Source organism: Zingiber officinale, chromosome 3A (genome assembly GCF_018446385.1).
Source record: "Zingiber officinale cultivar Zhangliang chromosome 3A, Zo_v1.1, whole genome shotgun sequence".
NCBI classification, from domain to species: domain Eukaryota; kingdom Viridiplantae; phylum Streptophyta; class Magnoliopsida; order Zingiberales; family Zingiberaceae; genus Zingiber; species Zingiber officinale.
In genome coordinates, this window is record NC_055990.1 from 149,599,145 (window position 1) to 149,709,429 (window position 110,285).

Sequence of the window (110,285 nt, forward strand, 5' to 3'; positions counted from 1 at the left end):
CGAGGGACGAGAGCCAAAGGAAGTAGGCTTGAAGGTAAGAGGTCAAGGCTGCAAAGAAGAGTCAAATGAGTCGTGAGGGTACGAGTGCATGAGAGATTGTACTCGGAATAAAATCCTAGTTTTAGGGTTGTACCAGTCGACTGGTGGTGAGCACTGAAGCATTCTGTGCCCGAAATGGCTAGGATCAGTCGACTGGTCATGGGACCAGTCGACCGATAGATAGCCGTTGGAGTGCCGTTGGGCTGGCACCAGTCGACTGGTAACGGGCAAAACAGCATGGCTGTTTCCCCGAGCTCTATAAGAGGGAGCTTGGTTTGGCCGGCCAAAGTTGACGAAATTAGTGGTGGGTAACCTCTAATTAGTAGTCAACTAGTGCCCTAGCAATCCAAGTGCTCTTGATCGAGTTGTGGTGAGGTTTCTCCACCGACAAGGAGGATTGTGCTAGCCGGAGTTTCCGGGGATTAATCCACCGACGGATTGAGGGATCGTCCACCTTACGGACAGCCGTGGAGTAGGAGCAAGTTATCTCCGAACCACGTAAACGAACGTGTTAGCTTGGTTTGCCATTTCTTTTCCTTGTCTTTAGCTTTCGTATTCGTAATTAGTATTTGTATTTCCGCTTGCGCACTAACGAATACGTAGGAAGCTAACGATTTGGGGGTGCCGTCTATCCAACCCCCCTTCAAGCCGGCCACCGATCCTCCAACATGATATTCTTCCTTTCGTTTCTAGTTTATTTTTCCGTTGCGCTAACGAATTGTAGGAAGAAACGACCGATTTGGGGCGGCTATTCACACCCCCCCTCTCTAGCCGAGTACGTAGGATCCTAACAAAATCATCATCAGTTTTTGAAGAAGTGGTGAGCATACAAGATTTATGTTTATCTTAGTATTGTAGTATAAATTATGTACTATTAGTTTTTTCCATTCCATTCTTATAGGTAACCCATTTTTAAAAAAATTTCTTTTACTCGTTTAAATCAAAGTCGTGCAGCGAAAAAGTAGAGAACAGGTTCAATTACTTGGTTCGGAGCCTAGATTGACTCCTACTCCAAGGCGCGCGATCCTTGATCGCACCAGAGGATCGGTCGACTGATCAGGCCGAACCTACGAAATAGTGTTAGACAATAATCCTGCAAAATAGATATTAGTACAGTAATAATATATCTAATGTGTGAGTAATAGACAGTTCAACTGTCTTGATCTCAACTTGAAAATCTTCCCGATTTTTTCAGTTGAATCAACGACCTTAGATTGTTCCCTTCCGGAACACGACCTCACTGTCGCTCCTCCAGTTGTTTACCTCAACCTATCTACCAAACTTTTATCTCTAGATCTGTTTGGACTTTTCACTTAAACTTGATCGGCTCACTAGGACTTTCTCTCAATCTTCGGTCTTCTAGACCTCTCGATCTCACTGCCAAGTGTCGGATCCTCTCGACCCACTTGGTCTTTCCATCTGGGTTCCACGATCTGCTAAGACTTCTCTTGCCTAGCCTCCAACTAGATCTTTCCCGGTTGAGTAAACAACCTGAACACTTAGTTAACTTGTTAGATCACAACAAGACTTAACTTGAACCTTTGACAACATCAAAACTTAGGTTTGATTATGGTGTAACTTGCACCAATAAAAACTACCTTGGGTACTAACAATCTCCCCCCTTTTTGATGTGATCAAACTCAAGTTAAGTTAGGGCAAAAAAACATAAAAATGAAATAACAAGGTAATAAATTTGTAACTCATTAATGTGCAAAAAATTAGATTACCCTCCCCCTACACTTAATCTTTCCTTGTTCCCCTTTGATCACATTAAATAGGGTACTTGGAAATGACTTTGGAAAATCTAAATTTAAAGTCTAAGGGAAAACGGAAAAAGTATGAAAGGTTAAGTTTTTTTTTTAAAAAAACTCTGGTTTTATAAAAAAAGTTCTTTTAATTGTTGAAAAATTTAACAAGGGTTGAACAGGAAAACAAAATTTGCACAAAAAGTTGGATTTTAAGAAAAAAATTTATTTAGATAAAGTTTCACAGAAAAATTGCTAAAATAACTCTAACAAGTATAATTTTTGTTAAATAAATTTTAACGATCAGAATTTTTCTATCAGAAATTTGACAAACAAATTAAAACATTAGTCAAATGCTTCACAGTAAGTCAATTAAACATTTATTTCAATAATTGACTTCCAGGCTGTAGCGAGACACTAGACCTTTTTAATTATTAGAACAATAACAACTTTCTAGACAAAGCCTTTTAAAGAAATTAAATATTTAATTTTTTCTCTGAAAAGTCCTAAGTCTAAAAATGATTTTGGAACCCAATATAAATTGATTCCTATAGGATTAATCAAGAATTTCTTAGGAATATATTTTTATGATATTTTTCTAATTTGACCCTTATGATTTTTGAGATACCAGTTAAGTTCTAAAAAATTTCTAAAATTAGAAGGAATAAACTTTGAGCATGCATGACTTTTCAAAATTTCTATTTCCTTTTTCAATTTTCCATTTTCTAATTTTACTTTGTCAAACTCTTCTAATCGATAAGAACCAGCTAAGGTTGATTTTAAATCCTTATTTTCTTTCTCTAATTTACAGTAATTTTTTATAATAGTTTTATAAATTCAAACATTTTATCCAGAGGTAGAGATCGTACCTGACTTACCTTGTCAATTCCGTAATCTGAAGCTTCCCCTGAAGTACTGCTTTCTTCCAATGTCGATTCCCCTTCATCAATGCTCTCGATGCTATTTCGGACGAGCTTGCTTCGTCTTCGTCTTCTTGGTGACTTGCTACTAGCGCAAGTCCGGCGAGGGCTTTTATCTCCGATTCGGATGGCATGTCGTCCCACGTCACCTTTAGATTATACTCGGGTTGGACTGACTTCTTATTCTTTTCCTTATCCTTGTCCTTGCTCTTCAACTTTGGACAGTTATCTTTGACATGTCCTTCTTCATTACAGTGGTAACATCTTACTTTCCTTTTTCTTTTTGTACTTTCCTTTTTCTTTTTGTACCCTGCACTTGATTAAATTTATTAGCTTTAAATAATTTTTTAAATTTTCTTACCATGAGTGTTGTTTCATCGTCATCGAGAGGCGATTCAGAATCTCGTTCATCCATCTTTGCCTTCAAGGCAATGTTGTGCTTTGGCTCCTTCTTCAGATCTGCACATCTTGTTTCATAGACTTCAAATGTTGAAAATAATTCTTCTAAAGTAGCTAATTCTAGGTCCTTAGATATATAGTAAGCATATCTAATGATGCTCATTCAATATTCTAGGGAATGTGTTAAGCGTGTACCTTAGCGAATCTCGATTGCTTATCTTTTCTCCGAGATTTGTGAGTCCGGTGATAAGCTCCTTGATCCTTGAGTGAAGATGTGTAACGATTTCACCTTCTTCTAGTTTGATGTTGCTGATATGGTTTCTGAGCAGATCCCATCTTACAAGTTTCGCCTTCGAGGTTCTTTCGTGTAGTTCCAGAAATTTCTCCCAGAGCTCCTTAGCAGATCATAGGTTCAGATCCGATTGACTTCTTGTGGCGGTAAGACGCTTAGCAGATGGAACTCTGCTTTGTCATTTGCACGAAGTCGGCTTGCTCCTTCTTAGCCCATTGGTTTTTTTTCTTTTCCTTCGGGTGCTACAAAACCAAATTTCATTATTAAGAGTAAATCAAAATTTATCTTAAAGAATACCTCCATCCTTTTCTTCCAGCTCATGAATTCTCCCTCGAACTTTGGTGGGAAGATGCTCAGTCCGGCCATCTCGAGTGGTTCGTTCGGTGGTTAGTCCTCCTAAAGCTGTTGGGCTCTTATACCACTTGTTGGTCTCTTAACGACCGACTTGAGGGAGGGTTAATAGCCTGCACAATAAAACGAAAAGACCTTCCTCGACTTATAGCTTTATCAAAATAAACACTTGCATAAAAAGTATTAAAAGATAAAAAAAAAAAAAAGAAGAGGCTCAGAAAGAGTTACTTGGTTACAACCGGGGAGGTTGTTAATCTAAGGAAGATGAAAAGCTCAGTAAAAATATCCTCTGGGCGGAGAAGCCTCTTACAGCAATTAAATCTCATAACTAGAAAGCTAAACTCAAAAGGAATCTATTACTAGTATTGTATTTAGCTTCTAGGACTAGGGATGTATTTATAGTCTTGGTCGGGGCGCCTGGAGGGGTTCCAAGCGCCTAGAGGAGTTCCAAGCGCCTAGAGGGGGATAAAACTTTATCCCCATCACAACGGATCCTGTTTGATGCATTCCGGATAAAAATCATGGTCCGGGCGCCCGGACCAAGAAAGTCAACATCCTATTGACTTTCGATCCGGGTCTGCCGCTTCAATTCCGCTCGCATTAGTCTAGGTCTTCCACTCCGGCTCTGCTCGCTTGGGTGATCTCGGCCATCCGGAATAAGGCTCACCCGAACCCAACTTCTGGCCTTCGAGCAATCTTCCGCTCCGACTTCTCATCCCTTAGAAACACCGCACGCCTTCTTCTCGTCCGCCCACGTACTCTTCCGCAGCACCTCATCCCTCAGACACACTGAACCCGTCGACTCTCTTCCATATCGTCATTCTCGATAGCTGCGCCTTTTACTCAACTTCATGTGCTCCTAAGTTCCTGCACACTTAGACACAGAGGTTAAAAACCAACAGGATCTAACCTGACTTGGTTGATCACATCAAGACTACCTTGGGGTACTAACAACATCTAAAGTTTGAGAATGCCAAAAGGCGTTCATAAGTTTCATTCTTCCTAAAAGACACACTTGATTTCAATTTTACCCCTATGACAATTATTAATTTTTTTCTCTTCTCTTTGAAGTCATTAACAACAATGATTAAAAGGTCTTCAAAGTTTTATATTTTAAGCCAATTGACACATACATATAACTTATTATATGGATGTCAAAACCCGGATTCGACATATATATACCTTCTACACACTTACCTCTCTCATCTCATTGTAAGTTTTCATAAATATAAGTCACCTAGGTCTAATCACAGACTATGATGTTGGTTTTCGAAGGCCGGCACCACAGTGGTGCTGGTCTTTAGAAACTAGCACCATAGTATTTTGAAGGTTTCAAATTGTTTTAAGCACTGCAAGAGGGCTTTAAAAAGTAAACGACGGTTGGACTCTTAGCCACTGTAGAAACCTACATGAGTTAGAATAAGCTCGATCGGAGCTCTCTAAGTCTATCAATGGATTTGACTGAAATCCATTGATAGGCCTAAGAGACTTGAATTTATGAGAACTTGCAATGCGATGAGAGAGGTTAGTGTGCATAAAGTATATACGGTGTCCAATTCTATCCTAATACACGTAGGTAAAATTATGATCGCGTGCCAACTAGTACAGACTATGGTGTTGGTTTTCAAAGATCAGCACCGCAGTGGTGTTGATTTCTGAAGACTAACACCATAGTGTTGGTCCTGATCACGTGTGGTGCCAATTTTCGAAGACCAATATCATAGCGGTGTTAGTCTTTAGAAAATGGCACCACAGTGTTCTAAAGGTTTTAAATAATTTTGAGCACAGTTGGGAGAGCTTTGAAAGAGTAAACGAAGGTTTATTTAGACTCAAGTTCACCTAATAAATTCATAGAAGTTGGAATGAGTCTGATTGGAACTCTTTAAGTCCATTAATAAGTTTTGACCGAAACCTATTGATGGACCATGAGTTGAAATGAATATGATCAGAGCTCTTTAAGTCCATCAATGGATTTTGGCCGAAACTCATTGATTGACCTAAGGGACTTGAATTTATGAACACTTGCAATGCGATGGGAGGGATAAGTGTGTAGAAAGTATATGGTGTCCAATCTTGATTTTCACATCTCTAGGATAAGTTATGTGTATGTGTCAATTACCTTAAAATATAAAACTTTGAAAATCTTTTAATCACGATTGTTTATGACTTCTAAAAGAAGAAAAAAAATTAAAAGTTGTTAGAGGGGTAAAATTAGAATTAAGTGTAACTTTTAAGAAGAATAAAACTTATGTATGTCTTTTGGATATTCTCAAACTTTAGATGCACCTTTTGGAAAATTGCTGAAATCCAAGTTAAACCAGGACAATATAATAAATATTTAACAAATTTTTACGTTTATTAGAAAGTAAACTAAACATACCAGAAATCCAATCCCACAGAAGATCGATGGGTGGTATAAACCATTATCGTGCTTCCCCTCATCAGCTAATACGACAAAATAAACATTGAGGCATTCCCCGTCGGTCAACAAATTATAGTCAAATATTATTAAGAATGACTGCATGTATAATATGACTAAATATGATGACCACATATGCTTTGTGTTGAATTTTGTTTTAAATTCAAAAGCATTTTTAGTCCCACATTGCTAAGTGGAGAAGCTTGGAAGGGCTTATATAGGAAGCCCTTCCATCCTTGCTTAGCAATGATAAGAGGACCTACACGCATGCGCGGGCCAAGCCCAAATCGAGTGGATTTGGGGGGTTCGAGCCGGAAATCCATAAACCGAACGTCACGTGCGCGATTAACGCGCGCAGGGGGGGTGCAAATCCCCAGCCCGTGGGTCTTGCGCTCACGGGCGGCCCGGTCTGTTTTTGCTAGTTTGGTTCAGTCTGAACCAAACCAGTTTGGTTTCCGGTTCTGGTTCGATCTGAACCAAAACCAAACCAAAGTTTGGTTCCGCGTGTGAGGAAGGGACGCGGACTTCGGTTTTTGGTCCACGTGGAAGCGAAGCAGCGCTTCGGTTCTGTCCGCATCGCGTGAGGATGCGAAACAACGCATCCACGTGTGAGTGTGCGTCCCTTCCTCTGCACTGCTTCAATTGTATAAATACACTTCCTCACTTCCTTCTCAATTCACTCCAGAAAGCAAAGCATTCCTTCTCCCTTGCTTTCTACTTCTTCTTCCTTCTTTCTGAGTTCTGAGGCTTGGTTTGCGATCTGAGGTTTAGTCCGAGTGCGGCGCTCGTTTTGGAGTGCACCTACGAGCGACGCGAGCGGTTGTCAGATCTTGGGAGGATTTTGCCGGAGAGCCTCTGCACCGTGGGCGGCAATCAATTCTCTAAAGACAGTCGGCACGTCCGACGTTTCGACCGGAGATACACAATTTCTTAACCCTTACTGTTATTAACGTTTATTGCATGATCGTCATTTATTGGTGCAATTATAGATTACTGCATTAGTGTAATTAGTTCTATTACAATTACTACACTTTGTTGTGCAGCTGGACCAGAAAAAAAATCGATGAACTAATCATAATTACATCAAAGGAGAACAATGCATAAAATTAGGACTACTGAAACAAAAAAAAATGATTGTAAGAACAATTATCTCACTTCAACTTCTTCATCTTTTTCAGTGTATCATCAACTACTAGATCCATATTTTTGCCAAAATGTTTATAAGCTTGCTACATATTAAATGCAAAAATCCTTGTTAAATTAAATTAAAACATTTCTATGTAAAATAAATTAGGCTACCTCCATAACTGTGTTCATAATCCCATCAAGGATTTCAACTAGATTCGGTTTAGCGGACGACTCTTTAATGTCCATACCTTTTTCCACAACTTCTTCAGTTACTTCTACATTGGCTTCTTTAGTTACCTATTGGTCACCCGAAAATCCTAAACATCTTCCTTTGCAATTCCACCCCACTGAATAAACTCTACAATAACTAATTGGTTATCAAGATTCATTCTTTTGGGTGCCCTTTAGTAGGAAAAACTTTTTCTAGCGCAAACCTTTCTCCTAGTGCTAGGAAGGTTTTTTACTATTTTTAAAATGTTTTCTTGTTGTGTTGATGGGGTGCTTAGATGCTCTGTCCTAGATTGATCAACATCACTTTGTAGTTCAACTATTGAAGCCTCATTTGTAGCAATTTGTTGATCTCTTTTTGATATCAGACTCTCCAGTCCATGAATTTGTAAACCTTTTGAAGTTATCAAACTGTCTTTTTAAGCAATTAGTAATTTTTGCTCATGTATAATTTTGTCTCTTTCAGATATCACCCTCTCCATATCTCTTTTAACCTCCACCATATAGTGAAGAAGATCTTGATTTTCTTTTTCCTTCTCAGAGATGATCAGGTAATTATCTCTTTTGACCTCCTCACATGACAAAGTAGATCTTGAAGTTCTTTATCCTTCTAAAAGATGATCATGCCTTTAGATTCCAAGTTGGTATTTGATTCTTTATTTGCTACAATCAATTCTGAGGTTAAAGTGTCAATGATTATCACCATATCCTTACAATGTCTACAGTATACCTCAGTCAATGGGCACTGCTGTGATGTATCAGGCGACTGGTTTGAAGTTCAACAACAAATTCAGGTTGTTGAGTTGGTGGAGGAATTTCAGATAGTAGATAGCATCTGACGGTGCCAAAATCATGTCAATGATTATTTTCTCTGGACTTAGACAGTCTATCATTCTTTCAACTGTGCCTACATGAGAGATAGTCCATCTCCATCTCCATCTCCATCTCCATCTCAACAATTTAGGAACAACATGTGGCTGGTGTGGATTGATGATACGAACGTGCTCACACATCCATACCTAAAATGTGATCATATTATGCAAACAAAATTAATCTAAAAATAATTGTATGAAGAAATAATCTAACTTACAGCCAAATAGTTGTGAAACCCTTTAGCATGGTCTTAGTTGTTGAACCAACTCCCTCTGATTTTGGCCGCAATATGACTGTCAAATCAATTGACTCTATTTGAGGAGTCGTGTATCTATAAATCTCATTATATCAATTATACCTTGCTAAATTATCAAAATCATCTACACAATCGATTAAGGATAGCATATGTATTTTAGCAATACTACTAGTAGCAGAAAAAGGAACACAAGTAAAAAAAAATACAAAATAAATAGCTGACAATACAACTTGATAGATCTTGGATTTTCAGCAGGTCTTGAACATCTTATCAGTTCTTCCAATTCCTTGTATGTACAATTAATATCTTTGAATGCTACAAATACATTGAGTTGGAGGCTTCATTAGATTAAAGTGGAATTGACTCTCCATTAGTTGGTAGGCCAAGAAGGAGCATCATATCAATCTTTGTGAAGTTTAATTTTTTTCCATGTAAGATGAAGCATTTTTGCTTAGGATCCCAGTTATCAAGCATATTTTGTACAAGGATCCTAGTTGTCAGGGATGTCCATCACTCACGCAAAGGGGTGCTTCTAATAAGCTCTTCTTGTTCATTATTAGGTGGCACAAATGTAATAAATTTCTTGAATTGGAAAAGACTGCTTTTCCAATTCATTCTCTTCAGCCGACCTCTGCCACTAGTTCTAGTAGCCTCATCACTTCATGATGATGTATCTGAAGCCATCCTCAACTGTAAAACAAGATATATGTTGTGAATACAATGATGGTGCTGAAAACCACAAATAGGATGATGATGGTGCTGAAAACTTGAAACCTTAATATTTGTTAATTTTATAAACAGAAACCCTAATTTGTAAAACCCTAACATACTATATAGGTGAATTGAAAACCCTAAAACCCTATACTCTTGCTCCAGCTGAAATCCTAATCCGAAAATACTAAAGCCTACACTAGATAATTAAAATTTAGCAATACTAAATATACTATCAAAAAATCATGGATAATTTATTAATGTGACATACTAAAGCAACGTACACATGATGGTTGGATGAAGGGATGCTCGAGACTCTTAGATCGCCAAATAGCTTGCTCCAACAGGAAGATGAACAGTAACTTCGAGAGTGATGGACCCGAGCAGGAGAGGGGAACCTTGATTTAAACTTTATGAGTTAGGCTTTTTTGAGTTTTGGGTTTCAAGTTTCGAAACTAAATGGTACTAGTTTCTAAATACCAGCACCAACGTGGTGTTGATATTAGAAAACCAGCACAACAGTGTTCCAGAATAATCATCACCATGGTGTTGGTTTAGAAAGACCACAACCACTCAGGACCAGGATTAGACGTCATATATACCTTCTCCACACTATTATCTTCCATCCCATTTTTAATTTTTTCAAAATTTGAGTCTCTTAAGATCATCAATGGATTTCAGTCAAAATACATTGATGGCTTTAGAGAGCTCTAATCAGGCTCATTCCAACTCCTATGGATATTTTCAGTTCCCTGGAGTCCGAATGTGCCCTCATTTATCATCTTAAAGAAATCTCAGCATTTCTAAAAGGGTTTAAAAAGTTTCATAGTTTGTGTCAGTTGTCACACTCTGATAACTTTAATTATGAAGCTTAGAACTAGGGCTGGACACTATGCATACATTCTTCACACTATTATTTTCCATCTCATTGTAGTTTTTCATAATCTGAGCCCCTACGTCTTTCAATGAGTTTCAATCAAAATCTATTAATGACCTTAAAAACCTCTAATTGGAGCTAAGGTTCATCATGTAGGCTAATCAAATGTACAAGAATGTGAATATGCCCTCTTTTATTGTTTTAAGGTCCTCCAAGTAGTGCTTGAAACTATTTGAAAACCTTCTGACCACTATGGTATTGATTTTCAAAAATCAACACTACTGTTGTGCTGAAATCCTCAAATCAGCAACACAGTGGTACTGGTCTTCAAAAACCAGCACCACTATCTATAAAAAGATTTGCAAGTAAATAGATTTGCAACAAAATATAGAGAAACTCTAGAAGATAAACCCTATACACTCTCAATAATGTAAACACTTACATTATTTTTTACAATTTCGCTTATAACAACAAGATTACAACAGAGTTAATGTTTGTTGTTCTTACACTTTGCATTTCAAGTGGTAAAAAAAGGTGAAGCCCTGACACAGTGGTTCTTTGCATGTAAGAGGTTAGGAATCCAACGAGGCATTTCGTATCCACTTGGAATTGATCTCAATACCTCATGTGGTAAGCATCCATGCGAGTATCAACTGCACCAACCCTTGGGGGCTGCACTTTGCATTTCAAGAACCAGTAGATGGTGGAGCTGGTGGAATTGGTGGCATTCTACAAGACCTTTTATTATGACTAAGTTGCTTGCAATTGTTGCATTTTTTTTCATCTTCCCATTGTCTTTGGTTTCAATGGGTGTCTTCTTTCACCTACCGGGTTGCACAAGGCTACAAGGAGGTAGAAATATAATATTGTTTAAACTAGTAGGCCAAAATTTCTTACTTCGGCATGAGTAAATACGATTCGTGTAAATGTCCTTCAAATTTTGTGACTCAAAATAATGCTTTGACTAAGGTTCTAGATCTGTGTTCCAATGTATGATCATGACAATAGCATGTGAGTAAGGAATTTCTATAATTTGAAATCCACCGCAATTGCAACAATATCTTTCCAAATCAACAATGTATGAAAAACTCAATGTTTGTACTTTCATTTTAGTTTGGGAGTAAGGGTGGACTATATATTGAAAACTTCTTTGTCTCCTTGAATCAATTTCTTTTGTAGCATAAGTTGTTAAAAACCCATAACATTTTGAAGCTATCTCCTTACGGTTAAAGAATCATTAAGTTACCTTTCTTCTAGTATTATCAATTAAACTGTTAATGCTGAGTTCATGTGTATCCTTAAACAAAACATTAAACTCCTTGAACAATTGGTAGTTTGCATTATGTACTTTCTCCCACTAAAGTGTGTGTTAGCCCATCTTTTAGAATCAATCTTATGTAGCCACTGATACACAACTAGATCTCTTACAAGAATGGACTGCATTACACGGTCAAACTGAAATGTTATATTTGCTCTTGTTGCTACCCAAAATAAGCCTACAACAAACATATCCCGAGTATCTGTCAACATGTTACAATCCAAGTGGTAGCAACAGAAAGCATGATAGACAGTTGGGTAGACCATTCTAACTACTGATATAATACCTTAATATCTATCTAATATAATACTCATTGGACTAGGATCGACGATAATAAATTTCTTTACATGATCTAAAAATTGTTGGTACAATCACCATTGATAGTCAAACTTAGATTTTGATGAATGATAAATGGTTTAAAGTTAGATCTTGTATGTTATAATCGAATTACCAAGTGTGCAGAAATGAAAGATTTGATAGAATCTGACACCAGACTGAAGTTTAATTAGGTTTGGAGGACCTAATAACTAACAGAAAGCCCAGATAGGTTGATAACTGGAAGGAAATCCAGTTGGGTCTATGAGACTTGACTGTTCGACCCGTGTCGGCTGGCTAAAGGGGGTGAATAGCCTACAATATAAATTAAAATTTTCTCTTGCTTCTAAACTTAGCAAAGATAAACACACATTAGTTAATTAAGATAAACATAAAATATAAGAGGCAAAGAGTTTTACTTTATCTGTAATTGGGGAGGTTGCTAATCTAAGGAAGTTAAAGCTTCTCTAAAGAAAGTCCCCTTCGGTGTAGGTGGAGTAACCTCTTACAACTTTGAAAACTCGAAAAACTAAAATACGACTTGACAATATAGTAAATGAAACACTGAGTGTGTTGTTGTATCTAACATCAAAGACTAGGGCTCTATTTATAGCCCACTGGTCAAACTAGCTGTTTGCTAACGTGGTAGCTCGCGGGTGCCTGGAGCCTGTCCTGACACCTGGATATGGTAACCTTAATCCACTCCGCAATGACTCTTTGTCAACGACTTATCAGTTCCATGCACCACGACCCAGTCCATGTGCCTAAAGTATGTTGATGTGTGCAAATACCCCGTGATAGTTTTGATGTGATCAACCAAGTCAAGTTAGGTCGTATTATGTTTTAATATCCTTGTGTCTAAGTGTGTAGGAACTTAGGAGCATAGGAGGTTGAGCGAAAGATGCAACTAACGAGAAGAGCAACACGGGAGAGAGTCAAAGGGCTGGGTGCGTCTGAGGGACGAGGTGCTGCAGAAAAGTACGCTGGCGGACGAGAAGGAAGCGTGCGACATTTTCGAGGGACAAGAAGCTGGAGTGGAAGGTTGCTCAAGAAGGCCGAGAAATGAGTTTGGATGAGCCCTATTATGGATGGCCGAAATCACATAAAACGAACGGAGTATGTCGACAGACGAGAAGGAAGCACGCGAAGATTTTGAGGGACAAGAAACCGGAGCAAAAGATTGCTCGAGAAGGTCGGGAAATGAGTTCAGATGAGCCCTATTCCGGATGGCCAAAATCGCCCAACCTAGTGGAGCAGGAGTGAGAGCCCGGATAAAAAAGTCAACATAAAGGTTGACTTTGGTCTGGGCACCTGGACCAAGTTCAGGTGCCCAGACCAAAAACCTTATCAAAACTTGACATGGCACGATCTGTTGCGGATAAAATTCTATCCACGTCCAGGTACCTAGGACCCTTCCAGACACCTTGATCAGGGCTATAAATGCAGCCTTGATCCTAGAAGCTAAATAGAATACTCGTAAACAATCTACTTTGAGTTTAGGTTTGTAATTTGGTGCTTTAACCTCTGTAAGAGGCTTCTCCGCCTAAAGGAGACTTTAGTGAACTTTCAACGTCTTGGATTAGCAATCCCCTGATTGTAAACTAAGTAAAATATCTGTTCCTCTTTCTCTTTTTAATCAGTTTCTTAATTCCTTTTATGCAAGTGTTTATGTTAATTAAGTTGTAAAGTCAGAGAAAGATATTTGTTTTTTATTTCAGGCTATTCACCCCCTCTAGTCGGCCGTCAGGGGACCAACAAGTGGTATTATAGCTAGGTCACTTTAGAAGGACTAACCGTCGACCAAAGTATAAGAAATAGTCACTTTAGAAGGACCCACTAGTATTAGAGGGGGAATTTACATTTTGGAGACGTCGAATGGAGGTATATTTTAAAATTGATTTTAATATTTTACTAACGATTAAATATGATTTTGATATGCCTAAATGCGAAGAAGGAAAAGAACTTGAGGAGCATCGATGAACTGAGAAGCAGGGCAACGATTTTATGGCAAATGGTAAGGCTGAGTTCCACCTTCTGAGCATTCTACCTGCCCAGGATCTCGACAGATTCTTGAAGCTCTACGAAGAACCAAAAGAAGTCGAATCAGACTCCTTGATAGACACCGAGTAGTCGTTAGAAGAATCTGAGACCAAGGAAATTATCGGAATAGCTCTTATAGCTGAATACCTACCTGAAGCCAATGAAAATTCATCATAAATGAGCATCAAAGGTATCGATGAAGGGGGAGCAACATCAAAGGAAAGCAGCTCTTAAGAGGGAGCGTCTGAGATCGAAAAGGTAAGTCGGTTACGATTTCTACCTCTAGATAAATTGTTTGAATTTATAAAAATATTGTCGAAAAGTTCTTGTAAATTAGAAATAGAAAATAAAAAATTATTAAAAGAAAATAATGAGTTAAAAGGAACTTTAGCAACGTCTTGTCGATTAGAGGATTTCGACAAAATAAAAATTAAAAATTAAAAATAGAAAAAAAATATCTTGCATGCTCACATGTTCAACAAACTCAAATTTATGATAGATTAAATTGATATTTTAAATATCATTAGAGCCAAATTAGAAAATTGTCACTAAAGTATATTTCTAAAAAAAATTTATTTAACTCAATTCGAAGGAACCTATTTTGAGTTCCAAAATCATGCATAAATTATTTTTTTTTGTTGCATAATGTACTTTTTATTTGCTTAGAATTATCAAATAAATTACTTTAAATGATTTCTATAAAAAGTTAATTAGAATTTAATTATTTTCAAAAAATAAAATTTTATTACTCATCTATGGAAAAATTTTGAATTTTTTTTACCGTTGTATTATTTTTCTATGAATTTTTTAAAAAAATTCATATTTTTCAATTTAAAAAATCTTACCGTGCTATTTTTTGTAAAATTAATTTTTCTGCAAAACTTATCATTTTCTCTATCTAAAAAAAAATTGTTGAAATTTTTTACCAGTGGTGAATTTTCTATAAGTTATTTTTCCAAATATAAATTTTTAATATTAAAAATTCTTGAAAATTAATTTTTGAAAGTTTATTTTTCTATAAAAATACTTCCTCTATTATATTATTAGAAAATTTCTCACGATTTAAAGCTTAGAAATCATTTTAAAGAAAATTTTAGCGAAAATGAATCTTTATATAGAAAAGAATTTATTACTGCATAAATTCAATTCAATTTTTTATAAAAATTCTATTTCAAGTTTGGATATTTAAGTTTAACAGTTAGAAAAATTCTCAGAATTTTTGAATAAAAAATAATTTTAACATTTTTTTAAATTTTAAAAATCTAGATTTTTTTATAATTTAAAAGTTCATGATTTTTCTGGATAATAATCACTTTATTTTTATCCCTTATACTCCGATTTAAATTTATTTTTATGGAATACCCCATTTTTAATATAATCAAAGGGAGAGAATTAAAGATTAAGTCTAGGGGGAGGGTACATTTTTTTTAAATCATGTAGTTGCAATTTTTTTTATTGTTACTTGATTGTGGTTTATCCTAACTTAACTTGGGATTGCTCACATCAAAAAGGGGAGATTGTAAGTACCTCGTGATAGTTTTGATGTGATCAACAAGTCAAATTAGGTCTTGTTATGTTTTGATCCTTGTGTCTACGTGTACAGGAACTTATGAGTAAAGGAGGTCGAGCGAAAGATGCAGCTAGCGAGAATGACGACACGGGAGAGAGTCAACGGGTTCGGTGCGTCCGAGGGATGAGGTACTGTGGAAGAGTACGTTGGCGGATGAGAAAGAAGCGTGCGGTGTTTCCAAGGGACAAGAAGCCGGAGCGGAAGATTGCTCGAGAAGGCCGAGAAATGAGTTCGGGTGAGTCCTATTCTGGATGGGCGAAATCACTCAAAATGAGTGGAGTACGTCAACAGACGAGAAGGAAGCGCACGGCTATTCCAAGGGATAAGAAGCCGGGGCGGAAGGTTGCTTGAGAATGCTGGGAAATGGATTTGGGTGAGCCTTATTCTAGATGCCCGAAATCACCCAACCGAGCAGAGTCCGAGCAAGAGCCTGGATCAAAAAGTCAACACAGAGGTTGAATTTGGTCTGGGTGCCCAAACCAGAAACCTTATCGAAACTTGACATGGCACAATCCGTTGCAGATAAAATTCTATCCACGTCCAGACACCTAGAACCCTTCCAGACGCCCCGATCAGGGCTATAAATATAACCCTGATCCTAGAAGCTAAATAAAATACTCTTAAACAATCTACTTTTGAGTTTAGTTTTGTAATTTAGTGCTTTAACTTCTGTAAGAGGCTTCTCCACCTAAAGGAGACTTTAGTGAGCTTACAACCTCGTGGATTAGCAATCCCCTGATTGAAAGCAAAGTAAAAAATCAGTGTCTCTTTCTCTTTTTAATCAGTTTCTTAATTCCTTTTATGTAAGTGTTTATGTTAATAAAGTTGTAAAGTTTGAGAATAGTATTTGTTTTTGATTTCAGGTTATTCACCCCCTCTAGTCGGCCGCTAGGGGACCAACAATGTGAACTCCAACTCTGATCCTCTTCGCAATGGGTCGCTGACATGGCCGGGACATCCCAAGCTCCTGGACCTGGTCCAAGCTCCTGGACAGAGTCAACTTAAGTTGACTTGTCCGATTGCTTGGGTGACCTTCTAGCTGTCCAGAGTTGAGCTCACCCGAACTCAACTTTGACATTCTCCTCGAGCAATCTTCCTTAGATTTTTATCCCTCAGAAGCATTGCGCAAGTCCTTCTTGTCTGTCGATGTACTCTTCTGCAGCATCTCGTCCCTTTGATGCACCGAGTCTATTGACTGACTTTCCGTGTCATCCTTCTCGCTAGTTGTGTCTTCTGCTCAACTTCTTGTATTCCTAAGCCTCTACACAATTAAGCACAAGGTATCAAAAATGTAAAACCTAACTTAACTTGGTTGATTATAACAAAACTAACCCGGGATACTTACAATCTCTCCCTTTTTAATGTGCATCAACCCAAGTTAAGTTATGATTAAACCAACATAAAATAATTTAAACAAGTAAATTTGTATTTATAAGAGATAATAAATTTGTAAAAATTCAAGAAAAATACCAAGTAATAGATAATAAATCCTCCCCTTAACTTAATCTTTCTAACTTTCTCCTCCTTTCATCATACCAAAAATGATATTAGTAAAAAATTTGAAGTAAAATTAGAAAAATATTGAAACTATTTCTAAGGGTGTGAAACATAATTTTCAGTAATCTACCTTTTTATCGAAATTAATTTTCAAAGAAATATTTTTTAATTGATTAACCTAATGATCTTGGATAAATAATTTTAAAATTATTTTAATGTTTTGAAAAATCTTGATTTTCTTCAATAATAATCATAATTAAACAAAGTATGAAAAAAAAATTCATACAATATTTTTATTTTAACTGTAATAAATATTTTGAGCAAAATAAGTTATTTTTAAAAATAAAATATTTAAAAATAGTTTTTAAGCTCTAAAAATATGATTAATTTTTACACTCATTCAAAATACTATGGGGATTATTCAAAAAAAATAGGTTTTTCAAAATTAAACTTTGAACCATTTTAAATTTTTAAAAAAAAAATTTATCAAAAATTCATTAAAAAATTAATTAAAAATAAAAAAAAATCTGAAATCTTTTATACTAATTGTAAATTCATTTGTGCATTATAAAAAAATCAATAGAAAATATGAAACACATGTATATGAGATATTAATTTTGTAAACAATGTTAACAATTAAAGTATGTATGAAAATTAATTTTAATCAAAGTAAGCATGATTTAGAACCCAAAATAAATTCTTGCCTACTGGATTTATTAGAAATTTTTATGGGATATAATTCATAGAAATTTTTATAATTTGACCCATATGAAATCTAAAATATCAATTAAGCCATTGAAAATTTCTAAATTTTTAAATATTTGAACATGCATATTTTTTTTCTAATATTTTTAGTTGATCTTTTAATTTGTCATTTTTAATTTTTAGTTTATCATAATCTTCTAATAAACATGCTTTTGCTAAGGTAACATTTAATTTAGTATTTTCTCTTTTTAATAGTGCATACTTTGTTTTTAATTTGTATGAACTTCTAGAAAGTATTTTTATGAACTCATAAAATTTTTTGGGAGGTAAAGAACATACCTTACTTATCATGTTGTTCTCGTAGTCTAGCCTCCCCCTTCATCGATGTTCATTTTGGATGACTTTTATTGTCTTCTTGGTGATCTGCCATCAATGCTAAGACAGCGTATTCTTCTAGCTCAGACTTGGATGAGAACTTATTCCATTTTGCTTTTGGATTCTTGTACTTGGATCTGCTTTTCCCTTCATCCTTTCCTTTGCTTTTTAGCTTCAGACAGTAATCTTTGAATATGTCCTTCTTCTTGGCAGTTGTAGCACTGAACCTTCCTTTTACTTTGAAACTGTTTTGTTGCCTGTCTCTCATCAAAATTGTTAGATTTAAAAAATTTTGAAAACTTTCTTACCAGAAAAACTTCTCCATCTTCGTTAAGAGAAGCTCCGGAGTTTGGTTCATTCCTTTTTGCTTTGAGGGTGATGTTCTGACTCGGCTATTTTTTTTAGCCCTACGCTTCTAGATTCATGAAGTTCTAATGTAGAAAAGAAGCTTTTTAACATACTTACCTCTAGATCCTTAGAGAAGTAGTAGGAGTCGATTATCGATGTCCAATCCGGGGTCCTCGAGAAAGTATTGAGAGCATACCTTAGGGAGTCTCTATTATTTACCATTTCTCCAAGATTTATGAGTTTGATGATTAGCTCCTTCAATTTGGCATGCAATTGAGCGACCGACTCTTCTTCTTTCAGCAAGAGGTTCGTTAGTAAATTCCGGAATAGGTCCCATCTTGTGAGCTTGGCTTCGGAGGTTTCTTCATGAAGCTCTAAGAATTTTTCCTAGAGCTCTTTTGCAGAGTCCTAGGCACCTACCTGGTTGACATCCTGAGGTGGCAATACACTCAGGAAATGGAACTCGACCTTCTCATTTTTCGTGAATTCATTCTCTTGCTTCTTGCTCCATCAGAATTCTTCTAGTTCTATTTCGTTCTCATCTTTTGGTTCTTTAAAACTGTATTTGATAGTTAGCCAAATTTAAAAATTTGTTTTAAAAATACCTCCATTTTGTGTTTTCAAACGAGGAACTCCCCCTCGAACTTTGGCGGGTGGATGTGTGTTATGATCATCATTTTCTTTGCTTCAGGCGGCAATTAATCATTCTAAAGTATCCTTGCTCTGATACCAATTATTGAATCCATGTAGGCCAGCTAGAGGGGGTGAATAGCCTGCAATATAAATTAAAATTTTCTCTTACTTCTAAACTTAGCAAGGACAAATACATATAAGTTAATTAAGATAAACATAAAATATAAGAGGAAAAGAGTTTTACTTGGTTTACAACTGGGGAGGTTTCTGTTAGGACCAAAAGGTAGCTAGAGGGGGGGTGAATAGCTCGTCGCTCGCTAGGTGCTCGTCGTTGCTTGTTTTTTCGAAGATGTGTAGCGGAAAATACAGAAACAAATCAGACAATGCTAACACGGTTGGTTTACTTGGTATCCACCTCACAAGAGGTGACTAGTCCAAGGATCCACACCTACACACACACCCTCCACTAATAAAACTCTCCTTTATGGTAACTACCAAGGGCGAAGAAGCCCTACAAGACTCAATACAAGAAGAAAGGGAAAGGTAATGAAATACAAGCTCACAAGCTTACAATGAGTGCAAAAGCCCTAACCCTAGTTTCTTCTCCTTGCTTTGATCCGCCTCTTGACTTGGAAGAACCTCCAAGAACCTTCAAGAACTAGCGATCTCGAGCTTGAGAAGAGCTGTGGAGGAGCTGGTGAAGATCTGAAATGAATCGGTGAAGAAGTGTCGAAGGAGACGCTCGCTGCGGCTCAAATACGACGCATCGGTCGGATCCCGATCGATTCGAAAACTCCCAATCGATCGGGAGGCTTTGGATCGATTCACGGATCGATCCAGAGCGCCTCTGTGCTATGGAAAAACGGATCGATCCAACGCTTATCGTGCGAAGCAGCAGCGTCCCAATCGATCGGCTGATCGATTGGGACCTCTGGATCGATCCACTGATCGATTCAGAGGCTCTCTGTTCGCTAGGAAAGGCCTGGATCGATCCACTGATCGATCCATCTCTTGATTTTTTTTTTGCCCAAAACCAAGTCCCAAGCCTCTCAAACCAACATCCGGTCAACCTTGACCTGTTGGTCCATCATGCCTAGCATCTGGTCACTCCCTTGACCTGCCAGAACTTCCCAACACCAGATATCCGATCATCCTTGATCCATCTGGATTTTCCCTTGCCTGGCTTCACTCACCAGGGCTTTCACCTAGCTTCACTCACTAGGACTTTCACCTAGCTTCACTCACCAGGATTTCCATCTGCCTAGCTTCACTCACTAGGACTTTCACCTGGCTTCACTCACCAGGATTTCCATCTGCCTAGCTTCACTCACTAGGACTTTCACCTGGCTTCACTCACCAGGATTTCCATCTGCCTAGCTTCACTCACCAGGATTTCCATCTGCCTAGCTTCACTCACTAGGACTTTCACCTGGCTTCACTCACCAGGATTTCCATCTGCCTAGCTTCACTCACTAGGACTTTCACCTGGCTTCACTCACCAGGGTTTCCTTCCAGTCAGGTATACCTACTTGACTCTTCTTCATTCACACTGATCAGTCCCTGATCAGAATCTCCCCATATGAACAACTGCACCTGCATTGTCCATGTGTCTACATGTATTGTCAAACATCGAAACTATGACCAAGACTCAAGCTTGGTCAAACCAGTCAACCTTGACCTAAGGGATATTGCACCAACAATCTCCCCCTTTTTGATGTTTGACAATACCTTTAAGTTTGGACCATTCTGAGTTAAGCTAATCCCATAGCCTTAACTTCATTCATGCCAAAGTATGAATGTTGGTTCCCTTCATTCTCCCCCTATGACCTCCCCCATAGGTAATGAAGGCCTAACTTAAACCACACATTCTCCCCCTATTGGCACACATAAACCCATCTTTGAGCACACATCAACCCGTGCCTCAATTTTGGGCACACTTCAACAAATGCCTCATTGTTGAAAACTCTCCCCCTGAAGAGTTGCTCATCGTTGTTCACAACTTCACTCATTGTGACCAACACGATAATGAAGGACTCATTCCCTTCATTTATCCTTAACCCTACATTCTTCCTCAATGTAGGCAAATGCCCATCCTTGAGCATTATCCACTTAACGGAAGGTTAACCACCTTCCAAGGTTCATGAAAAATAATTTTCATGCCTTTAAAGAGTCCCTCCCCCTAAAGACATGGTGGTAACTTCTGTCATTGCACCAACAATGACTTGGAATCCCTAATCCTTTAGGAAACCCAAATTTAGAAGTTTTGAGGTTTAAATATTCAAAATTTGAAACAAACCTCACCCTAGACTTCAATATAGTCTTCCTTAACCAATACATCCTTGTTTTCAACACGAAAACACCCTTTTTATGTATACAAATGTATTTTGAGGGGTTTGGAATGGTTACGTAGACTAAAACAGGTTCAAAATGTTGAAGTCAGGCCTTCCTAGCCAAAATCAGCACCTTGGATCTATTGGAGTTGAGTTCCAATCGATTGAACCTTGCTGAATCGATCCACTGATCGATTCAGGCCTTGTGGATCGATCGGCTGATCGATCCAGCAAGCTTCTATTCGCGAGAAGCTTGCTCCCAATCGATCCACTGATCGAATGAGACCCTCAATAGATCGGTGGATCGATTGAGGTCTGATAGTTGCTGAAAAATGATTTCAGTCACCTTCAGAGGCCCCTAGAAAATTCTACAAAAATTTAAAAATCATGAAATTTTGTGTAGACATTGTTTAAGGTATACTTTATCATGGAAAAATAGTTTTCTATGAAAATACATCATATTTTCAAAGATTGACACAAGCTTGAAAACTTGCTAAAACTTTAGCGTATTCTTCAAGTTTGTGTCTAACCATTCAATGATGATTACTATCAAAAGATAGCCTTCACCAAGGTTTTCCAAAAGCATTTTTAAAACTTCTTTCAAAACCAATATCCCACCATTTTCCTTGAGCTAAATGCACATGTCTTGTACATTAGCTTTCCCAATGATGGGAAAACACATAACTATGTATTTTGATGACTCTAAAACTCAAAAGAATGCACTAAATCAGCATCTTGAGTTTTATTCATCTTCCTAACATCTCACTTGTATCTAATGTGCACTAAAACACATACAAGTCACCTTATAGTCCTTGTGAGATGTGAGATTTTGGTTTTGCCCTATTCTAGGGATCATGCATATCTATCTAGCCATTTTAGAGATATTAGACATCCACCTAGGATGTCACTTGTTAATAAGTGTTGTTAAATGACATTTGTCCTTAATTACAAGGAATTAAACTTAATGCATGATTATGTTATGGCATACATCAAAAGGAAATAATTTTTCAAAAGAAAATGTCCTATAACTACATGATGTATGAATGTCATGACATGGTATTTTTGGATTTTTCATAATAAGACATGAATGCAAAAATAGACATGATGTCATGGCATATGATGGGCAAACAATCATGGCAAGGTTTAACATAAATAAAATATACCTAGATTTCTTATCTAAGTATCCTTAACCACTTAGCTATTTCCACTTGTTTTAACTTAAAATGTTAAACCTAGATTGCCCTCTAAATGCTCCACGAAAATGTCAAAGCCTAAATTTGCATTTCTAGTTCTCTTGATTAACTTATGCCAATTGAAATTAAGCTTATTCCTCAAATGTTGGCATATTTCGTTCTTCCACAAGAGTAGCATTTTAAATTAAGGCTTAGATTGACCTTAAATTTCCTAAGAACATATCAAAATCCCAACTTGGTAGTTCTTATGATTTTCTCAATTTGTGTCACTTAAGATATCATCCAATTTATCAAATTGTGACACATTTTACTCTTCCCAAGAGTAAACATAAATCCACTTCATTTTCAAAGGTTAATAATAACCTTGAAAATGCTCCTTGAGTGTCAATTTCTTCAAAGTTGGGTTAACTACCCTTCTTCTTAGAGTTGACACTCTCTAACCCATCTATGGGGTAGAGAAGATGCTCCTAGGAACCCAAAACCTATTGGTGCTCCTTGGATGCTCTAGGTATTCACTAGGGATAACTTCCCTAGATATCTTCCTAGTGACCTTGTTTGGCTTCTTAGAAGCCTTGGTCACTTTTTCTAGGTCAACTCTAGGGATAGCCTCCCTTATGACCTTGTTAGTGACTTTCTTAGACTTCTTAGAAGTCTTAGTCACATTTGTTGTTGCAAAGATACTTCTAGGGATGACTTCCCTTGTATCCTTGACTTGACTTCTAGACTTAGGGTTGGTTCCATAGCTATATGGAACCCTATGGTAAGTAGGTACATCCTTTTTTATTTTAGGTTTGTATCCCAAACCTCTATGACCCTTAGATGACCCTTGTTGTCCTAAACCTAGATTTTGCTCATTTTGCCCTTTAAGGATATTTTCCATCCTTTTTAGGGTCTTTTCTAGTTTGTCAAGTCTTGACCTCAATACTTGATTTTCCATCACTAAATCCTTAGTTTTTGATTTTCCATTAAATCCATGAGCATTTTTGTTTCTAGGCTTGTAGCTAAAATCCTTAGAGTTCTTGCCTAGACTTTTACCTACATTCCTAGCCCTAGGTGTAGTGGTTTTAGCATGAAAAGCTATATGTTTTTCCTTAACGCTATCATGCTTCCTATTTTCATGGTAAATAGCATTAAAATGATATAAGTTAGAACTATCATGCTTTTTACCATAATTTAAAGGGGTAGACTGAATGAAAGTTACCTTTCTTTTTACCTTGGAGGCTCCCCCTTGACTTGAGCTTCTTCCATGAGCCTTGACCACCTTCTTCCCTTTAGGGCATTGACTTCTGTAATGCCCCTTTTGATTGCACAAGAAGCACACAATGTGCTCCTTGCTCTTCTTTGTGCCGGGAATGGTCTCCTTGGGCTTCTCCTTGCTCTTTTGTGTCACTTGGCCCTTTTTCTTGGCCAATTTAGGGCATTTACTTTTGTAATGGTCATGTTCCCTACATTCAAAGCATATAATATGATTTTTATTATTAATTAAAATGTTTATACCTTTTTGTGTATGGATGACACTTTCTCCTTTGGATCCGGAGGTAGAAACTTCCTCTTGATCCGAAGGTGATATTCCTCCATTTGATTTTGCTTGACTTGTGGAGGTGGAAGCTCCTTCATCCTCTTCTTCTCTTGACCCGGATGTGGAGGATTCTTCTTACTCTTGTTCCGGTGTCAATGAAGATTGCTCCCCCTCAATCCTAGAGGTGGAGGCTTCACCTTCTTCTTCATCTTCATCCTCTTGTACATGAAACAAGGAATATACTCCTTCCTTGCTCTTTTGATTGCTCTCCTTTGAGGATGAAGCTTCTTGGACCTCCTCTTCGGAGGTTGAGCATCTCTCAACCTCGGAGTCCTCCTCTTCTTGGTTTTGATCCATTGAGTCGCCCTCTTTGGATTCTCCTTGATTTGGTATAGTGGAGGGGATCTCATCATGAAGTTTGGCCAACTTACTCCATAATTCCTTTGCATCTTCAAATTCTCCAATTTTGCAAAGGATGGTGCTTGGCAATAAATTGGCCAAAAGCTTGGTCACTTTGTCATTGGCCTCGCACCTTTGGACTTGCTCTTGGCTCCACTTGCTCCTCTTGAGAACTTTGCCCTTTGAGTTTGTTGGAGTCTTGAAGCCTTCCATAAGAGCAAACCAATGTTCTATCTCCATCATAAGAAAATTTTTTATTCTTGATTTTCAAGAATCGAAGCTCGTGGAAGTGTATGGTGGAGCCACCCTCGTGTCGAATCCGAGCCCATCTCGGAATTCCATTGTAGAAGTTGAGCTTTTGAATTTCTTTGACTTTGACAATTTTGCTTCAACTTCTTCACCCTCTACCTCTTCTTGTTATACTTGACCCTTCCGGCGATGATTCCGGTGAAGAGCGGCCTCGCTCTGATACCACTTGTTAGGACCAAAAGGTAGCTAGAGGGGGGGTGGGTGAATAGCTCGTCGCTCGCTAGGTGCTCGTCGTTGCTTGTTTCTTCGAAGATGTGCAGCGAAAAATACAGAAACAAATCACACAACACTAACACGGTTGGTTTACTTGGTATCCACCTCACAAGAGGTGACTAGTCCAAGGATCCACACCTACACACACACCCTCCACTAATAAAACTCTCCTTTATGGTAACTACCAAGGGCGGAGAAGCCCTACAAGACTCAATACAAGAAGAAAGGGAAAGGTAATGAAATACAAGCTCACAAGCTTACAATGAGTGCAAAAGCCCTAACCCTAGTTTCTTCTCCTTGCTTTGATCCGCCTCTTGACTTGGAAGAACCTCCAAGAACTTTCAAGAACTGGCGATCTCGAGCTTGAGAAGAGCTGTGGAGGAGCTGGTGAAGATCTGAAATGAATCGGTGAAGAAGTGCTGAAGGAGACGCCCGCCTGCAGCTCAAATACGACGCAACGGTCGGATCCCGATCGATTCAAAAACTCCCAATGGATCGGGGAGGCTTTGGATCGATTCACGGATCGATCCAGAGCGCCTCTGTGCTCTGGAAAAATGCCTGGATCGATCCACGGATCGATCCAGCGCTTATCGTGCGAAGGAGCAGCGTCCCAATCGATCGGCTTATCGATTGGGACCTCTGGATCGATCCACTGATCGATTCAGAGGCTCTCTGTTCGCTAGGAAAGGCCTGGATCGATCCACTGATCGATCCATCTCTTGATTTTTTTTTTTTGCCCAAAACCAAGTCCCAAGCCTCTCAAACCAACATCCGGTCAACCTTGACCTGTTGGTCCATCATGCATAGCATCTGGTCACTCCCTTGACCTTCCGGAACTTCCCAACACCAGATATCCGATCATCCTTGATCCATCTGGATTTTCCCTTGCCTGGCTTCACTCACCAGGGCTTTCACCTAGCTTTACTCACTAGGGTTTTCCATCTGCCTAGCTTCACTCACTAGGACTTTCACCTGGCTTCACTCACCAGGATTTCCATATGCCTAGCTTCACTCACCAAGATTTCCATCTGCCTAGCTTCACTCACTAGGACTTTCACCTAGCTTCACTCACCAGGATTTCCATCTGCCTAGCTTCACTCACCAGGATTTCCATCTGCCTAGCTTCACTCACTAGGACTTTCACCTAGCTTCACTCACCAGGATTTCCATCTGCCTAGCTTCACTCACTAGGACTTTCACCTGGCTTCACTCACCAGGATTTCCATCTGCCTAGCTTCACTCACTAGGACTTTCACCTGGCTTCACTCACCAGGGTTTCCTTCCAGTCAGGTATACCTACTTGACTCTTCTTCATTCATACTGATCAGACCCTGATCAGAATCTTCTCATATGAACAACTGTACCTGCATTGTCCATGTGTCTACATGTATTGTCAAACATCGAAACTATGACCAAGACTCAAGCTTGGTCAAACCAGCCAACCTTGACCTAAGGGATATTGCACCAACAGTTTCTAATCCAAGATAGTTAAAACTCTACTAAAGAAAGTCTCCTTCGGTGTAGGCAGAGTAGCCTCTTACAACTTTAAGACCTCGAAAAACTAAAATATGACTTGAAAGTACAATAAACAAAATACCAAGTGTGTTGTATATAACTTTGAAGAACAGGGCTCTATTTATGACCCATCGGTCAAACTAGCTATTCCCTGGAGCCGGTCCAAGCGCCTGGATGTGGTCGCCTCAATCCACTCCCAATGGCTCTTCATCAATGACTTATCGGCTTCCATGCACCTGGACCTTGTACAGGTGTCTAGAGTCTACTAACGTGGACTCCAACTCTGATCCTCTTCGCAACTAGTCACTGACGTGGTCAGAACATCCCAAGAGCCTGGACCTAGTCCGAGAGCCTGGACCTGGTCCAAGAACCTGGACCTGGTCCGGAAGCCTGTACCTGGTCTGGGAGCTTGGACCTGGTCCGGGAGCCTGGACAGAGTCAACTCAAGTTGGCTTATCCGATCGCTTGGCTAATCTTCAATCTGTCCAGAGTTAAGCTTATCTGAACCCAACTCCGGCCTTCTCCTCGAGCAATCTTTCTCTCCTGACTTCTTGTCTCTCGGAAGCACCGCACACGTCCTTCTCGTCGGCTGGTGTACTCTTCCGCAGCACCTCTTCCCTCGGATGTACAAAGTCTGTCAACTCGCTTTCCGTGTTATCATTCTCGCTAACTATGTCTTCCACATGACTTCTTGTATTCTTAAGTCCCTGCACACTTGAACACAAAGCATCAAAAATACAGAGTCTAACTTAACTTGCTTGATCACATCAAAATCAACCTTGGGTACTTACACTGATAATTGGCTAAAGTCCAGTTGGGGCATCTGACAAGGAGACCTGGTGGGTCAAGAGATCAAAGTTAAGTAAGTCTACATATGATAAGTTAAGGTAAACAACTAGAAGAGAGATTAGTGAGGATGAGTCCCAATGGGACTATAGACGCTAGTCCAACTTAGATCCATTTTGAAAGTCTAAGTTGAGACCAAGACTAGATTCTGGTCTTGGTAAGATAGGATCTAACTCATAAATATTATTATATTTCATACTATTATCTATTAAGTTAACTCTGTGATATAGAAAATCAAATTTAAAGTTAGGGCATTCCAGCACCCGGAAGAGATCTAGGCGCCCGGTGGTTTGGGCGTCTTGAGTGGGGCTATCCACCTGGAATTATCCAAATCCAACTTCGTGAGCAAATTAGTTGGCAAACACTAGTTGGCTGGCCTACGTCATCATCCAGGCACTCAGGAGTGGTCCAGGCACCTGGGAAAGGATAGAGACGACTTGAATAGAGCTTCTCCGAGGTGCAGCCAAGTTAGCAATCCAGGGGGGCGGTCCAGGCACCAAGAGTTGGATAATTCTATATCGAAGTGGGATTGGATGGGCTTCAGTGGAAGCACCCGGGGTGATCCAAGTGCTTAGATGAGCTTATAAAAGTAGCCTCGACCAGTGAGTTCAAGATATCAATTGCTACAACTTTTCTATGCAATTCCTCGATCGTCCAGCTGCTCCGACTTCTTATTACTATTGTGCTATGACATTGCTACACCCGACTACTGAAAATGGACTAACTCCAACATCCAAGCTAATCATTTCTCCATCTTCAGTTGAGTAACGTTTAATTTATAACTAATTAATTTTGCATAAGGAAGTGTAGGTCTGTTTCACTTTTCTTTCTTTTCGTTGTATTCAATTACGATTGATTTTAGTGGATTATCCATTAAAGAGGTCCAAAAAGCCTGGGTCTTGAAGTAAGAGTTGTTGAAGGTTCCGAACCAAATAAAATACCCGTGTGTTATTGATTTTTTATTTTCTTTATCATATTTAGTTTTATTCCATTGTGCACTCTATTTTAAAGAAAATAAAAGTTTTAATACACGTAATTCACCCCTCCTGACCCCTCCCTCTCACATGCAACGATCCTACAAAAGTCGCTCTCAAGCAAACCCACATTCAACTTCAGTAATTCCAAAACAAACTGAGAGGATGTTGCTATTACCATCGACTGATGCTGTCATCAACAACACACTAGGATACTTGCCCTTAAGATATGCATCATCAATTCCAATTAATTTGCGTAGATAGGACTTGAATACTCTCCCATAAGCACCGAAAGCCCAAAAATAATGATGGAAATTATTATCACTATTTATGTGTACTGCCACATAAGTATCAAGGTCCCTAAATCTTAACTCACATAAATACATTGGAAGATCTCTATTAGCTTGCTTATAATCACCAACAACTTCCTTTGATTATTTCTCTCGGGCTATATATGCTTTCTTATATGATATGGAAACGCCAAACCTAGCTTTTATATCTCTTTGAATCAATTTTGGTTTGAACTATTTAAAAGTAACAAACAGCTCTTCAACTTGAGATGCTACAAATATGGATGTGCAAGCTTTGTGATCAGATATTTCCCTAAGGTTGAGACATTGATGTTCTTTTACATATTTTGTAACAGTGAACTCCGCATCTCTCCTAGCTACTACTCTCAATGTACATGGTTGATTGAAGCAAATAGCTTTAATTCTATTTAGCCGAATGTCAACTAGATTGTATTTGATATATTTAAACATCGCATGCCTTACAAGTTCATCCCTGAACTCTTGTCGGGAGGGAAAAACATGTCCAACAAAAAAATTAAGTTTTTCTATTGCCTCTATAATTGGACTTGGTATTAATTGTGAATTCATAATATATGGATCATCAACAATTGAAAACTACTCCTCTAAGTCACTATACTAATCTATGTTAAAATCATCTTGGTAAAATTGGATATCATCGGCTAAGAATACTTTTGAATCTAAATTGGATTCTAATTTCTCTGCAATCTGAATATCAGATTCTTCCTGTTGACGTCATGTTGCCTCAAAATATTCTCCAAACAACATACTATTACTAGCTAACTCATCTTGTAATGGATTTGCTTCTTCATTTAGACCAAACACCAAATTACTTGTATTTGTATTTATGTTCACCACATTATTATTTTCACAAGAAGATGGAATATTACTTTGGCATACATTTATGGACTCTTGAGTAGCTCGTTATCTCTCCACTAAATATGAATCAATGGAAGTCATACAGAATTCAAGTTCATCAAAATTATAGTCATCTCTAAAAAAATATTCAAATATTGAAATCATAACAATTACATAGACTAAGGTATATATAGATGGTTTCAAATCAAAGCTCTCTAAGGCCATCAATGAATTTTGACTAAAATTCATTGATAGACCTAAGGAACTCAAATATCTAAAAACTTGAATGGGATGGGAGATAATAGTATGTAGAATATATACATGGTGTCCAATCTTGGCCCTGAGACACACACGAAAGAGAAGTTATAGTCACATATCAACTAGCACATACTTTGGTGCTGGTTTCTGAAGACCAACGCCATTATGGTGTTGATCTTCGAAAAGCAATACCAAAACATGTTGAAAGTTTAAAATCATTTTGAAGATCACCGGTAGGGACTTGAAATAGTCAACGAGGGCATATTCTGACTTATGTTCACCTGATAAACCCACAGGTGTTGAAATGAGTACTATTAGAACTTTCTAAGGCCATTAATGGATTTTAATGGAAACCTATTGATAGATCTAGGGGACTCAAATTTTGGAAAACTTGAAATTAGATGAGTGATAATAGTATGTAGAATGTATACATAGTGTCCAATCTTGGCCCTGACACACATACAAGAGGTTTTGGTCGCATGCCAACAAGCACATACTTTGGTGCTGGTCTTCATAAACTACCATCATATTGGTGTTGGTATTTGGAAAACAACACTAAAGTATGCTGAAAGTTTAAAATCATTTTGAGGATCGCTGGCAGGGACTTGAAATAGTCAACGAGGGTATCTTCTGACTCATGTTCAACTAATAAACCCACATGTGTTGGAATGAGCACAATTGAAGGATCGAAAAAGCGATAGGGGGGTGAATATCGCTTGTTAAGAATCTTTTTTGTTTCGTAAAACTAAATCAAAGTATAGTAACAGAAAATAAGATAGCAAAAAAAAATACTCAAAAGACACAAATGCTTATTTGATTCCGAGCCTGTGTCGACTTCTACTCTAAGACTCGCGATCCTTGATCACACCGTTGGATAACCGCTAACATTCCTTTTTTCGAAATCTTCAGAAAAGAGATAATTTACACACTGAGATTTACAAAGAATTATGCAAGCTAAGTAAATATACTGACAATGAAGATATAAAATGAAGATTTATTGGAGCTCTTCGGTGTTGTAGCTTGCACATAGAGTTGAAGTGTAGAGAAGTAACAGCACGACTAAAGAGGAAGAAGATCAGAGGATTGCACAAGAATTGAATTGTAGTTGGCTCAAATCTCGAGGTCTTTTTATAAGTTATGTTCAATCTACCAAAAAAGTCTTTGGTCGACTGATCCTTTCGATCAACTAATCACACAGAAGTACTTCTTTGCCAAGATCCGATCATCGCTTCATTAATAGAATTTATTGTTCGATCGACTGATCACCTTGATTAGTAGACCGATCCGACTGATTTCCTTCTTCGTTGAGATTTGATCTTCTTCATCATTAATGTCTTTAAATGTTCGGTCGACTGATCACTGGGTTCCGTCGATCGATTCGCCTGACTTCCAAGTTTAATCTAAACCCTGCATATCAGCTAGGTTCAGTTGATTAAACCTCCTGTTCGGTCGGCCAATCCATTCGTCTTCTGTAAAATAGAGTTATTTCTACAGTATAAAAAATCTTCCTATAGCACAAAGTTAGCACAATAGTATAATTCTGCATGAGTAAGAAAAGACAGTAAAACCTGTCTTGATCTTAACTTGAAAACCTCTTGGTTTCTTCAGTTAGACCAGTGACCTAAGGTTTGTCCCTTCTTGGGACATGACCTTCTTGTCGCTCCACTCCAATTTTTTACCTCAATCTACCTACTAAACATTAGGTCCTCCAAACCTATTTGGACTTTAGCTCAGTATTAGATCGGCTCCCCAGGACTTCCCCTCGATATCGGTCCTTCAGACCTATCAAGTTCAACTGTCAGGTGTCAGGTCCACAGCTCACTTGGATTTCCTGCATGACTTCCACGATCTACTAAGACTTTCCTGTCTAAGTGTGACTAAGGCTTTTCCCGGTTGAGTAAATAGTTTGCACACTTAGTCAATTTATCAGATCACAACAAGACTTAACTTGAACCTTTGACAATATCAAAACTCAAGTTTGATTTTGGTGCACCTTGCACTAACAACGATTACGACTCTCTAAGGTCATTAATGGATTTTGACCAAAATTTATTGATGGATCTAAGAAACTCAGATAAACTTGAAATGGGATGGGAGATAATAGTATATAGAATGTATACATTGTGTCCAATCTTGACCCTGAGACATATAGGAGAAGTTAGGATCACGTGTCAACTAGCACATACTTTGGTGCTTATTTCTAAAACTAGCACCATAATAGTTTCCGAATACACTGTGTTCTATTATCATATAGTGTGGTGCTGATTTCCAAATACCAACAACACTATTACAAGAATATGATCACTGAGTTGTAAAAGTTTTAAAGTCTTTTGATCAGTATTGAGAAGACCTTAAACCAATAAAAGATGACACATTTGGTCTCCGATACATCTAATAAATACATAGGAGTTGAAATGAGTCTAATTTAAAAGATGACACATTTTGATCAAAATTTATTGATGGAGCTAGAAATTTGAATTTATGAAAATTTAATATATAATGAAAGAGATAAGTATAGAGAAAGTATATAGTGTGTCCAAGCCTTTTGGTTCCGTACAAATTGACAAAGAACTAATAGGGTGTTGAATTTAAATCATCAGCATGAGATTTCAACAGTGTAAAAATACAATGGGAAGAGTAAACCCTAAAAGGAGATCTAAAATTGTTGAATTTAAATCATCAACATTACAATATAAATTTTTTTACCAGAGTGATGTTGGAATTTATAAAGTTAAGCACCATAGTAGTACAATAATATAATATTTAGCACCACTGTGTTATGATTTTGAACTGCTGTATATCTTCCAAGTTTTAAAATATAACACTAAGTTGTAAAAAAAAAAAACCACTACTAATCAGTTGGATAAACTTGAACCTCTAAACATATATATTTTTTATTCCATTTGCTCATCATATAATATCTTATATAAGAAAACTAATCTGATCAGATGATTATATTTACAAATAGAAATGGATTACAAAAAAAATCCTAACCAATCTTTTCTATTGTAATTGATATAAATAAACAAATAAACCAAAAACATACATGAGAAAATGTTACAAAGTATGAGAAAATGTTGTATGAGCTACTATGCTGAAACCTGGATCATTCTTCTTCGAAGAACACCATGTCTTCAAAGTTTGAGTGTAACCCTAATGTTTAGATCACCTTGTAGAATTTACTCTTTCCATCGGTATTTTTTACTCTATTGAAATCCTGCCGGAATGTCTACATCACGAATTCACGATGGTATGTCAAACAGAAAGATGGTAAGATAAGCACGGGGCTCAATGTTAATTCATACATTCATATCAACAAATAAATTTTAAATTAAAAAATAGTTCAGATGCATTGGAAAACCATAAATGAAGTAAACCCGATCGATTTAGTTTTTACATACAGAAATTATCCACAGAAGGTTCCAACGGAAAGATTAGCAACATTTTATTATTATTATTATGATCGTCAGTCTTCCATTTTGACTCTCATTGCCACCTTGACTACGAAAAGACAAGTTTGCAGACTCCAAGGTATCTCACAGCCCCAGACAGGGAACCAATTAACCAAACACCACCATCAACACTCGACACTTGCGTTTACTTCTCCATGTCTCAGGCTCTGAAGTTTTCCCTCAGGATGGTTTAGGAGAATGGGCTGGAGGAGGAGGAACATGATCGTGATCAGCTGCTCCCCACTGCTACTGATGCTTCTTCTCCAGTTGGTGGCATGCAGCTCTTGTGCTGACCATTTTAGAAGGTATCAGAGTCTGAGAGGTGCTGGCTTTGGTTCTATTCACCGCGACGCAAGCTTTAAGTTTGTGGAAGGGCAGAAGGTAGAAGATAAGACACTGGACGAGGAGAAAAGGATGGTGTTCACAGGGCCTAATCCTCTGCACAATAAGTAGGGTATGCGGCTAGACCCTGTGTTCGTTTTCCCTTCCTTTTTAGATTTTCTATTCGTGTTTTCTTATGCTGGACCATTAATGGAAGCAGCTGATAGACGATTCTTGGCGAATTGTCAAAACAAATGCCTTTCAATGTTGTAGTATTTTGATTCTTCGATACATGAAAGTGTGTTCTTCTGTCTTCAGCTCTAAAAAAATTTGTACTTTGCTATGAGATATGCTTTTCTTTCTTCTTCGCTTTTTTTTTTCTATCAATTGGCTTCCAACTGTTGTGTAGGGTGCTTAAGATTGATTAACTCTACAACTACCTTCTCTGCTTGTTTTTAAAAAAGATTGATTTTGAAATACGAATTGTTAGTCCTGCCGTGCTGTTTTCGGTGATGGCTCGGACCTCGAAGTGGATTGGACAGAGCTAGTTCGATTTGGTGACGTTGAAAAAATACGACGAAGGGCAGTGAATGAGCTAAGAGAAAGAAAGGTGAAGAAAATAGAGAGAACAAAGCCCAAGAGAAGGCAGGCTGCTGTCCTAAATACAATCGAACAAGTAAAGCCTTATTTGCAGGCATGGTCACCAGCTGGACATTAATTGCTATGTTGCGATCATACCTTTGAATTAAGGTTTTAAATAAAGGTGTCAAAAAGTTTTAAATTGCTATGTTGATAGACAGTCCAAGCTAAACTTTTCAATCGATGTGACACTGTAGTTAGAAGTGTCACACATTGTTCTATGCACCAGTTGCTAGGCCAGGGCAACAATCTAGGCCTCATAAGTACTGAGCGCCTAAGAGGAAAAAAGTTGGAAGATCAAATTTTATTATTCTTTCTTTAACATTTGCAGCATACTTCACATTCTTATTTCCTTTCCTTGACAGTTAATTGCTGGATGACTCTGCCTCCACAAGATTTCTATATAGATTTTTTTCCTTCGAACAAGTCTTGTCATCTCCATTAACAGGCACACCCACAAAAAAAGAACACTTTTGCTGCTGCCATTCCATCAACAGGCACATCCCATTCGACAGCACTCGATGGATGGAATGCTCTTCGGACAGACATCCCCCACTGTGAAGCCATTCATTCACCTGCCAATTTTCTGAGATGAGGACACTCATATCTACTTTTTCTTTTCATTGAAAACAAGTTCAAGTGTTGTAATCCCTCTCCAATTGGTACTAAACGGTTTCATGCATCAGTCATGCCTGACATCAACACCATAGACACTATTAGGTTGAATTAGGTTTCAGGTAGAGTGGGACAAGAGCTAAACTAAAACCCAGTCGTCAAATGGTGGCATCACCACTGTCATCAATAGATGCAGGTGCATTAAGATATATATATATAGATGATTAAAGCTAAAGCAATAAAATTGACAGAAGAGAAACAACAAAAGGCTGAGTTTGCATCAGCATAGGAATTGGAGCAGGTGGAGAAGCAATAAAAGAGAACAAAGTTGCTCCTTTTTTTTTGTGTTTCTGCAAAATTCACCTCTTTTAAAAGAAATATGCACAGTTGTTCTCATGAGGATGTGTTCATTGGACAGGAGTGGCTCACCACTAAACAACTTCTTCGAGTTGTCTGATCTCGACTTATAAATTTAATGAACTGATAATCTTTAATCAACCCAGGAAAAATACTTGTGAGCCATAGAATTATCCTTGATATTGTGTAACGGAGGCACACAACAACATATATTAGAATGGCTATAATCGAGCCAAGTCGAGTTAAGTTTTGTGGTGTTTAAATTTGTTTGTGCTTAAAATAAATCAAATAGTTGAAATAATTGTTTAAATTTGGTTTGATTTATTTTTTTATGAATTTGAGCGTGAGCTTGAGCTTGGTTCAAGTTTAACTTTAACCTTGATTCGTTTAAATATTATTGAGTTTTCAATTTAATTTTGTTATGAAATAATTTTTATATTTTAATCTTGTTTTATTTTTTTATTTATTTTAAAAATTTATTTATTTATTTATTATGTTAATAAAAATTTTATTGATGAATATTATTCTCGAACGTTATTCATTAATATTACTCATGAACATTAATTAATTAAATACATATGTTTAAATTTATTTATTTTATTTAATGAGTTATTTAAGATTATTCAATTAATTGATCTTGTGTGTATTTATTGAACATAATTAAATTTTTACTAACTTGCCATCAAACTTATTCCTAAACATATAAAAGACATTTATTAGGTAGTTATATGGATAAAAAAAACTATAAACAAATTTTATTTATTGCCAATTTAAATTCATTATCGTAAGTTGTTCTAGGTCAAAGATTTAATAATAATAATAATAATAGAATACGACCGTGTGGCCGTGTGGGTGCCCAACACAATTATACAATGGCACATGGGTGGTGAGCACTTAGCCATCGATCTCTCAAAAATCAAAAATCAAAAATCAAAAATCAAAATAAAATAAAATGAAGAAAACAAAATCTTGTGTTTCTAAGCTGTTCCTGGGATTACTTCATTTAGAAGTGATCTCAAAATGCACATTGTTTTTCACGTTCCCATGAACTCTTACACTGTGTTGTCATTATTTGCATACATAAACTTTGATTCCCAACAGGAGGTTGCTCATAAGAAGATAAGTAGTACCCCGGGTTACGGTGGAGCAGTAGTTCTGATTGAATTTCAACTTCGATAAATTAATAGATAAATTTTTTTTAATAGATAATTGACTTAAGAATATTAGATTGATGGATCGCTCGTTGTGAATGTTTCTCAATTTATCCTGATGATCGATAAAAAATTTATATTAACTCAAATAGATTATTTTAAGATTAATCGATATAAATTAGATATACGATGTCAATTAAAAAAATTAAAAAAATAAGAAGAGAATGAATATAACTGGTAGAAAACTTTTATAGTTGAATTGATATCTTAGAGTTAATTGGCGATAGCTGGATATATGATATCTACTTTAAAAAAAAAACATGAGGAGAGAAATAGTCATGAGTTTACGTGCACTTCAAATTTGTTCATGTTGAACTTTTCAAAAAATTTGTTCATTTTCTCAGAAGCAAGATCTGGACTCCTAATTCTAACCTTTTATATTCCACGTGCATGTATTTTTCCAGGATGTGATCTCACGGAGTGAAATGTATATTTTTATAATATTTGGATTTATTTCTTAGATAAATAAAATTTTATTAATTGAGTATATATATATATATATATAATTTGATGATAAACTTATTTATTGAATGTCAATAATATAATTAATAATATAAGAGAGTTTATAATTGGATCATAATTTGTGAACAGCTCTACATATATAATTATAAATATATTGAAATAATTTCTAGTCAATGAATTGATGAGTTCATACATCGTCAATGAATTGATGAGTTTATACATCGTCAATTCTATGAGACTAGCACGAATTATACTCCTTGGTCTAACCAAGAAGTTATTCATCATTAGCTAGAGACATTGGGATGCTGAGAGTTAAACGTGGATGTTAGTTATAATAACTAGTTCATTGGAGTGACATGCTATGAGACTTCATATAGTTATTTACATATATATATATATAGATATGTCAATGAAGATTTCATTGCAGCTCGAGTGCAAGTTTTATTTGACTTAAGATATTCAAGTCATCTTGGTTATAAAGACTTATACTTTGACATCTTGAGCAAACATCTTCGTAGAGGTGTGGACCCCGGATGATTGAGTAAAAGTCAAAGTGTCCGTAGATATTTGGATAGTCCACAAAGGATTCACCATTGCTTGTAAGGAGATGTATACCATATGACCACTTGTTATGATTATTACTCAAAATTTTTGGTCAAAGCATCATATGTTAAGAGTATTATACTGTTGGACACATATATGAATAATTTGAATCCTCGGGACGATGAAGTATTTCTTAGGCTAGGTGTGGTATAGTCAGCTTAGTGGGGGATAATACAGAGACCATACCCTGAACCAAGTTAGTATAAAATTAGTGAAAGGAATGAGACACGACTCACTGTAGCTGTTGAAAGTTTTAGGAGTGGTTTTAGAATCAACTGTTGGATTTTTTGGTCAATTAGGGATCATGATGTACTACTATGTGACGCTCATGATCGATCCATAATTAATAGTTAATCATGGACGACCAACATAACCGAGAACCTATTGGGTCACACGCACTACGAGTTTATATGAAGGATTTAAAACGAGTTTGAGAATTGGATTCTCAAATTGAGAGAGATAGTGTTTGGTTGGACCAAACGGAAAAGACAAATATGGAAAGATATTTGTCGAAACAGAAACGCAGATGGGCCATGATTATTATAGGAGATATGGATTTATCATGATTTGATAATAAACTAAAAGGGTGTAGGTCCCCGAGCGGCCAACAAGAGGAGGTGAATTGTCTGAAATTAAAATAATACTCTTTTTTTTATTTTCGGACTAAGTTAGACAAGCACTTGTTTTTTAACAGAAAGCTAAACGTATAAAAGTAAAGAAAGAGGCAAGAATATTTACTTGGTTTGCAATCATAAAATGCTAATTCAAGAAAAATGTAACTCATTAAAATCTTTTTCTCCCAAAGGCGGAGTAGCATCTTATAATGTTGAAAGCTTAGAAAAGTAAAAAAATAGAACTAGAAGTTGAAGTACAGAATTCATTTACAAGTGTTGTTGTTAACTACTGAGACCAAGGGTCCAAGACTCTATTTATAGCCTATTGATCGAATCTGACCGTTTGCTGACGTGACAACTTCGGGTGCCTGGAATGGCTCCGGGCGCCTGGGCATGGATAAAATTTTATCCATGTCGTAACAGTTCACAATGGTTCGTAAAGGATAAACCTTATCTGGTCCAGGCGCCCGGATCGTGCTTATGCGACTTCGAACAACTGCGCGTCGAGGAGGCTCCCCTGGGTTGCCCCAGGGGGTCCAAGCACTCGGACTGTTCAGGCGCCTGGCATTGATCTTAGCATCCAGACAATCAACAGCAAGCTTTCACTCTGACTTCTCATCCCTCGGAAACATCGTGCACTTCCTTCTCGTCCGCCAGCGTACTCAGCACCTCGTCCTTTGGACATACTGAGCTGTCGACTCTCTCTCGTACCGTCCTTTTCACTAGCTACGTCTTTCGCTCGATTTTTTGTACTCCTAAATTCCTACAAGCTTAGACACAAGGTATTAAACATACATAGGACCTAACTTGACTTGATTGATCATATCAAAACCACCACAGGATACTTACAAAGGGGTTTAATTTAGTTATGAAATAACTTGGTTTAATAATAAATCAAAAGAATTTAATTTAATTATGAACCAAGATTATTTGATTTTTTAATCTTAATGGTAATGTATCATGTTGACTTTACTTATTGGATTGGGATATGACTTGCTCCCTAAGTCATATAGAGGTGTATAAATAACTCTCTATGAGAAGAAATGAGTGATTTTGTTCTTTGAGAGAAAACTCTAATTTGATTATGACTTTTTCTCATCCTCTTCTCCCTCTCTCTAGTCGAGTTCTTGCTGCCCAAGAGTTACGGCTAGCCATCTTTAGCCACCGAATTTGGTGCTAACGAATTTGGTGCTTACGAATTCAATGTAGATGAATTTTGCGTCGATGAATTCGGTGCCAACGATTTCTGTGCCGATGAATTCAGTGTCAACATTTTCAGTCCCGCACCGCCCACCAAATCATGTCATGGGAGTTTTCTCGGATTGCTTCGTCTTCACGCTTAATTATTATCGATCAGAGACAAACGACTCGTGGCTTCGTGAAGCCGTTTTGACGAAAGCTCGACGTGGATATGAATAGAGGCGAGGTTCGAGAGCGTCATTTTGGTTAATGCCCTTTCCACTACGCATTATCCGTCAAGTATATTTAGTGAAAATTTACTTTCGATAAAATTTTATATTATAATCATGTCTACATAAGATGTATCTTTGTATGCATGTAGACGTGTACGGTGATAATTAGAAATTATTATTTTATCTTTTACTATGTATATTTTAAAAAAAAAAGTATTTTAGTATGCAACCATATCTGAAATTACTAACCATTTTCAGAAAAAAAAAACATTTATAAGAAGATTCTGAAAGCACTGAGAAGAAAAGAAAAGCAGATAGTTATGAAGCTTTTTGGAAGAACTTTAAAGAAGGAATTCCCTCACCCTGATTTTAGTTCACCCAAACAATGAAACAGTTTCAGTAAAACTGATCATTTAAAACATTTGCACCTCAATTGGACAACGTTAATGATAATTTATTTTTGCAATTTTGAACGATCTATATGAAGACAAACAGAAAGGAACTGGAAACGTTGGATATGGCGTTATTTAACTGCCTAGTGACCGAGTAATTACCAAGAACATGTTCCACCCGTCAAAGAGCTGCAAAAAGCAAAAATGACAAACGCGCATTCCTTCCTCTACTCCGTGTCTCATCCCTTTTCAGCATCTTCCCACTCGATGAAACGATCGGTCTCCGCGCATTTGCATTCCACTTCCTTCTCTGCATCTGCTACTTCAGTGACTGGGCCGCCTCCCATTTGAAACTCTCCTCCTCTGTTTTCTCTCTTTTATTATCCTAAAAATTCAAGCTTTGCTCTTTCTTCTGCTACTTTTCTTTTCACTCTTCTCAAACTTGTTTGGCAATCCTTTTTGGCTCTAGTCTTCCGATCTTTTTTTAACATTGGCCATCCTAAACATTCGATCGTTGCAGATTCGTCTTTTTTTTTCATATAATTGCTTCTTAGATCGTAGAATTTGCCACGCCGTTTCCAAAATTTGATCTTTTTTTCGTAGTTTGGATCTTTTCCCTCTCACTGCTCGGTTTTCCAGGTCTCCATGGGAGCCTGCCATGGAAAGCAAATACAAAACCCTGAGTTTCAGGAAGAAGAGAGCCTCCAGATCCCTAACGCTAGGCAAGCTACACCGGTTCCAGGAACCCCGCAACAGGGCAAGTTCCCCTTCTGCAGCCCAAGCCCTCTTCCAGGATCTTACAAGAACTCGCCGGCTAACTCCAGCGTGACCTCGTCGCCTCTGCGGTTCCTCAAGCGGCCGTTCCCTCCGCCGTCGCCTGCGAAGCACATCAGGGCTCTTCTCGCTCGTCGGTACGGCTCGGTGAAGCCGAACGAGGCGTCGATTCCGGAGGGCAGCGAGGTCGAAGTGGGATTGGATAAGAACTTTGGATTCTTGAAGCAGTTCTTCTCAAAATTTGAACTTGGGGAGGAGGTCGGGCGTGGGCATTTTGGTTACACATGCTCCGGGAAGGTGAAGAAGGGAGATATGAAGGGGCAGGAGGTTGCCATCAAGGTTATTCCTAAAGCCAAGGTTGGTATTCTGTGATGTTCGATCAGTGCTTGTGATTAATGCATCTTTCCATTTTCCATGAACGTGTCTTTCTTCAATTGGTTTCCATGGTGAAATCTTTGGAGCATAAATTCTTTACGAAACTGAGTTGATTCATTGTTTATTTTGTGATTTCTATGGTCAACACATATGAAAATGCTTTCTTTTGTGTGTCTGTGTGTCTGTGTGTGCCTGTGTGATGCACTTTAGTTTCTCACTAACAGGAAGGTGAAAATTCCTTTGAGCTTCTTTGCCATTTCTCATGCTTCCTGCCAATTGTTCTCCCTTACTTCTCTCTGTTACTGCTATTTAATTTATCTTTGGGCAAGTTCGACTTTATCATGTCTGAATTTTGATGCTTCTAAAATCTAAACGACATTGAGCTGTGATTAAAACAGGTGAATCTACCTTTGCAATATGATTGGCAGTTAAACCTTTTATACTTTTAGAAAGATCTCTGTAATACTAAGTTGATTTACTTTCTAGTTGATTGTATTAGTAGAAAGTGCAAGTCTCCTCAAATTAGTCTTATATGGAAATAATATGCAGATGACAACTGCTATTTCTGTTGAAGATGCACGAAGAGAAGTGAGAATATTAAGTTCTTTGGCAGGACACAAAAATCTAGTACGCTTCTATGATGCATATGAGGATGAAGATAATGTCTACATCGTTATGGAGTAAGTGTATATCAGTTTTACACACTTCAAAATCCTATATATAGAAATGTATTCATCTGGATATGGCACTTATGGGAAAGACTGTTAAGTGAAAATGCAACTATTGCCGCAAGGTTAGATTTTTTATAAGTTCCTAGATTGCTATGCTACAGTGAGCACCCCAGCTAGTTAATGTTATCTCACTAGTTGCTATTGATTCACTATTGCCACAAGTTTTAATTTTTTATAAGTTCCTAGATTTCTATGCTACAGTGAACAACCCAGCTAGTTAATGTTATCTCACTAGTTTCATCAATATCTTGCATTTGATACCGATAAGAAAAGTGGCTTATTATGTGGATAAACTCTTTCGTCTTCAAAGTAGACCTTTTATTTTACCATCTTGAAAGAACATCATGATTTGCACTCATCCGCTGCATACTATTGTTGAGCAAATTTATGTTGATGACTTCGACATTGTAAGTTTTGGAGAAAGCTCTCAAATGCAGCCCCCCAATGAATCTTGTTGAAGAGATACAGTTCTATTGCTACCAGTTTCAAATACTTGAATTAGCTAGAGATTCTGAAATGGATTTAGAACTTGGTAACCATTTTACATTGCAAGGACATCAATTGACAAACATACGCATGCATTTCAAAGTTGATTTCATACAGACCCATTATGAGCTCAGCTCACGAAGATGGTAACACATAATTGAATTTATTCAGCCGACATGGATATTGTATTCCCTTTTATCTTGTTACCTATTGTGCATATAACAAGCAACTAATTTACTATGCATCATTTAATCAATTAATTGGAAAAACAAAACTTGAAATTTATGAAAATTTCTCATAACATAATTACAAATATGTATATTGTATGACTTATAAATATCATACCTAGCACTAGAAGCATGCATTAATTTAGCACATATGCATCTCATTATCTAACTAGCTGATTTTTAATAGCCTGATAAAGTTGGCTTTCTTCCTTATAGGTTATGCAATGGTGGTGAGTTATTGGAAAGGATTCTATTAAGGTAATGATGTATCCAAAATTGCTCATTCCAATTCCCTTCCTAAGGTTTCTGCCTTTTGAACAACCTCTTCTTAAAACTTGAACCAAACATCTGAATAGAAATGATTTGTTTTTCCTTGTATTTAGCGGTGGAAAGTATTCAGAGGAAGATGCAAAAGCTGTAATAGTACAGATATTGAGTGTTGTGTCTTTTTGTCACCTTCAAGGTGTTGTTCATCGAGATCTCAAGCCAGAGGTAGTTGTCTCTTCTAACTGCAGCATGCAAATCCTTCATATACGTATTTCAGATTTTTCATTTGGTCTATTTGCTATCGTTTAAATTTCAAATTTAAGATTTGAGCTCTACGCAGGCTTAAGTTTCAATTTTTTTTTTTAATGGCTCATGCTTGTGCTTTTTTGGTTCAGAATTTTCTTTTCACATCAGGAGATGAAAAATCCACCTTAAAAGCCATAGACTTTGGTTTGTCCGACTTTGTAAAGCCAGGTTGGTTGCATAACAATTTTCAACCTTAAAAAGTTATCAGATGTTTCTTTTGGGTTTAATTTGTAAAATAAGATGACATCTTCACTGAGTCTACAGACGAGAGATTGAATGATATTGTCGGAAGTGCATATTATGTTGCACCTGAAGTTCTTCACAGATGTTATGGAACTGAGGCAGACATGTGGAGTGTTGGCGTAATTGCCTATATTTTACTCTGTGGTAGCCGCCCTTTCTGGGCACGCACAGAATCAGGCATATTTCGAGCTGTTCTGAAAGCAGAGCCAAGCTTTGATGATCCTCCATGGCCATCTCTATCTTCTCAAGCTAAAGACTTTGTCAAGAAATTGTTGAACAAGGATTACCGTAAGAGAATGACTGCTGCACAAGCTCTCTGTATGTTCCTGATTATCTTGATTATTTTAGAAGTTGAGCATGAGCTGGTCAATTACAATAATCAACCAATCTCAGGTCATCCTTGGTTGTGGAATCCTGAAGAAGCAAAGATTCCCCTAGACATTATGATCTATAAGCTTATAAGAGCTTACATATGTTCTTCTTCTCTAAGGAAATCAGCATTGAGGGTACGCACGCTATTTCTAGCTGAGCCTGTGAAAACTATTGTTCTGTGCTTGTTCTTCCTATTACAATATATCCTGCAATTCTCTCTATGTTTCGATAATATGAAAGAGTTTTTTCTCTTTTTTGGATGTTTAAACACCTTAATGCTGGTAATATGACAGGAAATTGGTGTTTGGATTTAATAACTGTAGTTTGATAACCATAGCGGATCGCAAGTGCAAGTTACATGATGATAGAAATTGCCAAGTTTATCGAGTTATATGACTAAATCATGCTTCACTCAGGTCCAACTTATAACCTCTTTTGACATCCATATGAAATAGCATCTATGTATCAAAATGCATTGGTATGTTTACTTAAGCATATACCTTAAAGTTTAGATTAGCATCATCAAAACTGTAAATTAAACAATAATATTATTGTTTATCTGAAGTTATACTTATTTGCATTCTTTGAGATGCATGAAAATTCTTTCCAATTCCCCTATCTGTTAGTTAATCTTCTGTATTGCACAAGGCTGGTAATCAAAAGAAAATGTGCATAGAGAAACACTAATGTCTCTCTTGATTATTCATATTAACAGGCTCTTGCTAAGACCTTGAAGGTAAATCAGCTATATTACCTTCGAGAACAGTTTGCTTTGTTAGGCCCAAACAAGAGTGGCTATATCTCTCTCCAAAACTTAAAGACGGTTAGTTGTTCATTTTGTCCAAGTTCAAACATCTTTTTTGTTTCTAGATAGATATTCCAATTAGTCTTCTGGCAGGCTTTGTTAAATGATTCAACTGAGGCAATGAAAGATTCAAAGGTTCTTGATTTTGTGAACATGGTACTCCTCAGAACTCTGATTCACTTAACATAGTGATTACTGATACAGATGCAAAACATAATCTTGTTCGTCAATTGGTTCTTTTGGAATTAGGTGAGCTCTCTTCAATACAGAAAGCTAGACTTTGAAGAGTTTGCTGCTGCAGCCATAAGTGTGCATCAGATGGAGGCACTGGATACCTGGGAGCAGCATGCTCGTCAAGGTTATGAGTTCTTTGAGAAGGATGCAAACAGGCCTATCATGATCGATGAACTTGCATCGGTGAGACTGAATACCATCAAAAAATAATTCTCGTACTGAATCTACTTTAGTCACATTTAGCCTACACTGAGGTTTTATTTGAGTGATAGTCTTGGTTCCTTTGCGAATCTGTATTCTACCTAATGGTTATGCACTTTTACAGGAACTTGGCCTTAGTCCATCAGTTCCAATTCATGTTGTTCTCCAGGATTGGATAAGGCACTCTGATGGAAAATTGAGTCTCTTGGGATTTGTTAAACTTCTTCATGGTGTTTCTTTGCGCAGACAATGCTGAAAGCTTAGCAAAACCTTTCTCTTTTTTTTTCCATCAAACATGAGGATGCCTGGTCTTGGCACTCATTGTTTGACCAAACCTTGATGATTGAGTGGTTCATGCCCGAACCTTGATGATTGAATAGGCCAGACAACTAAGATCTCAGCAGTCATCTTGACACATATGTAACCTTCCTCTTGTACTCAATGATGTTAGTATTCAACCATGACGGCGATCAGTGATGTTGGTCAGGAAGATGTATAGATTAGTATAGTAAATGTAGAAGGTTGAAAGGAATCGAGGTCTACAAATGTGATTCAAAAGCTTGTCACTCTGTTTTACTATCTCTTTACTCTCTTACCAGCTGCCATGAGAAATATTGTGAAGCAACATTGCATGGTCCGAAGAGGACATAAATATCTGATATTGTTCGAACACAAGTTGAACTTACACTAGACATGAAAGTTACAAAAACCCAAAAAAAATAAATAAGAGCTTACAAACATGGCTCCTCTTTTTCTTTTTCTTTTTTCATGTTTCACGTTTTGCCTCCTCCAATGTTGTAGCTCTGAATTGCAGCAAGCTTTTGAGAGAGCAATAACTGCTACGAGTCTGAGAAGATAGCAAAGTTTGGATTTCAATTTTCACCAATTAAAAAGGAGAAGCTAAAGCTAAATACATCATTCACATTCAATTTCTTCTGTTCCCAACTACAAGAATTAGCTGTGGAATGCCAACAGCCAAAATAAAAAAAGACCACAATAGTCTTTAGGCATTTCAGATACCAATCAATTTGATGAGGGACTTCAGGTACTTCTACTCCAAAGCATCAGTTGGCCAAAGCTCTCTCCACTTGGATATTTCATCCTTGCTTTCCAATTTCCTGATTCCTCCATAAAATCCATCTGTTTCATTGCCTTCTTCCTTGTGATTCTTTCGATCAATGGACGCTTGTCGCCACTTTGAACCCGGCGTGTACTGGTTGAATTCGAGGACGATACTATCTGAAAAACCAAACACCAAAGGAGTAACATCAGCCAAGACAAGTATAACATACATCAACACTCGAGGAATTACAATATACCAACTTACTGCTCAGATGACAATGGCAAAAATGCTCATTTCCATCACAAGATTCCGAGTGACCAATAACTCCATACCACCAACCTGCAACACAAATGAGGCATTGGTTATACCTTGTTAGCATCAAACTTTTTTCACAAGGTGAACAATGCTATAACATGATTCACCATATGGAAACTCCTTGTTCTTTCTCCACTGAATTTCAATATGATCGCCGGGACGCAACTTGCTCAAGCAGTCGGAGATATGAAGCTCATGAGCAGAAGTACCCGCGGGAGGTGCCCTCAGCCTCTTCCACTCCACTCCCTCCTCTGTCACTACTGTTCTTCGGCCGTGGGGAGGATACCTACACAAAGCATGGATGACAATTCAGTTACAATTCTTCATATAAGGCACAAAAAAACAAAACTTCAATGATTTTCTGCATTAGATAAATTTCTGGTTACCTTGCAAGAAAAGTGTCTGTCCTGCAATCATATCGAACTTGAGCATCATAGCATGATAACATGAAGCCCACATGCCCATGCTGCAGAAGCATTAGAAATTAGAATTGTGTTTAAACTAAAATCTCAAGAACTTTGCTGTGATGATGATGACGACGAGGAAGACTATACCTCGCGGTTGTAAACCTGAGCAGGGAACCAGAACTGTCCACCTTGCAAGGATTGATACCAAGCCATGACAGAGTCAGCGGGTAGAGAGTTCTTGAGCTTGTTGCCATTGCCAATCCTGCTCGTGAGCCAGGAAATCGGCCAGATGCAGGACAACAACCCGATCCAATGCTCGCAGCCGAAGCCGCCGCCGGGAGAGTCTGTTAAGGATGCCAGGTGGCGCTTCCACTCTCCGGTCTCCGCGGGGCCGATCACACTCCCCCATTTCTCCCTCATATGATTTTCCCAGAAGTGGTCGCTCCTGCACCGTTCCCGCAACGAGCTGCAAACGGCGGCCATGGCGGACAGCCCGACCGGCGGCAACTTCTCCAGCACGCACTCCAGAGCCAACTCCGGCAGATCCAGGAGTGACGTCTCCATCGGCTCCTCCACGTTCTCCGCCCGCTGGCCGGAGCATTTGTTCCTGGGAATCATCAACGGCGGCGGCGGCAAAGCTCCGATTTTTCGCGCGCCAATCGGCTTACACTTTTCCAAGAAAGGCAGCAACCGAGACAGCAGCTCTCGCCACGGCGGCAGAGGGAAAGATTTGGAGAGGAAGAGGACGAAGGGGAAAAATGACATCAGGAACGACAGCATCAGATTTCCAAATCTGTGCCTGATTGGATTCTCCACGACGATATTAAACAAAGATCTCAATTGCTCCAAAATCAGCTGATTGACGACGATGTTGGCCCACTCGAGTTTCAATGCATCATCTCACAAATCAAAGAATCCAAAGCTGAGACTTCTTTCTTTGCACACTTGAAGCTACACTTGAATAAAAATCGAGTCTTTGGCAACAGGAAAAACAAAAAATTGGAGAAAGAGAGCAAGTGATTGCAGAGGTCCGCGAAGAAGGTTTGGAGGAAGTGAGGATTAGAGAGGAAGATATAGGGATGAGCATAAAGAGGTGGATTCACCAGAAAATGGAAGGAAGGAGGGAGAGATAAGCTACAGATGGCTGAGAGAAGGAACCAGTTTCATTTTTTCTTCTTTAATAAATAAAAAAATGAAACCTTTGAGTTCGAAAGGTTGGAATAGAGAGTAAAAAGTAGCCAACCATGAACGAACACATGTCCATCTTCTTCACCCTCCATCATCCTTTCCCGGCACTGCAGCCACCAGTTGCTTTGGTGGTAGGCAGAGTAGAAAAAAAATAGTTGGTAGATGATAAAGGTAGGAAACCTGATTCAGCATTCATTCTCTCAGCCCAAGTTGTTTTTCAATCACTGTTTCTAGTCGATCGTAAAGATGCTTGCTTTGATTGGGTATTCGAGGCGTATAAGATTCCTCCTGTCTCCATCTTCCACCCATCACAACCTCATCATTTATTGAAGGCTTTTAATTCAGACGGATGACATCTCGCCTTCTTACTTGTCAAGTCTTCTGCGTTCCCTGCTCAAGAAAGCAAGCTTTGGGATTGCTGATTCTTTGCGTTGGATGATCATCCGGAAGAGTTTTTAAATATAAAAGTAATGAATTATGAATACTAAAAGAGTAAGAGCATGGAAAATGGTTTGCTTCTTCTCAGAAGGATACGCTGAAAGTGACCAACTCCTAAATGACACATTCAGATGCTAAATGGTTTTGCAACTAGTGGCGAAGCCAAATGGGGCGAGGGATCTCATCGTCCCCCTCAGATTTTTTTTTTAAATTTAATACTATATATTTGTAAAGCTGGCAGCAAGCAAGAAACACAGCCCTCTTCAACAACAAGAGGAGTCTTTGACTTTCACATTTTCTTCCTCTTCTTATTTTATAGGATTTTATTGGCACCGAAAAAATAGTCATATTTTATCTTATCTTACTCTTTTTATATCATTGTCGAACTCATTGAAACTAATCGAGATTGCTAACGACAAAGGTCAAACTCATTGAAATTAATCGAGGTTGCTAACAACAAAGGTAAAACCCTCCTTTATTGCTTCTTCCTCTCCATCTTCTCTTTCCATTTTTCTCAAAAATAATAATCTTCTTTTTATTTTTTCCAACAAATTCTTTTTCCTCTTTGTCCGACCACAAGAATAATAACAAGATTAAGTTGTTACTTTTTTTTATGTTTCATTAATTGAAGAAAAATTGTAAAATATCAACTTTATTTTATTATGTTTTTAGTTAAGATGATTATTTAGATCAAAATGAAAATCTATATGTAGAAATGCTAAATATTATGAGAAAGAGAAATCATAAATATTTTTTTGATTTTGAGTGACTGGAGATCAATGATTATTATTTTAACTAGAACAAACAACTAAGGTTGAAATTTTCAAATTTAAGTTCGTTCTCAACCATTTAAATTTACAATTTAGATTTTTAGATTGTGAAAATCGACCTACACTAGCATTTATAATTTTCAAAAATCACCCCTTAATTGAAAAACATTTACTACTTCATTGTTTGCAACTGATGTAGAGGTCAACATCATATTATAATCCTTGTGAAGTGGATTAGGTAGAATCAGACCAAACCAAAGAGGAAGCCAGCTGAGCAAAAAAGAATTAATTTTTGAAAAGGTTGATTGTTTTTCCCCAATAGCCATTAAATTTGACCCGTACTTATATTTTGATTATAATAAAGATGATTATATTCTTCGGGATGTTTCTCATAATTCGTCCTTATAGTATATGAAAGGAGATAAATTAAGATTAACTTATAATCAACTATTAAATTAATTAGATTGTGAGAAATTTTTTTCTTGAGGATATATCCCTTGAAAATTAATACTTAGCTTGCTATAATAAGGCTACCAACCTTTAACAACCGGACATCCTGTGGGACCGTAACCTGATGAAATTGTGTAATGTGGTTGGTCTCCTATTGCTGCAACGGTCCTACAAGGAATCCATAATGGCTTACTATTCTAAATGGATTGCTGAAGCCAGTCTGCACTGGCAGCATGGAGCTCCATGTGGAGCAGTTGAAACAAAGTGGTGGCCCTAATGTCTTTCATATGAGTCTTGCAAGACCGGCTCGCTATGCCAGAGAGAAGATGAGAGCAATGGCCACATATTCTTTTGATGGGTAGTCACTATGTAGCTGCGAGCAAGGTTCGTGAATGGATTGGCATCGTCCCCTTAGATAGATTTAATGGTTAATACATGAGGTATTGTTATCATGAGGTCTGGGATTCGAATTTTGACAAAGTCGAGGTAAATGTCTCTCTTATGTGCTAGCCACTATTCCAAAGACTAGTAGTCGTCCGTGATTTACCTCCCCGTGTTGGCCCTGGGACAAATTGATGGAGACGTTGAGGATGAATATATTCATCTTTTGTCACCGTGAATGGACTAACATCAGAACTAAGATCCACGGTGACAAGTCAATTTCAAGGACGAGTGGTGAAAGTACGTTATTTAATGATAATTAGTATGATTTTCTTCTTAGGACAAAATTCACAACAGATATCATTTTGAGGAACGTGAGTCTAATGTTTATAGAGTGTTGCTGATGTAGTCTTTAGTTTCATCTACATATTTACCGTTCTTTTAAAAAAAAAAAGTGGTGGTCTTCATGCTCTGCACGCTTTTAAAGTGGATACAAAAAGTTGAAGCTTTGGAGAAGAAAATGGATAAGTCCTCTTTCCCGGCTACTTCCATGAACGAGGATCCGATCGACACGATCAGTGCTGCTGCAGCAATTCAACTTCCACCTTTTGCCTAGAAAGGTTGTGCCAGAGGCGAGGAGAAGTTGTCTTAGTCATGGGAGATATGTGTGGCCCCATTGAAAGATTATGAAGAATATGGTAGCTAGACTAGGGAATCAACCTAAGAAGCAGGAATGATGGAGAAAATGATGTACATATTTGCATGATGCTGCAAAAAAGTGATAGAATCTCATCCACTGTGGCCAGGGCAACAATGGCCTATGGCTAAGCTACTTCATGAATCAAGCCAATCGGCCAAACGACGGGTACTTTACATGTGTTGCTTGTAGAATAGGCCGAGTCCCGACTCATGTTCAGAAAATGGATAAGATTGTTGCGTCACTGTTTCCTTTGGTGTTGGTGCCCTATACAATCTAATCTTGACACGACAAATCCCCGACAACGAGTTTATTTTAATGCTAGTCATGGATATGATTTAGTGATTTCATTAATTTCTTCCTTTCTGGAAGTCAAAATGTATCTTGGGAAGATATATGCCTTTTATTTTTTAGGATAATATTAGATGATTAGAATTTGATCAATCACTATATTTTATAAATTATTATTAAAGATATTTTAATAATATTATTTCTGTATATTTGTATTAATTATATGTATACATTATAATTTAATTCTATCCCGTCAGATTTTGATCAAATAAATTTACCGTTATTTTTATTATTATTGAAAAGATATTATATATATATCAAAAAGCAGCCCATTTTACTTTTTTAATCCTAAAATACCTTTGTTTGAGAATTATTGTATCAACTTTGATAATATATATATATATATATATAATCTAATCTTGACACGACAACTCACCGACAATGAGTTTATTTTAATGCTAGTCATGGATATGATTTAGTGATTTCGTTAATTTCTTCCTTTCTGTAAGTCAAAATGGCTCATGTATCATTGTGAAGATATATGCCTTTTATTTTTATTATTATTGAAAGGACAAAATATATATATATATATATATATATCAAAAAGCTGTCCATTTTACTTTTTTAATACTAAAATACCTTTGTTTGAGAATTATTGTATCAACTTTGATAAATAAATATATATATAACTAGAGCACTGTCTGAAAATGCTCCATGCTGGAGCAATTCAGGTATGCTGTATCAATTTTGATCAAAGCTAAAATAATATTAGGAAAAGCAAATACCATTTGTCTTTTAATAGTAACTAAAATAGATGAAGCCCTATATTTATATATATATCTATATATAAATATATATAGAGAGAGAGAACTTTGTCTGAAAATGCTCCATGCTGGAGCAACTTAAGTATGCTGTATCAATTTTGATCAAAGCTATAATAATATTAGGAAAAGCAAATACCATTTGTCTTTTAATAGTAACTAAAAGAGATGAAGCCATATATATATATATATATATATATATATATATATATAGAGAGAGAGAGAGAGAGAGAGAGAGAGAGAGAGAGAGAACTTTGTCTGAAAATGCTCCATGCTGGAGAAACTTAAGTATGCTGTATCAATTTTGATCAAAGTTAAAATAATATTAGGAAAAGCAAATACCATTTGTCTTTTAATAGTAACTAAAATAGATGCAGCCCTCTTAGTTATTGCCTGGTGGCAACAATCATTGGAAGCGAAGCAAAGATGGACTACGTTATAATCTTAGTCATAGATCATCACTCTTGAACTTCATCCAATTTTTTTTTTTTAAATGCTGATCCTAGTTGCCTATAATGAGAACAAATGAAGAGAAAAATAGAACGATTTACCAAGAACATACTGATCCTACCTAGAGTATTCTGCCTATAAATCAGTATTCAATCTCTGGTTGCTGTCTTCCCAGTAAGAACATCACTTAAGAAGCCAACTGAAAAACTAGATCATAGAAATAGCAGTCGCCTTCAGGCTACACATAAGTCAATCTGAATCATCCTCAGATGTCAAGATGCTCCAAATTTATCGACCTTGCAGCGTTCTGTATCAGTTCCTTCCTATAATCAACCTGAAAAATAACGGTAACAAGTTGGGGTCTCAAGGAACAAAATCATGGGTCTACTATTTTTTTATTATTATAATTATAACCAACAAAAGAAAGCAACATCCTTGTCACTTACTCGAGCACCCATGAGTGAGGAGAACACAACATTAGCTTCGGCAGCATCTTCCACTGTCAGCTGCTTCAGTAGCCTCGTCTCTGGATCTAGTGTAGTTTCCCAGAGTTGTGCCGGCATCATCTCTCCCAATCCTTTTTTTGAAAACGCAGAGTTAGGATCGAGTAAAGGGGGAAATATAAGGTATTCCACATGCTAGCAACATCAGCAGATGAATGCAGCCAACAAGGATAATGAAAGACAGTGGCACTAGCTTAGTATTAAGTGTCCTGCTAACAAAGAAAGGGAAGGGTCGGACAATTTAGCATGCTACTCAGAACAAGCATGAAACTCATGGCCCAGAAAAGAGGCAGATGCTGGCCAGAAGAATTTGTGAATTTAAGCTCGATGGTTATTGGATGGAAATAAGTATGATGAAATTCAAATTAGAGAAATAATTTGCAAGTTTTAAGTACATTTAGACACTTATATTTGTTATGCTTGTGTGCTCAACATTTACCTTTGAATCTTTGGATATTGTAGGAAGCATTGGAAGGGAAGGAATTCTTTAGGAGTTTAAGCTCTGCGTCATTGTAGCAATAGTGTGCATGTTTTCCACGCTCGACCTGGTATTTGTTTGTAGGTAATGTAGGACTAAAAAAAATTCATGATCATTCAAAGAGACGAGAGTACCTTGTAGAGTGGAGGGACGCCCACATAGATGTAACCTTCATCGAAGAGTGCTTTCTGCATACCAATTTCCACTACTCGTAAAACTAAGAACATCCAAAACTCAAAATTCATAAAAAAAGGAACATTTAGTTCCCTACTAATAGGTTTCTACCCAAGCACCTGGTATCTATAGAAAAATGTTAGGAGGAGTGTTCGTATATGAGCGCCATCCACATCCGCATCAGTCAGAATGATAATCTTATGATATCTAAGACCATCTTTCTTAAAATCCTCTCCCTGTATGATGAAATATTCGTATCAATGAGAGCATACATAAAGCTGAAAAATATGCAGGTACCCAAGTTTGTAAATGCAACCTTCACTCCAAGCCCAAGCCCAAGAATAAGATTTTGAATTTCTTCATTCTTGTATATAGCTGCTTCATCCTTTCTCTCAATATTCAGGATTTTACCTCGCAAGGGCAAAATAGCCTACAAAAACAGTTCAAAGAAATTCAATTCTCACTGTATTATAATCTACATATATAGGCGATAAATAGGAAAGATGACCGGTTACCATGTGTAATGTGGAAGACTGAGAGGTTATTCCCTCACTAACTAAACATTAGTCCTATATATTAATACCAATGTAGTCAAGTCCTTCTGTCAATGACAAAGCGTTTGGTGCTCCAATCCACTAATTGTTGCAAAGTAGAAATAGACAATTATTGCAATAGCAGAAACTAGATGATCATTAATTAGTGACAGAAAGGTAATGGGCAGAAAGATGTTCATTAAACCTCAAATAACTCAAATACTAACTAACAAATTTCATGATCTGGGTTGGTGACAAGTCTTTGGTGACAAAAGATGATTGAGTGAAAAATCATTCAAAAAGAAGAAACAGTGGCAAAATACGGGACTTCAAAAATGATCTTGATCATCCAATATTAGAACTGCAAAGGGTAAATACTATTACTCCAATTGCACGATCCAAAAGTGAAAATGTAGGAAGTATTCCTACATCAGTGGATAAGAACAAAGAGCAACGTTATCTTATGAATTTTGTCAGCAAGCTAAGAAACAAACACAGCAGAGCAAAGAGCAACACTGAATAATTCTACCATCTTTTGCTAATTTGAAAGCTGACGGATGAAATTGACACTTCACCTGGAACCTCCGGTCACGACCTTGCTTTGCGCTGCCGCCAGCCGAATCGCCTTCAACTATGAAGATCTCTAAAAATTTTGGAAGAAAAAAAAAGATCAACAAAAGGAGATTGCAAGTCAATGTATAAAATAAAACTTACTGGAAAAACAGAACAAATGTAATGGCAGGAATTAAATCCAATCAAAAAATACAGAGTAATTGGAAAGGAAAAAAAAAATACTAAAAAATGTTGACTCTAGAGCAATTATTGTTGTTTTGTTTATCTTAGTTTCACTACAACTATGCACTTATACTTCAAGAGAAAGATACGATCTAGATATCCTTCTCTGACAGAACATGTTGACGCATGACTTCAATAGAAAAGCCGACCATTATATGGGCATCTCATGGCAAGAATCATATTACTATGCTTATAAGTCATACCAGATGATCCAAAAAGTTTATCCAAGGTTTCATTTCTCATGCTTATGCTTCCAATTTTTTTCTTTTTGGGGAAACTCACAGAAGCTAGTTTCTGATAAATCAAGTAAAATTTATAATTTTTTGCTTGATGGTTCTCATTATCAACTAAAGGAGATAACAACAATAATAATAATGTCATAGAAAATTTTAATAAAAGGCCATGCATAATAGTTTGTGAGCTGAACAATGAAAACTGATATAAATTGTGTCTCATTAATTTTCATACACATGTTTAAGGCAAGGCTGGACTGGTAAATTATTCAATTTTTTAGGCCTTAGGCTTCTCTTAAATTGCATTTGAAACTAGGATTAACATTTGGCATTAATCATTGTGATAGCAACATTTCTGGACATGAGGCACAAAATGACATGCAAGTAGTATAAACCACACTAACAGTGAGTTTAGTGCTCAGATAAGCCAGGAAGATTCTCATGTTTCTAGTGGATTGGACTATCCTCAACACCAATACTTTCACTAATGCTAAGATTCTTATTATAGAAAGTTTCTAGTGGACTATCCTCAACTCCAATACTTTCACTAATACTAATTAGTCATACCATCAATTCTTTTAATTATCAAACCTTAACATTATAAATAACAACTCATGAACAACAATAAAACATTTACATGTAAAAAATATCATTAAATGTGATGAAATATTAAGTTACCAGATTCTTCAGGATTAGTAGCTGAACAATCAGCTAATTTTCCAGGAAGGGAAGAAGATTTCAACACACTTTTTGCCCTGACCAATTCTCTAGCTCTTTTTGCTGCCATTGCTGCCTAAATTATGTAATTTTAATATTACGTTAATGATTTACACAAAAGCATATAGGAAACAATAGCATGAATCCAACATATGACCTTTTTTAATTTAACAAGCATAAAAGAAACAGCTTCTTAACCTTCAAAGCGTTCAGAGCTTTAGACAAAATCGAGTCGAGAACATCTGGATGCAACTCTAGGTACTCGGTAAGATTCTCTTGAACACACTGTTCAACAACTCTTCGTACATCAGGATTCCCAAGCCTTGTCTGCCTCGTAAGAATACAAGATATCATGTTCACAAGAATAAGCATAAGCTAATCACAAATTTTCCTCTTGCAAATCAAGTAATAGAAGAAACTCATGAAGATTTTTTAACAGCTTTTCAGAACATATTGAGTCACATAATACATTTACCTTTGTTTGTCCTTCAAATTCTGGATTTGGAACCTTTACAGAGATAATGCATGTTAATCCTTCCCTTACGTGTTCTCCACTTAAGTTAATAATATCCTTATCCTGCCAAAAACCTCTTCAATGAGTCAATACAAAGAAAAATTAACAAAAGATTCGCATGTAAATTGACAAGTTCTGATCAGTATCATCTAAAATTAAATCATATAAAATACAGGTGAAAGAAATGATTAGCCTCTCAACTAACAGGCACTAACAAGTGGATTTTCTAGACAAAATCTACCATTAGATTGTCTTTTCTAAGTGGAAACAAATAAAAAGAATATATAATATATAACTCAGATTGGCCTCCTGGAGAGATATGGCATCAAATAATTCAGCAAGAAGGTTCAGAATTACACAGTAAAAATACCCCCCAAAAAATCTATGTTTGTGATAGACTCACATATAGCAAAGTCACTAAACAAAGGACAGCCCAGTGCATGAAGCTCCCGCCATGCAGGGTCCCGGGGAAGAATCCATTGTACGCAGCCTTACCCTGCTTTTTGCAAAAGGCTGTTTCTAGGATTCGAACCCGTGACCTTTTGGTCACAAAGCAGACACTAAATTCAAAAATAAAAAGGAACTGCAGAAAGTGAGATCATTCATGACTGAGTACAGCTAGAGATTATGAGCTCCTTAGGTAACAAGAAAATTGAAAATAAACTTCCACCGCTACTTGGAATTTAATTAACTATTGTATCTGTCAAAAAATACTGTGACTTGTATGAACTCTGAAGGTTTGAATCTGTAGAATGAATCAAAGGAAATTCTTGATCTGAAAAATAAATAATGATTTCCGTTTGTCATGAAGAACAAAGGACCCCTCATAACAGTATTCATACATATATAAATAATTGGTACAGAGTCATTTGAAAACAGCCTTTTTCAATTCCCTGCAATGTGTCATTTTTTCATAAGAAACAGGAATTTTGGCAACATATAATAATCATTGGTTATTTAATACCTTGGTAAGCTTAGACTTCTTTCCCAGGTTGTTCATAGTTCTTGTTAATGAAGCTTTCAACCCATCTATATGGGTTCCACCATCAATTGTGCGGATGCTGTTAGCATAACCAAGAATTGTATCGCTATACGAATCAGCACACCTGTTTGAGGCAATTAAAATTCAACTGGCATCCTTCTTTATGCTTAGAATAAGAACATTATATCATATTCTACTAATGAAACAAAGAGCCAATGATATAATTGGAAAGGGTTAAGAGCAGCCATAATCAAGATAATGAAGCGCAAACAGATGTTTGACATGTCGGTGGCATATGAAAGGAGTTAGATGACACAGATTGACAACTTTTTTATAAATACAACAAAAAAGTACATTACCACTGAAGTGCTACATCAACTGTAATTCCAGCAGTTTCTTCTTTAAAAGCAACAGTGTCATGAATAGGTTTCTGGATAATCATAAATTAATCAGCATCAGTGATAATTGACTATGAGGAATAAATACATAAGATGCATGAATCAACAAAAAGATTATATGTTTATCCTCTTTGCCATAAGTAGAAGGCAAGATCCAAATCTTACAAAAGACAACAAAAACTGTAGGTAACTTTGTCAAGCTCAAAAACAATATCCACAAAAGTAAGAGAAGTTATAATTCCACTTGCAAAGTTTGGATAGTAAATATAGTTTGGCTGACAATCATCATCTCCTGAGTAACTGTATTGAGACGATCTTTACAGACCTCTACATAGGCCTGCAAAATTTCCAAATCTGCCACACACATGACACAGCACCACAAACAGTCTTCCTGCCAACTGTCAGCTTCTTTCCCAATTAATCATAAAACTCACAGTTATCTGTCCTAGATTTCTTTGGAGTATTTTATTCACTTGCAAGGAATGGAGCTTTATTTATTTGAAGGAATTGAAAATATTCAGATATTAGAAATTTAGAGTGACACCAAAGAATAGCAGATTCAGTTAAACCCAATATCGCTCTTCACTACTAAGCTAAAGGGAATTCTAAAATAAGACAACCCATGCTATTAACTCAGTACCAGTGCATCAGAGATTAATCTGAACTTTTTACCTCAAAATGTAATGTGTACAAACCTTGTCAGTGTTTAGCCATTTGACATATTCCACCAAGCCACCTGCATAGGAATATTCATTGAACTGTTCATTTGAGTCGCTCTCCTTTTTCAATGTAATTCGAAGCTGCCAGGAAAGACAAAATGAAAAATGGCATGTGAGCGTTACATTATGTATAAATACATAAGATTCAGTAAAATCAGGTGCACAGATCTAATTGTTTTTGATATACAACACTCATTTAGAATGGCACTTTCATGGTGTCATATATTGTCCACACGAAATGGGCCTATTTGAGTATGACAGCACATTGAAGTCATTTAATCAAATATGCATATGGCTTTCTAGTAGCTGCAAAGCATAGAGTAGCAAGAATAGGTAACTAAGGATTAAAATGCATCTACATCTTATTAGTACAATGATGCAGTCAGTGCATCACCTAAAACCAATTTAGATTATGCATAGACTTAATCATGATTGGTCTTATAGATATATATGCTTTGTATTGCAAGGGAACTTAGAAGTTAACAAGGATTCAAATGCATCTACATCTTATTAGAACAATGATACTGTCAATGCATCACCTAAAACTAATTTAGATTCTTGGCATATAAACTTCATCATGATTTGTCTTAGAGATATATGTGGATCTATGTACTGCAAGTGAACTTAGATGTCTTTAGGTGAGTAAGCAAATGAATCACAAGAAAAACCCTAAGCCAAGATCAACTCATTACATCATTTGATAATGAAGAACCCGGGATATCTATGTACTAAAGTTTTACACGGGACTTGATTGAAATTGGAAATTACAATGCCATTTCACATGGGAATACAACATGGACACTTTCATACAAAACCAGCTACAAAGCTAACTGTTTTCACATAGAACCTTGTTGTGGTGGACTAGTATCAAAAGTGTGAATAAGGTGTCTGCCAGATTGGATATTAAAAAGAACTGCCAGTGCCCAAAAGCAAATCCAAACACTCATTTCATCCACATGTATAGCACATAGATTGTGTGTGCACACAGAGAGAAAGAGAGACATCTAAAACTATTATTGGTTAAGATTGAAACAACAAAGTCTGGCTACAAAAATAACTTTCCCAATGTTCTTAAAGGCTCTTCCAACTCCTTTCCAATGATGACTAGCTCAAATGTAACCAAATGCAGTTCAAAAAATGGGAAAGTACTACATACCCTAGGGTTTAAGAAAGCAAGTTCCCGGATTCGTCCAGCAATTGTATTGAAATCAAAGTCCTTGGAAGTGGTGAATACTGCAAACCAAAGGTAAAAAGTTTGTCCAATTTACTACATAAAAATAAGTGGTGTGAAAATAGCAGCATTAAATTATCACATTCCCATCTCTAGAATGGAAAAGGGAAAGAAGCATACCATCGCTATCAGGCCAAAACCGTATAGACGTCCCCGTCTGAGTACTTGATTCTGCTGGAAGTGGATGACATGTTAAAATAGTAACTGGCTTCCCACGAGCATATTTTTGCTGGCATTCCTTTCCATCACGCCATACTGTAATCTCAAGTGCCTGCTCCAAACCACAAAATTCAGAGCCAAAAATAGAAAGCAGTTCTTTCAACATAAACAAAAACACCAAGTTATGACACAAAATACAGCAAAGAAGCAAAGAAGCAAAGAAAGTAAGCAATGTAGAATGTACAAATGGCATGATGTGCACGCAAGCAAAAAGATGCAATCTACAAAATCTTAGGCAGCGTTTGGTTTGCATTTTCCATTTCCATTTCATTTTCACTTTTTTGAGAAAAGGGAAAACATCGTTTGGTTGGTATTTTCCACATCCATTTTCTAGAAAAGAAAATACATTCTATAGGAAAATAGAGAAGGTCTAAAAGTCATTTTCTAAGAAAAGGGAAAATACACGTTTTCCATAAAATGACCTTTAGATTTTAAGCATTAAAGAAATAAAAAATAATTTAATTGATGAGTATCACTAATGATGTAAAACAACGTTTAAAATCTCAACCAGTGTCGAGATTTTGATACAGTTTCGGTATCATGCCATGCTGATATAGTTTCAGTATTTTTTTAATTTTAAATATAAATGTATATTAATTTTATTAATATTTGATTATTAAATATGCTTTACATTTTGAGATGTTGAATTTATATTTCAATATTATCTCATAAGATAATGCCTATTAAATTTTAATAAAAAATATTTTATAAAATAAGTAATTCTCAAAATTCAAAACTAAATTTAAAATTATACAATCATTTGAAAAACTAAAATTAATTATAAAATTATTTTTGTAATGTATTTTAAATTTTATTTTAAAAAAATATTTGAAATATTTAAGAATTATATTTAAAAAAAAATAGATTATTTTAAATTTATAGTTATTTTAAAATTATCTAAAAATTTAAATTATTTTATAAAGTATTTATTAATTTTTAAAATCATTTTAAAAATTACAATAATTTTTTATATTTATAACTATTATTAATAATAATTTATTTATTAAAAAATAAAAAATTAATTCTTACCAAAAAATTTTAAAAAAATAATCACGGTTGTTGTGACCCACGGAAGTCGTTGCGGCACTGTGGCCCCTCGTAGGGTTTTAGGAATATATAAAATTTTATTATAATTTTTTATAATTTTAAATAAATTTTTATATATTTTAATAGAATAATTCGATTAGGATTTTAAGAAATAGGTTTGTCTATCTATTTAAGTTAAGTTAGGGGTTGATTGAATCTATTAAAAATAATAATAGCATAGTTAAAAGATAAATAAATAAATAAATAAAATTTATTATATATTTTTAGAAATAAATATATAATTCATTAGATAATTTTATTAGGGTTTTAATTAAGCATCTTTGGATTATCCCTATCATAGCTAGAAGTTGATTGAGATAATAAACCTAAGTTCAATTTTAATTTTGAAAAAAAAATGTCACTACATCGCGACCTCTAGTGTGGCAGCTGGGGTCGCACGACTCCTCTGGCACTGCCACAAGGGTGGTGTGAAGCCTCCGCAGTTGCCATTGGGCTGTCGGATTGTGTCGATGACGGTTGGAATGAAATGTTTCACCTATTTTAACCGGCTCGGCACTATATTTCAATCCTTGATGTAAAATCTACAAACTTACAAAGAACTCAATGGAGTGATAAAATCACAGTAGCTGAACATGGTGATGGATACAAAAGAAAAGGTTCATGTTGGAATCTATGAATCCTCACAGTCAAAAGATGTACACTAATGTGAGAGATGGTTGAAATAAAATCAACTAGTTTACAACTAAGGGTGGGAAAAAATACTAAAATTTCGATATACCGCACATACCGTACCGAAATATACCAAACCATACCGATTTAACGGTATACCGAACCTAAATTTTCAATATCGGTATAAGATTTATATCGAAATTTTTGATATGTCATACAAATACCGAAATTTAACTATATATGGTATGAAATTTATATACAAAATCAGTATGGATTTTTGTTATACCGATTTTTGGTACAGTATACGGTATAGGGTTTAAATTTCTGTAGAACCACCCCTATTTACAAGGGGCGACTATCAAATGCCTCGATAAATAAGCTTCACAAACTATCAGAAGTAAAATTTAGCATTCATAGCTGAACATTCAAAGTATATTGATATGCTCAGAGTTCAAATTTGTAGTAGCAAATAGGTATTTGCACCAAAAAAAAGTACAACAACAAAATATGAGCTGTAAAGTAGTTTGAATCAAACTCACACCATATTGTCAGCCATGCAGCTTCTCATATACACAACTCAATAAAAAAAGACAGTACCTTGAGACCAATTACAGAAATAGGAAAAACGTAAACCTATTTCATAGAAATTGTAGGCATTAGTTCTGCAAGGTGTATCACAGGTTGTAGCAAAGAAGTAGGAAAATGCAGGATTAATAAAACATGTGCATATAGTTTGTCAAGTTATCGTACCTCACATAATCATTAATTGCCCAACCAAAAATTGTAAGATATTAGTTATAGCACAAACCAAAAAAAATCAAAATGAAAAATGTGCATACCTCAGATAAAGCATTGACAACAGACAAACCAACACCGTGCAATCCACCAGAAACACTATAACCACTACTTGAACCACCAAATTTGCCCCCTGCATGTAAGACCTACAAATTTGTGGAATCAAAGCATTAGGATTCTAGATAACTAATAAACATGAAATTTGACCATGCAATAAAACACAAAGTATCAATGTGTGGTCGATCAAGCACAACACCATTTCAAGCAATTTCAAGGTAAGGCAAGGATTTGAGTAGAATAGACTGAAACATCAAATATATCAGTTCTACAATATGTTACCACACATTTAAGTATATTGGTTAAGTGAAATGATGTGAAATTACAAGCATAAAGTTAAGCTCTCATAACAGAAGAAAGCACTCCACCACCCAAGTTAAGAGACTTCTTGATAATATATAACACACAGACACAATTAAGGGTCATAATATCAACTAGAAATGTGTGATCGCACACACATGCACACTCACGCACGCGCGCACACACACAGATTACATGTTTACATTCTACTATTGCAAAACCTCCTCATGGAACTAGAATGCACACTTAGGCAACAACTAACAACTAAGGTCACATCATTGCAGATTCTCTTGGAAAAAATAACAGACACACAAACACATACACAGATTACATGTTCACATTCTGCTATTGTAGAACCTCCTCATGGCACTAGAATGAACACTTAGGAAACGACTAACAACTAAGGTTGCATCATTGCAGATTATCTCTTGGAAAAAAAAATAGCAGTCTCTGCCATAGCTGTCAAATCAGTATAGGAACTGATAACAAAATCAGTATCAATATCCGATAGGATGATCAAAAAATTTGATTATACAAGATCATATGAATGGTTAATTGGAATGACTAAAAAAATCTTAAAATATATAATATGAGACTACAGGAGGTATGTAAAAAACCTTAAAACGAATGCACCATAGTTGTAAAAGTCAGTATAGTTATCAATATTGGGATAGGATGATCAAAAATGTCAATTAATGGTTGCATTGGATCAGAATAATGATGAGATGTGACTATAAAAATATACAACAACAACACCAACCAAGCCTTATCCCACTAGGTAGGTCGGCTATATGGGGTTATAAAAGGTAAAGAAAAACCTTGAAATGCATATTTGTATCATTAAACACCATATATCAAAAATGCATAAGATCAAAGGAGGTTACTATGTTCTCTCCCAACCCATAATACTCTCGCAATCACAATGAATGAGAGAGATAGGTATGGCATTGGTTCTAGTGAGTGGTATATCACTTGCAGTGGTATGTTAAATCATGAGTTGTGGTGATGTCAAGCAATTCAAGCAAGCAGCAACATTTCTCACCCACACCCCCCTCCCTAAATACAAGTCAGCAAAGATTCACAAGCTAGGATCAAGAAGATGTCTACTACATAAGCTGAGTTTTCCAAAATAAATCTGATTTTACCAAATGTTAACTAATTCCAACTATTTTTAGTGAAGCCTAACTCATTTCAAGACAATTCCACAGATATTTCTCAGCCAATCTTCATTAGATGTTTAATTTTAAAGAAAGACTGGATCTGCTTTCACTCATATTGACCCAACTTGGGTGATCTACATGGGTAAGAAGTGATTTTGGCAACCATGATCTCCAGATTGAGAATAAACATCTTAAGTACTAGCTGCTTAAGGGCAGCTGTATGTTCATAAGGTTGTTGGTGTAACTTTAAGTTATGTCTCAAGGCCTAACACAACCCTCAACCATTTACATCCACTTTTGGGGCCATTATTGTTGGTATGGATAGATATTAACAGAAACCAACTAAAAATGAAATATTTTATGCATGATATGTCAGTTGTGTCTCACTCAAGGAAAAGAGTGCATAAGAAGCATACCGTCAAAACAGTCTCTAATGAGGACTTCTTTGTGGCAGGATGTACATCCGTAGGAATCTACGAGGCATATAAGATTTTTATTTAGGAACAATAACTAACATTTGTAAGAAAGTATTCGATGCAAAAATAATAATATGTACAACAATACATTTCAATTCATGTTGTCCTCAACCTTGGACATAAATCTACAGGGATAATTAAATTTCAATATGTATTTAGAAAAGCAAAAAAAAAAGGAAGTGGTCCCTTATACTTGAACTCCCTTCTTCAATCCCTTTTGTACCCAAAACTAACAGACATACACTAGCACTTCGAGTGAGCACTCAGAATTCATCTTGGTCATGTGTACAACTTTTTAGAAAGTGTTCAATACTTAGATCCACACCTTTTATGTAATAGTTTTATCATACAGAATTATCATTTCTATTAGTGCTCATATCATCGACCAATGAAGTTGCATCTTATTTCTTATACTTTTTAATTTAATGAAGTTTGGAACATGTGAGAAACAATACACAAAATTGTGATACTAGTTCTACAGAGAGTTAGATTCGATTGTCATCAGTCATCCTAAGTTGAAACTTGGAAAAAGTTCCATACCCCTCTGCCATTATCCTTGATGCTCACAGAATTATCCTCGTGCAAAATTACATCAATTTTTGATGCATATCCTGCTTGTGCTTCATCAATAGAGTTGTCTAGTATTTCATATACCTACAAAGGAAGAAAATGAACAAAAAAAGGTAAGAAAAAGAAACAAAAAATGCTGGATATCAGCTGTGACACCACGGAAATGGCAAATCATGTATATCTGAAATACCAAATGATGCAAGCCACGGGGTCCTGTGCTCCCAATATACATTCCAGGTCTCTTCCTGACTGGATCAAGACCTTCTAAAACCTGGAAAAATGCAGCATATTCACATCTTCACAAAGTACATCATGAATGGACTATTAATATCCAAACGTCAATCAGGCATCCTTTTATGGGAGTAATTACATATGTGAACAACTTTCATTTGGAAAGATAAAATAAGAAAGAACATGGGCATGGACATGTTCAAAAGTGATTGTTTCATTATACGTTGAGACAAGTTGAATTCGTTAGAGTAGCTGAGTAGGTTTAAGCTTCAGTGTGAGACTAAAATACATTCAACAAAACATATAAAAAATAGCATAAATGATTTGGGGATCCCTAACGATAGCCTTGCATGGGCAACCCCAAATAGTTAGAACAACCGTGATGATGATGATGATTATGATGATGAACCTTGTTATCCAAATGGAAGTCGAACTGCACCTTGTTATCCGAACCAAGTCTATCATTTCCGAAAAAAAAAAATGCTAAAGAATACCAAAGTTTATATCCTTCATTCTGCTTAGAATTTGAATTATCTTCGAACGTCATATAACATAACAAAAGCAGCCCCTTTTCATATTAGCAAGAAGCCCCCGCAGAAGAATAGGAACCACCTGAATCTGCTCAGAACCGTAGTTTTGATTGGCTTTCTCCTGGAGCGCCTCCGAAGCCAAGCTCGACGATTTGAACGCCCGCACTGCCACTCCATTAATCGGAGGCCGGAAGCCAAAAGTTCTGGGAAAAAAAACACGAAAACACACAAGGTCACGTTTTGGCCTAAATGCCCGACCAAGAGAAGGAAGAATAACAAGGAAAAGGCAAGACCTCGGTCGGAAGAATAAGCGGGGGCTGTGACAGGGGCTGAGGGAGGAGGAGAATGAGAAAGAGGAAGGTGCGGGATAGCGGAAAGAGCAGGAGGATGAGCAAGAGGAGAAGAAGCGACGTGCGAAGAGGATGCGGATATTGAGAGACGGTGACGACCTCAAAAGCGCCATGGACGGTCGGAGACTGTGGCTGTGGTGCGGTGGAGGGATGAAGTAGGAAGTAGCGTTGTCTATGAGTTTACCATTCCCTCCTCTTATTATTCTCAAAGCGAGGGATCACAATCACAACCCTAATCTACGGCAATCGCCTTTTCCAATTTTCTCTCTCTCTCTTTCTATTTTTTTAATTTTGCTAGAGGCGTCGCTTCCAAACTGTGTCAAATATTAATAATAATAAACTTTTAAATTTATTTTCAAAACAGTTTTAAAAATCTAAAATTCCAAAATACTGATTATAAAATGTTCGTAGAATCAGATGTTTTCATAAAAACAAAATTTTACTTAATATTTATTTACGTATTTTGATAATTATTAAATATAATTAATTTAATAATAATAATTTATTTAAATAGAAGAAGACAAACAAATTTTTTAAAAATAGTACAAATGAATATAAATATTTCATAAATTTAAAATTGAAATATAAAAGTACAAATCACTTTAATAAAAGGATATGAAAGGGTAAATTAACTTCATGCATGTGCAAACTCAACTTCCTCCTTTGTCACTATATAAGAAAAAATTTATTCTTACTCCCTTCATTTAAATTTTTCACTGCTTCAACTCCCTGATATACACCGATTTACTTAATTACTCTCATTTTTTTAGGTACAAAAAATCTAAAATGGAGTATAATTCTTCCTAAATTTAGCACATTTAAACTATTTTCTAGTAGATTTTATATCAATTTGAGCACGACTCTTTTTTCATTTGATCAATCGATTGATATACTCAATTCTAGTTAAATGATGATAAATTTAAGAGAAATTATATCATTATTTTATATAACAGAATCCCTCATTAATTTTTATAGGTACAAAAAGTTTAAAATAAGGTATAATTCCTCCTAAATTTAGTATCATTTAACTAGAATTGAGTATATCAATCGATTGGTCAGTGAAAAAAGAGTCGTGCCCAATTTGATAGAAAATATACTAAATTCTAATTTAGATGGGTTGTATTTAGGAAAAATTATACCTCATTTTAACTTTTTATACTTAAAAAAATAAGGGTAATCAGGCAAATCAGTGTACATTAGGGAGTTGAAAGGGAGTCAAAGCGAAGAAAAGTTTACATGTAAGGAATGGGAATAAATTTTTTCTAACGCAAGGACTGAGGAGGAAGTTGAGTTTGTTATTAGAGATTTTATGACAATTTACAATTAATAAAACACAAAATGATAAATCATAAAAATTAAAAATCACAATTACTTAATAAAATAAATAAATTTACTGCATGTTTAATCTTTTCTTCAATTGCTCACATATCACTAGATGATTTTGAAATTGTTCATCTGTCATACCTGTTGTAACCCCAAGGTTGTTTTGGTGTGATCAACAAGTTAAGTTAGGTCCTGTCTGTTTCTAACCTGATGTCTAAGTGTGCAGGAGCTTAGGAGCACAGGTACTCGAGCGGAAGACGTAGCTAGCGAGAAGGACGACACGCGGTGCGTCCGAGGGACGAGGCGCTGCGGAAGAGTACATCGGCGGACGAGAAGGAAGTGCGCGCGGTGGTTCCGAGGTACGAAATCCGGAGCGGAAGATTGCTCGGGAAGCAAGAGACGCAGCTAGCGCGAAGGTCGGCACGAGGTGCGACCGAGGGACGAAGTCTGCGGATGAGTACGCTGGTGGACAAGAAGGGGCACGCGGCAATTCCAAGGGACGAGAAGCCGGAGGGAAGCACGCTCGAGAAGACCGGAAGATGGGTTCAGGTGAGCCCTATTCCGGATGTCAGAGATCACCCAAGCAAGCGGAGCCGGAGCAAAAAGACCCTGACCAGAGGTGAGCTGAACCGGAGAAGAGAGCACGGACCAAAAGTCAACTGGGTTGACTTTTGGCTCCGGGGCGCCCGGAACTGTCCGGGGCGCCCGGAGCTGTCTGGGCCGCCCGGAACTGACCGGGGCGCCCAGAAGTGACTTTTTCACAGGATGGGGATAAATTTTATCCCCCACAGGACGCCCGGAACCCTTCCAGGCGCCCCGACCAAGACTATAAATATAGTCTTGGTCCAGAAGCTTTTCAACAATCACGATCATTCTATTTCCAAACACTTGTATGCTGTAGTTGTAGTTAAGTTTCTGTTTTCTGTGCCTAAACGCTGTAAGAGGCTTCTCCGCCTGAAGGAGTTTTTGAGCTTAATCTTCCTTGGATTAACAACCACATTAGTTGTAACCAAGTAAACATCTGGTGCCTTGTCTTTTCTTTTATGCTTTTATTTATCTGCTTAATTCATTTTACAAGTGTTAGCTTAATCGTTCGAGGAAGGGTTGTTTGTTTTTAATTGACAGGTTATTTACCAACCCTTCTAGCCGGCCCAATGGTCCTACAAGTGGTATCAGAGCCGAGACGCCTCAGAAGGACTAACCGCCGTCTGAAGCAACAAAACGATGGCCGGAGCTAGCGACTACCCACCAGCATTCAAGGGGGAGCTTGCTTCTTGGAAGCAACAAATGATGGTATTTCTTAATTCTGATATTGGTATTTCTTTAATAATGAAATCTGGTTATGAAGCACCAAAGAAAGCAAACGGAGAAAAGATCGACATACGCCTCTGGAACGAGAAGCAACGAGACGAGTTTACAGCAAACGGTCGGGCAACATTTCACATTCTAACCGCAATACCAAACGAAGACTTTGATAAAGTTGGTGAATACAACAACGCAAAAGAACTTTGGGAAAAGTTCTTAAAACTCTACGAAGAACAAGTCAAAATTGAATCCAACACCGATTCAACGCCAGAACAGTCCGAGAATGAGGAAAATGCCGAGATAGTCAATCTCCATCTCGAGGACACAGAAAGCTCATCCCAGGTGAGCATCAATGAAGGAGGAGAGATATTGGAAGAAAGCAACTCAACAGGGAGATAACCAACGACCAACGAGGTAAGTAAGGTATGGCCTCTACCCTCTGAACAACTGGTTCAATTACCTGAAGATTTTTGTAAATCAAAAATTGAATCATCAAAAGAATTTTTCGAATTACAAAGTGTTTTGACGAAAGATTCTTGCAAATCACAAAGTAATTTTTCGAAAACTTTTTCCGGATCTAAAAAGTTTTCCGAAGTACAAATTATCTCGTTGAAAGAGTTTTTCGAATCGCAAAATGATTTGACAAAAGAATCTTGCAAATTACGAAACATTTTTTTGAACAAAGTTTGCAAATTAGAGATATTATCGAAAGAGTTTTTCGGAGTAGTAAATCTATTATCCACATATTGTTGCAAATTTATGTTGTCAAAATACTTTTACAAATTACAAAATATTTTGTCGAACGAAGTTTGCAAATCAGAAGTATTGTCGAAAAAATTTATCAAGTTTATATTATCGAAATATTTTTACAAATTAGGAATTCAAAATGACATGTTACAATTTGCACAAATTTCTACATGCTCAAAATTTCTTGCTTCAAAGTTAAGAAATTATGATAAATTAAAATGGAATTTTAAAATTTTCTGATAAAAGCATTAGAATATATAAATAAATAAATGCATAGAAAATTTCTTTTAATGTTATCAATTCTCTTAAAAATTTCTTGCATAAATTTTTCGGCTTAGAAAGTTTTTAATTATTGATGACAAATACTTGAAATTTTTTTTAAAAAAAAAAAGTTATTTCTTGACTTAGAAATTTGTCTTGACTTAGAAATATTTCCCTGAAAATTATTGAAATATATTTTCAAATTTTTTTTAATGTCAACCATTAGATTTTGGTTGTTCCCCATTTTTATTGTGATCAAAGGGGGAGAAGGAAAGTATAAGTCTTAGGGGAGGTAGAAAATTGAAAAATAAAATTTGGAATGTTTGAAATTTAATTTTTTCTATCATGTTGCATGTTATTGCAATAAACTGTATAATTTCATATCTATTGTTGACCCTAGCTTAACTTGGGTTGCTCACATTAAAAAGGAGATTGTTGGAATCCCAAGGTTGTGTTGATGTGATCAACAAATTAAGTTAGATCTTGTGGTATTTTAACTTTGTGTCTAAGTGTGCAGGAGCTTAGGAGCACAGGGAGTCGAGCAAAAGACGCAGCTAGCGAGAAGGACGGCATGAGAGGGAGTCGACGGGCTTGGTGCGTCTGAGGTACGAGGCGCTGCGGAAGAGTACGAGGGCGGACGAGAAGGAGGCGCGCGACGTTTCCGAGGAACGAGAAGCCGGAGCGGAAGGTTGTTCGAGAAAGTCAAAATTGGGTTAGGGTGAGCCTTATTTCGGTTGGCTGAAATCACCCAAGCGAGTGGAGCTGGAGCAGAAGACTCGGACCGAGGCGAGCAGAATCGGAGTAGAGGGCCCAGACCAAAAGTCAACTCTGTTGACTTTTGGCTCCTGGGCGCCCTGAACTGTCCGGGGCGCCCGGAAGTGACCTTTTCACAGGATCGAGCTTTGACTCGATCCAACCGTTGGGGGATAAATTTTATCCCCCCAGGGCGCCCGGAACCCTTCCAGGCGCCCCGACTAAGGCTATAAATATAGCCTTGGTCCAGAAGCTTTTCAACAATCACGATCATTCTATTTCCAAACACTTGTATGCTTTAGTTGTAGTTAAGCTTCTGTTTTCTGTGCCTAAACGATGTAAGAGGCTTCTCCGCCTGAAGGAGTTTTTGAGCTTAATCTTCCTTGGATTAACAACCACATCAGTTGTAGCCAAGTAAACATCTGGTGCCTTGTCTTTTCTTTTATGCTTTTATTTATCTGCTTAATTCATTTTACAAGTGTTAGCTTAATCGTTCGAGGAAGGGTTGTTTGTTTTTAATTGACAGGTTATTTACCAACCCTTCTAGCCGGCCCAACGGTCCTACAATACCTCGTGTGTTTATTACGAGGAGTTGATATGCTTAGATGAGTTGGTTCACTTTTTTATAGTTATTATAATCCTTCAAATGTGCTACTAACTATTGCATAGCCTTATTCAATTCATTCATTAGGTCTACTCTTTCTTTGTCTTTCTTCTTTGTTGTCTTCTGTCCTATTGAATGAGATTGGACTTCTTTATCATCCACATCAACAGTTATGTTAGGATTTAAAGACTCAGTATACGCACTTGATGATTTTAATATCCTTGCTTTCTTTGTAGCCCGTCGCACTGAGGATTGACTAGTGTATATATTTCACAATCATTCACACATGTTCATATTGGAAAGTATATTTAAAAGTACTATTATATTCTTCATGAGCACGCACCATCAAATCCTCGTCGCTCCATCTATTTGGTCAATTATTGTACCATTTATTCTAAATTCCATTATATCTATTCATGATCTTTTTCATTGAAGTCCAATGTGATTTTGCTTTATCCACAGTTCTCTTTTTAGCTCATCTATGTATTACAGTATGTCACCACTTATTTCTAAAAAGACTCACTTTTCTGGGCATTACCAACTACTGAATTTTCACTCATGATTATGTAGGATGTTGCAAGGAGTTTATCATTTGCTATTCTCTACACTGTTCGCTTGCTATGATCTCCATCTGATTCGTTGTCTGTCTCGGTTGTTTGATCAAAAATAATATTATCAAGCCCTGTATGAAATGAGAATGAAGGAAATTATGAATCAGGGGTTGCATGAGATGTTTCTATACTGTTATCACTATTACTTGCATCAACACTAGCTCATCTTGATTTATTTGATTGAATCTCCGATGATTGAAGCAGATTAATTCCATGAAATAGAGCTTATATGAAATATTAGTTATTCTACCAATATTTCAAGGGATATGTATTAAATGGAGCTTAAGGGTCGCTACTTGAAAATTTTGGATACCTTTGGGAATTATGATAATGCGGTGGTGGGTATGAAAATAGTTGAAAATTTTGTGGATGTTGTGTGGGAAATGGAAATGGAAGAGGTTGTAGATTAGGACAAACTCGAGAATTTTCTCTACTTTAATTTTCATGAATATTTGGAGAATTCAACAAATCTTCAAAATAATGACTGAAATTTCTATCCATTTATCTCTGAATTTTGGACACACAGTGATTTTTTTTGGTGAAAAATAAATGAAAAAATGATGTATATATAAAAAAGAAAAAAAATGATTATTGTCAACTTTCTAAAAATTGAATCGTTGGATCAAATTAATTATCAATGTTTACATTCAATATTTAAAAAAAAAATAAAAGAACTATTGCAACAACATGTGGGCCCTCCCGCCCACATGCCTATGCTGTTGTAGCAGCTCAGATTTGTTTTTTAATTAAAACAAAGAGAGATAAATCATCGGAGAAAACTCTATGCCCGGTGATTTCTAATACCCTTATTCCTATTCTCTTTGGTGAGGAATATTTGTGGTGAAGAGATATTTAGAGAAATATCCCTCTCCAAATATGTCTTAGGATGTGTTTGGTTCAAGTTATCATGTATAATTTTAGTTATATGATTACCAAGTAATCACCTAACCTTGGTTTTGAGAAATAAAACATATCCCGATGTTATTTGGTTTAATTTAGGTAATACAATAAAATCTTGTTTGTTTATAGGTTTTAGTACATAACCTAGTGTGATATTTTACCACATTATCCTTGGTTTAATAATGATAATATTATTATTATTATTAGTGATATATATATATATATATATATATATATATATATATATATAATTGGATAATGTTTTAATTTTTTTATTATTATTTTAGAAATTTTTAGGTGCTTTTATTGGATTTTAGATTAAATTTATTTAGAGGGTGTTTGGCTAAGCTTATAAGCTCTCTAAAATAGCTTATAAGCTGTTTTGGAGCTTATAAGCTCTTCAAATTTGTTTGGTAAATTTTTTTTCAAACAGCTTATAAGCTGTCAAAATAAGCTATTTTGGAGCTTATAAGCTGTTTTTAAAAAAGTATGGAAGAGCTTACTTTTTTAAAAAATATCTTATTTTAATAATTTGTTTCTCTAAAATATCCTTATATAATTTCATAAATCTCCATCTTATCCTCGATAATTTTTTATAAGCTTAATATATTTTTATCTCCGTCGACTTTTCTTCCAACGTTGTATCATCTTCTCTACCAACGCCTCTTTCTAATTTTCTCTCCCCCGATGGAGAAATTCGCCCAAAACCCTCTATTAATAAAAATATCAAAACTCTCTATTAATAGTATTATACCCTTTTTGGTAATTTTATTAATAAAAAGATCTTATAATACCAAACACATCAATATCTTTAAGTTGATTGTAATAAGTTCACCCAAACACTTTAACAACTTATTTTTAAAATAAGACCTAACAACTTATAAGCTCCTAAAACAACTTTTAAGTTATACGAGCTTATAAGCTGTTTTTAATAAGTTTAGCCAAACACCCTCTTAATTTACCCCAACTATAGCTAGGAGTTGATTGATTTAATTTACTAAGGTTTTAATTAAAATAAAAGTTAAAAAAAAAATCTCCGTCATCTTCATCTTCTTCTAAATTTCTCCTGCTCCCGCTCCCGCCGCCCGCTCTCATCGCCTGCCACCGCCCCCTACTGCCACATTCGGGCGTCACACCTTTGCGGTTCGTTGCCACGCGCGAATGAAGATGCAGCGGTGGCCTTCGACACTGCTTGCTGCCACCTCTGAATCTGCCTCATTGCCAGCTTCGACACTACCTCGTTGCTGATCTGGCACCGCCCAGCTCGACGACAATGCCTCAGCTCGCTCCGATTGTCACGCCTTTGCGCTCCATTGCCGTGTGCACACGAAGATTTGGCACCGACCTCTGACATCGCCTGCTGCCACCTCCAGCACTGCCTTGCTACCACCTCCGACACCACCCAGCTCGACGACCACGCCTCAGCTTTCTGCGATCGTGCTCCGTTCAGAGGTTAATTTTAGAATATTTTTTGCTTAACCTTCGGAATCGAGAAAACCCAAGGTAGATGGAGGTTTCCCGATTCTGGGTCAGATACCCAAATTGATGATGTTTGATGTCGTATAGGAATCGAGAAAAACTTCGGAATCTAAAAAAACCTTGAACCAAACACGGTTATCATGGATAACCATAGACGGATAACTAAGGTTATCTGCAATAATCCTGAACCAAACACACTCTTATTGTGGTTGCTCTAATATGAAAAAAAAATTATTATTTTAAATTTTCAATATAAAAAATAAGGATACGACACATTGTAATGCAATGTGTCCGTATGCACGCTCACGACATGAAGTTTATGTAGGTTAAACAAGTGCAATTAGCCTCCGGGGTAATCATGTTGTGGCAGAGCGTCTTCTTAATTACCCAAGTATTTAAGAATCGAGTCTTAATTTCAATGAATTAACGAATGAATTCCCTTTAATAGCGGTTGAGTTAAGAATGTTGGGATAATAGGTCATCAGCTATGAGTGTTTCTCGATTTATCTTAGTGATCGATGGTAAAGATGACAATGGGGCGGGGTGGGGGTGGGTTTGTCATCCCCATCCCCGCCCCGTCCTCATTTTTTAGGGTTCGAGGATTCCCCGAGCCTGAACCCATGGGGATCAAATCCCCATTCCCGCCCCATCCCAAAATTTAATTTATATTATTACTATTATTATTATTATTATTATTATTATTAATGATAATATTAATATCAATATTAATAATAATAACATTAATAATATTTTCAAAAATTTTAATATTAATATTAACGCTATTATTAATATTTTTTAAAAAATCTTATTATTATTTATTAATAATAATAATAATAATATTCGGGGCGGGTTCAGAGATGGAGATAGTATTCTCATACCCGCCCCATCCCCGAAAAAATCGGGGATCCCCATCCCCATTTCAAATTTTCCTCGCGGGGCCCCGAACCCATGGAAAAAATTACCATCCCTAATCGATGGAAACTTTTATGGGACCTAATCAATCATCCCATAATTAGTCAGTATAAACAGGATAACCGGTACCAACTGAAAAAAAACAAGCACAATGGAAGAGATTTACATAGATACTTAAGGCACTATATGATAATTTGTTGATATATTTTACATTGCATTTGTAAAGATGTAGAAGAGTGAAAATGATCTCATTATATATAATAATAATTAATTCCTATCCCATTACGTGACATTGGCTTTATAGATTTTTTAAGAACTATATCCCTTACTATATTATAATTTATATTTAAATAAATTTTATTAATATAATTATTTTTTTCTTATTTGATGGGTATATTTGTCATAATTTTGTATCGTTTAATTAAAGTACATTAATTGTCTAAGTACATATTCATATCATTTTAAACGTATCTCTCAGAGTTTTTTCCAATTATGACTTTCTTGCTAATATTTTAATTTTTATCTTATTCATTCATGTATATCCACATATTGATCTTAACATTCTCATTTTCAATTCCTCGAGTCATAATCTAACATTTAACTATATATAATATAACAAATTTAATGGTCATTTTGTAAAAAAATTCTTAAAGTTTAAATGATATCATTAAAGCATCTCCGGTGACGTGAACGACTAATTTGATAGCTATTACTCAATGATTAATTTTTTTATTTAAAACTTTTTCTATAAATATATTCTTAATATTTCATTCTTCTTATCATTTTATCACCTTTCTATTTCTTTCAACCACGCAAATATCTTAGAAGACTCGATCGCTGAAAATCCAGATTCATCTATGCTCCGTGAATTCTGGATAAATCAATTGAAGGAAGATGCAGAGGATATAGATAAATAAATAATGCTCCGGCTATATGAGCAACAACAAATGGTACGTCAAAGAGCTCAAAGTTCTTTCGGCAAAATACAGAAGAGAAGGTATTTAAATCGGGATTGTGAAGTCAGACATGTTCATCTTTTTAAAAATTATTTCCCTAATGAGCCAATATATCTTGATGATATATTTCGATGTCGATTCCGAATGCAAAGAAGGTTATTACTTCGTGATGCGGAGGCAGATTGAGGGCATAGTAGGGATTAGGAGAAGTTCTTTCGTGTCGATCGGCCGGGTGTATATTATCTGAGCCACAAACTCATTGACGAAGACCCCGTGCCGATCGGCCGGGCGTATATTATCTGAGCCACGAGCTCATTGACGAAGAACCCACGCCGATCGGCCAGGTGTATATTATCTGAGTCACGAGCTCATTGACGAAAACCCCGTGCCGATCGATCGGGCGTATATTATCCGAGCCACGGGCTCGATGTCGAAGGCCCCGTGACGATCGACCGGGTGTATATTATTTGAGCCGCGAGCTCATTGACGAAGACCCCGTGCCGATCGGCTGTACGTATATTATCCGAGCCATGGGCTCGATGTCGAAGACCCCGAGCCGGTCGGGCGGGCCTATATTATCCGAGCCTTTTGATGTCGAATGCCCCGTGCCGATCGCCGGGTTGTATATTATCTGAGTCATGAGCTCATTGACGAAGACCCCGTGCCGATCGGCCGGGCGTATATTATCCGAGCCACGGGCTCGATGTCGAAGGCCCCGAGCCGGTCGGCCGGGCGTATGTTATCCGAGCCACGGGTTCGATGTCGAAGGCCCCGTGCCGATCGGCTGGGTGTATATTATCTGAGCCACGAGCTCATTGATGAAGACCCCGTGCCGATCGGGCGAGCGTATATTATCTGAGCCACGAGCTCATTGACGAAGACCCCGCGCCGATCGGCCGGACGTATATTATCTGAGCCACGAGCTCATTGACGAAGACCCCGCGCCGATCGGCCGGGTGTATATTGTCTGAGCCACGAGCTCTGTTTATATTAGAAGACCATCGAGCGGCGACGTTAAACTTTAGAGTCGAACCGGCGACTAAAAAACCCCGGCTTGAAGACCGTCGAGCGGCGACGTTAAACTCTAGAGTCGAACAGGCGACTATAAAAACCCCGGCTTGAAGACCGTCGAGCGACGACGTTAAACTCTAGAGTCGAGCCGGTGACTATAAAAACCCCGGCCTGAAGACCGTCGAGTGGTGACGTTAAACTCTAGAGTCGAACCGGCGACTAAAAAACCCCGGCTTAAAGACCGTCGAGCGACGACGTTAAACTCTAGAGTCGAACCGGCGACTATAAAAACCCCAGCTTGAAGACCGTCGAGCGGCGACGTTAAACTCTAGAGCTGAACCGGCGACTATAAAAATCCCGGCTTGAAGACCGTCGAGCGGTGACGTTAAACTCTAGAGTCGAACTGGCGACTATAAAAACCCCAGCCTAAAGACCGTTGAGCGGCGACGTTACCCAGAGTCAAACCGGTGACTATAAAAACCCCGGTCTTCACGGACCAGCTCATCAGATATTCTTTCTCCCCCGTTCGGGGTCGAGCTTATCAGAGCAGCTATCTCCCCCGTTCGAGGACGAGCTTATCGGATCTTCTATCTCCCCCGATTCGGGGTTGAGAGATCATCACTGGTCTCGGACTAGCTCATCGGATATTCTTTCTCACTCGTTTGGGGTCGAGCTTATTAGACCAGTTATCCCTCCGTTCAGGGTCGAGCTTCAGTATTTCATCTCCTCCATTCGGGGTTGAGCGATTATTACTAGTCTCGGGCCAGCTTATTAGTTATTTCATCTCCCCCTTTCGGGGTTGAACGGTTATTACTAGTCTCGGACCAACTTATCAGATATATTCTATCTCCCCCGTTCGGGGTCGAGCGATCGTCACTGGTCTTGGACCAGCTTATCAGATCTTCTATCTCCCCCGTTCGGGGTCGAGCGGTCGTCACTGGTTTTGGGCCAACTTATCAGATATATTCTATCTCCCCCGTTCGGGGTTGAGCAACCTTCACTGGTCTCGGACCAACTTACCAGATATATTCTATCTCCCCCGTTCAGGGTCAAGCGGTCGTCACTGGTCTCGGACCAACTTATCAGATATATTCTATCTCCCCCGTTCGGGGTTGAGCAACTTTCACCGGTCTCGGACCAGCTTCAGATATTGTATCTCCCCCGTGTAGGGTCGAGTGGTCGCCATGGGGGCTTGGGTCAGCTTATCAGATCTCTTATCTCACCTGCTCCGGTCGAACATCTTTAATGATCGCGGGCGAGAGTAGGTCCAATGGTTTCGGACCGGGATATCTCACAGGCTCTATGCCCGCTCGGCTAAAGACTTTCGCGTCCGTGCGCCTCTATTTCCCGGGCTACACTTCCATTCAGTTCTCGGGTGATGCGTCCGCTCGGCATCATCTGCTCGACATCTACTCACCCAATCAACATTCTTCCGATCGCCCGGTCGGCCTCTTCGCAGTCGCGCGCTCGGCAATCACTCGCGTACTAGTATACAATGAGTTCAGCGATTTGACTTTAACATCGCGAGCGGTTCAACCCTTTGAGATAAACTGTCCAGTCAGTCGGACTAGTGCCTCTTTCGACTAGACTTGAAGGGGAGGCTTGTGATGCGGAGGCAGATTGAGGGCATAGTAGGGATTAGGAGAAGAGGAAGGGGCGTTTTGGCCATTAGGGAGGAGTAGGGTTGGAGGTTAAAGGGGGCACTGTAGCACAGCATAAAGGGGATCTTTTTTTTTCCTTTGCGGCGGCCAAGAAGAGAGATCTTTTCTCCTCCGCGCGCCTTTCGCGGGAGCGGGTGAAATTATCGACGCTCTCCTCCTCTCCTCCAGCCGGCGAACGTCTTTAGTAGCCACCACCTCTCCCTCCCACCAGCCGCTGCTCTCCTCTCTTCTTCGCCACGAGCCCGCCGCAGGTGACTCCAACAGCCGCCTCTAGCTCCCTCGTCCTCGCCACTTCTAGCCATAGCCGGCTGCGAGCGCCTCCGGGAAGGCTTTTTGGGGTTTTGGCTTCCGTCGTCGAGCATGAGCAGAAGATGCCTCTCTCCCTCGTGTCCCATCGCCTCACCACCTTCCGTTCCTTCTCGATCCACGCCGACGCCGCCACCTCTGGCAGCCACGGTCGTAGCCACCTCTGGCGGTCAGCGTCCCCGACATTCAGCGCCGTCACCTCCGGCTGCCGTAGCCGCCTTCGGCGACCCGTGTCGCCAGCACCTCCGGGCAGTCATCGTCGCCCACCGAGCAGTTGTCGTCCGAGCGCTCAGGTATTGTATTATGCTTATATTCCGGCCTGCGAGCCGAGAGTGTTCGGCTTTCGTGTCGCTGTCGCATGCCGACCTGCGAGCCGAAGTTGCAATCGGGTCGTCCGTCGCCTTGCGGATCCATATCGCACCCGGCTTCGAGCCACTGGAGCCAACTACTCGCCTGGTGAACATTTATCTACTATTCAGAGCCACGACGATTCGATCAACTCACCCACCTATCCGAGGGCCCCCCCCCCCCCCCCCCCGAGGCCAGCGTACGTCGTCGTATTCATTTTGTACTTATTTTATTGTCCTATTATTATGTGGATGTTTATCTGTGTGCGGGACCCACCTCGAGCATCGAGGTACTAGGGACCGGGGTAACCTGGTCGCTGGATACAGGTGAGGTTGACCAGAGGAGGACTTCTGACGACTTGCTCAACACAGAAGATAACTCACCGTCCGGGGCATGGAGATGCGGTCAACATTCCGGACGCGTCACACCGACAGGTCCATCTTCTCAGCTTCCCGACAGGATCACTTCATATAGTTGATGCCTTAAAAAATCATTCAGAATATTTTCAATGAAAGGTCAATGCGACGGGAAAAAAAAGTTTGTTACTACTTCAGAAATGTATGATGGCTATCCGTCAATTGGCATATGAAGTCCCTGCTGATCATTATGATGAGTACCTACGGATTGCCAAAACAACTATCTTCCAATGTTTATTCAACTTCTGCCAATGTGTAATTGAAGTGTTTGGGGCTCAATATTTAAGAAGATCTACTGCTGTTGATATTCAACACTTGCTTGAAATGCATGAATAGAGACATGGTTTCCCTGGCATGTTAAGCAGTCTTGATTGTATGCATTGACAATGGAAAAATTACCTCATCACTTGGAAAGACCAGGTTACTCGGAGAGATCATGGTGTTCCAACAATTGTGCTTGAAGTAGTCGCATCTACAGACTTATGGATATGCCATACTTTTTTTAGGATTGCATGGTCGAATAATAATATCAACGTGTTTAACGAATTACCTTTATTCAATAACGTTTTGCAAGGATATGCACCCGAGGTTAATTTTACGGTCAATAATACACAATATATAAAAGGATACTATCTGATCGATGGGATATATCCGGAATGAGTTACTTTCGTCAAGAGCTTTTCGTGCCCCTAGGATCCCAAGTGAAAATTATTTAAGGAACAATAGGAGGTCGTGAGAAAGGATGTCGAGCGGGCATTTGGAGTGCTCCAATCTCGATAAGAGGTCCAGTGCGATTTTGGTACAATGATAATTTAAAGGATATCATGTATACATGCATTATTTTACACAACATGATTATTGAGAATGAAGGAGATGCAATAGTGAATTGATCGGATGATGATGGAGATCCCCCGTCACAAATATTCATCCAAGAATTCCAAGAATACCTTTGGAGAAATTGCGAACTACATGATAATTAACTATATCATAACTTTGAGCCGACTTGGTTGAACATATCTGGGCATGTTACTGTTGTAATTAGGAAAATAATAATTTATTAATTGTGATAATGTTAAAAAAAAATTTATTTGATATATGGTAATATTTATGTACTTTTTTAATTGTTAATGTTATTCTGAGTATTAACAATTTATGGATTTAAATTCTAAAAAAAAAATTATATATAAGATAAAATATGAAGGAGATATAAGAAATATATACAATGAAAAAATGTGGGACCCACAAAGAAATTGTTGAGAGATTTTTTTAATAGTGGAGAGATATATAGAGGTTTTTACTTTTGACGTGGTATTAAAGGAGCTCCTTGAAGGTGTCCATGATTGTAAATGCTCATATATCCTAGAATAAATTTATCACATTTCAATTGCAAAACAAGCCTTCGGAAAACTACCATGTGCTGGAATTGTTGATTACTATTAGTTGACAAACCACCAATCCAGTTTAATGGAGATCAAATTTGTACAATAATTAACTCAAAACCACCATGTGGAAATCTATATCGCGTGTTAGTAAAAATATGAACTCTTGAGGGGCCTTTAGGTAGGGCTCAAAGGCCAATAGGCAGGATAAATAACAGTCAAACATAGATTAAAATCCGAGTAATCTACTCGATGAGTTTCCCCTATGTCGATTGGGGCATGTCGAGGGGCTCAGCTCCATCATCTCCCAATCGGCTATTACCGATCAGACATATTCTCAGGAGCTCAACTCCCCACCATCATCTCTCAATATGTTATCGTCGATTGGACAACTCCGAGGCTCTGCTGCCCACTATATCTCGATCGGCTATACCAATCAGACAATTCAGAGGCCCACCTCCCCACCATCATCTCCCTATCGGCTATCGTCAATCAAACAACTCCAGGGCTCTATTTCCTGTCATATCCCGATCGACTATCGTGGATCGAACAACTCCAAAGTTGTGCTCCTCGTCATATCTTGATCGGCTATCACCGATCGGACAACCATGGGGCTCAACTCTCCACTGTTACTCAAGGGGCTTAGTTCCCCATACCTCGATTGGCTACTGTCAGACAACACTCGCTACCTCAATCGGTTACCTCCAATCGAACAACTCTATAACTCAGTTCCCTGTACCTTCAAGGCTCATCTCCCTGAAAACCCATTAAAGATCATCAAGTTCCACCTCCCTGAGTAATGGTTGGACCCCTAGCTTTGGCCTTTCTAAACAGGATAGAAAACCTAAGACTCATTAGACCTGCATGCTCAAGGGCCCACACACTCTTCTTGTCAGTAATACCTCACATAGGATTGTCAGAGAATCAACAAGATCACATCATCAATCCCAAGTATAAGATAATCCCAAGTATAAGATACACCTCCCTTACTTATAATGGGGCTACTAGAGACACATGGGATCACCAAGGGCGTAGTCAGTACTAGGCTACACTGGGCTGAAGCCCAGTGCAGCCCAGCAATGTTTAACACCCTAAGTCCAGTCCCTAATCAGTAAGCCCTAAGTTTTCTTTCGCTGCCCAGTGCAGGTGAATGAGCCCAGCCCCTAATCCCTAACCTAGCGACTTTTTTCGCCTCCTTCTCTAGCACGACGGACCCCTTGAGGGTTGAGGCAGTGATCGTCTTCGTCGCCACCTGCAATCCTTCAGCACATCATCTCCTTCTTCAGCCACCGGTTCTCCTCGCTCAATCTCTTGGCACTGATAAGTGGTAATCTCCTGATCTCCATCTACCATCTACATCTTCTTTGTCTTCTTCGTCCTTCATCAAAATCCATCCTTTCCAATTTCCATCAAGTTCACCTAAGACTAAAAAGCTCTCCTTTTTTCCCTCTCCAAATCAATCAATATAGGATGACACGAAAATGAATTGGGCTCTCCTTTTTTCTGTATCCTCACCTGACTCTCCTATTCTAGAAGAGCACTTTCCACATTTTTTTTTTAATTTTTATTTTTATGATTTGTGAATATTTTGGTTCCTTCGTCTTCCTTGCTTCACCCTTATGGGAGTTCTGTGGCTTTTAGAATCTATTGTGTCATTTGTGTGAATTTAGTCTTGACAATCTGGGGATCGCTGTGTGTGATGGATTTACCAGTAGAGATTGTTCTTCATAGAATCATAGTCGCTTTGCCCTAATTTTTTTTAGGAAAGTTATTTCTGACCTAGGTTAAATTTCTGAAAATTTTTAAAAATTCTGTCAATCCAAATGTGATACTTATTATTATTTGTGATTGTTGTGGTTGAAAAAAAAAATGGAAGGTCCTAAGTTTACTTTTAAATTCCCACATTTGTTCCCTTTTTAAGTCCTTTATTTTTGTTTTTGATTTCAGGCATTTCAAGTTTCAGCATAGCACCGGATTTTACGGGTAGACAGTGAACTTCTCTTTATCTTAAAGTGACAAATCACAGCCTCACGGGTAATTTTAGATTTATAGTTGTGATTTTATTTGAAATTATTTGAAAATTATGATTCTAATACTAGGGAATGTTGTGATATTATAAATTGATTTATTATTGTGTTTGAGTTTGTCATAAAATGAATAATATGATTGAGTTTGTTATAATTGATTGGTAGTTGTTTTTTATTTTTAAGTTATAAATAATTAATTTGTAATTATTTTTTCCTTAGGTTATAAATGGAACACCAACAACCTTTAAATAAAACGTCAAAAACATTACTGTCATTTTTTAGGAAAAGAGATGATCAATCCGAATCTGATAATCAATTGTAATGTGATATACCTCTTAGACCAACAGTTGGATCCTCTACTTCCGATTTACAACCTCATGTGGTATCTAGGCCAATAGAACAAAGAGAAGAAGAATTTGATATTTCTTCTATTGAACGAGATCCAGGATTACGAAAATTGATTTGTGAATACTCTGTTAATGAGCGGGATGAGATTAGAAGAGCATATATCAAAGCAGAGCCTTATCAACCCAAACTTGTTGAGTATCCAAGAACAAAAATTGGAAAGCAAAATCGTCGATTTCAATATGTTTGGTTCAAACAATTTCCTTGGCTAGAATATTCACCTTCAAAGGACAAAGCATATTGTTTTCCATGTTTTCTTTTTGAGAATACAAGTAATCCAATGGCTCGTTCTGCACTTGTTTCTGAAGGGTTTAACAGTTGGAAGAGAGTTAATGATGGAGAAAAATGTGCATTTCTTATCCATGTTGGTTCATTATCTTCATCACATAATAGATGTGTGAAATGTGTTCAGGATTTGATGAAACCAAAGCAAAATATTGACAAAGTGTTGAATGCTCAATCTACGGAAGAAATTATAAAGAATAGGTTGCGTCTAAAGGCAACAATTGAAGGTTTATTATGGCTTGCAACTCAAGGATGTTCTTTTAGAGGTCATGATGAATCAGAGAGTTCCTTAAATCGTGGAAATTTTATTGAATTGTTGAAATTTCAAGCACATTTAAATGATGAAATTGCAAAAGTTGTGTTACATAATTCCCCGCAAAATGCTAAATACACTTCTCCGCAAATTCAAAAGGAAATATTGCATATTCTTGCTAATAAAGTGAGAACAATGATTCGAGATGAATTGGGAGATGCCAAGTTTTGTATTCTTGTTGATGAAGCTCAAGATGAATCTAAAAAAGAGCAAATGACCCTTATTTTCAGATTTGTTAATAATTCTGGATTTTTGATGGAACGTTTCTTTGAGATTTTGAGTGTTGACGATACAACATCTGCAAACCTTAAGAAATCAATTTCTGACATCTTTGTTCAACACAATATTCAAATCCACAACATGAGGGGACAAGGGTATGATGGTGCAAGTAATATGCGTGGTGAATGGAATGAGCTTCAAGCATTATTTCTTAGAGATTGTCCATATGCCTATTATGTACATTGTTTTGCTCATCGTTTACAGTTAACATTGGTTGCAGCTGCTAAGGATGTGCCTTCTATTTGGCAATTCTTTTCTTATTTGACTTCCATTGTAAACTTTGTCACCTCGTCTCCTAAACGTCTTAGTGATTTACAATCTGCTCAACAAGAAGAGATTGCATATATGTTGACTATTGGTGAGTGTGAGTCTGGTACAGGAGCTAATCAGATTAGTACATTGCATAGACCTGGTGCTACTCGTTGGAGCTCTCATTATGATTCTGTTAGGAACTTGATAGACATGTATGCAGCAACTTGTAAGATCCTTGGAAATCTCAGTGAAAATGGGCCAAATGACACAATACGTGGTGAAGCTTGTGGTTTATGCAACACAATTATGAGTCTTGAATTTATATTTGTGTTGTTTTTGATAGAAAATATCTTAGAAACCACTGACATTCTTTGTCAAGCTCTACAAAATAAATCACAAGATATTGTGAACGCTTTAAAATTTGTCTCAACCACAAAAATCATTCTTCTAAAATTTAGAGAAGATGGTTGGGATGAATTTTTTGAGAAAGTAAAGACTTTTTGTGCACGACATAATATTGAGATACCTGATATGAGCTGTGGTTATAAAGTTAATCGTTATTGTCAACAATGGGACCATATCACAGTTAAGCATCATTATCACTATGATATTTTTAATGCTGCAATAGATTTTCAAGTGATGGAACTAAATTATAGATTTAGTGAGGCAACAATGGAACTTCTTGCTCTTTGTTCAGCTTTGGATCCTACTGATTCATTTAAAAAATTTAATATGAGCGATATTTGCAAGCTTGCATCAAAATTTTATCCGGCTGATTTTACTCAACAAGAAATTCATGCTTTGAGAGTTGAATTGGAACACTATCAACTTGACATAGTTTGTGATCGTGAGTTTCAACAAATTTCTACTCTTTCTGCATTATATAGAGAAATGATTGTGACCAAAAAGGCTGAGAGTTATGTTATGATTCAGAGATTGATTCGTCTTGTCTTGACTCTTCCTGTATCAACTGCAACAGTAGAGGGAGCTTTTTCATCCATGAAATTTCTCAAAACGGCACGTAGCAACAAGATGGATGATGATTTACTTTCTGATTGCATGATTCTCTACATAGAACGATAATTATCTGAGAAAATAGACTTAGAATCAGTAATAGATGAGTTTTATACTCTAAAATCTTGTCGAGCACAACTTAAGTAGATATTGAAGTATTTTGTATGAAATTTGAACTATGTAAAAGGATATTGGTATATAAATGTTATATGCTTGTTAAATATTTAGTATACATGTATGTTTTATTACTGTCGTAATTTAGCCCAGGGCATTTGAAGACCCTGGCTACGCCATTGGGGATCACTAGGTATAGTAGAAGCATGGCGATTAGACAGGATATCTGACAATGATGTGATGCATTAATTATCACGGAGGTTAGGAGGGCATTATATAAGAGGTTCCCTCTTCGTTGGCATAGGTACACAAGTCAAACACTTTGCACTTGATTACTACATTTTTTGCTCTTCTCTCATAATATTGACTTGATTGTTTGAGTAGTCGCGCCAAGGACCCCTGACATATTTACTAACGATTTCTTTCCTCCTGTTTTATTTCTACTCGTAGGCATCCTCCAGCTCGAAGTCTTCTTCTAGTCAACTGTTGAACCAGCTCACCGATAATCCCTCTCCACTCGGGATCAGTCACTAAATTTTGTTAGTTTCGTAATACGATCTACTATATTTGGAGTTGATGTATCAAATGTTCAAATTTTTATCATGTTAAATAAGGAACATGAACACATAAAATATGATTCTCTTTAGACGGGACGATGGTTAAGACATAGTGTTGTCATATTAAATCATGAGATCGAAATTCGACGTATTTAAATATACCTATCCCTATATCTTAACCACTGCACTAATAACTAATAGATATCTATAATTTATCTCCGCTATACTTATATAAAAATAGATTAATGGAGACAAGTAAAGTCATCTTTTACCACATGAATGCATAAAATATATTTTTAAATTACGAATAAACTTTTTATACAAGATCTATGAATTAACGTTAAAATATTACAAATGAAATTTAACATTTTAATAATTATTTACTAAGAGATATAAAATTAAAATAAGAAAAAACTGAAGGATTTTTTATTTAAATTTACAAATTACAGGGATAAAATAGGAATATGAAAAAGAAGTGTTTATTTTTCTTCAAGAGAATGCTAACAAAAAAGAGAACCACCTTTTTTTCTTTTAAAATGACACACTCATTTGATAATGATAATGCTGGAAAGAAGGATGTTTTTAGATCTAAAATGGAACTCAAAAGGCTTGGGCGATAGACTAGTTGACGAAAACCTCGAGAAGCAAAACCCAATTCTATTCATCTTTTGCCAAAAGTAGCCAAAACTCCAATCTCTGATGATTAAATGACGACAAATCTGAGGCCAGACCCAAAGAAAATGGACCCCTCGGCAAGGTAGTCATTGTTCCATACATGCGATCAACACCAAAGCAAACAAATGTGTTCCCTCCCAAATCAATATCCATGCCAAAAAAAAAAAAAAAAGAAGACAGCGGTCAAACCGGTTTCTGGCGTAAATCATCATTTCCAATGAGCAAGTCCTGTATAGCACCCACATCATGTGGGCATTTTACCCATCCCAACAAAAAGGAGCCAAGGACAGCACACAGTTTTTAAGTATTGAGATGTAGGAGCTAATCCAAATGGCTCCATTGCAAGTGGAAGTAGCTCTTCAGCCTCATGCTATCTTATTGGAAACAGTCTGGTATAGTGATCTAAGCTGAGTATTCCACTTGTCTATAGCAGTATATTTCTTCATCCCCTTCGAACTGTACAATAAACCATCAAATCAAGATCACGTATCATGCATGAGGAATCATTTTTCTTTAATAGAGGCGAGGAAAATAAATGGATGAAAAATGAGACCTGTTGCTCCGCTCTAACAGCATGTTGACTTGATCAATGTGACCTTGGATACGGTTGTCCAAAATCAAGGAGACTAATAGCTGCTCTACGTCTTTCTCTGGCACATTGAGTTCCTGAAAATGGAACTGAGTTTACATACAATTCCAAATGAAACAAACAGCAGCTAGGTCCAAACAATCACCAAAATGAGATAGACATAGTGATGATGCAAGGAGTCAAATAGTTTCAGTAATACCATCCTTAGATAATGTAGGTACGTGGTAGCAACAAAGGGATGAAAGTGGCAGGTCATGTATTCAAAACTTACAGCAGAATCTGCTCAAATCTTGCACAAAAAATCAACATGAATGCCATGAAAGATAGAAATTGCCAAAGGGCACATCCAAACCTCTGAATCATATTTGATTAAAAGCACATTAGCAAATTTATAAATCACTTCAATAGTTAAACCCTTGATTCCAGAAACTCTAAAGACTTGGTAGGTTGGGTGAATGCACAGAATGAAAGAAAAGAAAAGGGGAAGGGGTGAGGGGGAATATTTGTATTTTGGAGTGATTGAAAAGTGGAAACACACTCTTTACAGAAGGGAAACAAGATGAATGAAACACCTGTATATCCTTATCTGATATACCTATCAATATTTACTTGACAATTCCTTGACTAAACAAATTTGTAATGTTTAATCTATCACTATTTACACAAGCCTTGCCCTTTCCTCAAATATTAGACTGACTAATTCCAAGGAAAATTTCTATTGGTGTTCATATCATTTGACCAATGAAGTTGCAGCTCATTTCTTATACTTTTTAGTTTAATTAAGTGAGAAACAATTCACAAAAGTACGACACTAATTCTACTGAAATTAAGAATAGCAGAAATTTCTAAAGAGTTTTAGATTCAATTGTCATCCAACGTTGACGCTTGGAAAAAGTTCCATACCCCTCTGCCATTATCCTTGATGCTCACGGAATTATCCTTGTGCAATGTGAAAGGAAAAACTAAGCAGTGAGGAGAATAAGTGTCTTTTCTCACTCCAAAACAATAGTAATTCAACTGGAGTGAGGAAAATCTAAAACAGATAGCATATCTTTTCCAGAGCAATGATAACTATGGATATCAATAACCTTTGAAATGAATGGAATCCTGATTCGGGTGTACGGTTTTATGAGCTTAAGGAGAACTTGAGTTCTGATATTCTTCAAAAGATCTTCAATGTAATTTCTAATGAAAGGATCATCCATAATTGTTCTTCTGTTGTTCTGTAAGGATAGCTCAGCATCAGCTACAAGGTTTCCAAGTTAAATATTAACAGCATATACACAAAGTAATTACCTTTAAAATCTTTTCAAATTCTAATATCTCATTGCGCTGATATGCTGCTATAAGGTTAGTCATTGCCAAAATTTCAGGGTCATTTTTGTAACTGCATAAAGGTTCCAGATGAGCTGAAGCAAGATCATGTGAATAAAATTAGCAATCACAAAGGTTCAGGTATTCTTACGGCTTTGCCTCTTGTCCATCAAAGGGATTCACTTCAGATTGCATCAGCATGTTTGCAAGAACCAAATACCTGTAATACAATTTGAGACAAAACCATAATCTGCATTTCATCAACCTTGGAACCAAAATAGCTGTACGAGTGGACAAAACCATATTCTGCATTTCATAAAAAAAAAAAAAGAATAATAAGATATTTATATACTTGAGACATTGGATACGGCGCTGATTCCCAGCTTCATCATAATTCTTGAAGGCGTCAAAGAAATCAGTGGCTGCTTCTGCCCATTGCCTCTCAGCCATGTGCATTTTCCCACCACATTCGTGAATTATACCCATGATTCTTGGATGAGGTATTGCTGACTTGATGGTAAGAGCTTTTTGGTACAGTTGCTGTGACCAATACATGAAGCAGAAATAAATGCATTTTATTTCAGGCCCTTGAAATATACAAGAGAAAAGTTCAAGATCAAACAGTGATCATAAACTCAACACGTGAACACGTATACATGTAGCTACTTTTGTCATCATAACCAAGGGATAATAAGATCTTGTATGTTGAAAAAGAAAAAAAAAAATCAATGATTAATAGCAGTCAGCAATTAAATATAAATTTACATGTAAGTTTAAATATTTAAATAAACTCATAAATCATAATAAATAGGATCACCGCACTCAAGCTGAAGAAACTATATTTGAATTAACCATCTATACTTCACCACTATCATATTGATTATGGAATTTGCAGTTTTGTGTCAGATGAAGCAATTTCTCTTCATAATCTGATCAAAGTTTTCTGACTATTAAACCTTCCAATAAAAGCATTAGACTTGTTATCTGATGCATTCCCTAGCCAAAGCTAAGTCAAGCATTTAACCACATCTTTGACATAAAAAAGAGTAAAACGTGCAAGCAACAGAGCGATACTGCAAAAGAAGATCCCACCTTAAGTTTCTTGTTATTCTTGGTCTGAGTGTACATTTGAATCTCAATAGCATAGACCTCTAAAAGCTGTGTGCCTTTCTTTTGATCATCAGTACCATCTTCTCTTTGGCAAGATTTGTGGAGTTCTTTTAGGATCTGGATGCACCAATGCAACAGTTCAAAAATTTTAAAAGCATACAACTTTGAGGTACAATTACAATTCAGAGATCCACCTTATTCATTCTTCCATATTCTTGCATGTCAAACCAAATTGTGCAAAGTTTAAGATTTGTCTTGAACCAAAGTCTCTGTAGAAATTCATTAGAATTAGCTGGCAATACACCAGATCATTATGATAAGGAGTCACTCTTTTTAAGTACATGCAAGGACAATATTTTATTAGACAGTAGTAACCTCATTCTTTGCCTCAAGTGCCTTCAGAGTCATCTCATAGAACTCTTGCAGAAGACTGAAGTTCTGATTTGCAGAACCAGAAACAAAATCCATTATGCTGTTTATACATTTTTCACTATAATTTCGTGTAACAGCAGATTTGATGTATGTCAGCATCTCCCTGTAGGCTTCCATCATCTCCTTATATTTACCTAGTCTATAATAAAGTTTGACTGTTTGCTTTAGAGCTTTAAATCCCCTGTTTGAAAAGCAAAACAAATCAGTCCATATTTGCAATTTATTCTCAGACAATCATTGAACATCAGCCTAACACAAGATATCCAAAATCACATAATTTCCACATAGTAGTGAATAATTTGATTAAAGTTACTAGTGCTAACAGCTTACCTAATCTAGAAGCCAAGAAATGTTTGGGACACTTTTCAAGAACATTACTGGTCCAAAAAAAAATTACAAAGGGCGTGAAGGTGGTCATATTTGATTTATTTTTACCAAAAGAAACTTGATTGTAAACACACACAAGATTTAAAAAATGCCTCATAAAATGTCACAACATGTTAAGATTCACATATAAATACAGTACAACACCACTAGGTTACTCCAGTGAACTAAATTAGGATGTAGAGAGATATACAATGACACCATTAGACTGGAATAGCATTGGGATTTTTTTTTCTTTCAATTTCAGTATTTCACCAATGTAAAATTAAAGTATATGTAGATAATTGACAGAATAAAGAAAAAAAACAGGTTCCATTAATATCTCTAAGCTAAATCTGTTAATTGAAGATAATTTGACGATGTAAATTTAGTATGAATTAGAGAAAAAGACAAATTAATAAATAAATAAATATAAAATAAAAGGGAAAAGTTATAATGAAATTATTTAATATATGAGATAATTATATATGTATCGAGTAGATAATATCATAATAATTAACTATGTTACTACAACAACAACCAAATTTTATCTCACTAAGTAGGGTCGGCTATATAGATTCTTTTACGCTATTAGATTCTATCCCCTATTATATTATCATTTATATTTAAATAAATTTTATCTTATTTTTTTTATTATTAACCAAGTCTTTTTTGGTCTTCCTCTTCCCCATTTGATATGAACATTTGTCATAGTTTCATATCGTCTAACTGGAACATTTATTGATTATCTAAGTATATGTTCGTACCATCTTAAACGTGTCTCTCGGAGTTTTCTCTCAATAAGTCAACTCCAACTTTCTCTCTAATATTTTTATTTCTGATAATATCTATCCTTGTATGCCCGCATATCCATCTTAACATCCTCATCTTTGCAACTCTCATCTTCTGTTCATATGCTCGCGTCATAGCCCAACATTCAGCTTTATATAACATAGCAGGTCTAATTGTCGTTTTGTAAAACTTTCCTTAAAGTCTTAGAGGTACTTTATGATCACAAAGAATCCATGACCCTTTCCTCCATTTTGACTATCCTGCTTCTACTTTATATATGACATCTCTCTCAATCTCTCCATTCTTTTGTAAAAAATATCTTAAATACTTAAAACTCATCATTTTCTATCTTAACAATTGTCTCATTACGTCTAATATTGCTAAACTCAAATTCTATATATTCTGTCTTTGCTCTACTAAAGACTAAAATCTTTCACTTCTAGCGTTTCTCGCCAAGATTCAAATTTAGCATTTACTCATTCATGTGTCTCGTCTACCAAAGCAATATCATCTGCAAATAGGGTTGTAAATGAACCAAGCGTTTGTGAACAAGTTTGGTATTCGGCTTGGTAAGAACTTGTTTATGTTCGTTCAATATACATAAGATTAATTAAATAAACAAGCTTGAACAACTCGTTAAACTAAACAAACAAGATTGAACACATATGTGTTCAGCTCGTTAACGTTCGTGAACAACGTTCGTGAATTTGTGAACAACTTTCATGAACAATGTTCATGAACTATATTCATTAATAAAACTCTTTTCAATATGCTAAATAAATAATAAAATAAAATAAATAAGTTTAAATTATCAAACTCAATAACTAATCAAACAACTAAAATTTTCAAACAATCAAACAAGCTTGAATTCAGAGCTCGATAACATCTAAACAAACCAAGCTCAAGCCAAGCTTGAATTGAGAGCTCGATAACATCTAGACAAGCCAAGCTTCAAACAAGCTCAAGCTCATAAAAAATAAACCAAGCCAAGCTTGAACAATCATTTCAAAAGCTTGGTTCATTTTAAGTTCGGCTTGGCTCGGCTCGGTTACCTTATCAAATAAGTTTGAACATCTAAAGCTCGACTCGGCTCGTTTACAACCCTATCTGCAAATAACATGCATCACGGTACTGGATGTGTCCTGAATTCATCTATGATTAGTGTAAAAAGATAGAAAAAAAAAGACAGCCCGGTGCATGAAGCTCCCGCCATGCGGGGTCTCGAGGAAGGATTCATTATACGTAGCCTTACCCTGCTTTTTGCAAGATGCTGTTTCCAGGATTTGAACCCCTGCTTTTTGCAAGAGGTTGTTTCTAGGATTCGAACCCGTGACCTTTTGGTCACATGACAACAACTTTACCGTTGCGCCAAGGCTCCCCTTCATTAGTGTAAAAAGATAGGAACTTAGAAAATATACGTTATAACCTCTCTTTTCTAGAATTCTCATGTAATTTCCCTTGAACTCTATTATAAGCTTTTTCTAGGACGATGAATACTATATGTAAATCTTGCTTTTATTCTCGGTACTTTTCAATTAGTTGTTTGTATAGCTTCTATTATAAACCTCCCAAGCATAAATCCAAATTGATTTTCAGGGTCTCCTTCATTAGTTTTTTTTTTCTATTACTTTTTCCAAAATTTCATGGATGACTCATTAGTTTAATTTACCTATAGTTTGCACACTTTGTACGTCTCTTTTTTTATATATATATATAAGGGACTAAAGTACTTACCCTTCATTGATTAGACATTTTTTTTAAGTTTTCAATATTAGGTTGAATAACTTTGTGAATCATTCAATACTTTGTTTTCCAAAACACTTCCATACCTCTATCGGAATATCATCTAGTTCAACTACTTTTCCATTTTATATCCCATTTAAAGCTTGCATTACTTCTGAAGTTTGAATTCTATGATAAAAATTTAAATTTGTATACTCATTTGACCTACTTAAATTACCTAAATTAAGTTGGTTATCTAAACCTTCATTAGAAAGTTAATGAAAATACCTCTTCTATTGTTTATTTATTTCCTCATCATTTACTAGTACCTATTAAATTCATCTTTAATATATCTTATTTAGATATGATCTCTTGTTTTCTTCTCTCCCTCTTTAGCTATTCTGTAAATGCCTCTTTTGCCTTTTTTTGTATTTAATTTTCAATATAAGCATTCAAAAGTTTTATTCTTAACTTCATTCACTCTATCTTGACCTCTTTCTTAGGTACTATATAATTTTTTAAATTTTCCTCTTTCTTAAAAGTATATAATTCCTTATCCTTCACTTTCTCTTATACTCTCTCATTCCACCACCAAGATTCTTTACTTGGTGCATGTCCCTTTGATTCATCGAGCTACTATTTTCAATTTCGATACCATCTTATCCCATGTTGTATTCGAGTCGTCGTATATTTCTCCTAATACCTATAATTCTACCCTGTCCTTAAAAATATTTTGTTTCCTATCTTTTAACTTCCACCATTTAATTGTAGGAGTCGTGCATATTTTCCTTCTATTAATACTATGCTTGAAACATATATTCAACGCTACTAACCTATGTTGAATAGTTAAATTTTCTTTAGGAATGACTTTGTAATATTTACAAATCTTTTAATTATTCTTCCTAAATATGAGAAAGTCAATTTGCGATTTATTATTCCTACTTTTGAATGTGGTCAAGTGTTTTTCTCTTTCGCAAAATTCAATATAGTTTTCTCTTCATTTCTTGTTCCAAATCTACCCATCATATTCTTCATTTTTTACTCCTACAAGTTCATTTAGATCTCCTATTAAAATCATTTTGCTTAGAGGAATATGTTTGTCATAGCTCATAAAGATTGTCCCAAAACTAGATTTGATGTGTTCATCTAATTATATTTAAGGTGCATATATAGTAATTACATTAATAGTTTCTTTTACTTCTTGAGAGTTATAATCATATCCCCTTTTCTAACTACTCCTACTACGTCATCCTTTAGCAAACTATCAGCAACAATACCTACTCCATTTTTTATTTTACTCCTTGTATACCATTATTTAAAACCTGAATTATCTATATTTTTGTCTTCTCTCCTACTCATTTTATCTCTTGTACACACAAAATATTAATTTTTCTCCTAATCATCGTATCAACAACCTCCATTGCTTTACCCGTGAGCGTTCCTATGTTCCATGTTCCAAATCTTAGATCATTAATTTTCTTACAATATTTGTTTTATCCAACTTATGGGTGAAACTCTTACATATTTAACACTACACCCAAGTTCTCATAGAGATGTGGTGGTCTTTGCCGATACGTTATAGTCAAACCTACAAACTCTTGCATATTTAGCACTACACCCAAGTTCTCATGGAGATGTGGTGGTCTTTGCCAATACGTTATAGTCAGACCTACAAAATTTTACATATTTAGCACTACACCCAAGTTCTCATGGAGATGTAGCGGTCCTTGACATTACAATCAAACCATGCAACTTGTTCCTTCCAGGGAACATCCTAGCATTAGCACAATAATTTGATAGATTCATTTATTGAACATTTGCCTAAAAGTCTACGCTGGCCGACAATCTAACGCACAACCCTCGCCCTTTCTCAACCGGGCTTGGGACCGGCTATGACGGTGTTATCATAATAGTTAACTATGATATAATAAAATTGATTGAATCATAAATAATTATTTTAAATAATCAATAATATCATATGTAAAATATATAATATTAAACTATTAGGTATTAGTACAAAAGTTTCAAAAACCACATGCAAGTGGTATATAATTGACCCATGTATAGTGCACATATGATATGTAGTGGCATATGTGGATAATAAAAAATATTAAAAATTGTTATTTAAGTGTTTAAATTAGTACTTGCAAGGTCTAAGCTACTAAATAGGGCAACTTAGAGTTTCAAGCTAAGTTAGTTCACCTTAAATTGGTTTAATGAACCAAAGAAGATTTCTTAATTGTGCATGCTAACCCCATCTGTGGTCATATGCAATCACAGTTACCAAGTTTGGCAGTAGCTAACTGGTAGATGATATATGTCAAATGTCTTGCCAATTACTTCGTACCTTTTAAAAGTATAAGTTGTACACCATAAAACCATTATTAATGTTAATATATTTTATCCACTTTTTAATCTTTCCTCTTGCACAAAACACCTTTCCTTTCCCAACTTGCTGACAACAATACTAAGGAATTTCAATCGTCACAAAATACAGACAACAATGACACCGCCATAGATGTTTCAGATTCACCCCACATAGCTCCTCTAGCCTCTTTGAATATCATCACCCATCTTCTGATCTTTCTGTGTTCAGTTAATAGGCATCAGAATAAGACCATGATTATCAAAATCGGTATTGATTTCTAGATCTGAGGGTGAAAACATCCTAGTATTGGTAGTATCGGCTTGCTAGCACAGGTGATCAGAATCATTTGGAAAAAAAAATCACAACAGGTGAAAAATCAAATAATTTGATATGACATGATATTCAATCATAATAGGTTATGTTCATGAAATAGCATAATAACACTATAAATGATGGTAGTATATTTAATTAGTTAGTGATGTCATATTATTGACACTAATAAAATGAGTGCAACAATGACTATAACCATCTCCCATAAACATTTGCTAGTATCCAAGCAATAATCAAGAAATAATTGGCTATATTGACTTATCAAATCAATTTACTTTGAAGAAAATTCAACCTAGCTCAACCTATCAATTTAATCTATTTTCTAGCAGAGTTAAATATATTTCTAGATATATATATTTTTTTATGAATCTCTAATTTCTTTAATCCTAACCATCGATCTATATGAGTTTTGTATATGGTAATTTTGATAATTATGAGCTGTACAAATCTGTTATATCAACTAATACTCAAAAAGTCATCCAATTTCAGAAGATTTATGTGGATCATTGACCAATTTCTACAACTATTCAGCAGATCCAATCTTATTTTTTTATTCTGGTAAAATCTAGCAAAGTTCCTTAAATTTTCAGACATGACAATTACAAAATCGGATCACCATTGGCCAAACCCATTAGGACTCAGATAATTTGGACGTGGGTCAGCCAATTTCAAAAATGTTGAGTAAAGCATAGTTGAAAGAAATACATCCAAACAAGAGATATCGTAGTTGTGAGCCACAATAAAGTGAAACATCTAAAACTGTGAACAGTTAAAGATAGTATCAACTAAGAAAAATCAAAACCAGAGTGAAATAAAGTTTCAACCTCATACCATGAACACTTGTAGATCAAAATACAACAAAATTTCTATTTTCTCTAGTGTCTTTAAAAATATAAATGCAGCATTGCCTAACCAGCACAGCATTCTTCGTTGCTCTTTCTTGGACCAGCATAAGCAATCATCTGTTTCCTAAAGGTCATTTGGAATTAGAGTAAAAATGGAAGAATGGTTCTCTTCCCAAATAAACACTAGTATTCTTTAGAAAGGGGATCTATGTTGTCAAACAAAAGGAAAATCTGAGCCCCCAAAAAACTTTTCTTTTTTGCTAAATAGTTTCATTTAAATTTACTCTAGATAAGACCAACCAACCATATATAAGCAAAAAAACTTGTTCCGCCTACCGAGCAACACTCAAGAAGCTCCGATACCTAGTATGCAAATGGATGAGTCTTTTTGCAGTTCTTCTTTCATCATGATCGTCTTCTGTGAGCCTGAGTATCTTCAGCAAGAAGGGCAAAACTCTTCGTCACAAGCAATGAGGATCTTCCACCCTCGTCACAAGCATCTTCCACATGGACAAAACCCTTCCGAGTCATGAGCATCTTCCGCTAAGTGTCAAGGATGCACCACTAGAGATGACTCCTCCAATCAAGGTGTCGTCATATAGATCTAGTACTACTATTTTTATCCCCCCCCCCCCTTTCCTTCAACTCGACTAACACAGTTTATCAGCATAACCAAAAATGGCACCAAAATTTTTTCATGGCAGTCAGGGATCAAAATCCCGACACAGAACAAGATTTTTAAACATCAAATCCAACATCTAGGTAGTCAGAGATGAAAACAACGTGCTAGTGAATTAGTTAAACAAAATTGCATCCAAATAAGAAAGAAATTAAATGGCCAAGAAAACACTCAAGAAAAATGAACCTCGTTAACTGAAATTGTACCTAAAGTAGAAGGCAATTGTACATCCAATCAAGTGTTCGAATAATAATCCTGAAGAACCTTTGGTAGTAAATTGACTGACTATGAAATTAGCTAAGGTACATGAGTAAATAGATACCCTTGCACATGGATTGTGTATATAGTAAACAACAACAAGTTGTCTTAATCATTTGTGGTATGTACACATTCTAAGTAACAACAGTTACTTTAGCTAAGAATTAGCATATGTTGAACAAAAGTTATCTATTTCTCAAAAGTTATTTATACACAAGACATGTTAATTCTAAATCATCCGTCATACCAAGATAAGATTACTTCCATTAAAAACCAATAGAAATATATATAGGCATATTCAGAGGCTCATGAATTTCAAAGAGCATGGGTTATATATAAGCAACAATGGTACAGTTATTGCACCTTTTATCCTCAATAAACAAAGCAATGAAGGTTCAAACAATGCATGTACATCAGGTGCAAAATAAATAGCACTGCCAAGTCTCAAGGATTAATACAACAAACCCTGGTGATTACCATTCAGCTTTCTCAGGTTCCATACGCACTACTTCCGCAAAACCAGTAAGTGCTTCTTTAGGATCAGTTTCCACTAGACCTGTAAAATAAATGCTACATGTAAAGTCTATTCCAGCAAAGTGCCCATATCAAACACACAAAATTGCAGTGGAATTGTACAGGGACTGCACATGAAGAAGTAGATAAAAAAATAACATGGAGAGATCATTAAAGAAAATAAAAATTACTTCTCAAGTAGACGACTCCTCGAGTTGAATTTTTGTAAATGATAAGTGGCAAGCTAAGTGAAACCAAGTAGAATAGTAGACCAAAAGAAAAGGTTGAGGGAAGGGTATATGCCTCAACCATTTGACTCTAGAATAAAAAACTTGTGAATGTCAAAGGATACTAAACTGTGAATCCTAGAAGCTGTCATTGATGTTAACAAGCCAACCATTCATGAATCCAAACCAAGAAAAGTTTTTCACACATAAATGCAGACAACAATTGCATGAAATAGGGACTGATAATGTGACACCAACAATATAAATAAAAATAAATATATCTACGTCATGTAAAATTGTATATCAAACCCACAAGAGAGAATCTATTACTTAAAGTAGCAGGATCTTTTCATTACATAAATAGGTTTAACCAACTCTATCATCCCTATGCATTATGCAGCACAAAGCCAACATGAATAGCCAGTTAACATCAAATAATATTGAAATTCTCCTTTTATAATAAAAAAAGGCCAATCCACACTATTTTTTCTTCGTCTATCAAGGCAATCATTAATGCAGCTTCTCATGACAGTTTTTAACTAGCAAGCATTCTATAAGATATATTTGTTCTGGGTAGAGAAGAAGGCTGACAAAACACGGATTGATTAGAACAATCACTAAATGAAATTTCCAATTCACTGAAATTACCCAAGTTTACCTAGGAGCACATCACAAAATGACTCAAAATGATCAGATCAACCGACCATATCATTCTCTGGGCTAGTAGAATCTAACACCATATCACCACTAGAAATTCATTCTAAGTAGCTTTTATTATATTTATCGATTGATTTGTCAGACTATACGCTTTTTAATTATCGTGACCATAGAATACATATTGGCATCTACCTTGGCGATTAAAAGAATGAGAATTACCTTTGGAATTGTAGTACTGATTCTCAATATCAACATCCTGCTCCTCAGGCTCGTCATCAGAGTACTCGAATCCATAATCTTCCATATCCGCATCTAAAAGAATCAACCAGTGTAGCTTTATGTTTCAAAGTACATAGAACTACAATAAATCGCAGAGGCGTCAATCCACAGGATCGCTCACCGGAACCCATTGCTTCCGACCAACAATCGACCGCAAACACTGATTACTCCGCGCGGCTTCGGATTTAGCGAAGGGACGAAAACCTGAGGCGAAACGTGTAAGAACGAGCGAATACTCTTACCGATGTGAAGCTTCGAATGACTTCCAAACCCTATTGTCGAACCAGCGTTTTCTAATTTGCGCTGGGCAGATGAGTAGCGGTGACCCTTTGGACTACTTAAAATGGACTGGGCTCGATCGCATCTAAGCTCCTGCTTCTTGTCCAAACCAGGTTCAAATTGAAAATCGAATTTGAATTTTTCGCCAAGTCCGATTAATATAAATTGTTCGGTGATTTTTCAACACGCGCCCTAAAATTTTATTAATATAAAACTGCTCTCGCAGTTCCAAATTTTTTTTTTTCATGTTACATCGGTTTCCTATTTTAATTTAAATTTGTGTAATATTTACTGGTATAATAATCAATATAATGGAGGGTGAGTAAAAATTTAATTAAATTGACGAATTGATTGAATTTTAAAATTTAATTTAGTTTATTCAAAAATTTAGTTTTTTAAACAAAATCAGTTATTTCGATTCGATTTTGATTTTAAAATTTCTTATTTAATTCAACTCAACCGATTGAATTAACTAAATGTTTTGATCAAATTAAAAATTTAGACCCTATGTTTTTAAAACTAAAATTAAATTTTATTTTTAAAATGATTAATTCAGTTAATTTAATTTATAATTAAATTAATTGATATTTTATCGGTTCAATTTATTCAATTTTTTTTTTAATTCATTCGATTCGTCTAAAAAATTCGATTAAGTTCCCGTAATGAAAGGAGAGTATTATTTTAGTGTTAAATATATTTTTTTTATTAAATTTTAGTGATAAAATAGTTTATTTGGTTGTGTTTGGATAATTAAAAAAAATTAGTATCCAATATTTTTTTTAATTCATGTATCCCGGTCCGAATAATCTTAAAAATGGATGGGCTTCTCCTAATGCATTCTTCAATTAAATTTAGAAGTACAAATGGATCCTCACATGATAGTCCAATCCAAATAGGTTCGTCAAGTAAATTTAAAAGTATAAATGGATCCTCACATGATAATTCAATCCAATTTCACTAGTAATTAGAACACCATAAACATATAATATACTTTGCTATAGCATTAAACTCTCATTGCATATATTAACATCCGTCATCTCACGTAATTACGTCACACCAGGGGAGCTAGCAGTATACCATCATGATCTTATTCCATCTGTTGTTTTAGATAAGTCACCATTCTTCTCTGTATCGTGCTAATATTGGTATCAAATATTTATCTTTATATCCATATATATTTTAAATCAAATATCTTTTATATTAATAATTTTATTTTCTATCCTAATATTATTATGCAACAAAAACACATTAAAATTAATATTATATTAAAAAATATTTATAATTACAAAATAGATTAAATATCTATATAATATATTTTAACATCAACAAAAAATAGTTAATAGATTTTGAGAAGAAAAAAAATTCTTATATACCTATTGACTATTTTTATTAATTTTAGGAGTGGATTGTATATTTTTGCTAATTAGAAGTATATTATATAAATATTTAATTTATTTTTTAATTTTATCTATATATATATATAATTTTAATATATTTTTAATATATGACAATATATCATATATTGAAAGTTTTTTCATTCAGATCGAATATCGGATTTTCAATTAGATTCGGAAGAAATTATCAGTAGTTTGTAATAGGTCCCCGATTACCATAGAGTAGCTATTACGTCCATATAATTTGATTTTTTGCTATGACAAATTGCATGTCATTGTTCTCTAGTGCCATGACAAACTTAGAATGTTAAATTATTGGACAGCTTGTTACGAATATTTCTAAATTTATTTTGATGGTCGATAAAAAAAAACTTTCATATATAGGCTTAGGCTTGACCGATTATCCATAAGATTAGTTGGTCAAAGAATTAGATAATTACTAAATAAATAAAAAAAAGTTTGTAATATTTAACATTCGGGTACCACAAACATATCAAACTAATTTTTGTCTAAGTCAATTTGCTTCGCACTATTGAGTTTAAGAGTCCCATTACTAAGATCAACGATACAAGAGGAAAGAAAGATTCAGATACACATAAATGAGTTATTTAATTTTTAGAATCTCTCACTAAGCATTTTGTGTAGCATCTAAACTTAGTTGAATTTATCATATTGTTGAGTTAAAAATGCATGTGTATCAGAGTATGTGCGGCACAAAGTGATAATGGCCACCTCGTCACTCCATAGTCTATTCCAAAATGGCAAAATATTTGGGAGAGTGGTAAATTATAATACCAAAGTGGGAGAAATTTATTTTCTAAGAGAATGAATTTAGGGGATTCGAACTACAGAAAATTCTACCATCCGAATCCGAGTATAAACTCGTCTATGCCCGAGTTCGATGAGCAAATTTTGTCAAATTATCCAAGAACAGAAAGAAAGAACACAATTAATACAAAAATGGACGGCATTATTCCCTGAAGTCGTCGTCGCAGTATTTGTTCAGAAAATAACTGTTTTCCTGGCGAAGCAGATTCATGGGGTGCTCAAATCAACGAGCATCTCCAGTTAAGTCTCATGCATTCCATCAGAACGTTGCCGATCGTGTTCGCCAGAGCTTGTATTTCAACTCTGGTTGCCCGACAACCACCGCTGATGTCAATTCCTACAGTTTTTGTTGTTGTTTGTTTGTTTGTTTGTTTCACCTTCAGATTTCGTCGATCATTTCGAGGCAGATAGAAACTCAAGAGGGCGGAGTTAAACTTGCCTTCTGCTTCTTCAACCTCCCGTTCTCTGCTTCCAGCAGGGAGATCTTGTTCTCCAGCTCGTTCGCGTAGGCCTTCGAAGAGTTAGAATTAGCATCCAACAACAGTTACTGAGCTGCCCACCTGCTTCCTAGCTCGGGAGCGCGCCGCCGATTCCCGATTCTTCATCATTCTCTTTTTCCTGCTATCCGTAATCTTGTCTGATCCAACCTCTCCAGCCTCCCACTTCCGCCCTGGCGACAGCGGACGGGCCGCCGTTCCCATGGCCTGATCCACAACTGCTCCTGCGTCGACGGCCGCTACCGAAGGTCGCGCCATTGATGGAAATCGCATAGCTGCAACAAGTTGGCGTGTAGCCGCGAGGGCCGAAGCCAATGGCGTTTCAATTTGGTCGACTCTATGTTAGACAATCTGTCTGATTTTAGGATATTAGATGAATTTAAATTATATTAAATTAAATTTATTTATCTATAAAGATGATTTGAATAGATAATTTGATATTGTCAATAGAGACTAGTTACTACTTACTACTCAGTGCCGAATGTAGACTGCACAATGGCTAAACAGCAGAGTGGTCTGAGAGGCTGAACGAGCAAGAGGTCGAGCGAATAGATCGAGCGAGCTATCGGACGAGTGAGTGTACGGTCGATCGGAACGAGCGAGCGGTCGGACAAGTAAGCGTACACCCGAGCGAACGAAGTGGCTGAGCGAGTGAGCATACACCTGAGTGAACGAAGTGGTTGAGCGAGGAGCATACACTTGAGCGAACGAAGTGGCCGAGTAAATGAGCGTACACCCAAGCGAACGAAGTGGCCGAGCGAATGAAGAGCCCGAGCGAGTGAGTGACCGAGCGAATGAAGAGTCTGAATGGGTGAGTGACCGGACGGGCATGCGGACGAAGAGGCTGACCGGACGAAGAGTCTGAGAGAGTGAGCAGCCGGACGGGCATGCATCCGAGCGAATGAAGAGGTCGAGCGAATGCGAATGAGCGGCTGAGCGAGCGTGCAGCCAGACAAACGAGTATTTGGCTGGCCAAGCAAAAAATCGAGTGGCCGGAAGGACCAAGGCCTGTGATGGTCGCAGTTTCCTTGAAACAAATTCGCCCACTCCGGATGTGCTTCGAGGTTTACTCGGGTCATTTGTTTCCCAGGATATAACGGTTAACCGTGATTTCAACCAAGCACTGGTGGTCACACTCGAACTAAGTGGTGCTTGATTGTCATCACAAGCACTCTGCCGAGCAAGAGTTGCAAGACAGAGAAAGAGGGGAACAAAGGTGGAGAGTCACTACAAGAAAATTGGGATTGTACAACACTTAAAAGACCACGTTTTAAAAAAAAACGTTATTTTTTGTTAACAACATTTTTAGTGAAAATCGTTGTCTATTTCATTATTTTCTTATTAATAGACAACGTTTTTTTTTTAAACCGTTGTCTATTAGTGATTTTTATGGGTCAAAGACAACGTTTTTTAAAAAGTGTTGTCTATTGTCAAGTCCTCATATAAATCTAGATTAATATAAACCGTTAGATCAAGTAAGGAGCAGAAAACCATAGTTTCACTCGCCCACCCTCCCGAACCCTTCTCCCAACTCCTCCTCTCACGCCCTAGTTCTCGTCTAAATCTCACGCCGGCCTTCTCCATCCAACTCCTCCTCTCAAGCGGCAGATCCCGTGCTGAGGCGATCGACCACGACAGATCGATCCCACCGCACCTACCTCTTCCCCTCCCTCTCCTCCCTCCCCTCCCGCCTTCGGGCTCTTCTTCTGCGCTCAGTCTCTGACTGATTCTTTTCCGCAGGGATTCCACAGTTGGCGGGATTTTAGGGTATGAGGTTATTTTTCTGTGGTGTTGTTTGTTCCAACTCTTAGATTTCCGGTAGAATGCGGAGGATCGAATTGATCTGTCGCTTTGGTTCTTTTGATTTTCTGATTTATTGTTTCTTTGTCTGATTTCGGTTTGAGGGGAGCGCTCTCCGGATGATTCTGTAAGGCGCATTACCCGAGGGTTTCTTTATTTTTATAAATAATCTGAAAGTTTCCTTCTTGGAGACAAAACTATTTATAAATGAGGTGGAGATGATTCCATCGCGAAATGAAATTTTGTTCACAATTTCATTCATTTGGATCAACCTTTTTTTGATGTTCTTTTATATCCTTTATTGCCCCTTTAACAATGAAAAGTTGAGACTTGTATAAATTGTCTCTTAAGTAGGATATTTTTTTCAGTTTAAGATCGTTTTCCATCTTAATTTGATTCCGCCTGTCATTTCACTGTTCTACAATCATTATTTGAATTGTCTTTCAGACGATATTATTCAAGAACAATGCAAAATTTGTTCCTTGTGGTATTAGTTTGGAATTCACAATAGATAAGTACTCTTGTGCTTCTTATGCTAGGAAATAAATTGTGCAATCCTCTTCAAAAATTATTTGTTCATCACTCCTGTTTATTCTGGAAAGTGTTTTCTCGAAATTTTGATTCTTATATGCAAACCCTTCAACCACGGTTCTATTGATTATTATTTGATCATTTGCTTGATCTTAGTATATCGGTCAAGAATTGCGCTATTGTTGATAAATTTTGTAAGTTATATTCTCTTATTTCCTAGCTTGCTACAGAATAATCAGATGGTTGTTTTTTATTTTTGTTATATGTTGTTATTTGCTATTTTCTTTTGTTGTTGATATTCTAAAATATTTGCAATTAATATCTATTATTATTTTTTATTTTTGTTTTTTGTTATCTACTTTTCCTTTGTTATCTGTTGTTTTTAAACTTGTGTTTGTGTTAATATCTTGTATATTATTTACTACTATTTTGAAGGTGTTAGCTCATTGTTGGTTATTTAGTTGTTACAAGAATGGATGTCAAAGGATAGACTATCACGTGAATATGAGTTTGGAATAGAGCCTTTCCTGCAATTTGCAATGACAAATGCTAATGATCGTAACGCAATACCTTGCCTATGTGCAAAATGTAATAATTTAAAAAGAGAAATGTACAAATTATCATAGCACATATGTATTGTAATGGTATAGATTTGACACATCATACATGGATATGGCACGGTGAAAAAGCTACGATAGGAAACTCAAAGAATGATAGTGATTAAGTAAGGCCAGATGAACAAAATTATGTTGTTGAGGACCCAATAGATATGGTACATGTTGCATTTGATAGTTATGCCGAGAATCCAACCCAATTCAATAAGCTACTTGAAAATGTCAAGAAACCTTTATATCCTGGATGCACTAAATTTACAAGGTTATCTGCAGTTATGAAATTATTCAACTTGAAGGCAAAATATAGTTGGAGTGATAAAAGTTTCACTGACCTACTTAGTTTGTTAGGAGAAATCTTTCCAGATGACAATGAATTGTCTTTATCTTCTTATGATGCAAAGAAAAGCTTATGTGCATTAGAGATGGATTACGTGAAAATTCATACTTGCCCTAATGATTGTATCTTATATCGGAAGGAGTATGAGGATTTTATCAATTGCCTTACTTGCAGAATGTCAAGGTGGAAGTTGGGCCAAAAAAATATGATAAAGGAAGGAGTTCCTGCAAAGGTTCTATGGTATTTCCCCCCTATTCCCATATTTCAAAGAATGTTTTGAAATAAGGAGATGTCCAAGGAGTTGACTTGGCATGCTGATAAAAGACTTTATGATGGATACTTACGTCATCCAGCTGATGCACCATTTGGGAAAATAATTGATCACAAGTGGTCAGATTTTGCTACTGAGGCAAGAAATCTTAGATTGATCATATCAGCTGATGGGATGAATCCCCATGGTTCGATGAGTTCTGCATATAGTTATTGGCCAGTTTTAATGATCACTTATAATCTTCCTCCATAATTGTGTATGAAGAGAAAATTTATGATGCTCACATTGTTTGATATTTGGTCCCAAACAACCGGGAAATGATATTGATGTTTACTTAGCACCTCTAATTGATGACTTAAAATGCTTATGGGATATAGGCGTTGAAACATATGATGCATATCGACAAGAAGCTTTCTCGCTTAGAGTTGTCTTACTATGGACTATTAATGACTTCCCTGCATATGGGAATATGTCAGGATGTATTGTAAAAGGATATCATGTATGTCCTATTTGTGGTGAAGAAACCTATTCACAAAGGTTGAAGCATTGTAGGAAAATGTCATATACAGGCCATAGAAGGTTTCTACTTGCAACTCATCCTTATCGAAGGCAAAGGAAGGCATTTAATGGAAACCAAGAATTTACCCCTACACTAAAATCATTGAGTGGCGACGAAGTTTTTGAAAGAGTTGAAAGAATTAATTGTCATTGGAGAAAAATCAATGGGAATATTCAGTCGAAGAAGAATGATGTAAAATCATGCTGGAAAAAGAAATCAATATTCTTTGAACTTCAGTATTAGAAACATCTACACGTTCGACATGCTCTTGATGTGATGCATAGTAAAAAGAATGTCTGTGAAAGTCTCATCGGTACATTACTTAATATTCCAGGAAAAATAAAGGATGGAGTAGCATCAAGATTAGACCTTTAGGAAATGAATGTGAGGATAGATTTGGCACCAAGGATGGGGGAGAAGAGACCATTTTTGCCAGCAACCTGTTATACACTTAGCAAGGATGAGAAAAGAAAGATTTTGAATTATTTATTTGGAATACAACTTCTGACATGTTACTCATCTAATTTTAAAAATCTTGTGTCGATGAAAGATTTGAAACTTATTGGCCTTAAGTCACATGACTACCATACTTTAATGCAACAATTGCTTCCAGTAGCGCTACTGTTTCTTTTCTATGTGTGTAACCTTTTGCATGTAGTCGCAATCTCCTTATATAGGAGCTCAGACCAATGACTAACGTTAATGATCATTTAATACTCATTATTCACCGAGCTGTGAAATGTCAACGTTTCGCTCAGCTACATTAATCTCTAATTAATACATCCGTTATACCCTTAAATAAGCAGCAAAAAGGTTTATGTGGCAAAATATTGATTGTTCCACTTGAATAAATTTTAACCCGACCAGTCTGGCATTTGGCATGCGCAGGTCATGCTCGTACACGAGTCAACTTGGTTCAGTGCAATTCGGGTCCACCCCCTACGCACCCACGTGTGAAAGAGAGTCTCTCCTCATGCATTTATTTACATTATCAATGCATGTGAATCAATATAAACCAACCAATATGTCTTGAAACTCCCAATGCGAGACTAAAGTCTCATTCACGATGGATCTTCTTCCCTCTTCCACCTCTTCTCCATTCACATACATACAACTATCTCCCACATGAATGGAGATAGGGTATGTGATAGCATTCAACAGTTGAGTCCAGTATAAAACAGGTAGGTTGCATCCTTTAAACCTTTCCTTGTGAAGATCTGTTTGCTTACTAGCTGACAATAGACACGATGTCCTTGAACTATTTTTCCTTCTGTGCAAGTATTGACATATCTCACCCAAGACTCTTTGATACAACTCAATTTTTATGAGTGTGTTCGTTCTTGGCTATGAACACGATGTTCTTGAACTTCGTTGCCAAATGTTTGGTCAATCCTTTGATCCACTTGGATTTTTCTAGCCGTGCCAAATGTCCCGTCAATCTTGACCCACTTGGACTTACAATCTCGTGCCAAGTGCCTGGTCCTCCATGACCCACTTGGAGTTCCAAACACTAGGTGTCTGGTTAAACTAGACCCACCTAGATTTCCACATGTCTGACTTTACTCACCAAAACTTTCACCTGGCTTCACTCACTAGGACTTTTCATCTGCCTGACTTCACTCACTAGGACTTTTCATCTGCCTGACTTCACTCACCATAACTTTCCAACTACTTAGCTTCACTCACTAGGATTTTCCATCTGCATGACTTCACTCATCAAGACTTTCCACATCAAGTGTACGGTTAACACTGACCCACTTGAATTTTCATCATCTGCCAAACTCCCCATTGGACTTGTCCTTACCTAACTTCCAGTTAGGTCTTCCTAGTCAAGTATCCGAAGTTAGGTCTTCTTAGTCAAGTATCCGGTCAACTTTGATCTACTTGACTTTTCTTCACACTAAACTGGTCAAACATTGATCAGAGGAGAATTGCTCCAACAACCTCCTCAAATGGACGATTGCACCTACAATCTCCATACAATGTCAAACATCAAGACTTAAGCTTGAGTCAATTTAAGCTTAGTCAACTTGGTCAACATTGACCTAGGAAATTTTCACCAGCAACAGAGACCTGGAATCAATTATGAAGAAAAAAAATTGGATATGCAACTTATAGATCAAATCACTACATATCTACATGATTCACTCGATAGTGATATATACATGAAAAATCCTTGAAGGAATCAAACCACCAGAAGCAAATGATGTAACTCTCAAGACCATGTTCTCAATAAAGTTGCAAAAATTGTTATAGGGATTAAAGCAATCAGGGTGGATGTGATACAATCGTCTAAGTGAATACTTATTACAAGAATGTTATACAAATAATGCTATTTGTCCGTGCATTTTTACAAAAGAGACGAAAGAAGGTTTTGCAATTGTGGTAGTATATGTTGATGATTTAAATCTTATAGGAACTCCCAAAGAGCCCAACAAGATTGCCAATTATTTTAAAAGTGAATTTGAGATGAAAAACTTAGGAAAGATAAAGTTTTATATTGGATTGCAAATTGTGGCAAAAGGCGATTTGCTCGCCCCTAGCGCCTCGCCAACCGGTCCCTAGGCCAACATGAAAGAGGTAAATCATAGATAGCTACTAGCCATTAGTGCAGGTGGCCAAGGCATGCTCGAACGCGCTGAATTTCGACCCCAAGACTTCATGTGACAACACCCCATGCCTCAACCATCGCACCGTCCCGAGGGGACATATTGGATTGCAAATTGAACATATACACAAAGAGGTTATTAAATGTTTCTATATGGATAAAGCACATTTATTGCCTTTACCAATAGTTGTTCGATCACTTGATACTAAGAAAGATCCTTTTCGTCCACTCGAAGATAGAGAAAACATTCTTGGTCTAGAAGTACCATATCTTAGTACAATTAGTGCATTATCATATCTCGCCAATTGCACTCACCTAAATATTGCATAACCTTCTAGCAAGATATAGCTCTTTTCTAACTTAGAGACATTGGAATGGTATAAAAATACATATTTCATTACCTTCATGGTACAACAGACATGGGATTATTTTATTCGATAAGAATAAATTCGTATTTAATAGAATATGTAGATGTAGGTTATTTTTTAGATCTATATAAAGCTATATCCCAAACAGGTTATGTGTTTACATGAGAGGACACTGCTATATCATGGAAGTCAACAAAATAAACTTTAACATTAACATCGTCAAATCACTTTAAAATTATTGCAATGCATGAAGTAAGTCGAAAATATATATAGTTGAGATCCATGACGCTACATATTGAAGAATCATACGAACTAACAATAACTAAAGATAGTCCGACGATTATATTTAAAGATAAGCTACTTGCATTGCACAACTAAAGGGAAGTTGTATTAAAGGGGATAGAATAAAGCATATTTCACAAAAATTCTTCTACACACATAAACTTTAGAAGAAAGATGATATTGATGTCCAACAAATTTGTTTTAGCGATAATGTAACTGATTTATTTACAAAAGCAGTGCCGACGTTGATATTCAAGAAATTGATGCATAAGATAGGGATGCACAATTAAAAGATCTTCAGTGATTGAAATCAGGGGAGCATCTACTACTATATTATTTATCCTTCGTTCAGGTTTTTTTTTCCATTGAGTTTTACTGGTAAGGTTTTAATAAGGTAGTTTTGGATTTTCTATTAATCATCTAAGGGGAGTGTTATAATAGATGATAGATTTTTCTTTTATTATTAATTGATATATTATTGTATGTTTCTATTTCTGTACCACTCCATCATCTTATAAATAGGTATGTTTGATAGAAATAAAATACAAATAATTTTTTTTCTACTATTGAATTATAACACATAGCCTTTTCCTTAAATATAGTTCTATTTGGACATTTTGGCACAGATAATTCAAAAACTCAGAAATACAGAATATGTGAGGCTGGGACGGAGCCACATATAGATTTGGTAGAAAATATTAGAGTCTTGCCCCATAAAAAATAAAAATAGAAAT

The 110,285-nt window shown here is 36.6% G+C and overlaps 5 protein-coding genes across 5 annotated transcripts; 2 read left to right on the plus strand and 3 right to left on the minus strand.

Annotated features, from left to right (window-relative positions):
* Positions 1-39,979: 39,979 nt before the first annotated feature.
* Positions 39,980-45,439, plus strand: LOC122052776 (calcium/calmodulin-dependent serine/threonine-protein kinase 1-like). The gene is made up of 11 exons (XM_042614477.1): positions 39,980-40,970; positions 41,538-41,668; positions 42,649-42,690; positions 42,816-42,924; positions 43,095-43,173; positions 43,270-43,566; positions 43,642-43,754; positions 44,336-44,443; positions 44,519-44,581; positions 44,675-44,842; positions 44,985-45,439. The coding sequence occupies exons 1-11, from the start codon at positions 40,485-40,487 to the stop codon at positions 45,114-45,116; spliced, it is 1,728 nt and encodes a 575-aa protein (XP_042470411.1). The 5' UTR covers positions 39,980-40,484; the 3' UTR covers positions 45,117-45,439.
* Positions 45,440-45,503: 64 nt separating this feature from the next.
* On the minus strand, positions 45,504-47,935 carry LOC122052777 (F-box protein At2g32560-like). The gene is made up of 6 exons (XM_042614478.1): positions 46,793-47,935; positions 46,625-46,704; positions 46,346-46,524; positions 46,188-46,262; positions 45,881-46,099; positions 45,504-45,707 (listed from the first exon to the last, which is right to left on the minus strand). The coding sequence occupies exons 1-5, from the start codon at positions 47,423-47,425 to the stop codon at positions 45,912-45,914; spliced, it is 1,155 nt and encodes a 384-aa protein (XP_042470412.1). The 5' UTR covers positions 47,426-47,935; the 3' UTR covers positions 45,504-45,707; positions 45,881-45,911.
* Positions 47,936-52,151: 4,216 nt separating this feature from the next.
* LOC122052778 (DNA gyrase subunit B, chloroplastic/mitochondrial-like) lies at positions 52,152-66,050 on the minus strand. Its single transcript, XM_042614479.1, has 21 exons — positions 65,756-66,050; positions 65,545-65,665; positions 64,892-64,972; positions 64,672-64,785; positions 64,072-64,128; positions 62,183-62,284; positions 59,529-59,679; positions 59,334-59,410; positions 58,154-58,258; positions 57,420-57,490; positions 57,043-57,184; positions 56,040-56,141; positions 55,763-55,891; positions 55,526-55,640; positions 54,395-54,462; positions 53,603-53,716; positions 53,406-53,522; positions 53,247-53,300; positions 53,074-53,179; positions 52,578-52,708; positions 52,152-52,465 (listed from the first exon to the last, which is right to left on the minus strand). Exons 1-21 carry the CDS (start codon positions 65,923-65,925, stop codon positions 52,397-52,399), a joined length of 2,196 nt encoding a protein of 731 aa, XP_042470413.1. The 5' UTR covers positions 65,926-66,050; the 3' UTR covers positions 52,152-52,396.
* Positions 66,051-78,695: 12,645 nt separating this feature from the next.
* Positions 78,696-85,428, plus strand: LOC122050768 (zinc finger MYM-type protein 1-like). Its single transcript, XM_042611646.1, has 2 exons — positions 78,696-78,934; positions 83,151-85,428. Exons 1-2 carry the CDS (start codon positions 78,696-78,698, stop codon positions 85,426-85,428), a joined length of 2,517 nt encoding a protein of 838 aa, XP_042467580.1.
* Positions 85,429-86,652: 1,224 nt separating this feature from the next.
* On the minus strand, positions 86,653-99,515 carry LOC122052779 (COP9 signalosome complex subunit 2-like). The gene is made up of 12 exons (XM_042614480.1): positions 99,305-99,515; positions 99,124-99,216; positions 97,985-98,063; positions 90,094-90,331; positions 89,913-89,987; positions 89,701-89,835; positions 88,961-89,148; positions 88,760-88,828; positions 88,591-88,681; positions 88,383-88,517; positions 87,259-87,371; positions 86,653-87,161 (listed from the first exon to the last, which is right to left on the minus strand). Exons 1-12 carry the CDS (start codon positions 99,312-99,314, stop codon positions 87,071-87,073), a joined length of 1,317 nt encoding a protein of 438 aa, XP_042470414.1. The 5' UTR covers positions 99,315-99,515; the 3' UTR covers positions 86,653-87,070.
* Between the last annotated feature and the right edge of the window lie 10,770 nt (positions 99,516-110,285).

What these genes read in the sequence shown, in the direction of transcription:
- LOC122052777 (XM_042614478.1), bottom strand. Translation starts at nt 47,425, where the DNA reads ATGCTGTCGTTCCTGATGTCATTTTTCCCCTTCGTCCTCTTCCTCTCC. An exon ending in CTCAGGTTTACAACCGCGAG is followed by an intron (nt 46,705 to 46,792) that starts GTATAGTCTTCC and finishes ATGCTTCTGCAG; the next exon opens with CATGGGCATGTGGGCTTCAT. An exon ending in ACAGACACTTTTCTTGCAAG is followed by an intron (nt 46,525 to 46,624) that starts GTAACCAGAAAT and finishes TGCTTTGTGTAG; the next exon opens with GTATCCTCCCCACGGCCGAA.
- LOC122052778 (XM_042614479.1), bottom strand. Translation starts at nt 65,925, where the DNA reads ATGGCGCTTTTGAGGTCGTCACCGTCTCTCAATATCCGCATCCTCTTC. An exon ending in TTGTCAATGCTTTATCTGAG is followed by an intron (nt 59,680 to 62,182) that starts GTATGCACATTT and finishes GGTTTGGAGCAG; the next exon opens with GCACTTGAGATTACAGTATG. An exon ending in CAATATCCAAAGATTCAAAG is followed by an intron (nt 52,709 to 53,073) that starts GTAAATGTTGAG and finishes TTTCAAAAAAAG; the next exon opens with GATTGGGAGAGATGATGCCG.
- LOC122050768 (XM_042611646.1), top strand. Translation starts at nt 78,696, where the DNA reads ATGAGCAGAAGATGCCTCTCTCCCTCGTGTCCCATCGCCTCACCACCT. An exon ending in GTTGTCGTCCGAGCGCTCAG is followed by an intron (nt 78,935 to 83,150) that starts GTATTGTATTAT and finishes TATACCTCTTAG; the next exon opens with ACCAACAGTTGGATCCTCTA.
- LOC122052779 (XM_042614480.1), bottom strand. An exon ending in TCAGTACTACAATTCCAAAG is followed by an intron (nt 98,064 to 99,123) that starts GTAATTCTCATT and finishes TTTATTTTACAG; the next exon opens with GTCTAGTGGAAACTGATCCT. An exon ending in CACTTGAGGCAAAGAATGAG is followed by an intron (nt 89,988 to 90,093) that starts GTTACTACTGTC and finishes GAATTTCTACAG; the next exon opens with AGACTTTGGTTCAAGACAAA.
- LOC122052776 (XM_042614477.1), top strand. Translation starts at nt 40,485, where the DNA reads ATGGGAGCCTGCCATGGAAAGCAAATACAAAACCCTGAGTTTCAGGAA. An exon ending in AGGTTATTCCTAAAGCCAAG is followed by an intron (nt 40,971 to 41,537) that starts GTTGGTATTCTG and finishes AATAATATGCAG; the next exon opens with ATGACAACTGCTATTTCTGT. An exon ending in TGATCGATGAACTTGCATCG is followed by an intron (nt 44,843 to 44,984) that starts GTGAGACTGAAT and finishes GCACTTTTACAG; the next exon opens with GAACTTGGCCTTAGTCCATC.